The following is a 144179-nucleotide window of genomic DNA, read 5'->3' as shown; positions in this document are numbered from 1 at the left end:
TGCATCCCTTGTATATATATCACTAATTCAATGACATCAGGATGTACTAATGCATCCCTTGTATATATATCACTAATTCAATGACATCAGGATGTACTAATGCATCCCTTGTATATATCACTAATTCAATGACATCAGGATGTACTAATGCATCCCTTGTATATATATCACTAATTCAATGACATCAGGATGTACTAATGCATCCCTTGTATATATATCACTAATTCAATGACATCAGGATGTACTAATGCATCCCTTGTATATATATCACTAATTCAATGACATCAGGATGTACTAATGCATCCCTTGTATATATATCACTAATTCAATGACATCAGGATGTACTAATGCATCCCTTGTATATATCACTAATTCAATGACATCAGGATGTACTAATGCATCCCTTGTATATATATTACTAATTAAATGACATCAGGATGTACTAATGCATCCCTTGTATATATATCACTAATTCAATGACATCAGGATGTACTAATGCATCACTTGTATATATATCACTAATTCAATGACATCAGGATGTACTAATGCATCCCTTGTATATATATCACTAATTCAATGACATCAGGATGTACTAATGCATCCCTTGTATATATATCACTAATTCAATGACATCAGGATGTACTAATGCATCCCTTGTATATATATCACTAATTCAATGACATCAGGATGTACTAATGCATCCCTTGTATATATCACTAATTCAATGACATCAGGATTTACTAATGCATCCCTTGTATATATATCACTAATTCAATGACATCAGGATGTACTAATGCATCCCTTGTATATATATCACTAATTCAATGACATCAGGATGTACTAATGCATCCCTTGTATATATATCACTAATTCAATGACATCAGGATGTACTAATGCATCCCTTGTATATATCACTAATCCAATGACATCAGGATTTACTAATGCATCCCTTGTATATATATCACTAATTCAATGACATCAGGATGTACTAATGCATCCCTTGTATATATATCACTAATTCAATGACATCAGGATGTACTAATGCATCCCTTGTATATATATCACTAATTCAATGACATCAGGATGTACTAATGCATCCCTTGTATATATATCACTAATTCAATGACATCAGGATGTACTAATGCATCCCTTGTATATATATCACTAATTCAATGACATCAGGATGTACTAATGCATCCCTTGTATATATATCACTAATTCAATGACATCAGGATGTACTAATGCATCCCTTGTATATATATCACTAATTCAATGACATCAGGATGTACTAATGCATCCCTTGTATATATATCACTAATTCAATGACATCAGGATGTACTAATGCATCCCTTGTATATATCACTAATTCAATGACATCAGGATTTACTAATGCATCCCTTGTATATATATCACTAATTCAATGACATCAGGATGTACTAATGCATCCCTTGTATATATATCACTAATTCAATGACATCAGGATGTACTAATGCATCCCTTGTATATATATCACTAATTCAATGACATCAGGATGTACTAATGCATCCCTTGTATATATATCACTAATTCAATGACATCAGGATGTACTAATGCATCCCTTGTATATATATCACTAATTCAATGACATCAGGATGTACTAATGCATCCCTTGTATATATATCACTAATTCAATGACATCAGGATGTACTAATGCATCCCTTGTATATATCACTAATTCAATGACATCAGGATGTACTAATGCATCCCTTGTATATATATCACTAATTCAATGACATCAGGATGTACTAATGCATCCCTTGTATATATATCACTAATTCAATGACATCAGGATGTACTAATGCATCCCTTGTATATATATCACTAATTCAATGACATCAGGATGTACTAATGCATCCCTTGTATATATATCACTAATTCAATGACATCAGGATGTACTAATGCATCCCTTGTATATATATCACTAATTCAATGACATCAGGATGTACTAATGCATCCCTTGTATATATATCACTAATTCAATGACATCAGGATGTACTAATGCATCCCTTGTATATATATCACTAATTCAATGACATCAGGATGTACTAATGCATCCCTTGTATATATATCACTAATTCAATGACATCAGGATGTACTAATGCATCCCTTGTATATATATCACTAATTCAATGACATCAGGATGTACTAATGCATCCCTTGTATATATATCACTAATTCAATGACATCAGGATGTACTAATGCATCCCTTGTATATATCACTAATTCAATGACATCAGGATTTACTAATGCATCCCTTGTATATATATCACTAATTCAATGACATCAGGATGTACTAATGCATCACTTGTATATATATCACTAATTCAATGACATCAGGATGTACTAATGCATCACTTGTATATATATCACTAATTCAATGACATCAGGATGTACTAATGCATCCCTTGTATATATCACTAATTCAATGACATCAGGATGTACTAATGCATCCCTTGTATATATATCACTAATTCAATGACATCAGGATGTACTAATGCATCCCTTGTATATATATCACTAATTCAATGACATCAGGATGTACTAATGCATCCCTTGTATATATCACTAATTCAATGACATCAGGATGTACTAATGCATCCCTTGTATATATATCACTAATTCAATGACATCAGGATGTACTAATGCATCCCTTGTATATATATCACTAATTCAATGACATCAGGATGTACTAATGCATCTCTTGTATATATATCACTAATTCAATGACATCAGGATGTACTAATGCATCACTTGTATATATATCACTAATTCAATGACATCAGGATGTACTAATGCATCCCTTGTATATATCACTAATTCAATGACATCAGGATGTACTAATGCATCCCTTGTATATATATCACTAATTCAATGACATCAGGATGTACTAATGCATCCCTTGTATATATATCACTAATTCAATGACATCAGGATGTACTAATGCATCCCTTGTATATATCACTAATTCAATGACATCAGGATGTACTAATGCATCCCTTGTATATATCACTAATTCAATGACATCAGGATGTACTAATGCATCCCTTGTATATATATCACTAATTCAATGACATCAGGATGTACTAATGCATCCCTTGTATATATCACTAATTCAATGACATCAGGATGTACTAATGCATCCCTTGTATATATATCACTAATTCAATGACATCAGGATGTACTAATGCATCCCTTGTATATATCACTAATTCAATGACATCAGGATGTACTAATGCATCCCTTGTATATATCACTAATTCAATGACATCAGGATGTACTAATGCATCCCTTGTATATATCACTAATTCAATGACATCAGGATGTACTAATGCATCCCTTGTATATATATCACTAATTCAATGACATCAGGATGTACTAATGCATCCCTTGTATATATATCACTAATTCAATGACATCAGGATGTACTAATGCATCCCTTGTATATATATCACTAATTCAATGACATCAGGATGTACTAATGCATCCCTTGTATATATATCACTAATTCAATGACATCAGGATGTACTAATGCATCCCTTGTATATATCACTAATTCAATGACATCAGGATTTACTAATGCATCCCTTGTATATATATCACTAATTCAATGACATCAGGATGTACTAATGAATCCCTTGTATATATATCACTAATTCAATGACATCAGGATGTACTAATGCATCCCTTGTATATATATCACTAATTCAATGACATCAGGATTTACTAATGAATCCCTTGTATATATATCACTAATTCAATGACATCAGGATGTACTAATGCATCCCTTGTATATATCACTAATTCAATGACATCAGGATGTACTAATGCATCCCTTGTATATATATCACTAATTCAATGACATCAGGATGTACTAATGCATCCCTTGTATATATATCACTAATTCAATGACATCAGGATGTACTAATGCATCCCTTGTATATATCACTAATTCAATGACATCAGGATGTACTAATGCATCCCTTGTATATATCACTAATTCAATGACATCAGGATGTACTAATGCATCCCTTGTATATATATCACTAATTCAATGACATCAGGATGTACTAATGCATCCCTTGTATATATATCACTAATTCAATGACATCAGGATGTACTAATGCATCCCTTGTATATATATCACTAATTCAATGACATCAGGATTTACTAATGAATCCCTTGTATATATATCACTAATTCAATGACATCAGGATGTACTAATGCATCCCTTGTATATATATCATAAATTCAATGACATCAGGATGTACTAATGCATCCCTTGTATATATCACTAATTCAATGACATCAGGATGTACTAATGCATCCCTTGTATATATATCACTAATTCAATGACATCAGGATGTACTAATGAATCCCTTGTATATATATCACTAATTCAATGACATCAGGATGTACTAATGCATCCCTTGTATATATATCACTAATTCAATGACATCAGGATGTACTAATGCATCCCTTGTATATATATCACTAATTCAATGACATCAGGATGTACTAATGCATCCCTTGTATATATATCACTAATTCAATGACATCAGGATGTACTAATGCATCCCTTGTATATATATCACTAATTCAATGACATCAGGATGTACTAATGAATCCCTTGTATATATATCACTAATTCAATGACATCAGGATGTACTAATGCATCCCTTGTATATATCACTAATTCAATGACATCAGGATGTACTAATGCATCCCTTGTATATATATCACTAATTCAATGACATCAGGATGTACTAATGCATCCCTTGTATATATATCACTAATTCAATGACATCAGGATGTACTAATGCATCCCTTGTATATATATCACTAATTCAATGACATCAGGATGTACTAATGAATCCCTTGTATATATATCACTAATTCAATGACATCAGGATGTACTAATGCATCCCTTATATATATATCATTAATTAAATGACATCAGGATGTACTAATGCATCCCTTGTATATATATCATTAATTCAATGACATCAGGATGTACTAATGCATCCCTTGTATATATATCATTAATTCAATGACATCAGGATGTACTAATGCATCCCTTGTATATATCACTAATTCAATGACATCAGGATGTACTAATGAATCCCTTGTATATATATCACTAATTCAATGACATCAGGATGTACTAATGCATCCCTTATATATATATCATTAATTCAATGACATCAGGATGTACTAATGCATCCCTTGTATATATATCACTAATTCAATGACATCAGGATGTACTAATGCATCCCTTATATATATATCATTAATTCAATGACATCAGGATGTACTAATGCATCCCTTGTATATATATCATTAATTCAATGACATCAGGATGTACTAATGCATCCCTTGTATATATATAATTAATTCAATGACATCAGGATGTACTAATGCATCCCTTGTATATATCACTAATTCAATGACATCAGGATGTACTAATGAATCCCTTGTATATATATCACTAATTCAATGACATCAGGATGTACTAATGCATCCCTTATATATATATCATTAATTCAATGACATCAGGATGTACTAATGCATCCCTTGTATATATATCACTAATTCAATGACATCAGGATGTACTAATGCATCCCTTATATATATATCATTAATTCAATGACATCAGGATGTACTAATGCATCCCTTGTATATATATCATTAATTCAATGACATCAGGATGTACTAATGCATCCCTTGTATATATATCATTAATTCAATGACATCAGGATGTACTAATGCATCCCTTGTATATATCACTAATTCAATGACATCAGGATGTACTAATGAATCCCTTGTATATATATCACTAATTCAATGACATCAGGATGTACTAATGCATCCCTTGTATATATCACTAATTCAATGACATCAGGATGTACTAATGCATCCCTTGTATATATATCATTAATTCAATGACATCAGGATGTACTAATGCATCCCTTGTATATATATCACTAATTCAATGACATCAGGATGTACTAATGCATCCCTTGTATATATATCATTAATTCAATGACATCAGGATGTACTAATGCATCCCTTGTATATATATCACTAATTCAATGACATCAGGATGTACTAATGCATCCCTTGTATATATCACTAATTCAATGACATCAGGATGTACTAATGCATCCCTTGTATATATCACTAATTCAATGACATCAGGATGTACTAATGCATCCCTTGTATATATCACTAATTCAATGACATCAGGATGTACTAATGCATCCCTTGTATATATATCACTAATTCAATGACATCAGGATGTACTAATGCATCCCTTGTATATATATCACTAATTCAATGACATCAGGATGTACTAATGCATCCCTTGTATATATCACTAATTCAATGACATCAGGATGTACTAATGCATCCCTTGTATATATCACTAATTCAATGACATCAGGATGTACTAATGCATCCCTTGTATATATCACTAATTCAATGACATCAGGATGTACTAATGCATCCCTTGTATATATATCACTAATTCAATGACATCAGGATGTACTAATGCATCCCTTGTATATATATCACTAATTCAATGACATCAGGATTTACTAATGAATCCCTTGTATATATATCACTAATTCAATGACATCAGGATGTACTAATGCATCCCTTGTATATATCACTAATTCAATGACATCAGGATGTACTAATGCATCCCTTGTATATATATCACTAATTCAATGACATCAGGATGTACTAATGCATCCCTTGTATATATCACTAATTCAATGACATCAGGATGTACTAATGCATCCCTTGTATATATATCACTAATTCAATGACATCAGGATGTACTAATGCATCCCTTGTATATATATCACTAATTCAATGACATCAGGATGTACTAATGAATCCCTTGTATATATATCACTAATTCAATGACATCAGGATGTACTAATGCATCCCTTGTATATATCACTAATTCAATGACATCAGGATGTACTAATGCATCCCTTGTATATATATCACTAATTCAATGACATCAGGATGTACTAATGCATCCCTTGTATATATATCACTAATTCAATGACATCAGGATGTACTAATGCATCCCTTGTATATATATCACTAATTCAATGACATCAGGATGTACTAATGAATCCCTTGTATATATATCACTAATTCAATGACATCAGGATGTACTAATGCATCCCTTATATATATATCATTAATTAAATGACATCAGGATGTACTAATGCATCCCTTGTATATATATCATTAATTCAATGACATCAGGATGTACTAATGCATCCCTTGTATATATATCATTAATTCAATGACATCAGGATGTACTAATGCATCCCTTGTATATATCACTAATTCAATGACATCAGGATGTACTAATGAATCCCTTGTATATATATCACTAATTCAATGACATCAGGATGTACTAATGCATCCCTTATATATATATCATTAATTCAATGACATCAGGATGTACTAATGCATCCCTTGTATATATATCACTAATTCAATGACATCAGGATGTACTAATGCATCCCTTATATATATATCATTAATTCAATGACATCAGGATGTACTAATGCATCCCTTGTATATATATCATTAATTCAATGACATCAGGATGTACTAATGCATCCCTTGTATATATATAATTAATTCAATGACATCAGGATGTACTAATGCATCCCTTGTATATATCACTAATTCAATGACATCAGGATGTACTCATGAATCCCTTGTATATATATCACTAATTCAATGACATCAGGATGTACTAATGCATCCCTTATATATATATCATTAATTCAATGACATCAGGATGTACTAATGCATCCCTTGTATATATATCACTAATTCAATGACATCAGGATGTACTAATGCATCCCTTATATATATATCATTAATTCAATGACATCAGGATGTACTAATGCATCCCTTGTATATATATCATTAATTCAATGACATCAGGATGTACTAATGCATCCCTTGTATATATATCATTAATTCAATGACATCAGGATGTACTAATGCATCCCTTGTATATATCACTAATTCAATGACATCAGGATGTACTAATGAATCCCTTGTATATATATCACTAATTCAATGACATCAGGATGTACTAATGCATCCCTTGTATATATCACTAATTCAATGACATCAGGATGTACTAATGCATCCCTTGTATATATATCATTAATTCAATGACATCAGGATGTACTAATGCATCCCTTGTATATATATCACTAATTCAATGACATCAGGATGTACTAATGCATCCCTTGTATATATATCATTAATTCAATGACATCAGGATGTACTAATGCATCCCTTGTATATATATCACTAATTCAATGACATCAGGATGTACTAATGCATCCCTTGTATATATCACTAATTCAATGACATCAGGATGTACTAATGCATCCCTTGTATATATCACTAATTCAATGACATCAGGATGTACTAATGCATCCCTTGTATATATCACTAATTCAATGACATCAGGATGTACTAATGCATCCCTTGTATATATATCACTAATTCAATGACATCAGGATGTACTAATGCATCCCTTGTATATATATCACTAATTCAATGACATCAGGATGTACTAATGCATCCCTTGTATATATCACTAATTCAATGACATCAGGATGTACTAATGCATCCCTTGTATATATCACTAATTCAATGACATCAGGATGTACTAATGCATCCCTTGTATATATCACTAATTCAATGACATCAGGATGTACTAATGCATCCCTTGTATATATATCACTAATTCAATGACATCAGGATGTACTAATGCATCCCTTGTATATATATCACTAATTCAATGACATCAGGATTTACTAATGAATCCCTTGTATATATATCACTAATTCAATGACATCAGGATGTACTAATGCATCCCTTGTATATATCACTAATTCAATGACATCAGGATGTACTAATGCATCCCTTGTATATATATCACTAATTCAATGACATCAGGATGTACTAATGCATCCCTTGTATATATCACTAATTCAATGACATCAGGATGTACTAATGCATCCCTTGTATATATATCACTAATTCAATGACATCAGGATGTACTAATGCATCCCTTGTATATATATCACTAATTCAATGACATCAGGATGTACTAATGCATCCCTTGTATATATATCACTAATTCAATGACATCAGGATGTACTAATGCATCCCTTGTATATATATCACTAATTCAATGACATCAGGATGTACTAATGCATCCCTTGTATATATATCACTAATTCAATGACATCAGGATGTACTAATGCATCCCTTGTATATATCACTAATTCAATGACATCAGGATGTACTAATGAATCCCTTGTATATATCACTAATTCAATGACATCAGGATGTACTAATGCATCCCTTGTATATATCACTAATTCAATGACATCAGGATGTACTAATGCATCCCTTGTATATATATCACTAATTCAATGACATCAGGATGTACTAATGCATCCCTTGTATATATATCACTAATTCAATGACATCAGGATGTACTAATGCATCCCTTGTATATATATCACTAATTCAATGACATCAGGATGTACTAATGCATCCCTTGTATATATATCACTAATTCAATGACATCAGGATGTACTAATGCATCCCTTGTATATATATCACTAATTCAATGACATCAGGATGTACTAATGCATCCCTTGTATATATATCACTAATTCAATGACATCAGGATGTACTAATGCATCCCTTGTATATATATCACTAATTCAATGACATCAGGATGTACTAATGCATCCCTTGTATATATATCACTAATTCAATGACATCAGGATTTACTAATGAATCCCTTGTATATATATCACTAATTCAATGACATCAGGATGTACTAATGCATCCCTTGTATATATATCACTAATTCAATGACATCAGGATGTACTAATGCATCCCTTGTATATATCACTAATTCAATGACATCAGGATGTACTAATGCATCCCTTGTATATATATCACTAATTCAATGACATCAGGATGTACTAATGCATCCCTTGTATATATATCACTAATTCAATGACATCAGGATGTACTAATGCATCCCTTGTATATATATCACTAATTCAATGACATCAGGATGTACTAATGCATCCCTTGTATATATATCACTAATTCAATGACATCAGGATGTACTAATGCATCCCTTGTATATATCACTAATTCAATGACATCAGGATGTACTAATGCATCCCTTGTATATATATCACTAATTCAATGACATCAGGATGTACTAATGCATCCCTTGTATATATATCACTAATTCAATGACATCAGGATGTACTAATGCATCCCTTGTATATATATCACTAAATTAATGACATCAGGATGTACTAATGCATCCCTTGTATATATCACTAATTCAATGACATCAGGATGTACTAATGCATCCCTTGTATATATATCACTAATTCAATGACATCAGGATGTACTAATGCATCCCTTGTATATATATCACTAATTCAATGACATCAGGATGTACTAATGCATCCCTTGTATATATATCACTAATTCAATGACATCAGGATGTACTAATGCATCCCTTGTATATATCACTAATTCAATGACATCAGGATGTACTAATGCATCCCTTGTATATATATCACTAATTCAATGACATCAGGATGTACTAATGCATCCCTTGTATATATATCACTAATTCAATGACATCAGGATGTACTAATGCATCCCTTGTATATATCACTAATTCAATGACATCAGGATGTACTAATGCATCCCTTGTATATATATCACTAATTCAATGACATCAGGATGTACTAATGCATCCCTTGTATATATATCATTAATTCAATGACATCAGGATGTACTAATGCATCCCTTGTATATATATCACTAATTCAATGACATCAGGATGTACTAATGCATCCCTTGTATATATATCACTAATTCAATGACATCAGGATGTACTAATGCATCCCTTGTATATATATCACTAATTCAATGACATCAGGATGTACTAATGCATCCCTTGTATATATATCACTAATTCAATGACATCAGGATGTACTAATGCATCCCTTGTATATATATCACTAATTCAATGACATCAGGATGTACTAATGCATCCCTTGTATATATATCACTAATTCAATGACATCAGGATGTACTAATGCATCCCTTGTATATATCACTAATTCAATGACATCAGGATGTACTAATGCATCCCTTGTATATATATCACTAATTCAATGACATCAGGATGTACTAATGCATCCCTTGTATATATATCACTAATTCAATGACATCAGGATGTACTAATGCATCCCTTGTATATATCACTAATTCAATGACATCAGGATGTACTAATGCATCCCTTGTATATATATCACTAATTCAATGACATCAGGATGTACTAATGCATCCCTTGTATATATATCACTAATTCAATGACATCAGGATGTACTAATGCATCCCTTGTATATATATCACTAATTCAATGACATCAGGATGTACTAATGCATCCCTTGTATATATATCACTAATTCAATGACATCAGGATGTACTAATGCATCCCTTGTATATATATCACTAATTCAATGACATCAGGATGTACTAATGCATCCCTTGTATATATATCACTAATTCAATGACATCAGGATGTACTAATGCATCCCTTGTATATATATCACTAATTCAATGACATCAGGATGTACTAATGCATCCCTTGTATATATATCACTAATTCAATGACATCAGGATGTACTAATGCATCCCTTGTATATATATCACTAATTCAATGACATCAGGATGTACTAATGCATCCCTTGTATATATATCACTAATTCAATGACATCAGGATGTACTAATGCATCCCTTGTATATATATCACTAATTCAATGACATCAGGATGTACTAATGCATCCCTTGTATATATATCACTAATTCAATGACATCAGGATGTACTAATGCATCCCTTGTATATATATCACTAATTCAATGACATCAGGATGTACTAATGCATCCCTTGTATATATATCACTAATTCAATGACATCAGGATGTACTAATGCATCCCTTGTATATATATCACTAATTCAATGACATCAGGATGTACTAATGCATCCCTTGTATATATATCACTAATTCAATGACATCAGGATGTACTAATGCATCCCTTGTATATATATCACTAATTCAATGACATCAGGATGTACTAATGCATCCCTTGTATATATATCACTAATTCAATGACATCAGGATGTACTAATGCATCCCTTGTATATATATCACTAATTCAATGACATCAGGATGTACTAATGCATCCCTTGTATATATATCACTAATTCAATGACATCAGGATGTACTAATGCATCCCTTGTATATATATCACTAATTCAATGACATCAGGATGTACTAATGCATCCCTTGTATATATATCACTAATTCAATGACATCAGGATTTACTAATGAATCCCTTGTATATATATCACCAATTCAATGACATCAGGATGTACTAATGCATCCCTTGTATATATATCACTAATTCAATGACATCAGGATGTACTAATGCATCCCTTGTATATATATCACTAATTCAATGACATCAGGATGTACTAATGCATCCCTTGTATATATATCACTAATTCAATGACATCAGGATGTACTAATGCATCCCTTGTATATATATCACTAATTCAATGACATCAGGATGTACTAATGCATCCCTTGTATATATATCACTAATTCAATGACATCAGGATGTACTAATGCATCCCTTGTATATATATCACTAATTTAATGACATCAGGATGTACTAATGCATCCCTTGTATATATATCACTAATTCAATGACATCAGGATGTACTAATGCATCCCTTGTATATATATCACTAATTCAATGACATCAGGATGTACTAATGCATCCCTTGTATATATCACTAATTCAATGACATCAGGATGTACTAATGCATCCCTTGTATATATCACTAATTCAATGACATCAGGATGTACTAATGCATCCCTTGTATATATATCACTAATTCAATGACATCAGGATGTACTAATGCATCCCTTGTATATATATCACTAATTCAATGACATCAGGATGTACTAATGCATCCCTTGTATATATCACTAATTCAATGACATCAGGATGTACTAATGCATCCCTTGTATATATCACTAATTCAATGACATCAGGATGTACTAATGCATCCCTTGTATATATCACTAATTCAATGACATCAGGATGTACTAATGCATCCCTTGTATATATCACTAATTCAATGACATCAGGATGTACTAATGCATCCCTTGTATATATATCACTAATTCAATGACATCAGGATGTACTAATGCATCCCTTGTATATATATCACTAATTCAATGACATCAGGATGTACTAATGCATCCCTTGTATATATATCACTAATTCAATGACATCAGGATGTACTAATGCATCCCTTGTATATATATCACTAATTCAATGACATGAGGATGTACTAATGCATCCCTTGTATATATATCACTAATTCAATGACATCAGGATGTACTAATGCATCCCTTGTATATATATCACTAATTCAATGACATCAGGATGTACTAATGCATCCCTTGTATATATATCACTAATTCAATGACATCAGGATTTACTAATGAATCCCTTGTATATATCACTAATTCAATGACATCAGGATGTACTAATGCATCCCTTGTATATATATCACTAATTCAATGACATCAGGATGTACTAATGCATCCCTTGTATATATATCACTAATTCAATGACATCAGGATTTACTAATGAATCCCTTGTATATATCACTAATTCAATGACATCAGGATGTACTAATGCATCCCTTGTATATATATCACTAATTCAATGACATCAGGATGTACTAATGCATCCCTTGTATATATATCACTAATTCAATGACATCAGGATTTACTAATGAATCCCTTGTATATATCACTAATTCAATGACATCAGGATGTACTAATGCATCCCTTGTATATATATCACTAATTCAATGACATCAGGATGTACTAATGCATCCCTTGTATATATATCACTAATTCAATGACATCAGGATGTACTAATGCATCCCTTGTATATATATCACTAATTCAATGACATCAGGATGTACTAATGCATCCCTTGTATATATCACTAATTCAATGACATCAGGATGTACTAATGCATCCCTTGTATATATATCACTAATTCAATGACATCAGGATGTACTAATGCATCCCTTGTATATATATCACTAATTCAATGACATCAGGATGTACTAATGCATCCCTTGTATATATATCACTAATTCAATGACATCAGGATGTACTAATGCATCCCTTGTATATATATCACTAATTCAATGACATCAGGATGTACTAATGCATCCCTTGTATATATCACTAATTCAATGACATCAGGATGTACTAATGCATCCCTTGTATATATATCACTAATTCAATGACATCAGGATGTACTAATGCATCCCTTGTATATATATCACTAATTCAATGACATCAGGATGTACTAATGCATCCCTTGTATATATCACTAATTCAATGACATCAGGATGTACTAATGCATCCCTTGTATATATATCACTAATTCAATGACATCAGGATGTACTAATGCATCCCTTGTATATATATCACTAATTCAATGACATCAGGATGTACTAATGCATCCCTTGTATATATATCACTAATTCAATGACATCAGGATGTACTAATGCATCCCTTGTATATATATCACTAATTCAATGACATCAGGATGTACTAATGCATCCCTTGTATATATATCACTAATTCAATGACATCAGGATGTACTAATGCATCCCTTGTATATATATCACTAATTCAATGACATCAGGATGTACTAATGCATCCCTTGTATATATATCACTAATTCAATGACATCAGGATGTACTAATGCATCCCTTGTATATATATCACTAATTCAATGACATCAGGATGTACTAATGCATCCCTTGTATATATATCACTAATTCAATGACATCAGGATGTACTAATGCATCCCTTGTATATATATCACTAATTCAATGACATCAGGATGTACTAATGCATCCCTTGTATATATATCACTAATTCAATGACATCAGGATGTACTAATGCATCCCTTGTATATATATCACTAATTCAATGACATCAGGATGTACTAATGCATCCCTTGTATATATATCACTAATTCAATGACATCAGGATGTACTAATGCATCCCTTGTATATATATCACTAATTCAATGACATCAGGATGTACTAATGCATCCCTTGTATATATATCACTAATTCAATGACATCAGGATGTACTAATGCATCCCTTGTATATATATCACTAATTCAATGACATCAGGATGTACTAATGCATCCCTTGTATATATATCACTAATTCAATGACATCAGGATGTACTAATGCATCCCTTGTATATATATCACTAATTCAATGACATCAGGATGTACTAATGCATCCCTTGTATATATATCACTAATTCAATGACATCAGGATGTACTAATGCATCCCTTGTATATATATCACTAATTCAATGACATCAGGATTTACTAATGAATCCCTTGTATATATATCACCAATTCAATGACATCAGGATGTACTAATGCATCCCTTGTATATATATCACTAATTCAATGACATCAGGATGTACTAATGCATCCCTTGTATATATATCACTAATTCAATGACATCAGGATGTACTAATGCATCCCTTGTATATATATCACTAATTCAATGACATCAGGATGTACTAATGCATCCCTTGTATATATATCACTAATTCAATGACATCAGGATGTACTAATGCATCCCTTGTATATATATCACTAATTCAATGACATCAGGATGTACTAATGCATCCCTTGTATATATATCACTAATTCAATGACATCAGGATGTACTAATGCATCCCTTGTATATATATCACTAATTCAATGACATCAGGATGTACTAATGCATCCCTTGTATATATATCACTAATTCAATGACATCAGGATGTACTAATGCATCCCTTGTATATATCACTAATTCAATGACATCAGGATGTACTAATGCATCCCTTGTATATATATCACTAATTCAATGACATCAGGATGTACTAATGCATCCCTTGTATATATATCACTAATTCAATGACATCAGGATGTACTAATGCATCCCTTGTATATATATCACTAATTCAATGACATCAGGATGTACTAATGCATCCCTTGTATATATATCACTAATTCAATGACATCAGGATGTACTAATGCATCCCTTGTATATATATCATTAATTCAATGACATCAGGATGTACTAATGCATCCCTTGTATATATATCACTAATTCAATGACATCAGGATGTACTAATGCATCCCTTGTATATATATCACTAATTCAATGACATCAGGATGTACTAATGCATCCCTTGTATATATCACTAATTCAATGACATCAGGATGTACTAATGCATCCCTTGTATATATCACTAATTCAATGACATCAGGATGTACTAATGCATCCCTTGTATATATATCACTAATTCAATGACATCAGGATGTACTAATGCATCCCTTGTATATATATCACTAATTCAATGACATCAGGATGTACTAATGCATCCCTTGTATATATCACTAATTCAATGACATCAGGATGTACTAATGCATCCCTTGTATATATCACTAATTCAATGACATCAGGATTTACTAATGAATCCCTTGTATATATATCACTAATTCAATGACATCAGGATGTACTAATGCATCCCTTGTATATATCACTAATTCAATGACATCAGGATGTACTAATGCATCCCTTGTATATATATCATTAATTCAATGACATCAGGATGTACTAATGCATCCCTTGTATATATATCACTAATTCAATGACATCAGGATGTACTAATGCATCCCTTGTATATATATCACTAATTCAATGACATCAGGATTTACTAATGAATCCCTTGTATATATATCACTAATTCAATGACATCAGGATGTACTAATGCATCCCTTGTATATATCACTAATTCAATGACATCAGGATGTACTAATGCATCACTTGTATATATCACTAAATCAATGACATCAGGATGTACTAATGCATCCCTTGTATATATCACTAATTCAATGACATCAGGATGTACTAATGCATCCCTTGTATATATCACTAATTCAATGACATCAGGATGTACTAATGCATCCCTTGTATATATCACTAATTCAATGACATCAGGATGTACTAATGCATCCCTTGTATATATCACTAATTCAATGACATTTCTTTTTTTATATATCAATATTGTGACAAAATTATGCTTGTCATTTCTTTTTTTATATATAAATATTGTGACAAAATTATGCTGGTTATTTCTTTTTTTATATATCAATATTGTGACAAAATAATGCTTGTCATTTCTTTTTTTATATATAAATATTGTGACAAAATTATGCTGGTCATTTCTTTTTTTATATATAAATATTTTGACAAAATTATGCTTGTCTTTTCTTTTTTTATATATAAATATTGTGACAAAATAATGCTTGTCTTTTCTTTTTTTATATATAAATATTGTGACAAAATTATGCTTGTCATTTCTTTTTTTGTATATAAATATTGTGACAAAATTATGCTTGTCTTTTCTTTTTTTATATATAAATATTGTGACAAAATTATGCTTGTCTTTTCTTTTTTTATATATAAATATTGTGACAAAAAAATGCTTGTCTTTTCTTTTTTTATATATAAATAGTGTGACAAAATTATGCTTGTCTTTTCTTTTTTTATATATAAATATTGTGACAAAATAATGCTTGTCTTTTCTTTTTTTATATATAAATATTGTGACAAAATTATGCTTGTCTTTTCTTTTTTATATATAAATATTGTGACAAAATTATGCTGGTCATTTCTTTTTTTATATAGAAATATTGTGACAAAATTATGCTTGTCATTTCTTTTTTTATATATAAATATTGTGACAAAATTATGCTGGTCTTTTCTTTTTTTTTATATATAAATATTGTGACAAAATTATGCTTGTCATTTCTTTTTTTATATATAAATATTGTGACAATATTATGCTGGTCATTTCTTTTTTTATATATAAATATTGTGACAAAATTATGCTGGTCTTTTCTTTTTTTTATATAAATATTGTGACAAAATAATGCTTGTCATTTCTTTTTTATATATAAATATTGTGACAAAATCATGCTGGTCATTTCTTTTTTTATATATAAATATTGTGACAAAATTATGCTGGTCATTTCTTTTTTTATATATAAATATTGTGACAAAATAATGCTTGTCATTTCTTTTTTTATATATAAATATTGTGACAAAATTATGCTGGTCATTTCTTTTTTTTATATATAAATATTGTGACAAAATTATGCTGGTCATTTCTTTTTTATATATAAATATTGTGACAAAATTATGCTGGTCTTTTCTTTTTTTATATATAAATATTTTGACAAAATTATGCTTGTCTTTTCTTTTTTTATATATATAAATATTGTGACAAAATAAAGCTTGTTATTTCTTTTTTTATATATAAATATTGTGACAAAATTATGCTTGTCATTTCTTTTTTTATATATAAATATTGTGACAAAATTATGCTTGTCATTTCTTTTTTTATATATAAATATTGTGACAAAATTATGCTAGTCATTTCTTTTTTTATATAGAAATATTGTGACAAAATTATGCTTGTCATTTCTTTTTTTATATATAAATATTGTGACAAAATTATGCTGGTCTTTTCTTTTTTTTATATATAAATATTGTGACAAAATTATGCTGGTCATTTCTTTTTTTATATATCAATATTGTGACAAAATAATGCTTGTCATTTCTTTTTTTATATATAAATATTGTGACAAAATTATGCTGGTCATTTCTTTTTTTTATATATCAATATTGTGACAAAATTATGCTTGTCATTTCTTTTTTTATATATAAATATTGTGACAAAATTATGCTTGTCATTTCTTTTTTTATATATAAATATTGTGACAAAATAATGCTTGTCATTTCTTTTTTTATATATAAATATTGTGACAAAATTATGCTGGTCATTTTTTTTTTTTATATATAAATATTGTGACAAAATTATGCTTGTCATTTCTTTTTTTATATATAAATATTGTGACAAAATTATGCTGGTCTTTTCTTTTTTTTATATATAAATATTGTGACAAAATTATGCTGGTCATTTCTTTTTTTATATATCAATATTGTGACAAAATTATGCTTGTCATTTCTTTTTTTATATATAAATATTGTGACAAAATTATGCTGGTTATTTCTTTTTTTATATATCAATATTGTGACAAAATAATGCTTGTCATTTCTTTTTTTATATATAAATATTGTGATAAAATTATGCTGGTCATTTCTTTTTTTATATATAAATATTATGACAAAATTATGCTTGTCTTTTCTTTTTTTATATATAAATATTGTGACAAAATAATGCTTGTCTTTTCTTTTTTTATATATAAATATTGTGACAAAATTATGCTTGTCATTTCTTTTTTTGTATATAAATATTGTGACAAAATTATGCTGGTCTTTTCTTTGTTTTTATATATAAATATTGTGACAAAATAATGCTTGTCATTTCTTTTTTTATATATAAATATTGTGACAAAATTATGCTTGTCATTTCTTTTTTTATATATAAATATTGTGACAAAATTATGCTGGTCATTTCTTCTTTTATATATAAATATTGTGACAAAATTATGCTTGTAATTTCTTTTTTTATATATAAATATTGTGACAAAATTATGCTGGTCTTTTCTTTTTTTTATATATAAATATTGTGACAAAATTATGCTGGTCATTTCTTTTTTTATATAGAAATATTGTGACAAAATTATGCTTGTCATTTCTTTTTTTATATATAAATATTGTGACAAAATTATGCTGGTTATTTCTTTTTTTATATATCAATATTGTGACAAAATAATGCTTGTCATTTCTTTTTTTATATATAAATATTGTGACAAAATTATGCTGGTCATTTCTTTTTTTATATATAAATATTGTGACAAAATTATGCTGGTCTTTTCTTTTTTTTATATAAATATTGTGACAAAATAATGCTTGTCATTTCTTTTTTATATATAAATATTGTGACAAAATCATGCTGGTCATTTCTTTTTTTAAATATAAATATTGTGACAAAATTATGCTGGTCATTTCTTTTTTTATATATAAATATTGTGACAAAATAATGCTTGTCATTTCTTTTTTTATATATAAATATTGTGACAAAATTATGCTGGTCATTTCTTTTTTTTATATATAAATATTGTGACAAAATTATGCTGGTCATTTCTTTTTTATATATAAATATTGTTACAAAATTATGCTGGTCTTTTCTTTTTTTATATATAAATATTTTGACAAAATTATGCTTGTCTTTTCTTTTTTTATATATATAAATATTGTGACAAAATAATGCTTGTTATTTCTTTTTTTATATATAAATATTGTGACAAAATTATGCTTGTCATTTCTTTTTTTATATATAAATATTGTGACAAAATTATGCTTGTCATTTCTTTTTTTATATATAAATATTGTGACAAAACTATGCTAGTCATTTCTTTTTTTATATATAAATATTGTGACAAAATTATGCTTGTCATTTCTTTTTTTATATATAAATATTGTGACAAAATTATGCTGGTCTTTTCTTTTTTTTATATATAAATATTGTGACAAAATTATGCTGGTCATTTCTTTTTTTATATATCAATATTGTGACAAAATTATGCTTGTCATTTCTTTTTTTATATATAAATATTGTGACAAAATTATGCTGGTCATTTCTTTTTTTTATATATCAATATTGTGACAAAATTATGCTTGTCATTTCTTTTTTTATATATAAATATTGTGACAAAATTATGCTTGTCATTTCTTTTTTTATATATAAATATTGTGACAAAATAATGCTTGTCATTTCTTTTTTTATATATAAATATTGTGACAAAATTATGCTGGTCATTTCTTTTTTTATATATAAATATTGTGACAAAATTATGCTTGTCATTTCTTTTTTTATACATAAATATTGTGACAAAATTATGCTGGTCTTTTCTTTTTTTTATATATAAATATTGTGACAAAATTATGCTGGTCATTTCTTTTTTTATATATCAATATTGTGACAAAATTATGCTTGTCATTTCTTTTTTTATATATAAATATTGTGACAAAATTATGCTGGTTATTTCTTTTTTTATATATCAATATTGTGACAAAATAATGCTTGTCATTTCTTTTTTTATATATAAATATTGTGACAAAATTATGCTGGTCATTTCTTTTTTTATATATAAATATTTTGACAAAATTATGCTTGTCTTTTCTTTTTTTATATATAAATATTGTGACAAAATAATGCTTGTCTTTTCTTTTTTTATATATAAATATTGTGACAAAATTATGCTTGTCATTTCTTTTTTTGTATATAAATATTGTGACAAAATTATGCTTGTCTTTTCTTTTTTTATATATAAATATTGTGACAAAATTATGCTTGTCTTTTCTTTTTTTATATATAAATATTGTGACAAAATAATGCTTGTCTTTTCTTTTTTTATATATAAATAGTGTGACAAAATTATGCTTGTCTTTTCTTTTTTTATATATAAATATTGTGACAAAATAATGCTTGTCTTTTCTTTTTTTATATATAAATATTGTGACAAAATTATCCTTGTCTTTTCTTTTTTATATATAAATATTGTGACAAAATTATGCTGGTCATTTCTTTTTTTATATAGAAATATTGTGACAAAATTATGCTTGTCATTTTTTTTTTTATATATAAATATTGTGACAAAATTATGCTGGTCTTTTCTTTTTTTTTATATATAAATATTGTGACAAAATTATGCTTGTCATTTCTTTTTTTATATATAAATATTGTGACAAAATTATGCTGGTCATTTCTTTTTTTATATATAAATATTGTGACAAAATTATGTTGGTCTTTTCTTTTTTTTATATAAATATTGTGACAAAATAATGCTTGTCATTTCTTTTTTTATATATAAATATTGTGACAAAATTATGCTGGTCATTTCTTTTTTTTATATATAAATATTGTGACAAAATTATGCTGGTCATTTCTTTTTTATATATAAATATTGTGACAAAATTATGCTGGTCTTTTCTTTTTTTATATATAAATATTTTGACAAAATTATGCTTGTCTTTTCTTTTTTTTATATATAAATATTGTGACAAAATAATGCTTGTTATTTCTTTTTTTATATATAAATATTGTGACAAAATTATGCTTGTCATTTCTTTTTTTATATATAAATATTGTGACAAAATTATGCTTGTCATTTCTTTTTTTATATATAAATATTGTGACAAAATTATGCTAGTCATTTCTTTTTTTATATATAAATATTGTGACAAAATTATGCTTGTCATTTCTTTTTTTATATATAAATATTGTGACAAAATTATGCTGGTCTTTTCTTTTTTTTATATATAAATATTGTGACAAAATTATGCTTGTCATTTCTTTTTTTATATATCAATATTGTGACAAAATTATGCTTGTCATTTCTTTTTTATATATAAATATTGTGACAAAATTATGCTGGTCATTTCTTTTTTTTATATATCAATATTGTGACAAAATTATGCTTGTCATTTCTTTTTTTATATATAAATATTGTGACAAAATTATGCTTGTCATTTCTTTTTTTATATATAAATATTGTGACAAAATAATGCTTGTCATTTCTTTTTTTATATATAAATATTGTGACAAAATTATGCTTGTCTTTTCTTTTTTTTATATATAAATATTGTGACAAAATTATGCTGGTCATTTCTTTTTTTATATATCAATATTGTGACAAAATTATGCTTGTCATTTCTTTTTTTATATATAAATATTGTGACAAAATTATGCTGGTTATTTCTTTTTTTATATATCAATATTGTGACAAAATTATGCTTGTCATTTCTTTTTTTATATATAAATATTGTGACAAAATAATGCTTGTCATTTCTTTTTTTATATATAAATATTTTGACAAAATTATGCTTGTCATTTCTTTTTTTTATATATAAATATTGTGACAAAATTATGCTTGTCATTTCTTTTTTTATATATAAATATTGTGACAAAATTATGCTTGTCATTTCTTTTTTTATATATAAATATTGTGACAAAATTATGCTTGTCATTTCTTTTTTTATATATAAATATTTTGGCAAAATTATGCTTGTCTTTTCTTTTTTTATATATAAATATTGTGACAAAATAATGCTTGTCTTTTCTTTTTTTATATATAAATATTGTGACAAAATTATGCTTGTCATTTCTTTTTTTGTATATAAATATTGTGACAAAATTATGCTTGTCTTTTCTTTTTTTATATATAAATATTGTGACAAAATTATGCTTGTCTTTTCTTTTTTTATAGATAAATATTGTGACAAAATAATGCTTGTCTTTTCTTTTTTTATATATAAATAGTGTGACAAAATTATGCTTGTCTTTTCTTTTTTTATATATAAATATTGTGACAAAATAATGCTTGTCTTTTCTTTTTTTATATATAAATATTGTGACAAAATTATGCTTGTCTTTTCTTTTTTATATATAAATATTGTGACAAAATTATGCTGGTCATTTCTTTTTTTATATAGAAATATTGTGACAAAATTATGCTTGTCATTTCTTTTTTTATATATAAATATTGTGACAAAATTATGCTGGTCTTTTCTTTTTTTTTATATATAAATATTGTGACAAAATTATGCTTGTCATTTCTTTTTTTATATATAAATATTGTGACAAAATTATGCTGGTCATTTCTTTTTTTATATATAAATATTGTGACAAAATTATGCTGGTCTTTTCTTTTTTTTATATAAATATTGTGACAAAATAATGCTTGTCATTTCTTTTTTTATATATAAATATTGTGACAAAATTATGCTGGTCATTTCTTTTTTTTATATATAAATATTGTGACAAAATTATGCTGGTCATTTCTTTTTTATATATAAATATTGTGACAAAATTATGCTGGTCTTTTCTTTTTTTATATATAAATATTTTGACAAAATTATGCTTGTCTTTTCTTTTTTTATATATATAAATATTGTGACAAAATAATGCTTGTTATTTCTTTTTTTATATATAAATATTGTGACAAAATTATGCTTGTCATTTCTTTTTTTATATATAAATATTGTGACAAAATTATGCTTGTCATTTCTTTTTTTATATATAAATATTGTGACAAAATTATGCTAGTCATTTCTTTTTTTATATATAAATATTGTGACAAAATTATGCTTGTGATTTCTTTTTTTATATATAAATATTGTGACAAAATTATGCTGGTCTTTTCTTTTTTTTATATATAAATATTGTGACAAAATTATGCTGGTCATTTCTTTTTTTATATATCAATATTGTGACAAAATTATGCTTGTCATTTCTTTTTTATATATAAATATTGTGACAAAATTATGCTGGTCATTTCTTTTTTTTATATATCAATATTGTGACAAAATTATGCTTGTCAATTCTTTTTTTATATATAAATATTGTGACAAAATTATGCTTGTCATTTCTTTTTTTATATATAAATATTGTGACAAAATAATGCTTGTCATTTCTTTTTTTATATATAAATATTGTGACAAAATTATGCTTGTCTTTTCTTTTTTTTATATATAAATATTGTGACAAAATTATGCTGGTCATTTCTTTTTTTATATATCAATATTGTGACAAAATTATGCTTGTCATTTCTTTTTTTATATATAAATATTGTGACAAAATTATGCTGGTTATTTCTTTTTTTATATATCAATATTGTGACAAAATTATGCTTGTCATTTCTTTTTTTATATATAAATATTGTGACAAAATAATGCTTGTCATTTCTTTTTTTATATATAAATATTTTGACAAAATTATGCTTGTCATTTCTTTTTTTTATATATAAATATTGTGACAAAATTATGCTTGTCATTTCTTTTTTTATATATAAATATTGTGACAAAATTATGCTTGTCATTTCTTTTTTTATATATAAATATTGTGACAAAATTATGCTTGTCATTTCTTTTTTTATATATAAATATTTTGGCAAAATTATGCTTGTCTTTTCTTTTTTTATATATAAATATTGTGACAAAATAATGCTTGTCTTTTCTTTTTTTATATATAAATATTGTGGCAAAATTATGCTTGTCATTTCTTTTTTTATATATAAATATTTTGACAAAATAATGCTTGTCTTTTCTTTTTTTATATATAAATATTGTGACAAAATTATGCTTGTCTTTTCTTTTTTTATATATAAATATTGTGACAAAATTATGCTTGTCTTTTCTTTTTTTATATATAAATATTGTGACAAAATAATGCTTGTCTTTTCTTTTTTTATATATAAATATTGTGACAAAATTATGCTTGTCTTTTCTTTTTTTATATATAAATATTGTGACAAAATAATGCTTGTCTTTTCTTTTTTTATATATAAATATTGTGACAAAATTATGCTTGTCATTTCTTTTTTTATATATAAATATTGTGACAAAATTATGCTTGTCTTTTCTTTTTTTATATATAAATATTGTGACAAAATTATGCTTGTCTTTTCTTTTTTTATATATAAATATTGTGACAAAATAATGCTTGTCTTTTCTTTTTTTATATATAAAAAGTGTGACAAAATTATGCTTGTCTTTTCTTTTTTTGTATATAAATATTGTGACAAAATAATGCTTGTCTTTTCTTTTTTTATATATAAATATTGTGACAAAATTATGCTTGTCTTTTCTTTTTTTATATATAAATATTGTGACAAAATTATGCTGGTCATTTCTTTTTTTATATAGAAATATTGTGACAAAATTATGCTTGTCATTTCTTTTTTTATATATAAATATTGTGACAAAATTATGCTGGTCTTTTCTTTTTTTTTATATATATAAATATTGTGACAAAATTATGCTTGTCATTTCTTTTTTTATATATAAATATTGTGACAAAATTATGCTGGTCATTTTTTTTTTTTATATATAAATATTTTGACAAAATTATGGTGGTCTTTTCTTTTTTTTTATATAAATATTGTGACAAAATAATGCTTGTCATTTCTTTTTTATATATAAATATTGTGACAAAATCATGCTGGTCATTTCTCTTTTTATATATAAATATTGTGACAAAATTATGCTGGTCATTTCTTTTTTTATATATAAATATTGTGACAAAATAATGCTTGTCATTTCTTTTTTTATATATAAATATTTTGACAAAATTATGCTGGTCATTTCTTTTTTTTATATATAAATATTGTGACAAAATTAGGCTGGTCATTTCTTTTTTATATATAAATATTGTGACAAAATAATGCTTGTCATTTCTTTTTTTATATATAAATATTGTGACAAAATAATGCTTGTCATTTCTTTTTTTATATATAAATATTGTGACAAAATTATGCTTGTCATTTCTTTTTTTATATATAAATATTGTGACAAAATTATGCTTGTCATTTCTTTTTTATATATAAATATTGTGACAAAATTATGCTGGTCATTTCTTTTTTTATATATAAATATTGTGACAAAATTATGCTTGTCATTTCTTTTTTTATATATAAATATTGTGACAAAATTATGCTGGTCTTTTCTTTTTTTTATATATAAATATTGTGACAAAATTATGCTGGTCATTTCTTTTTTTATATATCAATATCGTGACAAAATTATGCTTGTCATTTCTTTTTTTATATATAAATATTGTGACAAAATTATGCTGGTCATTTCTTTTTATTATATATCAATATTGTGACAAAATTATGCTTGTCATTTCTTTTTTTATATATAAATATTGTGACAAAATTATGCTTGTCATTTCTTTTTTTATATATAAATATTGTGACAAAATAATGCTTGTCATTTCTTTTTTTATATATAAATATTGTGACAAAATTATGCTGGTCTTTTCTTTTTTTATATATAAATATTGTGACAAAATTATGCTTGTCATTTCTTTTTTTATATATCAATATTGGCACAAAATTATGCTTGTCATTTCTTTTTTTATATATAAATATTGTGACAAAATTATGCTGGTCATTTCTTTTTTTATATATCAATATTGTGACAAAATTATGCTTGTCATTTCTTTTTTTATATATAAATATTGTGACAAAATTATGCTGGTCATTTCTTTTTTTATATATAAATATTTTGACAAAATTATGCTTGTCATTTCTTTTTTTATATATAAATATTGTGACAAAATAATGCTTGTCATTTCTTTTTTTATATATAAATATTTTGACAAAATAATGCTTGTCTTTTCTTTTTTATATATAAATATTGTGACAAAATAATGCTTGTCTTTTCTTTTTTTATATATAAATATTTTGACAAAATTATGCTTGTCATTTCTTTTTTTTATATATAAATATTGTGACAACATTATGCTTGTCATTTCTTCTTTTTATATATAAATATTGTGACAAAATTATGCTTGTCATTTCTTTTTTTATATATAAATATTGTGACAAAATTATGCTTGTCATTTCTTTTTTTATATATAAATATTGTGACAAAATTATGCTGGTCATTTCTTTTTTTATATATAAATATTGTGACAAAATTATGCTTGTCATTTCTTTTTTTATATATAAATATTGTGACAAAATAATGCTTGTCATTTCTTTTTTATATATATAAATATTGTGACAAAATTATGCTGGTCATTTCTTTTTTTATATATCAATATTGTGACAAAATTATGCTTGTCATTTCTTTTTTTTATATATAAATATTGTGACAAAATTATGCTGGTCATTTCTTTTTTTTATATATAAATATTGTGACAAAATTATGCTGGTCATTTCTTTTTTTATATATCAATATTGTGACAAAATTCTGCTTGTCATTTCTTTTTTTTATATATAAATATTGTGACAAAATTATGCTGGTCATTTCTTTTTTTTATATATCAATATTGTGACAAAATTATGCTAGTCATTTCTTTTTTTATATATAAATATTGTGACAAAATAATGCTTGTCATTTCTTTTTTTTTATATAAATATTGTGACAAAATTATGCTGGTCTTTTCTTTTTTTTATATATAAATATTGTGACAAAATTATGCTGGTCATTTCTTTTTTTATATATAAATATTGTGACAAAATTATGCTGGTTATTTCTTTTTTTATATATAAATATTGTGACAAAATTATGCTGGTCTTTTCTTTTTTTTATATATAAATATTGTGACAAAATTATGCTTGTCATTTCTTTTTTTATATATAAATATTGTGACAAAATTATGCTGGTTATTTCTTTTTTTATATATCAATATTGTGACAAAATTATGCTTGTCATTTCTTTTTTTATATATAAATATTGTGACAAAATTATGCTGGTCATTTCTTTTTTTATATATAAATATTTTGACAAAATTATGCTTGTCATTTCTTTTTTTATATATAAATATTGTGACAAAATAATGCTTGTCATTTCTTTTTTTTATATATAAATATTGTGACAAAATTATGCTTGTCATTTTTTTTTTATATATAAATATTGTGACAAAATTATGCTTGTCATTTCTTTTTTTATATATAAATATTGTGACAAAATTATGCTTGTCATTTCTTTTTTTATATATAAATATTTTGACAAAATTATGCTTGTCATTTCTTTTTTTATATATAAATATTTTGACAAAATTATGCTTGTCTTTTCTTTTTTTATATATAAATATTGTGACAAAATAATGCTTGTCTTTTCTTTTTTTATATATAAATATTGTGGCAAAATTATGCTTGTCATTTCTTTTTTTATATATAAATATTTTGACAAAATAATGCTTGTCTTTTCTTTTTTTATATATAAATATTGTGACAAAATAATGCTTGTCTTTTCTTTTTTTATATATAAATATTTTGACAAAATTATGCTGGTCATTTCTTTTTTTTATATATAAATATTGTGACAACATTATGCTTGTCATTTCTTCTTTTTATATATAAATATTTTGACAAAATTATGCTTGTCATTTCTTTTTTTATATATAAATATTGTGACAAAATTATGCTTGTCATTTCTTTTTTTATATATAAATATTGTGACAAAATTATGCTGGTCATTTCTTTTTTTATATATAAATATTGTGACAAAATTATGCTTGTCATTTCTGTTTTTATATATAAATATTGTGACAAAATAATGCTTGTCATTTCTTTTTTATATATAAATATTGTGACAAAATTATGCTGGTCATTTCTTTTTTTATATATAAATATTTTGACAAAATTATGCTGGTCATTTCTTTTTTTATATATAAATATTGTGACAAAATTATGTTGGTCTTTTCTTCTTTTTTACGTTTTCTGCTATCATTTTACAGGCTAAGCAAATGATGTCGTTTTCGAGAGTAATGATTTCTATTACAACCGGATCGTATAATAATAATAATAATAATAATAATAATGGTTATGGTGGTGGTGGTGGTGGTGGTGGTGGTGGTGTGTGTGTGTGTGTGTGTGTGTGTGTCTTCTTCAAAGTGTGAGTTTCACATTATTTAAATAAAGTTCTTCTGGTTTCTAACGTTTAAAGATAAATCCTCTTTTCATCAAATTAGGAAAATGTATTTTGCATAATCATTTTACTGCTTTTAAACAAACATCATTTTAAAATGCTTTTTAACAAAAAAAAAAGCCAAATTCGCAAAATCTGGCCATAAGAGGGCTAATCTGGCACTTCGATTAAAACCAATTCTAAGACTAAGAATTTTGTCAATATTTTTTTTTTTGCTATTCTTTAATATATTAAAATATTACGAGAAATAATAATAAAAAATAATTTTACCCATAATATTTACCAAAAACATCGCATCTATCTAAAAAATCTAATTTAAAATTTCTTTTTAATTTTAATTTTCTGCGGACTAGCTCTCTCGTCGCCATTTTGAAAACGTGAACCATCACTGACATCGTAACATTGATGATTGATTTTTCGACGAACGAACAACATATAAGTTTCTTTCTCCCCAGTAAGTATTTTATTATGGTGCTTGTGCACTTATTGAACCGTGTTATTTTTAAATAGTATTTTCAAGTTAAAGTTTTACGATATTTTTAAAAAATAATTTGTGAACGGAAAGTATTGAAAAGTTACGAAACACCCTCCTCCTCCCCCCGTGTTAAAAATGGCTTTTGAATTAATAACGTTATTATTTCAGCACAGTTCAGTAAGTGCACAAGTATCTTTATTATTATTTATTGTTTCAGCAAGACTGGAGTTTAGGTGGAAAAATAACCTCGAACCCTCCATCGTATAAAAGGAACTAAATTCCTATAATCACCGTTATCTTACGATGGAAACAATGCAAACATTTGTTAATAGTTTTACACAATGAATATCTTTTTTTAATGATAAACAATATTAGCATAAATAGAAATATTAAATTATTAGCACATTGATATTTAAAATATATAACCCGACATTTTTATGATGATTATCAATGAAAACCTTTTTTATTATTTTTATTCAAAGCAATATTAATAGAACTTTTGGGTTTGTATTACTGTACACATAGATTCGAAAAAGTTGGCAAAAAACAAATATATAACAAAAAAATGTTATCAAAGGCAAGATAAGTTACTTTTCTACCTACTAACTTATTTAATGTAATGTTTATTCAGCTGGAAAAGCATACAGTGGTTACCGATGTATTGGAAAATTTTAAATGGCGCCCGACTTTCTCTTTGACACGGTTAGAGACTCGCTCAATATATGTTAGCGTGACATAGGTTGACATATATTCGGTGGGCTTTTAACAGTATTTTGCATATTTTTTAAAACTTTTAACTCCTTTTCCCAAACTTATCGTGTGAAAGAGAGAGTCGGGCGCCATTTTGAATTTTCCAATACATCGGTAAACACAGTATGTTTTTCAAGCTGAATAAACATGTTACATTCAATGAAAACACTAAAAACATATCCAGTTAGGTAGAAAAGTAACTTATCTTGCCTTTGATAATATTTATTTGTTATATATATATTTTTTTGACAACTTTTTGAATCTATGTGTACAGTAATACAAACCCGAACTTTGTATAATTTAAAACTATGAAAACCTTTCTTAAAGTTTAAGTAAAACTTTTATAATTTTAAGCAATGTGAAATTTATTTAATTTTTCATTCAAAATTGAATCACATGATTAGTTATAAACGATACAAATTAATATTAAACGCACATATTCTATTGCGATTTATTAATTTTTATGTGTAATCTCTTTCAATTATTTTAAATTTTTTGGAAACAATTTGAAATTTATTAATTTTTCGTTCTTTCTCAATTATAAAAATCTATTTCTGTTGTGCAAAATAAAAATTTGACAAGGTTTACATTGTTTCAAATTAAATGTTCTATTTACATTGCTTTTAATATAAAAAAATTCTGTATATATTTGCTGAAAATAATTGTTTATATTTTGGGCGTACAACTATGGCCACCACTTTTAACATAAAAATGTATATTGTTTAATATTCATAAAACTACTTATTTGCTGAAAATAAATAAATGTTTATATTTTGGGCGTACAACTATGGCCACCACTTTTAACATAAAAATGTATATTGTTTAATATTCATAAAACTACTTATTTGCTGAAAATAAATAAATGTTTATATTTTGGGCGTACAACTATGGCCACCACTTTTAACATAAAAATGTATATTGTTTAATATTCATAAAACTACTTATTTGCATTTAAATGCATTACTTGTGTTCAGCATATTCGAAAACCTACAAAAAGTCGTAATTATAAAGGAAAATGTTAAAGTAGAAACCAAGTAAAAATTTACCATGAAAAATTATAAATAAGTTCGGTACTTATGTATTTTTGGTACGGGGCTAAAATAATAACGTTATTATTTCGAAAGCCATTCTTAACATAGGGAGGGGAGGGTGTTTTTAACTATTCTGTGCTTCCACCAAACAGTTAAAAAACATAAAGATATCGTGAAATTTGAATTTCACCTGAAAAACTATAGCACAGCCCCCCATACATACATAATACATAATAATTAAAGTTGTATTCAAAATAAAATACAAAAAATTATGTTTATATTGTTCAATATTAAATTTTAAAAAGGATTTATGTGTTTAAAATTATAAAACGTTCTATTTATATCAAAAACTTAATAAACAATTTCTGTTTAAAATAAATAAAAACGTGTTATTCTTTTAAATTATTCTAAAATGTTTAAAAGTTCTTTATATATTGTTTAAAATAAATAAAAGTGTTTACTCTTTTCAATTATTTTAAAATGTTAAAAAGTTTATTTCTTTGGTGTAAAAAAGACGTTTTCATATTGTTTATTTTTAGAAAGAAGTTCTGTTTATTTAAAATACGTCATTGTTCATATATGGTTGGCATAGTGACATAACAATGATTATGGAGTTTGGTTTTGTTTGATAGAATGTTCGAGATTATTTTTCCAACTAAACTTCAACTTCTTTCAAATATATTCGATGATTCTTTAAATAACATTTTCATCGATTTTATTGATTTTATTTTAATTGATGCCAAAGTTATTTTCTTAAAGATTAATTAATGTTATTAAAGTTTATATGGCAGTTTTTGCACGACATTAAGGGCGATAACTCCTATTACTTAACTAAATGTTTAATAAAAATATTTTTTAAATTACAGTAAAATTGTCAATGCAAGGAATTTTTTTTCTTACAGTGAATTTTTGTTAAAAATATTTAGAAAAAAAACAATTTTACTTTAATTCAAAAATGTTTTGAAAATCAATCATTGAAATAAAATATTTATTAAAATTTACTTTAATAGAATAAATGTTTTTTAAAATTATATTTTGATACATTTTTATGCAATAAATGTTTTGATTTTATGCAATTATTTTTATTTTATTTTGCCTTGTTTTTTGACCAAGAGAAGCATACCTTGTCGCCCTTAAGGCAAGAGATTTAAGTATTGAATCTCAAGTACAGATCTGTTCAACTGATGAGGGCGAAACTCGTCCTGGACTATCGTTTTCTTGGTTTTCATGACGTGTGAGCTGCAACATTCTTTGGCTGTGGAGATATATATATATATATATATATATATATATTTAATTATTTTTTTACTATAATAATTAAATACCTACAGACACTAGTGTTTCATCCTTTCGGGAATCTTCAGTGCAGGGTGTCACGATTACTACCAGTCGAACGATTCGAACCCCGTATCACGAGACATCTCTGGTTCGATTAGCGGAGACCTAATCCATTCGGCTACCATTAACCGCTTGAAATAACGTTGAATTTTAAACATCTTAATTTTAAGTGTTCATTTACGCCAGACAGACAGTGATCTAATCGTTATACAATGATCTACGCATAAGAGCTAAATTGACCGACTTTTAATTCAACTGAAAGTGCTCAACAATAAGAAACGAATTTCTTAAAGGGGCTGTCATAATTATTTTTTTACTATAATAATTAAATACCTACAGACACTAGTGTTTCATCCTTTTGGGAATCTTCAGTGCAGGGTGTCACGATTACTACCAGTCGAACGATTCGAACCCCCCGTATCACGAGACATCTCTGGCTCGATTAGTGGAGACCTATATATATATATATATATATATATATATATATATATATAGACCTTTTGAAACCCAAGGCATTGACTATATTTTTAGTTTTCTTTTAAAAATGTTAAAGTCATAAAATACCAGATTTTATGATGATTTAATCATTACTAAACTTCATTGTAGTTGCTATCATCATGTAGACTACTTTGAAAAAGTAATTATAGAAGCAACTGGACTCATGAAAGAGAACTCCAAAAACCAATTATACTCGGTGAACCAAGTGCGAGGGAGTTTCAAACATTTGCACTTAAAGAAACGGTTATAATCTTAAAAAGATAGTGAGTGAATGTTTGTCATAGAGTAGGATGCCCCATCCCCAGCTTATAAAGTGATAAGAAACCAAACTCATTGATGATTTAGTCATGACTAAACATTGTCAGTAACATTTCTATAATTATCATGCAATTAAGTTTATCCTAAATCCAAACTCTTACACATATATTTAACCAATCGATTTCCACAATATACAAACAGACCCCTTTAGCAATACCACACCATTTTTTTCTTTGGCTGTGGATATATATATATATATTCAAATGCATATATGTTTCACCGGACATTTTGTTGTAGGTCAGTCCTATTAAAATGCATATATGTTTCACTGGACATTTTGTTGTAGGTCAGTCCTATTCAAATGCATATATGTTTCACTGGACATTTTGTTGTAGGTCAGTCCTATTCAAATGCATATATGTTTCACTGGACATTTTGTTGTAGGTCAGTCCTATTCAAATGCATATATGTTTCACCGGACATTTTGTTGTAGGTCAGTCCTATTCAAATGCATATATGTTTCACTGGACATTTTGTTGTAGGTCAGTCCTATTCAAATGCATATATGTTTCACTGGACATTTTGTTGTAGGTCAGTCCTATTCAAATGCATATATGTTTCACTGGACATTTTGTTGTAGGTCAGTCCTATTCAAATGCATATATGTTTCACCGGACATTTTGTTGTAGGTCAGTCCTATTCAAATGCATATATGTTTCACTGGACATTTTGTTGTAGGTCAGTCCTATTCAAATGCATATATGTTTCACCGGACATTTTGTTGTAGGTCAGTCCTATTCAAATGCATATATGTTTCACTGGACATTTTGTTGTAGGTCAGTCCTATTCAAATGCATATATGTTTCACTGGACATTTTGTTGTAGGTCAGTCCTATTCAAATGCATATATGTTTCACTGGACATTTTGTTGTAGGTCAGTCCTATTCAAATGCATATATGTTTCACCGGACATTTTGTTGTAGGTCAGTCCTATTCAAATGCATATATGTTTCACTGGACATTTTGTTGTAGGTCAGTCCTATTCAAATGCATATATGTTTCACTGGACATTTTGTTGTAGGTCAGTCCTATTCAAATGCATATATGTTTCACTGGACATTTTGTTGTAGGTCAGTCCTATTCAAATGCATATATGTTTCACTGGACATTTTGTTGTAGGTCAGTCCTATTCAAATGCATATATGTTTCACTGGACATTTTGTTGTAGGTCAGTCCTATTCAAATGCATATATGTTTCACTGGACATTTTGTTGTAGGTCAGTCCTATTCAAATGCATATATGTTTCACTGGACATTTTGTTGTAGGTCAGTCCTATTCAAATGCATATATGTTTCACTGGACATTTTGTTGTAGGTCAGTCCTATTCAAATGCATATATGTTTCACTGGACATTTTGTTGTAGGTCAGTCCTATTCAAATGCATATATGTTTCACTGGACATTTTGTTGTAGGTCAGTCCTATTCAAATGCATGTTTGTGACTGAAATGGTAGGAAATTTATAGACTAACCCATCTTTAAAAAGCAATATCTTCAAATCTTGAGGAGATTTGAATATATTATCATAATACCATGAAGGTTAAGTTAGCTTTATTTATTGGTAACTTACAGACTAATTTGCATATTTCAGTTTCATTTTAATGGCTGTAAGTAGAAACATCATAAAAAAACAGCTAAGAAAAATAGTAAGGAAGGCTTTATTATCATAGAAAATATTATTCTGATGGACATTATCATTTGCCATTATCACATTATGATGAATCCAAGATGGCGAGCGAGGAATCCAAAATGGTCACCACGACATGATACAAAGAAATTATTTTAAAAAAGATGACTTGTAGCATATCAAATTAAAGGAACTTTTGTACAGATCAGAATTGTTTTCAAGTACATTAAACTAATTAGCATATTAATTATCATAATTAAGTTTCATTTTAACGGCTTTAAGTAGAAGCATTATAAAAAAAACAGTTTTAAAAAAATCTGGCTTGCAGCATATCAAATGAAAGGAAATTTTGTACAGATTACGATTATGTTTTCAAGTTCATTAAACTAATTAGAATAATTAAATTTCATTTTAACGGTTTCATGTTACCATGACGATTATCAGGTAAGTTTTATATATTTTTTTATTTTTAAATGATGGTTGAGATTCAAGAGTCATTGCAGTTATATTTCTAATTCTCATGTAACGCTTGCCGTTGGTAACATTAATTTAAAACATTTACAACACCAAAACATTATCAGGTAGGTAGAAGATTAACTTGCCTTTGGTAACATTTATTTGTTATATATTTGATTTTTGACCACTTTTTAATACCTCTGTGGATTGTAAAACAAACCCAATAAAAGTTATTCTTTTACTTAACTGGATAAGTGGTTTGTGTGTTTTACCTCATTTAAAAGCATGGTCATTGTTGGTTATTCATTTTCAAAGAATGTTTAAAAAAAATTCTTTTCCTGTGCATTATTAAAAATTATGCTTTCTAAATAATAACAAAAATAAAATGAATATTTTATGTTTGTAAGTTGACAAAGACTTGTTTACAGATTTTTGGTGCATCTCGGCAAAGAAAAATTCTCATGTTTATATGTATGTGTCACTACTTCTATCGACTCATGCAAAAAAAAGTTTTTATCCAATTCTTTTCAAATTTTAGGACAAAAGAAACGAATATATTCGCTAGTACATAGCATTTGAACACAGTTTCTATCTTTACTTACCTTTGTAATAGAAAGCGTCAACTTTGAGATATTCTTAGACTGCAAAGACTATGTGTTGTGTTCAAATTCTGCAGCAAAAAACATTCTTTTTCCTGATTAGCTAAAACAACTAGAAACGTCGTCGATGGGTACTACTTTCTTTTTTTTACGACGTAGTCACCACATATCAAGGCCCAGAAGGCAATTGGGGATAAGGGTTATTGCATGTACAGCAGGTTATTATTGGAGATTTGATAAAGTATCTTACTTAAGGAGGCAGTTCATTAGGAATTTGTTTATGTTGGACTTGAAGACATCCAGGTTGTAGTCAGGTGGGAAACAGGCAAACGCACCAGAGTTCCACAGGCGTGCAGTTCTAAGAAAGAAGCATTATTCATGAAATCTACGTTTTGGTTTTGGCACAGATAAAGAGTGGGGAAATTTTTTGACAGTGGTTTCAGCTAGACAGGTGTTTATCGTGAAAGATTGGCGAGGGGGGACGAGAGATTGGAGCTCAGACGAGCACTTGCCATGGAAGTAACGATAAAATAAAGACAGGCTTGGAGCATCTCTCCTGTGGGAGAGAAGTTGCAGGGAAGAGAATGGGGCATTCCCCACTAAGCTACGAAGCCTATTTTGTACTCTCCTCAAGGCAGGATAGGCTGTGGCAGCAGTATTCTGCTTCGAGTATTTATGTGAACACACCCTTACTGTTTATTTGCAAAATGTCATCTACCGCGAGTGGCCATGATATACTGGCATGTTTGTTGTTAATAGATTTAAATAGTGATTTCTTCAAGTATACAAATCAAAACAAAAAATATTAAAATATCATTTTTAAGTAAATTTTATTGTGTATTCAGTTACATAAGTTTAATTTTGATAGACGTAGTAGAAATGTATGTATTACTGATTTAAAGACTATGAGTATCAAATTAAGTAGCAGTGTGCGCCTTGTCTAACACTGAAAGTTATGGTGTCTGGTATTGTTAATAAAATTTAGTCATTACTAAACTTTCATTATCCTTCTATAATAAACCCAATCATAACAATTACCCACTTTTTTTAGCTATTGATATGAATCTTAGTTGATTTTATTTGAATGTTTTTAAAATAAAACTCTGGCCCGAGATGTGTCGTGTAGGCGAGGGTTTATATCGGAGACACGTAATACAGAAGATGATAAAGACATTTATTAACTGTTTACATCACTACGACGACTGTGACGATTCTTGGGGACTTCATATTATTAATATGCAACTGGTAGATATGATTTTTGGGGACATCATATTATTAATATGCAGCTGGTATAATGTAACAGTTCCTGTTAACAGACAGAGCCGAGATACATTATTGATGATGGCGGACACATAATACTTTGAGGAAGACGAAGACAACAGTTTACGAATATAGATGATGATGATGATGGTCAGGGATTCAAGCCTTTACGATTACATGGTGTCCTCTTCCCTCGTTCACCAGGGACATCAGCTCTCACTAAGCCGCTCTTACACTCTCGCCTGCTACTCTGACTCTTTCTAACTTCAAACTCTCAATATTTTGGGAATGTCCTTTCTTGATGACGTCAGAGGCGTGGTCAAATAATGTGACTCTCTCATGTTTCAAATTACATGTGCGCTTTGCACATACATTCACACGTTTCTGGTAAACAAAGAAATTCCATTTATAACCTATTTCAAAATCTAACCTATTTGTTAATCATTCTTTCTAAACTGAATTGTTCTTATCTAACTCTGACATAATATTTAGTTACATAACAGATGTTTGAACATTACTAGATCATATGAACCCTATCCGTCCAACTATAGAGTTCAGGATGGAAAAATAACATAAAAACCAATTATCATTCCAGGATTTGCTGCTTACACTGGTCATCTGTATAAACCGAAAGCCAACTTTCATTGAACAATACCCAAGTTTCAATTTCCATATAATGTAAAGAAATGAATTGTCTGGTGTAAACCGGAACAACTATCGAGAGAGCATGAAATCTGAATAAAACATCAAAGAACATAACTCAGAAACTCATCACAATCTTGATACTATACAGGAAAGGCTTGTCAGAAAAACTTCAAAGAATCCTATGTTAATGTGAAAAATATACAAATGATGAGACTTAAAGTATGGTTAGAAATAACACCGAAAAACTATGTGAGGAGATTGAAAACTCAGCTATGGCTGACCATATCTGGAGATAAAAGGGAAACCTCTTACCATTATGCATACAGAATTATAGATAAAACAAAATAGTGAAGAGTAAGATGGTTAAAAGAAACAATTAAAAAGTAATCCTTGTATTATTTGGATATAAACAATATAACCCGCTACTTAATTGGCTGAAAAATGCTAGGCTTGGTTTGTTTATAAATAAGCGGTTTGAGCACTATAAAAGTGGTGGATGAATGTTTGTTTAAAATAGACATTTGTCGAGATTATTTGTTGGCACTGCTCCCATGGGTCGATGGGTAGAACTGCCAACTGTCAACACGATGGGTCTAGGTTCAATACTCAGCTTGGGAGAGGTGCTAGTCTTGCGGCACTGATGAGTTGTGGTACAACAAAGCAGGAGTGTACATTGATGACTACAAATATATATATATATATATTGACATTATATATATATATATATATATTGACATTATATATATATATATATATATATATATATATATATATATATATATATATGTATGTATTATTTTTAAAATATAATCATCCACTGACACATGTTTCGTCGTCTACAACTCATAAAAGTGGCTGAATCTAGCGAGATTTGAAATCAGGACCCCAGGGTAATGAGCCTAACCTCTTTACCCGCTGGTCCATTTCGTCGACAAGGTATATGGAGATTTATTTAGATGTTATTTGTTTTTTGTTTTTGCGATATGTTTTGAATGAATTCAATTATTTACGAAAGTGCATTTTTACCTAAATGCGAGTTGGGAATAATTTTCCCTTTAACCAATTTGGTACCCCCACATGGGGAGCGATATATATATATATATATATATATATATATATATATTATTTTTAAAATATAATTATCTACTGACACGTGTTTCATCATCTACAACTCATCAGAGTGGCTGAATCTAGCGAGATTCGAAATCGGGACCCCAGGGTAATGAGCCTGACCTCTTTACCCGCTGGTCGATCTTATATATATATATATATATATATATATATATATATATATATATATATATATATGTGTGTGTGTGTGTATACGACTTTTATAGTTATGAATAAAATCCGTGCAAATATTTAATTACTACAGATATTTTATTTTACAAATTACTCTGATAAAATTATCAACTTATACATGATTTTTTGATTTTTTTCAGATTTCACGTGCAGAAAACCAGATTGTCCATCAATTTTGCTGAATACGACCAAACATCATTGTAACATATATATATATATATATATATATATATATATATATATATATATATATATTGTACTAATAAGCATTGATTACTTTTGGATTCCTTCCGGATGTGTCTTCTATTTGCAGAAAAAGCAGAAATTATTCCAAGAATTGATGCCAGGAAACTCGCTTGATAATTTCTCGCTTTTCGACTACATTTCTCTGAACTTTTTTCACAATATCCATTTCCGTTATGTGTCATTTTAAATCCAGCAAATTAACAGCAAATACGGTATAACTTTTTAAAAAATGTTTTAGAGAATAATATACTTACCCTTGAAACACAGGAAAATTAGCCCAAGTCACATGACGCAGGAAATTATAAAACCCCCTCTCTTATGAAGTTCGCAAGGCCCCCTGTTGTCTTGGAAACTTTGGCTTGGATCGTCTGGTTCTTCTCAGAGGGTCGTTGCATTGAATCCTGTATGCTGAAAGCGAATATCGAAGCTGCAGGCAAAAGTAAAACAGACACGTGAAATTCTATTCTACGAGAATTAATTGACGAAATTATTTACAAAACGTTTTTACAAATATCATTCAGTTCTTAGTAAGTTTTTAAAAATCTCAAATCTTTGGTCTTCTCTTCAGAGACAGTGCTCAGGTTGGAGGAGGGGTCACGTCTTCAGAAAATTGCGGGCTTCCACATGATCTGTGCCCCTTGAATTCCAAAAGGAATCTGACTAATTTTCGAGCAGGGAGAAATATGAAAATGAACAAATGATTTAATAAAATGAAACGTTTACAAAAATCTTTAGTAAATAAGGAAATTGATTTTTATACATAACTTTCAAAGAATACAAATATAAAAATACCAATGATGAAACACACCTGAATGAAATGAATAGTACTTAAGCAAACATGATTTGGTAAAATGTACAAAAGATTAAAGTCTCCTAATGTCAAGTTATTTTTTGCTTATAAATTTGCATTTTTTGCTTATAAATAAAATCAACAAAATAAAAAATGAAAGATGTGCGATTTCTTATAAATTAAATTTAAAATATTCAACAACACTGGTTAAATGTTAATTCCTGCGAATTTTTTAATCAGCTTATTTAAAAAAGCATGCTTACATACACTGGTGAAAAGCCTTATTCATGTCAAGTGTGTGGTACAGCATTTCCTCATAAAATTTCTTTAAAAGCCCATATGTTTACACACACTGGTGAAAAGCCTCATTCATGTGAAGTTTGTAGGTCATCATTTTCTCAGAAGTCCCATTTAAAAACTCATATATTAATACACACTGGTGAAAAGCCCCATTCATGTGAAGTTTGTGGTCTAATGTTTTCTCAGAAGTCCCATTTAAAAACTCATATAATTATACACACTGGTGAAAAGCCTCATTCATGTAACATTTGTGGTTCAACATTTTCCCTGAAATCCCACTTAAAAACTCATATGTTAAAACACACTGGTGAAAAGCCTTATCCATGTCAAGTGTGTGGTACAGCATTTTCCAATAAAACTACTTTAAAAACACATATGTTCACACACACTGGTGAAAAGCCTCATTCATGTGAAGTTTGTGGTTCCAAATTTTCCCAGAAAGGCAATTTAAAAAAACATTTGTTAACACACACTGGTGAAAAGTCTCATTCATGTGAAGTGTGTGGTATAGCATTTTCTCATAAAATTTCTTTAGAAAAGCATATGTTCAAACACACAGGTGAAAAGCCTTATTTATGTGACGTTTGTTGTTCAACATTTTCCCAGGTATCGAATTTAAAAACACATATGTTAACGCATACTAATGAAAAGGCTCATTCATGTGAAGTTTGTGGTTTAGTATTTTCTCAAAAGTCCCATGTAAAAACTCATATGTTAATACACACTGGTGAAAAGCCTCATTCATGTGAAGTTTGTGGTTCAAGATTTTCCACAAAATTCATTTTAAAAACTCATATGTTTACACACACTGGAGAAAAGCCTCATTCATGTGTAGTTTGTGCTTCAAAATTTTCCCTGAAATCTCACCTAAAAACTCATATGTTAAGACACACTGGCGAAAAGCCTTATCCATGTCAAATTTGTAATACAGCATTTTTCGATAAAACTCTTTTAAAAAGACATATGCTCACACACTCTGGTGAAAAGCCTCATTCATGTGAAGTTTGTGGTTCAAGATTTTCCCAAAAAAGCAATTTAAAAACTCATATGTTAAAACACACTCGGATAAAAATTTAAATCATAACAGAATCAAGTGTTAGCTCCAGGAGGGAACAACTTGATCTCTTAAAACTTACTGAAGTAAAATAAAAAAAAGTGGAAAAGTCTTATTTATGTGAAGTGTGTGGTACAGAATTTTACCATAAAATTTATTTAGAAAGACATCTCCAAATACACCGTAAAGTTTGTGGTTCAACATTTTCCCAGATATCAAATTTAAAAACATGCATCCACACACTCGTGACAAGCCTCATTTATGTGACGCGTGTGATGCAACATTTTCAAGGAAATCCTATTTTAAAATTCATATTTAAAAACACTGGTGAAAGCAAACAACCTAAAAAGCAAGACCCAGCAAAGTATTGTTTGAGGATGAAAGACCTAGCAACTTAGACGCTAATTGCATCCTGTATGTTGCTAGATCTCAGGAAAATAAGCCAGAAATGCCTGAACCAAAAATAACATCAACAATATTAAAATCTAATTTGGATGGAGATTAACAAAAAACCTGGACTTGATAACGTGGCTATTAAAAGGTGATACGATTCTCATACCAGAAACGGTTGATACTGCCGTACTTATCAATCTGCTGTCTCACTACTCTTTGCTGGCCTTGTTGGAGACAGCATTCATGACTACCTTTCTTCAGGAGTATGTCTTGACAAAGAACTAGCAGGATGCAAGAGAAAAGGCTAAGGCACCAAGGACCAGTTGCTGATTAATAGGATCATTCTTGAAGACTGTGGTTTGGATTGATTATCAAAATGCATATGATAGTGTACGCCATAAATAGATACTGCAATGGCTTGATCTATATAAAATTCACTCGATATTAAAAAAAAACATAGCTATATAAAGATGTGGTGAACAACAATGACTTTAAGCCACGAAACAATCTCGCTACAACCTGAGCCAGGACCGCCAGCAGATATCGATAATCCAAAAAATTATATCTATATAAAGATGTGGTGAAAAACCACAAAAATTGAGAGAAAAATCCTAAGATAGATGGATTCGCTATGCATATTGGTATGAAATTCGGTTTGGATAAATGTGCCAAGTGATCCATCAGAACTGGGAAAACGACGCAATTCAACGTGGCAGAATAAGAGAAAATAGGCAAAGAATATGTGCGCCATGTCAAAAAAATTTGCAAAACACAGCTGAAAAACCATAGTAAAATGACTGCCATTAATCAATTAGCTATGCCAGTGATTACGTATAGCTTTTGCATTGTTGACTGGACATAGAGAGACATTAACAAATTAGACACTAAAACAAGAAAAGTGTGACCATTATACCGAGTAATATACAGAAACCAATGGCTAGCAAAACTATCTACCAAGCAAAGCAGGAGGTATGGGTTTGTCAGAGAGTGACCATCAAGACCGAGCCATTATTGAAAAATGGACAAAAATTAAAATGGTATACGAACACAAAGAAAAGAGGTCCAAAAGAACTACCTCCATCAGAAAAATGGACAAAAATTTTGCACAAGCCTGGCTTACAAAAGAGAACGTAACCCTACAACAGAAAGAGCCCAAAAGAGTCGGCAAAAATACATTAAGACCTTCCATAGCGGAAAAATGGACCAACCAACAACGTGTCAAATATTTCCTGGATAAACTATCACAATAATATATAGATATAGAAGGTTCTGTAGGCTTAATAAAAGGTCTCTTCACTATGATCAGGAGAGAATTATAATGGCGGCTCAAGATCAGGGCTTGATGACCAATGCTTTTAAAATATAAAGTGGTCTCAGCAACAACAACAAGTTCAGGTTCTGCCACACAGAAGAAGAGTGTGAGCCACCTGATATCCAGTTGTAAAGTCCCGTTTGAGGACAGCTATTATACAATGCGATACAATGGAGTGTGTAAATATCTCCACTGGAAAATCTGTCAAAACTTGAATATTCAATGTGATAGCAAGTCTTTGGAACATGTACCAGAAAGAACGGTTGGAAATAAGTCATACATCATCTACTATGACTTCGAAATTCCTACAGCTGCAAATACATAGAAAATGGGGCTATTAAGCCTGACATAGTGATATGGGACTAGAGGGAGACAGTGGCAACCCTAGCTGAAGTAAGCGTCCCTAATGATGCTGGCCTTAACAGAGCTGAGAGGGAGGAAATAACAAAACACAAAGGATTTATGTACGACATGAAAAGAAACTGGAATCGTAAGAAGATATCCATCAGTCCAGTCAGTGTTACCCGGTGAACCAAGTGCAAGAGAAATACAAACAATAGCACTTAAAGAGACGGTTATAATCGTGAAAAAATCTCTCTCTTGGAGTAACTAAACTAATAGGAGAATGTTTGACATCCAGTTGAATGCCCCATTCCCAGCATAAAGTGATAAGAAAATTAAAACAGAGTAAAAAAAAATCATTCATGTGAAGTGTGTAATACAGCATTTTCCCATCAATAAAACCTTGAAAATATTAAAAATGCATTGAAAATACATTTAACACGTTTTATGTCCTGTAAAATTTGTGACGAAATATTAAAAATAAACTGATATAAAAACTTTGAAATTATTTTTTTAGTATAAATAAAAATAGCATTAAAATATTTTTAAGTATTGAAAATTAAATCGAAATTGCATAATAGTATCAGTTTTGCCCTTTTATTCCTAAACTACCTTGGATCGTTTTGTAACTAAACTACCTTGGGTAGTTTTGTGATAAAGGGACATAACCAGCTTAGTTTTCAAATTCTTTTTAATTGGGGGGTTATTAAAATCTCCCGCCTTTTGATTCCATTAATAATTTAATTTATGGTGTCCACAAAGTGGGGAGCAATGATGGCCGCTGTAAATAAAAATGATCTCACCTGCCCAGAAAACTTTCCTTGTGCAGCCAAGACTCTTCAATGACAAATCCCTTCCCCCATCTCAAAAAATAGAACTGAGGCTCAAAAAATAAAAATAAAGGCAAAAATAATGCAAGTAGTTTTCAAAGTAATTTTTATTGCCTTTGGTAACATTTATTTGTTGCATATTTGCTTTTCAACTACTTTTTTCAAATCTTTGTGGAGAAACTCCAAATTTGATGCGAAAACTAGAGTTTTGTCTTTTCTAAAAACGTCTTGGAAAGTCCTTGAAAATAAATACTGAAAATGCCTGTCTATATATAAAGGAAGAGAAATTGTCAATACAAAATATTAAAAGTATACACTAGTACATAGAGACTTAATCATCATCAGTTCAATAAAGGAAAATCCATGAATAGGGGTGGGCATAAATGCTGTTTATACCAGGTATTTCGAAGACTAATGTTTCTCGTCAGAAAAAAGAGGGGGGCAAGGTAACAAATAAAAAATGTGGCACATTAGAACAGTGGTATAAAGAAGTCTTGTATAGAAGGTAAATAGTGTAGAGTTGGAGGGAGGAGAAGCTGGGATGTAATTGGTATAAGCCAAACTGGTGTATTTACATAATTTATCTCCTCGGCCTAGAATAGGTTTCTGTGGGTTTAGTGTTTTGCCATGATGTGCTAGGTGAAGTAGATTCAATAAGTATTCGTGATAATGGAAAAATCAAGGGATATGAGGGCAGCTTGACTTAGGGGAATGTCTTTAAAAAAAGAATTAATGATTATTAAATCTATGCTCTATCGCTATTTTCATGGTAAGTGCTCGACTGAACTCCAATCTATGATCTCCCCCTTGCCAAACTTTTACATAAAAAAACACTCGACTACCTACAACCACTGTATATGATTTTCCCCACTCTCTATCTGTGACTGAATGTAAACGCAGATCCCAGGAACAAAACATCTTTCCCAGAACTGCTCACCTTTGGAATACTTCCGCTGACATGCTTCCCGGTTGGATACAACGTGGTAGCCTTCATATGTAATGTAAACAACATCTTGTTAAGCCGTCCTCCTACAAAATCACATTCTACCAATTTACACTATAATTTGTTACTACACTACCACCTTACATTCATTGGTCCTTATCCTCGAGTGGCCTTCGGGCCTTGATAAGTGATTGTATTGTCAATTTTTTTCTAAGCTCCATCTCACATGTTGAACTTTTTATTAGCATAATAAATCTCCAGTTAAAGTTTTCTAATTCATTTTTTATCCTTTCAAGTATATATATATATATATATATATATATATATATATATATATATATATGTATTGGTTGGTTGGTTGGTTGGTTGGTTGGTTGGTTGTTTTTGTTTTACGACATAGCAACCCATTTCAGGATATTTAATGCCGAATCCAGTGATTTTGAAGAATATTTTTTTAATAGAATATAGTTGGGTTTTTTTTCAAGCCGATTTCTATTTACCCCAGAGTGGACCTGGGGGCAATGAAAATTAAGGGGTAGCTCCATACTCCCCAAAGCCCGCAAGCTGGGACCTCACCATCGGAGATAGTTGAAGGTCATATCCAGGACTATATATATATATAAGTAAAACTTCTTCGACCAACTCCTGTAAGAATCCCACATATATACCTATAATAACATTTGGGTTACTAGAAAACTCCCCAAACCTGAAAACAAACCACAATCATGCAAATCCTGTAATAAAAATGAAGACCTTTTTTAAGGAACAAAAAGTTTTATTCAACATAAAATACAATCAGTAAGGATTCATAACAAACGAACGTTTTTTAGTCTATATACGTACTAACGCCACACACAACATCATAACACTCTCTGTCACATTTTTATTTAAATTTCGGTTTACGGATAACCTTTCGTCTCTGTTTTGGTGCTCTTCTGTTTCTAGACATTACGTTTTGTCGACTGATAGACAGATTCACCATTTTCTGTAACATTATTGTTAGAGAGTTCCTGTTGATCAGTTACCTCTCATTCAGAACGATTTGAAGGGGTAGAATCTGGTGGTTTACCCTAACCCTAACCCTAACCCTAACCCTAACCCGACCAATGAAGACAGGAGATCCCAGGTTTGTAGAGGATGAGTCAGTGGCAGGAGTGGGAGTTAAGACTTCTGTCATAACTTTTGACTGACGGCCACCAGAGAAAATTAGAAGTTGCAGATATTATTTCTACCCGTTTCACTAGGGGGTCAGACGTGTTGATCTACAAACTTTCTAAGAAGAGCTGGACCTCCTTGCAACCACTCAGGGAGGGTGTATCCAGTACCCGATCTTCTCGATAAGCTAAGGATTCTCTCATGTAGAGTTGTGTTAGTTGCTTTACAAAGGAGAGATCGAATAGAGTGCAAAGCAATATCAAGTACGTCTTGCAAATAACGAGGCTGCGAATTGAGGGCGAGTTTGATCGTTTTCCTAACTGTAGCATTTACTCTCTCATTTGTCCGTTGCCGATTGGATGATATGGAGTTGAATGAGTAATCACAACTATGTTGCCAAAGAAACTCTTTCAATTCACCTGAAATGAACTGACTCCCTCGATCACTATGGATGCAATCTGGGTAACAAAAGAAGATAAATAAATTCTGGAGACAGTTTTTGTTGATATATCCTGGCATGGATAGAAAAATTGATAACGTGAATATTCATCTACGATCTCGAGTAGTTATTTGCAATTATTCGTAGATGGTTTTGGACTCATGAAATATATTGAAAGGTGTTCAAAGGGAGATCGAGAATGGATTAAACAATCCGGGGGGTTGAAGAATCTTTGCTTTTGTTCAGTACATATTTGACATTCAGCACGGGTACGATCAACATCTTCCATAGAGAATGGTTTATTCTTCTGTCTCACAACAGAACTATATTATTATATTGGGGTTAAGCATAGTCAATAGCCATAACAGTCTCCACTTTTCTCCCCCCCCCTCCAATCTAGTCTCTCCTATTTGTTTCTTTCCCTCTTCTGGCGGGAAGGTCGTCGTTTTACACCTTCAGGGATTCCCTCTTTATGAATGCGCATTCTTCTTATGGTATATATTTCACTACCTGGAAAACCAAGTATCGCAGGCGGGAAACTGGCGTAGTTTTCTTTTCCTCAAGGAAGTTAGATTTTCTTATTCTCTATAGAAACATTAGATTTGACCTTTTGCGAAAATTGAAAAACGGTGCTTTAACCTCTTGTGTTGCTATTTTGCTGATGTCTGGTGGAATATTCAGCTTCGTGCTATTATTTGATGTACCGTCACTTGGAGAAGGTGCACCATTCCTCGGAAAAGCTAATGTAGGTTCGCCATAGTGAGGAGATCTTATTTGGGCAGCGAATACGAAATGTGATTTTGAATATTTGGTCAGGGTTTACTTCTATGGAAAAAGTATCCTCATGCGTGGTTGTTCTGACAAACCACTGTACAGAGAGACCTTAGACACTCGAGGACAGTGTCTAGTAGGCATTCAAGTTCTCCCTATTTTTTCATTTTTCTTATCATTTTGTTTAAGCCAGGGATGGGGCATCCTACCAGATGCCAAACATACACCTGCTATTTTAGACACTCCAACCGAGAGATCTTTTTAAGATTCTAACCGTCCCTTTAAGTGCAATTGTTTGAATCTCCTTTGCACTTGGTTTACCTGGTATATTTGTAAGATAGTTTGTAAAATTCGTTTTCATAAGTCCGGTTGCTCCTATAATTACTGGAATGATAGAGATCTTCTTAAGGATCCAGTTTCTTTTCATGTCATACATAAGACCCTGGTATTTGGTAATCTTTTCCCTCTCAGCTCTGTTTAACCCAGCATCATTCGGGACACTAACTTCCACCAAGGTTGCTTCCTTCTCCTTCTTGTCCCATATTACAATGTCGGGTTTTATAGCTCCGTTTTCTAGGTACGTGGCTGTAGGGATTGCATAGTCATAGTGGATGGTATATGACTTGTTTCCGACTGTTCTTTCGGGTATATGTTCCCATGACTTTTTGCTGCATTCGATATTTAACTTATTGCAGATCGTCCAGTGGAGATATTTGCATACTTCATTGTGTCGCATTGTATAGTAGCCGTCCCCTAGCAGAACCTTACAGCTAGAAATCAGGTGGCTCACACTCTCTACTTCTGTGTGGCAGAACCTGCATTTGTTGTCTTTGCTGAGACCACTCCAGTATGAGTTCTCGTGTGTTTTAATAAACTTGATTTTTTAATATAAGAATATCCACACTTCACAAATATGCATGAGTTCTCATATGCCTCATTAAATTTGATTTTTCACAAGAATGTTGCTCTTTCCTTTTTTTATTTATTTTCCTTCAGTAAGTATTTATGAAGATTCTTTTTTATTAAGCCAGTTGCTGCTATCACAACCGGTATATAGCTTATTTCATTCAGAGACCATGTCGTTTTTAGATCATTTTTTAGGTCCTGATATTTTTTAATTTTTCCCCTTTATACTCTGTTAAGGCCAAAATCATTTGGGACTGTTACATCGACAATAAGCGCAGTTGTTTGGGCTTGTTCCATATTACAATATCTGTTTCGATGGCCTTGTCTTTTATGTATCTGCCTGATTGTATGTCTTTGTCGTAGAACATGGTCACTTTTCCGTTTGATGTTATCAGTGGTGGTTCATGTTCCCAGATGTTCTGCGATCTGTCACGTTGCATCTCTCCACAGATCTTCCAATGGAGGTACTTACATACTTTTTTGTGCCGATCAGTGTAATGGCCATCTGCCAATAACATTGGGCATGCAGACATTTCTCCAGTGTGAGTTCTCATATGTTCTAACTTAATTTTTGAGACCAAGAAGTTCTCAGAAATCCAGAGGCCCACAACCTGGGGATAACACTTGAACGCTATACGAGATCCACATTCGAATGTTATATGAAACTTCTTTATCTCTCAAGCACTGAGTTAGTAAAGAAATTTAGAAAACATTTTCCTCTCCCATTTAACAATTTTCACACGTAGAGAAAGCCTACCTTCTTCGCAGCGGCCCTGGTAATGCTTTCTTTGACATCGTTCCAACTCCTGTGAACGGTAAGGCAAGGAGTTTGAAAGATGTACTCTCAGATAAAGAGTCGTTGGCCATTGCTATTGATGGTAGAGAAGGCTTATTGCCATTATTGAAGGAAACAAGTTTAGTCTTGGCGGCATTGAATGTGACTATCCATTTTTGTCCCCATTCCACTACAGATTGAAGATCGTCCTCTAGTGGTTCTGCCATTTCTTTAGTTATATGTTCATTTGTTTTCCTGTCGTGCCTGTTATAGAGTGTGATGTCATCAGCATATATACCCATCTCAGAGGCAATTTTGTCGGGGAGGTCATTTATGAATATTAGGAACAATAGAGGTCCAAGGATAGACCCCTGGGGCACTCCCGCATTTATATCATATTGTTTAGATGTACGACCGTCAAGGACAACCTGGATTTTTCTCTTATCTAAGAAAGATTTAATTATATTAAGTATTCTACCAGTGATACATCATGATCTAGTTTTTCTGAGGAGACACTCATGCCATACCCTGTCAAAAGCCTTAGATATATCTAGAGCTACCGCGCTAACCTCCCCCGTTTTTCCAGTGAGTGGTATATACGTTCAGAGATTACAGTTAGGATGTCTACTGTGGAATGGGCTTGTCTAAATCCATATTGTTGGTCAGTCAAAAGTTTAGCATCTGTAAGGTGATGGGCTACAGCATGATTAATTATGGTCTCAAATATTTTGGCAAAAAGTGGGAGGAGGCTAATGGGGCGATAATTTAATGGGTCAGTTCTTTCGCCAGAATTCTTGCAGCACAGAAGCAGTTTTCAAATAGCCCGGAAAGCAAGATTCATTAAGACATTTGTTGTAGAGTTTGGAGAGAACAGGAACTACTTCGGCTGAGCACTTTTTTAACAGGAGAGCTGAGATGAGATCGTATCCACATACGTTTGAAGTGTCATGGTTTTTTATGATGGCATTCACCTTAGCAGGGATGCTTTTCAGAACGTCTATCGTGGCGTCTGTCCGCAAAAAAAAGTCAGGTAGGGAGTGGTTGCAAGGGTCCAGTGTGGAGTTTGAGGCAAACCGACTGGCAAGCATGTTGGCCTTCTCGGTTGCTGAGCAAACAACCTCGTGATTGTTTGTTTGTGGGGGAATTGTTGATTGCCCATTATTTACTACACTGTTGTAGAGTTTCCAGAAGTCACGAGTTCCTAATTTTTTGTGCTTCGATGCGTTTTTTGATAGTTCCAGTAAATTCTCTTAGTTGTTGATATTTCTTTCTTAACGTTATTTCTAGCTTTTATATACTTCAGTCTGTTTGAACTGAACTTATGTCAGTTAAATCTGTGGTATGCATGCTGTCTTTGAGCAATGACAGTTGAGCAAGTAGAAATAAACCATTGGGAAGAGTGGAGCTTGCTATAAAATTTCCGCATGGGAACATGTACTTCAATTGTCATTTTGAACCATTCAGTCTCATTTGCGCACTGTTCAGCAGGAAGAGAACAAATATTTCCCCATAGGGCATCTCTGATAATATTTCTGATGGCTTCCCAGTAAGCCGTTTTATAATATCTCGTTGTTTTGAGCATTGGCTCTTCAGTTTTTGTGTTCGTTACAACTATACTTTCAAACAGGGGAATTAGCTTAGGGTCAAATCCTGACGTCATTTGAAATGAAATAATAAACAATCAGAAATAAATAATAATAACCATCGGAAATAAATGCAAAACGTAAATTACCTACGGTATAAAATTTCCTCGTAAATCATTATTGGTTAAGATAATTCAGTATCGTCACTTATTAAGGCTAAAACCCATACAGGTATAGTAAAATAATAACTAAATAAAATTCCTAGTTTAGAGCAAATATTTAACAAAGTTTTGAAAGCTTAACTAGGACTTTATCTGGTAGAAAATACTTATGAATATTATATATATGTTTATTTAAAATAGCTTGTGTTCCTGCACAACTCTACTTTCAACCGAGTCGTAGTTTGTTTCGTTCACCACACTCTTTTCTTCTACCTCTTCTTTTACACACGTCCGTTTGCTTTAGTGACTAAAAATTGTCTTTCCTCGTTTTATGGAATCAGGGTACGAGATTCCCCGAAATTCCACGAGACTTTTTTCCACATAAATGCATGCGGGCGCCATCTTGATTCTCAATTTGTGCTCTGCAGGCACAAACGTGCAGCTGCTTTAACGGTAAGCCACTTCTTTCTCCACAGTTTTGGTTCTAGAGTTTAGGGCGATTTCAACCATTATCACCGCATGATCAGCGTCCGCAAGTGGGCTGTCAGCATTCGTTATACAATCATCAGGAACTGTGGTCAGAAACAGATCTAGAAATGTTGTGTTCTTTCTGGTCAGAGAAAATCGTTGGAAACGTAACCATTTGTGATAGGGAGTGAGACATAGAGACGCTATGTGTTGTGTTGCCTGCTGCGTCTGTGTAAGTAGAGAATCCAAGCCAGTTTCTGTGGTGGACATTAAAGTCACCAAATACATGTACTTCTGCGCTAGTGTCGAGTGCTGTGTCTATGCTGTCAGAGATTGTTTATTATGGAGAGAGTGATAGAGAAAATAAAAGTACCTAATGTTATGTTGCATATTTAGTCTAAAGCCCATAAAGTCTTGACCATCCGTTTCTAGGTTTGTTTCTCTCGTCAAGGGGAGGGTATTAAGAATGTAGACTTCAAGTCCGTGCATATGTCTGTAAGAGTTCTTAGGGTAGAGTGCGAGATATCCAGGCATGTTAATGTAGTTAGAGGTGATGGAGGAGTGTAGGTTAGTCTCACCTAGTTCTAAGATATCGGGAGTATTTGTTAGGAGAAATGCTTCAATATCAGCTAAATTATTCATAAGCCCACGGATGTTCGTGAATGCAAGACTCAATTGAAGAATCAAGTTGGATTTGTTTTACACTAAACCTGGTTTAAGCTTATTTTTTATTGTACTGCCATCATATGTTTTAAAGAGTTTTAGTTTAGGTAAGGGGAGCTGAATAAAGCTTATTCCTTCTCCTAGACAAACGATCTAGGAAGAGCTACTTTGTCCGTCGGTACTGAGAGGATTGCTCCGCGCCTGGGTCCTAATCCAGGTATTTCTGCGACCACGTGTGGTTAGTGCTACTGGGTTAGTTTGTAGAGGTTATATATCTGCTGAATAGTTTCACTCCTCAAAGTGATTTAGGGGCATTGCTATTTCATTGTTACTGGATATCGGGCGTAAGTAAAGCTCACGCTGTGTAAGCAACTATGTTTGTAAGCAGGCTTGTTTGAAAGGAGTTAATGTGTTTTAAGGCTTTTCCTTTATATTTTTATTTTATTTATATGTTAACTTCGGTATAGGATTTTATTTATATGTTAACTTCGGTATAGGATAATGTTACAGTATGAATAGGTATAAAGAATTGAACTAAGAATTGTGCCCAATCTCTGCATATTTTAGATGACAGGAGGGTTAAAATGTCAGTGCACTACAGTACGGGTAAAACTGGAGGTAAGTTTTGAGTCATGTGTAATTAAGTAAATAGATATATGGGAAATTTTCAGATGCGAATAAGTAGAAGTTGTATGTATTAAGTGTGTTTCTACTATTGAAGGAAGATAATTTTACCTTTCAATTAAGAGTCATAGGGCATTTTGCATAACAAGGAGTATCGGTTCAGTTTCGTATTAATCTTTGCAAAGCTATCTAGGAGGAGGCATTTTTATGTAATGCAAATCGCTTAGCTTCTGAGTACATATTTTGGCTGTTAAGTACATAACTGGATAGGAATGAACTCTAATGCATGTCTTATAGGTAGAAATGTATAGATGTTTAGTGATGACTATTAAGCGGTCAGACTGTGAAGGTTAAGGGCTGGGAGTTAGAGATTCCACTACAAAGGCGTGTGCAATGTAGGAGTTTTAGTGGAAGCTTGGGGGGTAGGGCAGGTTGTTAGCTTTCAAGAGACGGGGGTTATTAACAAATGAGAGTAGATTTACATTAGGATTTACTGTTTTAAGTAAAGGTTGGTTTGGGAATTTTATTTTTTTGGCATGCAAGTTAGATAAAGGCAGTTGCCTTGGAGGTAAAGTATATATTGGAATTACAGTAGCTAGCTGTCATGTGTTTTTTCAGTTATTAGAGAAATAATTAGTACATGGTGATTCGAAATTCGTATTTTCTATTTATAGGCAGTCATCAAGGTCAGGCATAAAGCATTGTATCTACTTAGAAAATAGCCCTCGTGACACAGCTAAGATAACTGTATATTTCTGTTACAAATATAGTGAAAGTTAAATATAAGCTATATTCATAGGTTTGGTATAGATATCAAGGAGGCCACTTTATTAATACAAGCGAGCATATGGTAATTGTAGATATCAAGCATATTACTTAAATACATATGTTTATTGATGAAGAGATGTGACTTGTAACACAACAGTAGAAGGGCACGAAGGGAAATTAAAATATTTATTTTATATTCATATTGGGATTGATTGTATAATCGCATATTTCTGCCCCGTCCACTTATTTCACAAATGAGTAACTCCAACATAATATTTAAATAATTTGCTCGTGCATTTATATGCAACTTAAAAAACTAGAGATATATTCTGGACCTCACTCTGGGGCATTCGTCGAGTAGAAAAAAAAACTGGAAACCTGATAAAGCAAATAATTACCCAAGAACACAAGAGAAAAAGTATTGCTCATTGGAAAAATGGCAGACACATACATACTGATTAATGACTTTATTACTTTAAATTCATTGATTAGCTTGTAATGCAAATATATTAAATCAGAATTAAATCTTTCAAAAACATATATTATACTTTATTGAACATCATCGTTTAACCAGTAAATGATACGTTACAGTAATTAAATATTTATATCTCTGGATTATGAAAACTACTATTGAAATAATTGTATAAAAAAAATATAAATTCTACTATGAGTCTAATCTTGGCGAAAAAATCGTTATTTGTTCAACATATTTGTCTTCTGCATACACGTTTGTCTTTTATATGTATATGGATATGATGAATTAAAATATACTTTTTGTATGAATGTCATGTGTCTCCTGTATGGGTATGCATTTGTTGCAACATATTTGCCTTGTGTGAAAAAAGAACAACACACTTCACAAGAATATGATCTCTATTTTGTATGTGTTCGCATATGTCGCAACAAAGTTGGCTTCCATGTAAAAGAAGAACCACATACTTCACAAGAATGTGGTTTATCTCCTGTATGTGTTAACATATGTCCCAACAAATGCGACTTCCATGTAAAAGAAGAACCACATACTTCACAAGAATGTGGTTTCTCTCCCGTATGTGTTGACATATGTCCCAACAAATGCGACTTCTGTGTAAAAGAAGAACCACATACTTCACAGGAATGTGGTTTTTCTCCTGTATGTGTTAGCATATGTTGCAACAAATTTGACTTCTGTCTAAAAGAAGAACGACATACTTCACAGGAATGCGGTTTTTCACCTGTATGTGTTAACGTGTGTTGCAACATATTTGACTTATCTGTAAAAGAATAACCACAAATTTCACAAGAATATGGTTTCTCCCCTGTATGTGTTCGCATATGTCGCAACAAAGATGACTTTCGTGTAAAAGAAGAACCACATACTTCACAGAAATGTTGTTTATCTCCTTTATGGGTTAACATATGTTGAAACAAAGATGACTTCTGTGTAAAAGAAGAACCACATACTTCACAAGAATGTGGTTTATCTCCCGTATGTGTTAACATATGTTGCAACAAATGTGACTTCCGTGCAAAAGAAGAACCACATACTTCACAAGAATGTGGTTTCTCTCCCGTATGTGTGAACATATATCGCAACAAAGATGACTTCTGTCTAAAAGAAAACCCACATACTTCACAAGAATGTGGTTTCTCTCCTGTATGTGTTAACATATGTTGTAACAAATGTGACTTCCGTGTAAAAGAAGAACAACATACTTCACAAGATTCTGGTTTATCTCCCATGTGTGTTTGCATATGTTGCAACAAATGTGATTTCTTTAATAATAAAAACAACCTACATGTATTAAAGAATTTTTGTTTTTCTTATCCCTTTTTTCTATTTTACTTCGCCACTGCGATTTTTGCTTTACACTTCAAATTTTCTTTTATTATAAATGTATGATTGTTTGCATAACTATTTTTTCATGCATTTATCGAATTTTAGTATATTAGCAAAAACCAACAAAACTCTGTAACATTTACATTCTTTGTTAGTAAAATATGTTTTCATTTCTACTGATTTTAGTTTTAGCGGATGTTTTGTATTTTTCTTAAACATTATAGATGCAGGATTTTTTTGCACTTTTAAATTTTCTATGCATTTTTTACATTGATGGTAATGCTATATGTAAAAGAATTCATACACGTAACAAGAACAATGTTTTGAACTTCTTTACATCAAATTTGATGTCACGTGTTTCACAAGTCTATAATTTCTTTGCTTTCTGATATTTTCACTAAATTTTTATGTGGACATTTCCAAATATGGTATGAGTTTCTTATATCATCAACGAAAAATGAAGATCCATTCTAATCAAATAATTGATTTCTGTTGATTGCTGCAAATATAAAATAGATTTCATCTGATAATATTTAACTTTTAAACGTATTCTTAATAAAAAGTCAACAAATTAATCAATTTTAAAAAACAAAATATAATTAGGACTTTTTTTAATACTTATTTAAAAGCCAATACATTCATTATTGTTGAAAAATAAATATAATTGGAACGTATTGTAATATGTTAGAAATTTTTTTAGGTATATTTGCTACAGTACAATTTTGGATACAGTAGGGAAAAATACGCAATCGACTCTTAAAATTAGTCTTATTTTATTTATCACATTTTAATATTCACATGAGAAAAACGATTACAGGTTTCATCTTCATGAAATTGATATTAAGTTAAAGTAGATCACAACTAGACATTTTTTCCAATTTCGGTCAAACATCTGGTATTTGTGGTATTTATTCAGTTTAAAGAAGCAATCATGCCAGACATTTCTCATATTGGAAAATGTATTACTTTAATTGTCGATAGCTTTTTGTTCTCTCGTTCGTAAGGGGATGCTGATGGGATGGTCCCTTTTTGGGAGGTGAGTTCTCACTGTGTAGGTACGGGCAAAAATTAATATCTAATTAATAGTAATTATCTCCCTTACATTTTTAGGTAAAAATACATGAATAAAAATATCAGTTGTAATATTTTCATTATGATTATTAGTTAAATAAATGTAATTATCTCCCTTACATTTTTAGGTACGGGTAAAAATACATGAAGAAAAATGTTTTCATGGCGAGTTAACCAATTCAGCTAAATTTTGAAGTTAAATAAATTCATTGGAGAAATCTTTTAAAAATAAATATTAGTTTTCCGGGTCTATTTTAAAGATAATTAGTAAAATAAAGTCCTAAGATATTGAACTAAATAAAAAGAACTGACTTGTACAAAAAATTAATTAGCCTAAAAAATTGAGGGATTCTGCCGTCCACAAAATTGCAACAAATGGAAGTTTTGTAGACATGGATATAATGGAAGCTCAAATCTGAGACAATCAAAAGGATGTCTGTAAATGACGTTATGTAATTAAAAGGAAGGTAGTGGTGCTGGATTTCTTTTTACCCCCAGACGTGCATCCGTACATTCCTATTCCGAACGTTTGTATCATTTTTACCATTTCTTAATTTAATTATTTTACTATGTTCCTGTTTTAAAATTATTTTTATTTTTCAAGATTATACAAAAATTATTATTTTTCAAGATTATATAAAAATTATTATTTTTCAAGATTATATAAAAATTATTATTTTTCAAGATTATATAAAAATCATTATTTTTCAAGATTATATAAAAATCATTATTTTTCAAGATTATATAAAAATCATTATTTTTCAAGATTATATAAAAATTATTATTTTTCAAGATTGTATAAAAATTTTTATTTTTCAAGATTATATAAAAATTATTATTTTTCAAGATTATACAAAAATTATTATTTTTCAAGATTATATCAAAATTATTATTTTTCAAGATTATATCAAAATTATTATTTTTCAAGATTGTATAAAAATTATTTTTCAAGATTATATAAAAATTTTTATTTTTCAAGATTATATAAAAATTATTATTTTTCAAGATTGTATAAAAAATTATTTTTCAAGATTATATAATTTATTTTATTTTTCAAGATTATATAAAAATTATTATTTTTCAAGATTATATAAAAATTATTATTTTTCAATATTATATAAAAAATTTTATTTTTTAAGATTATATAAAATTTTTTATTTTTCAAGATAATATAAAAAATTTTATTTTTCAAGATTATATAAAAGATTTTATTTTTCAAGATAATATAAAAATTATGTTACGTCAAAAGTTTCATTCATGCAAGCAAGGAAAATATGAAAACGTTACATGTAAAAAATTATGTGAAACCTGTAATCTAAAAAAAAAGAAATATTTTTTGAAATTATAATTTTTTGTCTGAAAATATTAAATAAACAAATGATAATATAGGTAGTCCAAGAAATTAATTTTTCTTTGAGTCATATGGAATTCATTAATACGGACTTCAGGGGCTTTTTTTGTAATATTCCTGTAAAAATTAAATATTAAAAAAAATATTATAATTTACGATGCTTTATTTTCATAAAAAATCAAAAATAAATGAATGCATTTTTTTTTTACTACTGAAAACCAAAACTTTAGTAAATGCATTTTTTGTTTAAGCGAAATAATACATTTCCACTGAAATGTAAATAAAATAATGCGTTCATTATATTCCGTTATCATTATTTGATAAAATCAGAAAATTTTTGAAATTGGTTAATTTCCTGAGTTTTGGTGAATTTTTAAGTAACGAGAGGGGTCAAAATATTAATAGATTTCGAGCATCGGCATTCATTTTACACGCACACATCACTATGAAATGACCTTCTGTCTAACTTTTCTGAGTCTAAACAAATTTAGTCTTTAAGTTGAGTTGCTTCTCGGCCTCTTCTGGTTAAGATCAAAGTGTAGTATCTGTTCTTCACATTAAAAATAGATTTCGAGCATCAGCATTCATTTTACACGCACATATCACTATGAAATGACCTTCTGTCTAACTTTTCTGAGTCTAAACAAATTTAGTCTTTAAGTTGAGTTGCTTCTCGGCCTCTTCTGGCTAAGATCAAAGTGTAGTATCTGTTCTTCACATTAAAAATAGATTTCGAGCATCAGCATTCATTTTACACGCACATATCACTATGAAATGACCTTCTGTCTAACTTTTCTGAGTCTAAACAAATTTAGTCTTTAAGTTGAGTTGCTTCTCGGCCTCTTCTGGCTAAGATCAAAGTGTAGTATCTGTTCTTCACATTAAAAATAGATTTCGAGCATCGGCATTCATTTTACACGCACATATCACTATGAAATGACCTTCTGTCTAACTTTTCTGAGTCTAAACAAATTTAGTCTTTAAGTTGAGTTGCTTCTCGGCCTCTTCTGGCTAAGATCAAAGTGTAGTATCTGTTCTTCACATTAAAAATAGATTTCGAGCATCGGCATTCATTTTACACGCACATATCACTATGAAATGACCTTCTGTCTAACTTTTCTGAGTCTAAACAAATTTAGTCTTTAAGTTGAGTTGCTTCTCGGCCTCTTCTGGCTAAGATCAAAGTGTAGTATCTGTTCTTCACATTAAAAATAGATTTCGAGCATCGGCATTAATTTTACACGCACATATCACTATGAAATGACCTTCTGTCTAACTTTTCTGAGTCTAAACAAATTTAGTCTTTAAGTTGAGTTGCTTCTCGGCCTCTTCTGGCTAAGATCAAAGTGTAGTATCTGTTCTTCACATTAAAAATAGATTTCGAGCATCGGCATTCATTTTACACGCACATATCACTATGAAATGACCTTCTGTCTAACTTTTCTGAGTCTAAACAAATTTAGTCTTTAAGTTGAGTTGCTTCTCGGCCTCTTCTGGCTAAGATCAAAGTGTAGTATCTGTTATTCACATTAAAAATAGATTTCAAGCATCGGCATTCATTTTACACGCACATATCACTATGAAATGACCTTCTGTCTAACTTTTCTGAGTCTAAACAAATTTAGTCTTTAAGTTGAGTTGCTTCTCGGCCTCTTCTGGCTAAGATCAAAGTGTAGTATCTGTTCTTCACATTAAAAATAGATTTCGAGCATCGGCATTCATTTTACACGCACATATCACTATGAAATGACCTTCTGTCTAACTTTTCTGAGTCTAAACAAATTTAGTCTTTAAGTTGAGTTGCTTCTCGGCCTCTTCTGGCTAAGATCAAAGTGTAGTATCTGTTCTTCACATTAAAAATAGATTTCAAGCATCGGCATTCATTTTACACGCACATATCACTATGAAATGACCTTCTGTCTAACTTTTCTGAGTCTAAACAAATTTAGTCTTTAAGTTGAGTTGCTTCTCGGCCTCTTCTGGCTAAGATCAAAGTGTAGTATCTGTTCTTCACATTAAAAATAGATTTCGAGCATCAGCATTCATTTTACACGCACATATCACTATGAAATGACCTTCTGTCTAACTTTTCTGAGTCTAAACAAATTTAGTCTTTAAGTTGAGTTGCTTCTCGGCCTCTTCTGGCTAAGATCAAAGTGTAGTATCTGTTCTTCACATTAAAAATAGATTTCGAGCATCAGCATTCATTTTACACGCACATATCACTATGAAATGACCTTCTGTCTAACTTTTCTGAGTCTAAACAAATTTAGTCTTTAAGTTGAGTTGCTTCTCGGCCTCTTCTGGCTAAGATCAAAGTGTAGTATCTGTTCTTCACATTAAAAATAGATTTCAAGCATCGGCATTCATTTTACACGCACATATCACTATGAAATGACCTTCTGTCTAACTTTTCTGAGTCTAAACAAATTTAGTCTTTAAGTTGAGTTGCTTCTCGGCCTCTTCTGGCTAAGATCAAAGTGTAGTATCTGTTCTTCACATTAAAAATAGATTTCGAGCATCGGCATTCATTTTACACGCACATATCACTATGAAATGACCTTCTGTCTAACTTTTCTGAGTCTAAACAAATTTAGTCTTTAAGTTGAGTTGCTTCTCGGCCTCTTCTGGCTAAGATCAAAGTGTAGTATCTGTTCTTCACATTAAAAATAGATTTCAAGCATCAGCATTCATTTTACACGCACATATCACTATGAAATGACCTTCTGTCTAACTTTTCTGAGTCTAAACAAATTTAGTCTTTAAGTTGAGTTGCTTCTCGGCCTCTTCTGGCTAAGATCAAAGTGTAGTATCTGTTCTTCACATTAAAAATAGATTTCGAGCATCAGCATTCATTTTACACGCACATATCACTATGAAATGACCTTCTGTCTAACTTTTCTGAGTCTAAACAAATTTAGTCTTTAAGTTGAGTTGCTTCTCGGCCTCTTCTGGCTAAGATCAAAGTGTAGTATCTGTTCTTCACATTAAAAATAGATTTCGAGCATCAGCATTCATTTTACACGCACATATCACTATGAAATGACCTTCTGTCTAACTTTTCTGAGTCTAAACAAATTTAGTCTTTAAGTTGAGTTGCTTCTCGGCCTCTTCTGGCTAAGATCAAAGTGTAGTATCTGTTCTTCACATTAAAAATAGATTTCAAGCATCGGCATTCATTTTACACGCACATATCACTATGAAATGACCTTCTGTCTAACTTTTCTGAGTCTAAACAAATTTAGTCTTTAAGTTGAGTTGCTTCTCGGCCTCTTCTGGCTAAGATCAAAGTGTAGTATCTGTTCTTCACATTAAAAATAGATTTCAAGCATCGGCATTCATTTTACACGCACATTTCACTATGAAATGACCTTCTGTCTAACTTTTCTGAGTCTAAACAAATTTAGTCTTTAAGTTGAGTTGCTTCTCGGCCTCTTCTGGCTAAGATCAAAGTGTAGTATCTGTTCTTCACATTAAAAATAGATTTCAAGCATCGGCATTCATTTTACACGCACATATCACTATGAAATGACCTTCTGTCTAACTTTTCTGAGTCTAAACAAATTTAGTCTTTAAGTTGAGTTGCTTCTCGGCCTCTTCTGGCTAAGATCAAAGTGTAGTATCTGTTCTTCACATTAAAAATAGATTTCGAGCATCGGCATTCATTTTACACGCACATATCACTATGAAATGACCTTCTGTCTAACTTTTCTGAGTCTAAACAAATTTAGTCTTTAAGTTGAGTTGCTTCTCGGCCTCTTCTTGCTAAGATCAAAGTGTAGTATCTGTTCTTCACATTAAAAATAGATTTCAAGCATCGGCATTCATTTTACACGCACATATCACTATGAAATGACCTTCTGTCTAACTTTTCTGAGTCTAAACAAATTTAGTCTTTAAGTTGAGTTGCTTCTCGGCCTCTTCTGGCTAAGATCAAAGTGTAGTATCTGTTCTTCACATTAAAAATAGATTTCAAGCATCGGCATTCATTTTACACGCACATATCACTATGAAATGACCTTCTGTCTAACTTTTCTGAGTCTAAACAAATTTAGTCTTTAAGTTGAGTTGCTTCTCGGCCTCTTCTGGCTAAGATCAAAGTGTAGTATCTGTTCTTCACATTAAAAATAGATTTCAAGCATCGGCATTCATTTTACACGCACATATCACTATGAAATGACCTTCTGTCTAACTTTTCTGAGTCTAAACAAATTTAGTCTTTAAGTTGAGTTGCTTCTCGGCCTCTTCTGGCTAAGATCAAAGTGTAGTATCTGTTCTTCACATTAAAAATAGATTTCAAGCATCGGCATTCATTTTACACGCACATATCACTATGAAATGACCTTCTGTCTAACTTTTCTGAGTCTAAACAAATTTAGTCTTTAAGTTGAGTTGCTTCTCGGCCTCTTCTGGCTAAGATCAAAGTGTAGTATCTGTTCTTCACATTAAAAATAGATTTCAAGCATCGGCATTCATTTTACACGCACACATCACTATGAAATGACCTTCTGTCTAACTTTTCTGAGTCTAAACAAATTTAGTCTTTAAGTTGAGTTGCTTCTCGGCCTCTTCTGGCTAAGATCAAAGTGTAGTATCTGTTCTTCACATTAAAAATAGATTTCAAGCATCGGCATTCATTTTACACGCACATATCACTATGAAATGACCTTCTGTCTAACTTTTCTGAGTCTAAACAAATTTAGTCTTTAAGTTGAGTTGCTTCTCGGCCTCTTCTGGCTAAGATCAAAGTGTAGTATCTGTTCTTCACATTAAAAATAGATTTCAAGCATCGGCATTCATTTTACACGCACATATCACTATGAAATGACCTTCTGTCTAACTTTTCTGAGTCTAAACAAATTTAGTCTTTAAGTTGAGTTGCTTCTCGGCCTCTTCTGGCTAAGATCAAAGTGTAGTATCTGTTCTTCACATTAAAAATAGATTTCAAGCATCGGCATTCATTTTACACGCACACATCACTATGAAATGACCTTCTGTCTAACTTTTCTGAGTCTAAACAAATTTAGTCTTTAAGTTGAGTTGCTTCTCGGCCTCTTCTGGCTAAGATCAAAGTGTAGTATCTGTTCTTCACATTAAAAATAGATTTCAAGCATCGGCATTCATTTTACACGCACATATCACTATGAAATGACCTTCTGTCTAACTTTTCTGAGTCTAAACAAATTTAGTCTTTAAGTTGAGTTGCTTCTCGGCCTCTTCTGGCTAAGATCAAAGTGTAGTATCTGTTCTTCACATTAAAAATAGATTTCAAGCATCGGCATTCATTTTACACGCACATATCACTATGAAATGACCTTCTGTCTAACTTTTCTGAGTCTAAACAAATTTAGTCTTTAAGTTGAGTTGCTTCTCGGCCTCTTCTGGCTAAGATCAAAGTGTAGTATCTGTTCTTCACATTAAAAATAGATTTCGAGCATCAGCATTCATTTTACACGCACATATCACTATGAAATGACCTTCTGTCTAACTTTTCTGAGTCTAAACAAATTTAGTCTTTAAGTTGAGTTGCTTCTCGGCCTCTTCTGGCTAAGATCAAAGTGTAGTATCTGTTCTTCACATTAAAAATAGATTTCAAGCATCGGCATTCATTTTACACGCACATATCACTATGAAATGACCTTCTGTCTAACTTTTCTGAGTCTAAACAAATTTAGTCTTTAAGTTGAGTTGCTTCTCGGCCTCTTCTGGCTAAGATCAAAGTGTAGTATCTGTTCTTCACATTAAAAATAGATTTCAAGCATCGGCATTCATTTTACACGCACATATCACTATGAAATGACCTTCTGTCTAACTTTTCTGAGTCTAAACAAATTTAGTCTTTAAGTTGAGTTGCTTCTCGGCCTCTTCTGGCTAAGATCAAAGTGTAGTATCTGTTCTTCACATTAAAAATAGATTTCAAGCATCGGCATTCATTTTACACGCACACATCACTATGAAATGACCTTCTGTCTAACTTTTCTGAGTCTAAACAAATTTAGTCTTTAAGTTGAGTTGCTTCTCGGCCTCTTCTGGCTAAGATCAAAGTGTAGTATCTGTTCTTCACATTAAAAATAGATTTCAAGCATCGGCATTCATTTTACACGCACATATCACTATGAAATGACCTTCTGTCTAACTTTTCTGAGTCTAAACAAATTTAGTCTTTAAGTTGAGTTGCTTCTCGGCCTCTTCTGGCTAAGATCAAAGTGTAGTATCTGTTCTTCACATTAAAAATAGATTTCGAGCATCGGCATTCATTTTACACGCACATATCACTATGAAATGACCTTCTGTCTAACTTTTCTGAGTCTAAACAAATTTAGTCTTTAAGTTGAGTTGCTTCTCGGCCTCTTCTGGCTAAGATCAAAGTGTAGTATCTGTTCTTCACATTAAAAATAGATTTCAAGCATCGGCATTCATTTTACACGCACATATCACTATGAAATGACCTTCTGTCTAACTTTTCTGAGTCTAAACAAATTTAGTCTTTAAGTTGAGTTGCTTCTCGGCCTCTTCTGGCTAAGATCAAAGTGTAGTATCTGTTCTTCACATTAAAAATAGATTTCGAGCATCAGCATTCATTTTACACGCACATATCACTATGAAATGACCTTCTGTCTAACTTTTCTGAGTCTAAACAAATTTAGTCTTTAAGTTGAGTTGCTTCTCGGCCTCTTCTGGCTAAGATCAAAGTGTAGTATCTGTTCTTCACATTAAAAATAGATTTCGAGCATCAGCATTCATTTTACACGCACATATCACTATGAAATGACCTTCTGTCTAACTTTTCTGAGTCTAAACAAATTTAGTCTTTAAGTTGAGTTGCTTCTCGGCCTCTTCTGGCTAAGATCAAAGTGTAGTATCTGTTCTTCACATTAAAAATAGATTTCGAGCATCGGCATTCATTTTACACGCACATATCACTATGAAATGACCTTCTGTCTAACTTTTCTGAGTCTAAACAAATTTAGTCTTTAAGTTGAGTTGCTTCTCGGCCTCTTCTGGCTAAGATCAAAGTGTAGTATCTGTTCTTCACATTAAAAATAGATTTCAAGCATCGGCATTCATTTTACACGCACATATCACTATGAAATGACCTTCTGTCTAACTTTTCTGAGTCTAAACAAATTTAGTCTTTAAGTTGAGTTGCTTCTCGGCCTCTTCTGGCTAAGATCAAAGTGTAGTATCTGTTCTTCACATTAAAAATAGATTTCGAGCATCGGCATTCATTTTACACGCACATATCACTATGAAATGACCTTCTGTCTAACTTTTCTGAGTCTAAACAAATTTAGTCTTTAAGTTGAGTTGCTTCTCGGCCTCTTCTGGCTAAGATCAAAGTGTAGTATCTGTTCTTCAGCTTACGAAACTTTTGCTCTTTTCCAATTGTCTGAGAGGGGATCTGCCACCGGGCTCTTGAGCCAGGTTCAAGGCATTTGTTCACGTCTGCAAGGACCAGACCCCCTCCTTTGGGGAGTCAGGACCTTCAGCATAGTCTAAGGTTTTAGCTTTAAGTTTTAGATTTAAGTAGTTTTAAGTTCTTCTTTTCTCCCTCTCTCTGGGAGGAATGTCTAATTCTCACTCTTAATTAACTAGCGGCACTTTGACCCGCTAGTCTTTTGTCTTCCTTCGCTGCTCTCCCGTTGGATCGAGCAGACCGGGTCTCTTTGTCGCTTCCTGTTGGGGTTGTTTGTGGGAAGGGTTTTGGGGTTAATACCTTCGTTTTTGCCTTCTCTCTGGGCAAAGATGCCTTTCCCTCTCTCCTCTTAATTGCGACGCGGCACTCTGACCCGCTAGCCACCACTGCGTCTTTCTTCTCTGCTCTCCCCCCGCAAGGGGGGATCGAGCTGACTAACCCGACTTCCCCGCGAGGGGAGGTCAAACCACTTTCTCTCTTCGCCCCTGGCCACCCCCTCCATCCCTTTGTCCCCCAGACTGTTTTATTTTTCCTCCCTCCCAGGTCTGGTCTGCGTCAGCGACCAACGCCCCCACGATGCCGAGCAGGCGGGGATCATCACCCCAAATGCGGAGCAACGTTCCCCCAACTAAATCCCCGGAAAAGGGAGTAAAATCCCGGCCCCGGGCCAACGAAGAGGAAATGGAAGGCAAGGTAGGGCCGCAGCCCGCGGCGACCTTGGACACCATGGGTGGGGTAGGGCCGCAGCCCGCGGCGACCCCGGATCCTGCTCCCCGAAAAGGGCACTCCAAGCCCAAAAAGAAGGAAGAGGCGACAAGCGAGGTAAAGAGTCATGAGGCCCACGAACCACAAACAACGGAGGCCACCATGTCTCGATCCTCGCAGGTCGTTTCCATTACGAGCAATGAAGCTCCCCTAAAGGACAAAAATCTCCCAAAAGGGGTAGCTAAAGAAGAGGCGTCCACGGTGACAACTGCAGAGCAAAAGCCGGTGAAGACAAGTGTCACCGGGACTCCAAGAAGGACACCAAGTCCTCCAACCCCCCAAGAAGTCAACTCCCCGGCCCAGGGGGAAGAAGAAGAAGAGGACGAAGATGACGCCAATCGAAGAACAAAGGCGCTCATCGATAACACCATCACGTCCCTCAAAAGGCTATTCCAGGTGGAACGGGTGCCGGACAACCATAACGCACCCACGGAGGATAGCTCTATAGGAGTATGTGGGGCTGAGCTACCATCACTCGGCAAAGCCCCTGACTCCAAAACCAAGGCGCCAGCGGCAGAATCACCCAGTCCGCAGACGCCCAACAAGAAGAGGAAGCCTTCCTAAGCGGAAAAGACGGAGGAATGGCCGACTCTAAATGCAACATCAACCAAACGACAGGCCCAGCCGATGCAGCAGCAGCAGCAGCAGCAGCAGCAGCAGCAACAACAACAACAGGCCAAAGGGACCAAGTCAGACACTCCGTGCCCGGGACCATCAAAACCCCAGGCGAACGAGGCAGCGGCTTGGGGCCCTAGGAAAGAAAACCAAATGACACCGGAGGACTACAGGACTCTGTTCAAGGATACTTACCAACAGTATACGGAGGGGATCAACATCATTCCCCTGCCAGGACAAGTCGAAGAGCTCCAGAATAGAGTCCTCTCCCTGGTCACATCCAACCTAAAGACCAGGGGATTAGCCGGTGTCAACAAAGATGTCATGGTGGAGATGTTGATGGCCTTAAACATCCCGGCCAGCTACATCTGTCGCAGGAGCTTCGCCATGTGGGACATCCTGCTGCCTACCAAAGAAGAGGCAATCCGCCTGTCCAAGACGAACCTGAGCTGGCGAAACATCAAGCTCCAGCCAGAGTATATGAACAAAAGGAGGACGAACGTCTCCATATTGAACGTCCCGTGCCATTTGGAGGCCAAACAGCTGGGGGCTATTATGAGCCAGTACGGAGACGTGGAAACTGTGTCCCCAGTCCGCGGTCAGCGCAATGTCATGACCGGGGACTATAAATTGACTATGGTGCTGGAAAGAGCCGAATTTGACAGGGTTCCAGCGTTGCTAAAGTTCGGGAAATGGACCCTGTCAATAATAGTGGAAGGCAGGAAACCACATTGCTGGCACTGCCAGAAGCAGGGACATATGGCCCGTGACTGTCCAAAGAAGCCACCATCAAGACCAGCTACCAAGGCCGCAGGAAGCTCCCAACCCTCGGCCGCAGGAAGCTCCCAACCCTCGGCCACGGTCACAGCCGCTCCCGCGACGTCGGCACCAGCAACCACAACAGAGGGTGAATGGTCAACGGTCACCAGAAGGAATGGGAAAAGCAAGCCCAAACGGACGGTGACCGTGGACCAAACTGACAAGCCAGCCCCCATGGACACGGAGACTCCTCTCTCCTCGACCAAAAGGAAATTACAAGAGTCAGAGGAGGAGGAGGTGGTGTCCGAGGAAGAGACCAACCCAGCAACTGAGGCATCCTCAGACGAGGTGTCTAGAAAGTCAAGAAGGAAGAAGAGCAGGAAGACAAAGGGGAACCCCACACCCCCTGAGAAAGACTTTTTCAAAAAAGCCGAGGCTGAATCCCCCAACCTACCACCCCCCTCACAGCCAAAGCAATCAACCTCCACCCAATCCTCATCCCCCAGAGACTCACAACCATCCCCAACACCCAACTCAACCCCTGCTCTTCCGCCGCCTCCTACACCATCCGAGAAGGAGAAAGCACCGGTTCGCACGGAGCGAACCAAGAAACTCCCCTTTCTACCCGGAAAGAGACTGTGTGAAACGAGTCGTCTGCCAGCAGCCCATGAGTTGAAGGGCAAGCAGAAGACTCAACACAATAAACTGAGGGATTTGGTGTACATTGGTTGTAACAATGTCACCGATCCCACTCAATTTCCAGACGCTCCAATGTTGACCACCTTTGTGCGAAAAAATAAAGACGCACGGACAGAATCCCTGTGGTCAATGTTGGAAGCAGCTAAGGAGGCCATACAAGGCCAAAAAATAATTGACATGGACCACCCTTCGCTGCTAAAACTGGCAGTGAAATGCGAAGGAAGGACTCCCATCTATGTCCACCCATCACTATACAGGGCACTAAAATTAATCTTTCCCCTGGATGTTGGGGGCGTGGCCAAGGATGGTCAGCCCGGAGAAGACTTACTCACCGGAAGCCTTGGTCAGGCCTACCACATCCTGTCTGCCAAGGATTTCAGACCCGTTTGTGACACTGCTTAAGGTAAGTGAACATGTCTTTGAACTTGGCCACTTTTAATGTGAGGGGCATCAGGTGTCGAAGCAAGGCCTCGCGCGTTGTTAGAGACTTGGTGTCCCTTAAGGTAGATATTGCCGCTATCCAGGAGACCCACTTCGTTTGTGACGAGGATTGTCAGGTGCTGGTAAACGATTACGATGTCTACTCAGCATATGGCAATACTTATAGTCGTGGAATCTCCTTGCTAGTGAATCGCACCCTGTCAGCGTCGGTGAATGTTGTTCACGCAGGCGAGGACGGGCAGGCGGTCGTTGTTGATGTTGCCATTAATTGCAGTGTTTTTCGGATTGTCGCTGTTTATGCTCCTAATTCTCATGGAGAGAGGGTATCCTTTTTTCGACGGTTGGAGGGCTACTTAGTGGATCCGGAACGGTTAGTGTTAATGGGTGATTGGAATGCAATCCTTGATCCCAATATAGATAAGGTCGGGGGGGCTAGCGGGTCGGTGTGGTATGACAACAGTCTGTCTGACCTGATGGCTTCGTGCGACCTCGTCGACAGATTTCGTCTGGATTACCCGGGGCGGGAGATGTGGACGTGGCATTCCGTAGTGCCTTCCCATCCGAGTACTTACTTGGATCGGATGTTAGTTAGAAGAGGCGACGTAGACTTTCTATCGTGCCCCACGTTCCACTTGCTAGGACACTCGGACCATAAACTCGTTATGGCCCGTTTGAACTTAAGTGCTAGGCCCAAACTAACCGGATACTGGAAGTTCAACAGCACCTTGTTGGAGCTGGAGGACTACCGGTCGAAGGTTACCGAATTAATTCAGCGGGCTTTAGTGGGGGCGGTTACAGGGAGTAAGTGGTGGGTTAGCCTTAAGGCCAAAATTAGACGCTTCTCTGTCCAATACAGCCAACGCCTCGCGCTAGATAAGGCAAAGGCAAAGAAGCGTATAGAGGATAAGCTGACCCGGGCGGTGGAGGGGGGGGACCCCCTAGAGGTAGCACTAGCTAAACAGGACCTCGGCCGCTTGGCTAGCGAGCGGTATGAAGGTCAGGTAGTTAGGGCTAGGTTAATGAAAGTCTCTAACGAAGCTGTTAATGTTGACGCTGTTGAGCGTAAGGCTGCTCTAAGACGCGGTTCGGACGGGTACATTCGGAAAGTGTATAACCTGGAAGGACACGCTCTGGTATCGACGCGGGAGATTTGCGGGGGGTTTCGGAAGCATCTATCGGAGCGCTTCACCCAACTACCCGGACTCAGGGTCGATGAGTTTGGCAGCTATTTGGCTGACTCGCCCCGCCTCACGGCGGCTCGAGCGGCTAGCTGTGATGGTCTTGTTACGGAACATGAGGTCATTACTGCGTTGAAGCAGGTCGGCTACAACAAGTCCCCGGGGCTTGATGGTCTACCCTACGAATTTTACTTGAGGCTGTCGCCCATGTTGGTCCCTATTCTGAAGGATATGTTCAACCATTGGTTTGCCCAGGGATCCATCCCTGGACAGGTGACCAAGGGAGTGATCACATTGCTGAGGAAAGGTCAACGGCATGGTGGGGTGGAAAACTTTGATGACTTTAGGCCCTTGACTCTGCTAAACACAGAGTTAAAGATTTTGGCAAAGATTCTTGCGAATCGCTTGCAGGTTGTCATCGCTGACTTGATCGAACCCGACCAGACTTATGCTGTGAAGGGGAGATCGATTCAAGACAATCTTCATTTGATTCGCTCGATCATAGAGGGAACAGAAGACGACACGGAAGCCGCGCTGATCAGTTTGGATCAGTCCAAGGCGTTCGATAGGGTCGACCATCGGTTCCTGGGATCTGTTTTAGAGGCCGCCGGATTTAATCCGGACTTCCGCAAGTGGATCTTTGTCCTGTATGATAGGCCGGCGGTAGCGGTGCAGATCAACGGTAAGCTGTCGGAGTCTTTCGCCGTCTCCCGGTCGGTGCGTCAGGGTTGTCCGCTGTCGCCTCTCTTGTACGTCCTGGCGTTGGAACCCCTCCTTCGCAAGTTAAGGGACGAGGCGGCTACACCAGTCCTGCGCGGAATAGCCCTCCCTGGAGGCACACGAGCCAGGGTTTCCGCGTTCGCCGATGACGTCACCGTGTTCGTGTCTTGCCCCACGGACGTTCAAGCGGTGGTCGAGGCGCTCGCTCGATACGAAAAAGTCACAGGGGCCGTCTTCAACCGCAGCAAGTCTGCCGGCCTGCGGTTGGGGGCCTGGACCGGGGTAAACTCGCTTCCAGGCATCTTCAGCTGGACCGATGGACCGGTCCGTATTCTCGGTGTCTGGTTTGGACCGGGACTTCAGCTGGAGAAAAACTGGTCGGAAGTATATGGCAAGGTCAAATCGTCGGTCAAGACTTGGATTCGAAGGAAATTGTCCTTGAAGGGTCGGGCGGAGGCGTGTGCTACATACGTCTTTCCGCTCATCCTTTACCGTTTGTCTGTACTTCCTCTCCCTGCACAACGCCTAACCCGCTTACAAGGGTGCCTCGACTCACTGCTGTGGGACGAGGGTAAGCACTATGTGTGCAGAGAGGTCTGTGTCCAAAGTCCGAGTGAGGGAGGCCTGGGTCAGCCCAGTCTCTCGTGTCATAAAAACGCTGAGAGATTGGCTTTCCTGAGCCGTTCGCTAGAGGAGAACGCTCCATGGGTCCCTGTGGTTGAGAACTCGTTTCCCAATCTCAAACCTGACCCCTCGGTTGAAGGTCGTCGTAAACCGAGGGGGGAGCCCAAGTTCTTTGCCGAATGCCGGACCGCACTTAGAGCATTGCCGGGGACCAGTGTCCTCGAACAGCCTAGGAAGAGCCTTTATCGGGAGTTAGTGGTGGGTACCGCGAAGGATCCTCTTTGTAGGCGGTTAGGTTGGTCGATGGAGGTTATCCGCTCTCAATGGAGTTGGGCGCCGGGTCGGGATTTTTTGACTAACTCTGAATTTTCCCTGACCTGGCGACTGGTCCGAAAAGCACTGCCCCTCTTCGACGAATTCAGCAAGTACAAACAACATACAAGTGCCTGGTGCCCGCGCTGCGACGAACACAGGCTCGAGACCCTCGGGCATGCGTTTTTTAGTTGCAGCCGGATCCAGGCCCTATTGGAATACGTCGAAGGGGTAACGGCCCGCATCGATGCCGAGTGCCCGCTCGAACTCGACGAAGGATATTTTGTTTACAACATGGAGCCGCCGTTCCCCAGGGAGGAAAGAATGGTTTTCCTGGCGATCCTAGCAGTGGCGCGCATGGTGATATGGATCACGCGCCTCAAGTTGGTCCGCGAAGGGATATCTGTTCCAGATCGGGATCTGATCGTTTACTTTAAACATCTGCTTAAAGTAAAGATCAGATGCGATTGGAGGAGGTTGCCTCGAGCGGAGTTTAATAAGAGGTGGGTGCACAACACTAGTCTGTGCATCCGTCGAGGAGCCAAGTTCCAATACGTGTTCCCTCCTTAAGCATGGCACGGGCGGTGCTGGGTCCTTCGGAACCAATCCCGCTTAGTTTAGCATAATCAAGTAAAGAGACTCTTGACTGGTGGTATAAACGAGATCCCGCCCCTGTTATTATTTTCGGTGCTAGAGAACCTCTGAGTCCACCCGCTCCCCCGTTACCTGCCTTTGTTTTGGATGTAATCCTGGTCTTTCCCCCAGTACTCAGAGGTCACCAATCAACCCCTCCTCCCGTTGTTTTTCTTTTCTCCTATTAAGGCTTCACCCCAACCCCATATAGGGATTACCCTGCTTGTTTTCGGTTTCCCGGAAAACAGTGGGGGGTCTAGACGTTAGATTAGTAAGGGGGTCAATACTAACAAACCAAGTAGGCTTTATTTTTTATGTTTAAATTGAACTCTTTTTATTAGCTTGCCCCACTCCACGTGCTTTTACAAATTGATTACAAACTGTACATATTTTTTAATGAATTTGAACTTTTTTGGACTTTTAACAAATGCACTCACACACACTATTTTGTTTTTTGTTTTAAAAAAAAAAAAAAAAAAAAAAAAAAAAAAAAAAAATGCACACACAACACACAGACAAGTTTTTTGTTGCAAATTGTAAATATGTTATTTTTACACTGAACGCTGGGGTTATTAGTTAGATTAGGATCCACAGAGTGAATGAGGTATTTTGGTAAATGTTGCCAGTCAAGAGTAAGACTCCAAAGTCTGCATTTTCAATAATGTCAAATAGTCACAAAGACCCTGTACCCTCCCCCTCCCAATTTCTTATAGGGCCTTGTGCCTAATTTTGTTTTTTGTAATTGTTGTATGTTTTTTATAAAATTTCAATTTTTGTGAAAATATGTATGTACTTTTACGGAAAATAAAATATATAAATAAGATCAAAGTGTAGTATCTGTTCTTCACATTAAAAATAGATTTCGAGCATCAGCATTCATTTTACACGCACATATCACTATGAAATGACCTTCTGTCTAACTTTTCTGAGTCTAAACAAATTTAGTCTTTAAGTTGAGTTGCTTCTCGGCCTCTTCTGGCTAAGATCAAAGTGTAGTATCTGTTCTTCACATTAAAAATAGATTTCGAGCATCGGCATTCATTTTACACGCACATATCACTATGAAATGACCTTCTGTCTAACTTTTCTGAGTCTAAACAAATTTAGTCTTTAAGTTGAGTTGCTTCTCGGCCTCTTCTGGCTAAGATCAAAGTGTAGTATCTGTTCTTCACATTAAAAATAGATTTCGAGCATCGGCATTCATTTTACACGCACATATCACTATGAAATGACCTTCTGTCTAACTTTTCTGAGTCTAAACAAATTTAGTCTTTAAGTTGAGTTGCTTCTCGGCCTCTTCTGGCTAAGATCAAAGTGTAGTATCTGTTCTTCACATTAAAAATAGATTTCGAGCATCGGCATTACTTTTACACGCACATATCACTATGAAATGACCTTCTGTCTAACTTTTCTGAGTCTAAACAAATTTAGTCTTTAAGTTGAGTTGCTTCTCGGCCTCTTCTGGCTAAGATCAAAGTGTAGTATCTGTTCTTCACATTAAAAATAGATTTCGAGCATCGGCATTCATTTTACACGCACATATCACTATGAAATGACCTTCTGTCTAACTTTTCTGAGTCTAAACAAATTTAGTCTTTAAGTTGAGTTGCTTCTCGGCCTCTTCTGGCTAAGATCAAAGTGTAGTATCTGTTCTTCACATTAAAAATAGATTTCGAGCATCGGCATTCATTTTACACGCACATATCACTATGAAATGACCTTCTGTCTAACTTTTCTGAGTCTAAACAAATTTAGTCTTTAAGTTGAGTTGCTTCTCGGCCTCTTCTGGCTAAGATCAAAGTGTAGTATCTGTTCTTCACATTAAAAATAGATTTCGAGCATCGGCATTACTTTTACACGCACATATCACTATGAAATGACCTTCTGTCTAACTTTTCTGAGTCTAAACAAATTTAGTCTTTAAGTTGAGTTGCTTCTCGGCCTCTTCTGGCTAAGATCAAAGTGTAGTATCTGTTCTTCACATTAAAAATAGATTTCGAGCATCGGCATTCATTTTACACGCACATATCACTATGAAATGACCTTCTGTCTAACTTTTCTGAGTCTAAACAAATTTAGTCTTTAAGTTGAGTTGCTTCTCGGCCTCTTCTGGCTAAGATCAAAGTGTAGTATCTGTTCTTCACATTAAAAATAGATTTCAAGCATCGGCATTCATTTTACACGCACATATCACTATGAAATGACCTTCTGTCTAACTTTTCTGAGTCTAAACAAATTTAGTCTTTAAGTTGAGTTGCTTCTCGGCCTCTTCTGGCTAAGATCAAAGTGTAGTATCTGTTCTTCACATTAAAAATAGATTTCGAGCATCGGCATTACTTTTACACGCACATATCACTATGAAATGACCTTCTGTCTAACTTTTCTGAGTCTAAACAAATTTAGTCTTTAAGTTGAGTTGCTTCTCGGCCTCTTCTGGCTAAGATCAAAGTGTAGTATCTGTTCTTCACATTAAAAATAGATTTCAAGCATCGGCATTCATTTTACACGCACATATCACTATGAAATGACCTTCTGTCTAACTTTTCTGAGTCTAAACAAATTTAGTCTTTAAGTTGAGTTGCTTCTCGGCCTCTTCTGGCTAAGATCAAAGTGTAGTATCTGTTCTTCACATTAAAAATAGATTTCGAGCATCGGCATTCATTTTACACGCACATATCACTATGAAATGACCTTCTGTCTAACTTTTCTGAGTCTAAACAAATTTAGTCTTTAAGTTGAGTTGCTTCTCGGCCTCTTCTGGCTAAGATCAAAGTGTAGTATCTGTTCTTCACATTAAAAATAGATTTCGAGCATCAGCATTCATTTTACACGCACATATCACTATGAAATGACCTTCTGTCTAACTTTTCTGAGTCTAAACAAATTTAGTCTTTAAGTTGAGTTGCTTCTCGGCCTCTTCTGGCTAAGATCAAAGTGTAGTATCTGTTCTTCACATTAAAAATAGATTTCGAGCATCGGCATTCATTTTACACGCACATATCACTATGAAATGACCTTCTGTCTAACTTTTCTGAGTCTAAACAAATTTAGTCTTTAAGTTGAGTTGCTTCTCGGCCTCTTCTGGCTAAGATCAAAGTGTAGTATCTGTTCTTCACATTAAAAATAGATTTCGAGCATCAGCATTCATTTTACACGCACATATCACTATGAAATGACCTTCTGTCTAACTTTTCTGAGTCTAAACAAATTTAGTCTTTAAGTTGAGTTGCTTCTCGGCCTCTTCTGGCTAAGATCAAAGTGTAGTATCTGTTCTTCAGATACTGCAAGCTATGACTAGCTATGACTAGCAAAGACCAGATGTGGGGGCAACCCCACATGCCTGACCTTTAACCAGCTCCCATTTCCCACCTCTAACCCTAACCCCCCCTGCCCCTCCTTCTTTATTTTTTCCCCACCCACGCTACACTTTGTTCAACGTCGCAGGTCAGCGAAATAAGTAGACCACGTGATACCATCCAAAAAAGGGGCAAAATTGAATGCTTCTCCCTCGGAGGACTCCCCTCCGAGGAGAGCCAAATGCGCCAAAACAGCTGGCACAAGCGAAGATAGGGGAGAGAAGCAGCCCGCTGCTCCCCAGGATAAGGCTCAACAACCGGGGTCATCAAACCTACCTCATGCTCCCCAGGAGGGCAGCACCCCTAAAAGCGGAGCCGACCAAGCGACCACCGAGGTTTCCGACGGTGGTTTTATGGAGAAAATGGCCCGGGAGGATACACCAGATGTCCAAACATCTACTCCCATGGAAGGGAGCACGTCTGGAATAGCCATCTTGGACAAAACAGCTGAGACTCCAGACTCACAAACCATCGAGGGTCCAGCGGTTGTCTCGACGAAAGAGGGAACATCGGATTCCCCACTTCCCACGGATGACGTCAGCGACAGTGGCGGTAAGCCAAGTAAAGGGGAAGTGCAAGACTCAGATGCTGAGCCCAACAAGGCGGCTGAGCGAATTAAGGAGACATTAGCCTCACTCGAGAGACTACTGGGGCCCCCTCCAAAGCAAAATGACCCTGCGACCAATTCCCGTAACACTCCGCCGGAAGTTAACTCAACAAGGGAGGAAGCGGAAAAGGAAAAACCGGCCAGCACGGCGGGGAAGAAACCCCGGTCCACTAAAAACATCAGGGAAGAGGGGGAGGAAACCAAAACGACAGAAGAGGAGTGGCCCGCCTTACCCTCAACCAGCGGCTCTCCCAAGGACACACCGGTGGGACCTAAAGAGGTGACAACAACCTCCAGTATCATCAAGCCACTGAGAGACGATTGCAAGCAGAACGAAACCAAAGTTTGGGGACCACAAAAACAGTTGTCTCCCCAAGAGTACAAAGACCTGTTTGAATCAACTTTCAAACAGTACACCAACGGCAATATAATATTGCCTCTCCCGGCGCAGTGGAAGAACTTCAGCAACGAGTGTTGTCGCTCATTACCACAGATCTCCGTAGCAGAAGCTTGACAGGAGTGCCGAAGGAGACCATGGCTCAGCTTCTACAGGATCTTAATGTACCGGCGAGCTACATATGTCGATGTAGCTACGCCAAGTGGGAGATCCTACTGCCAGAAAAGGAAGATGCAGAGAGGTTATCCATGAACAACCTGACCTGGAAGCATCTTTCAATGAAACCCGAGGCAGGAGGAGGACGACGGTTTCTATACTGGGAGTACCCTGTTACCTGGGTTCACGACAGCTTGGTGCAGTGCTCAGCCAATACAGGGAAGTGGAGTCAGTATGCCCAATCAAAGGCCCGCGCAACCTCATGACGGGAGACTACAAGCTGGTCATGAGAGTTGACAGGAAGGGCTTTGACAAGATCCCTGCTGAAGTATGGAGAGTGGACAATGTCAGTAATAGTAGAAGGGAGGAGGCAGCATTGCTGGCATTGTCAGAAGCAAGGATTGTCCCACCAGGCCAACTGCAAAGACAACCCCCAGGCCACCAGAGAACAAGGTAGCCACAACCGCGCCAGTGAGCACAGGGGAAGAAGATGGCTGGAGTAAGGTCGTCCGGAAAAACCGACCAGGTTACCAGCAGACCAGCAGCAGACCTCAGAGCAATAATAATAATAACAATGGCAGCAAAGACAAGATAAACAAACAAAAACACATTGCAATCAACACAAACAAGAACACCACAATCACTACAAGTAAAAACACCACAAACACTAACAACGCAAACAAGAACACCACAAGCACCACAAGTAAAAACACCATAAACACAAACACAGATAACTCGAACAAGAACACCACAGGCACCACAAGTAAAAAACTACAAACACAAACAACTCGAACAAGAACACCACAAGCACTACAAGTAAAAACACCACAAACACAAACACAGACAACCCGAACAAGAAAAATACAAGCACTAACACCTCACAGACAAACACCCAAGTTAAAACTGAGGAGGAGGGAGTTACCGCAGAGCGGGAGAAAGAAAGGGAAAGAAATAAAAGGAAGAGAGAAGCAACTCCAACGGGGGAGGATACCAATGCCGAGGCGGCTCCGTCCGGTATTGATAGTCATCCTGCCAACATTCAGGCGGAGCAAGTCATCGCCCCCCTTAGTACTTCTCTGAAGGCTCCCCCCGATTATCACAACCTTTGTGAGAGCGGATAGGGATGGCAGAACCAAGGGACTCTGGAATATGCTGGAGGCTGCAAAGACGGCTTTTGAGGAAGTCAGACTAGTAGACCTCGAGCACCCATCTCTTCATAATCTTTCTCTAAGGTGCGAAGGAAGGATCCCCGTTTTTGTGCACCCCTCATTTTACAGGGCACTTAAGTTAACCTTCCCATTGGATGTAGGAGGCGCCTCCCGAGACGGAATATTTTCATCCGAACTGCTCACGGGCAGTCTCGGCCATGCCTGCTGCGTCCTCACCCCCGCGGATTTCAGACCCGTTTGTGATGCTGCTTAAGGTAAGTGAACATATCTTTGAACTTGGCCACTTTTAATGTGAGGGGCATCAGGTGTCGAAGCAAGGCTTCACGCATTGTGAGAGACCTGGTGTCCCCTAAGGTAGATATTGCCGCTATCCTTTGTTTGTGACGAGGATTGTCAGGTGCTGTAAACGATTACGATGTCTACTCAGCATATGGCAATACTTATAGTCGTGGAATCTCCTTGCTAGTGAGTCGCACCCTGTCAGCGTCGGTGAATGTTGTTTACGCAGGCGAGGACGGGCGGCTAGTTGTTGTTGATGTTGCCGTTAATAGTAGTGTTTTTCGGATTGTCGCTGTTTATGCTCCCAATTCTGCTGTAGAGAGGGCATCCTTTTTTCGATGGTTGGAGGGCTTCTTAGTGGATCCGGAACGGTTAGTGTTAATGGGTGATTGGAATGCAATCCTTGATCCCAATATAGATAAGGTCGGGGGGACTAGCGGGTCGGTGTGGTATGACAACAGTCTGTCTGACCTGATGGCTTCGTGCAACCTCGTCGACAGATTTCGTCTGGATTACCCGGGGCGGGAGATGTGGACGTGGCATTCTCTAGTGCCTTCCCATCCAAGTACTTACTTGGATCGGATGTTAGTTAGAAGAGGCGACGTAGACTTTCTATCGTGCCCCACGTTCCACTTGTTAGGACACTCGGACCATAAACTTGTTATGGCCCGTTTGAACTTAAGTGCTAGGCCTAAACTAGCCGGATATTGGAAGTTCAACAGCACCTTGTTGGAGCTGGAGGACTACTGGTTGAAGGTTACTGATTTAATTCAGCGGGCTTTAGTGGGGGCGGTTACAGGGAGTAAGTGGTGGGTTAGCCTTAAGGCCAAAATTAGATGCTTCTCTGTCCAATACAGCCAACGCCTCGCGTTAGATAAGGCTAAGGCAAAGAAGCGTATAGAGGATAAGCTGACCCGGGCGGTGGAGGGAGGACCCCCGAGAGGTAGCACTAGCTAAACAGGACCTCAGCCGCTTGGCTAGCGAGCGGTATGAAGGTCAGGTAGTTAGGGCTAGGTTAATGAAAGTCTCTAACGAAGCTGTTAATGTTGACGCTGTTGAGCGTAAGGCTGCTCTAAGGCGCGGTTCGGACGGGTACATTCGGAAAGTACATAACCTGGAAGGACACGCCCTAGTATCGACGCGGTAGATCTGCGGGGGGTTTCGGGAGCATCTATCGGAGCGCTTCACCCAACTACCCAGACTCAGGGTCGATGAGTTTGGCAGCTATTTGGCTGACTCTCCCCGCCTCACGGTGGCTCAGGCGGCTAGCTGTGATGGTCTTGTTACGGAACATGAGGTCATTACTGCGTTGAAGCAGGTCGGCTACAACAAGTCCCCGGGGCTTGATGGTTTACCCTACGAATTTTACTTGAGGCTGTCGCCCATGTTGGTCCCTATTCTGAAGGATATGTTCAACCATTCGTTTGCCCAGGGATCCATCCCAGGACAGGTGACCAAGGGTGTGATCACATTGCTGAGGAAAGGTCAACGGCATGGGGGGGGGAAACTTTGATGACTTTAGGCCCTTGACTCTGCTAAACACAGAGTTAAAGATTTTGGCAAAGATTCTTGCGAATCGCTTGCAGGTTGTCATCGCTGACTTGATCGAACCCGACCAGAGTTATGCTGTGAAGGGGAGATCGATTCAAGACAATCTTCATTTGATTCGCTCGATAATAGAGGGAACAGAAGACGACACGGAAGCCGCGCTGATCAGTTTGGATCAGTCTAAGGCGTTCGATTGGGTCGACCATCGGTTCCTGGGATCTGTGCTAGAGGCCGCCGGATTTAATCCGGACTTCCGCAAGTGGATCTTTGTCCTGTATGATAGACCGACGGTAGTGATGCAGATCAATGGTAAGCTGTCGGAGTCTTTCACCGTTTCCCGGTCGGTGCGTCAGGGTTGTCCGCTGTCGCCTCTTTTGTACGTCCTGGCGTTGGAACCCCTTCTTCGCAAGTTAAGGGACGAGGTGGCTACACCAGTCCTGCACGGAATTGCTTTACCTGGAGGCACACGAGCCAGGGTTTCCGCGTTCGCCGATGACATCACCGTGTTCGTGTCTTGCCCCACGGACGTTCAAGCGGTGGTCGAGGCGCTCGCTCGATACGAAGAAGTCACAGGAGCCGTCTTCAACCGCAGCAAGTCTGTCGGCCTGCGGTTGGGGGCCTGGACCAGGGTAAACTCGCTTCCAGGCATCTTCAGCTGGACCGATGGACTTCAGCTGGAGAAAAACTGGTCGGAAGTATATGGCAAGGTCAAATCGTCGGTCAAGACTTGGATTCGAAGGAAATTGTCCTTGAAGGGTCGGGCGGAGGCGTGTACTACATACATCTTTCCGCTCATCCTTTACCGATTGTCTGTACTTCCTCTCCCTGCACAACGCCTAACCCGCTTACAAAAGCGCCTCGACTCACTTCTGTGGGACAGGGGTAAGCATTATGTGTGCAGAGAGGTCTGTGTCCAACATCCGAGTGAGGGAGGCCTGGGTCAGCCCAGTCTCTTGTGTCATAAAAACGCTGAGAGATTGGCTTTCCTGGGTCGTTCGCTAGAGGAGAACGCTCCATGGGTCCCTGTGGTTGAGAACTCTTCCCAATCTCAAACCTGACCCCTCGGTAGAAGGTCGTCATAAACCGAGGGGGGAGCCCAAGTTCTTTGCTGAATGCCGGACTGCACTTAGAGCTTTGCCGGGGACCAGTGTCCTCGAACAGCCTAGAAAGAGTCTTTATCGGGAGTTAGTGGTGGGTAGCGCGAAGGATCCTCTTTGTAGGCGGTTAGGTTGGTCGATGGAGGTTATCCGCTCTCAATGGAGTTGGGCGCCGGGCTGGGACTTTTTGACTAACTCGGAATTTTCCCTGACCTGGCGACTTGTCCAAAAGGCCCTGCCCCTCTTCGACGAATTCAGCAAGTACAAACAACATACAAGTGCCTGGAGCCCGCGCTGTGACGAACACAGGCTGGAAACCCTCGAGCATGCGTTTTTTTAGTTGCAGCCGGATCCAGGCCCTATTGGAATATGCAAATTTGGAGACCACTTTATAAATTAAACATAAATGAGCACTTACTTCATGGCCAGGCAGGCGTGTAACTAGTCGCAATTTATCATTTTTGCAGCAGTTAGAGGTGGTGGGGTAATATATATTTCGACTTTCTAATGTTTTGTAAGGAGGCTAAAATTTCACCAACTAATTTATTAAACGAAAGATATTGTAAAAATATTGTTCCTGTTTATTTGCCTCCCCACAAGGGCAGAGTCAGACATAAGGTCAGTTTTTAATGTGGGGAAATCCATCTCCCTAAAAAAGGGCATTCTGGATAGAAACAAACATAAAAATTGTTTCAATCTAGAAGGATTTCCCCTCCATTGATCGAGGTCAGAAAGGTGAAGTGCAGTACTAGAACATATACTACACTTTGCTCCTAGCTAAAAGGCCGAGGAATGTACAGTAACAATATTGTTGTTGGCTTCCTAAAATGTCAATATTCAAAATAATATTTGATATTTAAAAAAAGTGCCTTTGTATTTTTTTGTTTTACATTCTATAAAGGTCCTGGATATGACCTTAAACTATGTACAGTGGTGAGGCCCCAGCTTGTGGGCTTTGGGGAGTGTGGAGCCAAACTTTAATTGCCATTTCTCCCAGGTCATCTTATCCGGAGTGGTAGAAGCTGTTAGGGTCACATATATGGGTTAAATAGAAACCGACGTGAAAACAACAAATATATTCTATTAAACAAATTTCCTTCAAAATCTTTGGATTCGGCATTAAATAACCTGAAAAGGGTTGATATGCAATAAAACAGAAACAACCAATCAAAACATCCTATAAAAAAGGGGGTTAAAATCAAAACATCCTATAAAAAATGAAGTTAAAAAATTTCATTTTTAAATTCGGGGACATTTTTATGGACTCCTTTTGAAATAATTCGTGCTGAATCTCACATTAGAATTAGAAAAAAGGGCTGATATGAAACAGCTATAATGGAAGTCCCGATAATCATTCAAAAATCAATAATTAAACAAAATACTGGTAGGAAACCACCAAATAAATGTCACTTTTTTTACGGTTTCTTTGGTTGATTAAATTGTTTAGTGGAAGTACAGAATAGTTAACAACGTATAGAAGATTTTACAACTATTTTTTCTATATTAAATTTCTGCTAGTTGGTTAATTAATAAAAATGATGATTTTATGTAAATTTGTAAAAGTGATCCCCATTCAAAAATTTTAAATATTGGAGAAAACACAAAAAATCGAACGAAATTCTACAGCGAAATAATAAGCAATGTAGATAAAAATATATATACATTTATATATACATATAAATACATATATATACCTATATATATATACATATATATATACATATATATGTACATACATATATACATATATATACATACATATATATACATATATATGTACATACATATATACATATATATGTACATACATATATACATATATATACATACATATATATACATATACATACATATATATACATATACATACATATATATATACATATATAGACACATATATATACATATATATACATACATATATACATATATAGACACGCATATATATAAATATATATACATATATATATATAGACATATACATATATAGACACGCATATATATAAATATATATAAATATATATACATATATATATATAGACATATACATATATATACACATATACATATATATACACATATACATATATATACATATATATATAAACATATATATACATGTCTATACATATATATATACATATATATATACATATACATACATATATATACATATATACATATATATATATATACATATATACATATATATATACATATATACATACATATACATACATATATACATATACATACATATATACATATACATACATATATACAAATACATACATATATACAAATACATACATATATACAAATACATACATACATATATATATACATACATATATACATACATAAATATATACATACATACATAAATATATACATACATACATATATATCCACATATAATATATATACATATATGTATACACACATATATATATACACATATACATATATATACATACATATACATATATACACATATATATATATACATATATATACATATATATACACATAAATATACATATATATATTCATATATATATGCACATATATTTATACATATATATATACACATATATATACACACACATATACATATATATATACATACACATATATATACACATATATATATACACACATATACACATATATATACACACATATATATATACACACACATATATATACACACACATATATAAGTTAGGTAAATTTGCATACATATTCAAAGTTTAGATTAAACCAACATTTATAGTCTATAGTGATTTTTATTCTATAGTGATATACTTTTTTTTAAACTAAAAATACAACAGCAGTTGTTCAACTCAATAAGTTTTCATAATTTTTTCATATTTTAAACTGATTGCAATAAAAAAATATTTTTTTTAATGTTCAAAATTATTTTTAAAGTTATTGAATTTTTAAATTGTTAAAAAAAAACTAAAAAAAAAAAACTAAAAAAAAAACTTACCTTTCATTCCAGGAATTCAATAAATAAATAAGTAAATTTGGATGAATTCGTTTTTTTCTTTTGTGTTCAAAACAGAAAATTTGTTTTGTTTGTTAAGATTTCTTTAGTAAATTGAAACAACTTTTGTTTTGTGTGTTCAATTCATTAAGAAATAAAATATATGAAAATATAAAAGAATCAAAATTAAAAGATGAAAAACACGATTTAAACGTGAAATTATTTAAAAAGAAAATCAACTGCTAAGGAACAAAGGATTTAAGACGGTGTAATGATTATTTTGTTCCTCGAGTAAAAATGTCCATTTATTGTTTTTCTATCAAGTTGAGATTATTTTTGTCAATACTTAACGTTTGTTGCAATTTATTTTTTTGAATACAATTTATTTGTCAATACTTAAGGTTTATTTCGATTTGTTTTGTAAAATTATTTTTTTATTATACAATTTATTAAAAATATAGGAAGATATTTATTTTGTAAATTAATTTTATATACAATTTATTTAGTTTAATTTTAAAAATTCATTTTTTAAATACAATTTATTAAAAAATAAAAATACACGAAGGTACGAAAACAAGGTTTTTTTTCTAAGATTGAACATTTTATTATTTTTTTTGGATTAGTCGAATTACTGTTAACATACAAGATAAGAACAGTAGTCCGAAGTATATTGTCCTAATTTGAGGAAGGGCAGATAACTCTTTCCTAATTTTAGGAAGGGCAGATAACTCTGTCCTATGTATTGTCAAACATTAAAAAACAACAAAACATCTGTATATATTATTTAAAATAAATAAATTGTTTATAATTTTTAAAAAGTTCTGTTTATAATGTTTACTTTTGAAAGAAACTCTGCTTTTTTAAAACAGTAAACTTCTGAAATACCGATATTATTGTTCACGTATTGTTTACGTAGTAACATATTGGTGATTAGCAGAAATTTTTTTCCTTTTATGCGATATAAGAATTGAGAGTTTTTTTTCACTCAATCTCCAATCTTGCATCAGGAACTTCGGTCTAGAAAACGAAACAATTTTACATTAGTAAACGATTTTCAAATGACACCGGTTTTGGTCGCCTATTGTTCCGTTACACCCGTCTTATTTATTTTATGTGAAATAGTTTCGCTATTTTTTTTTTTAATGAGAATTATTTGGATTATTTGGAGGTAATGTCCTAAATTAGTGTCGCTAAGAATTTTTCAATTTTAGGAAGGGCAGATAACTCTGTCCTAAATCAGTTCAAATTCAAGTTATTTTAAACCAAGTACTGTAATATATAATTTTATTGATTTCCATTTTCTTTTCGTTCAAACTTGTAGAGTTTAATGTAATAATCACAGAAGAAATTGCCCGCATGTGTGTGTATTGTGTGGTTATACAACTTACCTTCGCATGGGATCTGAGAGAGAGAAATTAAAGATCGCAGCCATGGATTTATAAGGTGTAGTCTCATGGAATCTCATCTGGAATGGGTATTATGATAAAGTATACTTATGAGATGAGAGAATTCGGCTAACATTGAAGCGCTGGTAGTACTCGAGAAACCTCTGATCTTTGACCTGCTTCTATGATGCCATCAGAGCCATAGGTGGTGCTCACATAACGCAGACAAGGGCGGTACAGTTTCAGGAGAAGTTTCCAGTGTGCGCCGCTTTGAAGATTGACCAGCCAGACTTTACTGTCGAACTTGACCAGGACAAATTTGGACAGTCACGTTGAAGTGGTCGGAAAACCAGGAACCAGCCAAACTGCAAAACAAGGTAACAGGATGGATACGAGCTCTCTAGCAATTGGTGTGCTGTTGGAGAAGAATGGGGCTGCGATTGAAGACGCCTGCTGGTTGCGACCGGTGAATGATGCTGCTCATATCAATCTGACACAGCTCAATGTGCTGATAAAAGGTATCAACCTGGCACTCCCGTGGAAAGTCAGGAAATTACGCATACACACGGATTCGCCACTGGATATAAGATACACTAACAGGCAAGACCAATGTGCCGACTAAAACAGCCAACAAGGTGCTGATCAGACGGAGGTTGGAGACGGTAAAAGGCTGGTACAACGAGTCTGTGGATGCGGTACTGGTCACTTCAAATTGCAACCTTGTTGATAGGCTCACTCGAATGCCATATAGATGATATGACACCATGAAGAAGAAAGCTGAGCCAGTATCATTATTATGTGCCGCCTCTATTGATGTGGCGGATGAAATCAGGAAGATACACCGGAGTTAGACAGGCATATTATTTTGTGCAGTTGTCCAATCCGTCGGGGTCCAAAAATACAGTGAAAGCAGTAGTCAAAGAATGCCAAACATGCCAGTCAATCAACCCCACCCCGGCCGGAAAGGTCAACCGGGAGTAGACACGACTTGGAGCCGACTGGGTATGGACATAACCCACTATGGCAGCCAGTACTTTCTCACCCTGATCTATTGTGGACCGACAATGTTTGCGATCTGACGTCCGTAAATAAGACATGATTCCTTCAATGTCATCCGTGAATTGGAGTCCATATTTTATGAAAGGGGGCCACCTTAAGAGATCCTCACAGACAACGACAGGGCCTTCTGCAGTGGGGTGTTCAGACGTTTCGTAGACAGGCTAAGACACAGATGTGCATATGTACCGAGTGACATCTATTTATTGTTATATATTTCTCAATTTGTCAATCCTAAATTTCTATAAACACATAATTAACATCTTCTATTTATTGTTATATATTTTTCAATTTGTCAATCCTAAATTTCTATAAACACATACTTAATATCTATTTATTGTTATATATTTTTCAATTTGTCAATCCTAAATTTCTATAAACACATACTTAACATCTTCTATTTATTGTTATATATTTTTCAATTTGTCAATCCTAAATTTCTATAAACACATACTTAACATTTTCTATTTATTGTTATATATTTTTCAATTTGTCAATCCTAAATTTCTATAAACACATACTTAATATCTATTTATTGTTATATATTTTTCAATTTGTCAATCCTAAATTTCTATAAACACACACTTAACATCTATGTATTGTTATATATTTCTCAATTTGTCAATCCTAAATTTCTATAAACACATACTTAACATCTTCTATTTATTGTTATATATTTCTCAATTTGTTATTCCTAAATTTCTATAAACACATACTTAACATCTATTTATTGTTATATATTTCTCAATTTGTCAATCCTAAATTTCTATAAACACATACTTAACATCTTCTATTTATTGTTATATATTTCTCAATTTGTCAATCCTAAATTTCTATAAACACATACTTAACATCTATTTATTGTTATACATTTCTCAATTTGTCAATCCTAAATTCCTATAAACACATACTTAACATCTATTTATTGTCATATATTTCTCAATTTGTTAATCCTATTTTCTCAAGTCAAGAGTTTTTGAAGAGAAATATCCGTTTAAATCGAATGTAATTTAATGTTAAATTATCTGTGACCAGATGCGTTAAACTTAGTGTTTTAAATGTTTGTTTTAAATATCACAAAAATGATTAATGTTTGAATTAATACAAACGTCTACGCGTATTTCATTGGATTTTATGTCGCAAATTCTTGCTTCTTCCAGTATTACATTTTGTTTTTTCATATTGTATATAAAACAAATTCACAATCAAGCATACCCCACAATGCATGGAACTCCCATTAAAAATGTAACGAAATATTTTATGACAATACGATAACACATTCATATTTATTCAAACTATTATTTTAAACTCACATGTAAGATAAACAAATTAAATGATAAAACTGTGATTCAAAAAATAATTATTAAAATTTAATTATTTAAAGATTAAAATTATTTTCTGTATGTGTTATCATGTGTTGAAACAAATGTAACTTATGTGCAAAAGAACCACATACTTCACAAGAATGTGGTTTCTCTCCTGTATGTGGAAACATGTTGCAACAAGTGTGAGTTCTGTGTAAAAAAAGCACATACTTCACAAAAATGTGTTTCTTTCTACGGTATGTCTTAACATATGTTGCAACAAAGTTGACTTTCGTGTAAAAGAAGAACAACATACTTCAAAAGAATGTGGTTTGTCTCCTGTATGTGTTCGTATATGATTGAACAAAGTTGTTTTGTGTGCAAAAGAAGAACCACATACTTCACAAGAATGTTGTTTGTCTCTTGTATGTGTTCGCATATGTCGCATGAAATCTGACTTGCTTGTAAAAGAAGAACCACATACTTCTTAAGAATGTTGTTTGTCTCCTGTATGTGTTCGCATATGTCGCATGAAATCTGACTTGGTTGTAAAAGAAGAACCACATACTTCACAAGAATGTGGTTTGTCTCCTATATGTCTCCGCATATGTCTCAACAAATTTGATTTTTGTGCAAAAGGCAAACCACACACTTCACAAGTATGTGGTTTGTCTCCTGTATGTGTTTGAATATGTCTCAACAAATGAGACTTCTCTGTAAAAGAAGAACCACATACTTCACAAGAATGTGGTTTGTCTCCTGTATGTGTTCGCATATGTTTCAGTGGTATTATGTTCTATTACGTTCAAAACATTAAGTTTTATCATGTTCACATCATATTATGTTCTATAACTTAAAGTCATATTACGTTCTATTACATTCAAGTCATATTACGTTATATTACGTTCAAATAATATTATGTTCTATTACGTTCAAATATTATGTTCTATTATATTCTATTACGTTCAAGTCACATCATGTTATATTACATTACCGACATATTATGTTCAAGTCATGTTACGTTCTATTACCTTCACATCATAATATCTTCTATAACATTCAAATCATATGATGTTCAATTCACATTACGTTTTATTATATTCAAGTCATATCATGTTCTAATATGTTCAATTATGTTCAAGTCATATCACATTCTATTACGTTGAAGTCATATAGCATTCTATTACGTTTAAGTCATATTATGTTCTATTATGGTCTATTACGTTCAAGTCATATCACGCTCTTTTACATTCCAGTAATAATAGGATTTGAACGTAATAGAACGTAATAAGACTTGAATGTCATAGAACATAATATGACTTGAATGTAATAGAACATAATATGACTGGAATGTAATAGAACATAATATGACTGGAATGTAATATGTTTAAGTCTTATGTGCTATCACATTTTGGTCGCATTACGTTCTATAACCTTCAAGTTATATGCCATTCCATTATTTTCAAGTCATATTATGTTCTATTACATTTTGGTCACATTACGTTCTATAACGTTCAAGGTATATGCCATTCCATTATTTTCAAGTCATATTATGTTCTATTACATTTTGGTCGCATTACGTTCTATAACGTTCAAGGTATATGCCATTCCATTATTTTCAAGTCATATTATGTTCTATTACATTTTGGTCGCATTACGTTCTATAACGTTCAAGTTATATGCCATTCCATTATTTTCAAGTCATATTATGTTCTATTACATTTTGGTCGCATTACGTTCTATAACGTTCAAGGTATATGCCATTCCATTATTTTCAAGTCATATTATGTTCGATTACATTTTGGTCGCATTACGTTCTATAACGTTCAAGTTATATGCCATTCCATTATTTTCAAGTCATATTATGTTCTATTACATTTTGGTCACATTACGTTCTATAACGTTCAAGTTATATGCCATTCCATTATTTTCAAGTCATATTATGTTCTATCACATTTTGGTCACATTACGTTCTATAACGTTCAAGTCATATGCCATTCCATTATTTTCAAGTCATATTATGTTCTATTATGTTCAAATTATATTACTTTCTATTACATACAAATCAAAGACTGTGTCAACTTATCTCCTTTTGGGACAAAATTGTCTTCAGTTAAATTGTTTAATGAAATCATGTCTATAAAATAGTTCATAACGCCATGTCATTATATTTCAAATAAATTTATCAAGATGACTTAGAAAAGCACTTGAACATGCGGAGGTGATTTGTTAAAAATATTTTTGGAGGATTTGTAAAAATGAAAACATTTCAAGTAATAATAAATATATTTGTAATTAAAACAAAATTAAAAGTTCTACTAAGAGAAATCACATAAAAAATTATGTGTTGGCTTAGACTTTCATATGTACTAAATATGCAAGGAACTGATTTTAGCAATAAACTGTTGATTGCTGAAGCATTTTTCGTTTTAAGCTGCAATTCACGTCATAAAGCAATTGTAACCAAACTAATTACATACGTGCTGTTGTACAAGTTGTTCAGAATTTAGAAAAACAGTTGTCGGTAGGTCCCTTTAAAAATTGTACCATCATAGAAGTAAATGAAATAAAAATTGTTTATTAAAAATACGCCCCACCCATGCAAACGGAATACATTTCTGTTATACATAAAAATCTAAATAAAAACAAAAATATTTTACTATCTAATCCAGCATAGTTTTCCCCCTAAATGTTCAATATGTATCTTTTGAAGCCTTTTATATTTCAACAGTGGCTTAACTAGAGTATATTAACCCAGGGCAGTCTGTGTAAATGTCACCCCACTGACATTGTGTCACCCCTCCTTTGCTGTCACATGGACAGCCTCCCTTAGATATGACATTATTTATATATATATACTAGCATATGTTCTATTATGTTCAAGTCATATCACATTCTATTACGTTCAAGTCATATCACATTCTATTACGTTATAGTCATATGTTCTTTTATGTTCTATTATGTTAAAATTGTCTATGTTCTATTACGTTCAAGTAATATTATGTTCTATTACATTCAAGTAATATTATGTTCTATTACATTCAAGTCATATGTTCTATTACATTCAAGTCATATTATGTTCTATTATGTTCAAGCCATATTATGTTCTATTATGTTAGTCATTATATGTTCTATTATGTTCAAGTCATATCACGCTCTATTACATTCCAGTAATAATAGGATTTGAACGTAATAGAACGTAATATGCCTTGAATGTAATAAAACTTGAATGTCATAGAACGTAATATGACTTGAACATAACAGAACATCATATGACTGGAATGTAATATATTTAAGTCTTATGTTATATCACATTTTCGTCGCATTACGTTCTATAACGTTCAAGTCATATTATGTTCCATTATTTTCAAGTCATATTATGTTCCATTATTTTCAAGTCATATTATGTTCCATTATTTTCAAGTCATATTATGTTCCATTATTTTCAAGTTATATTATGTTCCATTATTTTCAAGTTATATTATGTTCCATTATTTTCAAGTTATATTATGTTCCATTATTTTCAAGTTATATTATGTTCCATTATTTTAAAGTTATATTATGTTCCATTATTTTCAAGTCATATTATGTTCCATTATTTTCAAGTCATATTATGTTCCATTATTTTCAAGTTATATTATGTTCCATTATTTTCAAGTTATATTATGTTCCATTATTTTCAAGTTATATTATGTTCCATTATTTTCAAGTTATATTATGTTCCATTATTTTCAAGTTATATTATGTTCCATTATTTTCAAGTTATATTATGTTCCATTATTTTTAAGTTATATTCTATTATTTTTAAGTCATATTATGTTCCATTATTTTAAAGTCATATTATGTTTCATTATTTTGAAGTCATATTATGTTCAATTATTTTCAAGTTATATTAGGTTCCATTACTTTCAAGTCATATTGTGTTCCATTATTTTCAAGTTATATTATGTTCCATTATTGTCAAGTTATATTATGTTCCATTATTGTAAAGTTATATTATGTTCCATTATTTTCAACTTATATTATGTTCCATTATTTTCAAGTTATATTATGTTCCATTATTTTCAAGTTATATTATGTTCCATTATTTTCAAGTCATATTATGTTCCATTATTTTCAAGTCATATTATGTTCCATTATTTTCAAGTTATATTATGTTCCATTATTTTCAAGTTATATTATGTTCCATTATTTTCAAGTTATATTATGTTCCATTATTTTCAAGTTATATTATGTTCCATTATTTTCAAGTTATATTATGTTCCATTATTGTCAAGTCATATTCTATTATTTTCAAGTCATATTATGTTCCATTATTTTCAAGTCTTATTATGTTCCATTATTTTCAAGTTATATTATGTTCCATTATTTTCAAGTAATATTATGTTCCATTATTTTCAAGTTATATTATGTTCCATTATTTTCAAGTTATATTATGTTGCATTATTTTCAACTTATATTATGTTCCATTTTTTTTCAAGTTATATTATGTTCCATTATTGTCAAGTCATATTCTATTATTTTCAAGTCATATTATGTTCCATTATTTTCAAGTTATATAATGTTCCAGTATTTTCAAGTTATATTATGTTCCATTATTTTCAAGTCATATTATGTTCCTTTATTTTCAAGTTATATTATCTTCCATTATTTTCAAGTCATATTCTATTATTTTCAAGTCATATTATGTTCCATTATTTTCAAGTCATATTATGTTCCATTATTGTCAAGTTATATTAAGTTCCATTATTTTCAAGTTATATTATGTTCAATTTTTTTCAAGTCATATTATGTTCCATTATTTTCAAGTTATATTAAGTTCCATTATTTTCAAGTTATATTATGTTCAATTTTTTTCAAGTCATATTATGTTCCATTATTTTCAAGTTATATTATGTTCCATTATTTTAAAGTTATATTATGTTCCATTATTTTCAAGTCATATTCTATTATTTTCAAGTCATATTATGTTCCATTATTTTCAAGTTATATTATGTTCCATTATTTTCAAGTTATATTATGTTCCATTATTTTAAAGTCATAATATGTTCCATTATTTTCAAGTTATATTATGTTCCATTATTTTCAAGTCATAATATGTTCCATTATTTTCAAGTCATATTATGTTCCATTATTTTCAAGTTATATTATGTTCCATTATTTTCAAGTCATATTATGTTCCATTATTTTCAATTCATATTCTATTATTTTAAAGTCATATTATGTTCCATTATTTTCAAGTTATATTATGTTCCATTATTTTCAAGTCATTTTATGTTCCATTATTGTCAAGTTATATTCTATTATTTTCAAGTCATATTATGTTCCATTATTTTCAAGTTATATTATGTTCCATTACTTTCAAGTCATATTATGTTCCATTATTTTCAAGTTATATTATGTTCCATTATTTTCAAGTTATATTATGTTCCATTATTTTCAAGTCATATTATGTTCCATTATTTTCAAGTCATATTATGTTCCATTATTTTCAAGTCATATTATGTTCCATTATTTTCAAATTATATTATGTTCAATTTTTTTAAAGTCATATTATGTTCCATTATTTTCAAGTTATATTATGTTCCATTATTTTAAAGTCATTTTATGTTCCATTATTGTCAAGTCATATTCTATTATTTTCAAGTCATATTATGTTCGATTATTTTCAAGTTATATTATGTTCCATTATTTTCAACTTATATTATGTTCCATTATTTTCAAGTTATATTATGTTCCATTATTTTCAAGTTATATTATGTTCCATTATTGTCAAGTCATATTCTATTATTTTCAAGTCATATTATGTTCCATTATTTTCAAGTCTTATTATGTTCCATTATTTTCAAGTAATATTATGTTCCATTATTTTCAAGTTATATTATGTTCCATTATTTTCAAGTTATATTATGTTGCATTATTTTCAACTTATATTATGTTCCATTTTTTTTCAAGTTATATTATGTTCCATTATTGTCAAGTCATATTTTATTATTTTCAAGTCATATTATGTTCCATTATTTTCAAGTTATATAATGTTCCAGTATTTTCAAGTTATATTATGTTCCAGTATTTTCAAGTCATATTATGTTCCTTTATTTTCAAGTTATATTATCTTCCATTATTTTCAAGTCATATTCTATTATTTTCAAGTCATATTATGTTCCATTATTTTCAAGTCATATTATGTTCCATTATTGTCAAGTCATATTATGTTCCATTATTTTCAAGTTATATTAAGTTCCATTATTTTCAAGTTATATTATGTTCAATTTTTTTCAAGTCATATTATGTTCCATTATTTTCAAGTTATATTATGTTCCATTATTTTAAAGTTATATTATGTTCCATTATTTTCAAGTCATATTCTATTATTTTCAAGTCATATTATGTTCCATTATTTTCAAGTTATATTATGTTCCATTATTTTCAAGTCATATTATGTTCCATTATTTTCAATTCATATTCTATTATTTTCAAGTCATATTATGTTCCATTATTTTCAAGTTATATTATGTTCCATTATTTTCAAGTCATTTTATGTTCCATTATTGTCAAGTTATATTCTATTATTTTCAAGTCATATTATGTTCCATTATTTTCAAGTTATATTATGTTCCATTACTTTCAAGTCATATTATGTTCCATTATTTTCAAGTTATATTATGTTCCATTATTTTCAAGTTATATTATGTTCCATTATTTTCAAGTCATATTATGTTCCATTATTTTCAAGTCATATTATGTTCCATTATTTTCAAGTCATATTATGTTCCATTATTTTCAAGTTATATTATGTTCAATTTTTTTAAAGTCATATTATGTTCCATTATTTTCAAGTTATATTATGTTCCATTATTTTAAAGTCATTTTATGTTCCATTATTGTCAAGTCATATTCTATTATTTTCAAGTCATATTATGTTCCATTATTTTCAAGTTATATTATGTTCCATTACTTTCAAGTCATATTATGTTCCATTATTTTCAAGTTATATTATGTTCCATTATTTTCAAGTTATATTATGTTCCATTATTTTCAAGTTATATTATGTTCCATTATTTTCAAGTCATATTATGTTCCATTATTTTCAAGTCATATTATGTTCCATTATTTTCAAGTCATATTATGTTCCATTATTTTCAAGTTATATTATGTTCAATTTTTTTAAAGTCATATTATGTTCCATTATTTTCAAGTTATATTATGTTCCATTATTTTAAAGTCATTTTATGTTCCATTATTGTCAAGTCATATTCTATTATTTTCAAGTCATATTATGTTCGATTATTTTCAAGTAATATTATGTTCCATTACTTTCAAGTCATATTATGTTCCATTATTTTCAAGTTATATTATGTTCCATTATTGTCAAGTTATATTATGTTCCATTATTTTCAAGTTATATTGTGTTCCATTATTTTCAAGTTATATTATGTTCCATTATTTTCAAGTCATATTATGTTCCATTATTTTCAAGTTATATTATGTTCCATTATTTTAAAGTCCTATTATGTTCCATTATTTTCAAGTCCTATTATGTTCCATTATTTTCAAGTCATATTATGTTCCATATTTTTCAAGTTATATTATGTTCCATTATTTTCAAGTCATATTATGTTCCATTATTTTCAAGTTATATAATGTTCCATTATTTTCAAGTTATATTATGTCCCATTTTTTTCAAGTTATATTATGTTCCATTATTTTCAAGTTATATTATGTTCCATTATTTTCAAGTTATATTATGTTCCATTATTGTCAAGTCATATTCTATTATTTTCAAGTTATATTATGTTCCATTATTTTCAAGGTATATTATGTTCCATTATTTTCAAGTTATATTATGTTCCATTACTGTCAAGTCATATTCTATTATTTTCAATCATATTATGTTCCCTTATTATTTCCAAGTTATATTATGTTCCATTATTTTCAAGTTATATTATGTTCCATTATTTTCAAGTGATATTATGTTCCCTTATTTTCAAGTTATATTATGTTCCATTATTGTCAAGTTATATTATGTTCCATTATTTTCAAGTCATATTATGTGCCATTTTTTTCAAGTCATATTATGTTCCATTATTGTCAAGTCATATTCTATTATTTTCAAGTCATATTATGTTCCATTATTTTCAAGTTATATTATGTTCCATTATTTTAAAGTCATATTATGTTTCATTATTTTGAAGTCATATTATGTTCAATTATTTTCAAGTTATATTAGGTTCCATTACTTTCAAGTCATATTGTGTTCCATTATTTTCAAGTTATATTATGTTCCATTATTGTCAAGTTATATTATGTTCCATTATTGTAAAGTTATATTATGTTCCATTATTTTCAACTTATATTATGTTCCATTATTTTCAAGTTATATTATGTTCCATTATTTTCAAGTTATATTATGTTCCATTATTGTCAAGTCATATTCTATTATTTTCAAGTCATATTATATTCCATTATTTTCAAGTAATATTATGTTCCATTATTTTCAAGTTATATTATGTTCCATTATTTTCAAGTTATATTATGTTGCATTATTTTCAACTTATATTATGTTCCATTTTTTTTCAAGTTATATTATGTTCCATTATTGTCAAGTCATATTCTATTATTTTCAAGTCATATTATGTTCCATTATTTTCAAGTTATATAATGTTCCAGTATTTTCAAGTTATATTATGTTCCATTATTTTCAAGTCATATTATGTTCCTTTATTTTCAAGTTATATTATCTTCCATTATTTTCAAGTCATATTCTATTATTTTCAAGTCATATTATGTTCCATTATTTTCAAGTCATATTATGTTCCATTATTGTCAAGTCATATTATGTTCCATTATTTTCAAGGTATATTAAGTTCCATTATTTTCAAGTTATATTATGTTCAATTTTTTTCAAGTCATATTATGTTCCATTATTTTCAAGTTATATTATGTTCCATTATTTTAAAGTTATATTATGTTCCATTATTTTCAAGTTATATTATGTTCCATTATTTTCAAGTTATATTATGTTCCATTATTTTCAAGTTATATTATGTTCCATTATTTTTAAGTTATATTCTATTATTTTTAAGTCATATTATGTTCCATTATTTTAAAGTCATATTATGTTTCATTATTTTGAAGTCATATTATGTTCAATTATTTTCAAGTTATATTAGGTTCCATTACTTTCAAGTCATATTGTGTTCCATTATTTTCAAGTTATATTATGTTCCATTATTGTCAAGTTATATTATGTTCCATTATTGTAAAGTTATATTATGTTCCATTATTTTCAACTTATATTATGTTCCATTATTTTCAAGTTATATTATGTTCCATTATTTTCAAGTTATATTATGTTCCATTATTGTCAAGTCATATTCTATTATTTTCAAGTCATATTATGTTCCATTATTTTCAAGTCTTATTATGTTCCATTATTTTCAAGTTATATTATGTTCCATTATTTTCAAGTAATATTATGTTCCATTATTTTCAAGTTATATTATGTTCCATTATTTTCAAGTTATATTATGTTGCATTATTTTCAACTTATATTATGTTCCATTTTTTTTCAAGTTATATTATGTTCCATTATTGTCAAGTCATATTCTATTATTTTCAAGTCATATTATGTTCCATTATTTTCAAGTTATATAATGTTCCAGTATTTTCAAGTTATATTATGTTCCATTATTTTCAAGTCATATTATGTTCCTTTATTTTCAAGTTATATTATCTTCCATTATTTTCAAGTCATATTCTATTATTTTCAAGTCATATTATGTTCCATTATTTTCAAGTCATATTATGTTCCATTATTGTCAAGTCATATTATGTTCCATTATTTTCAAGTTATATTAAGTTCCATTATTTTCAAGTTATATTATGTTCAATTTTTTTCAAGTCATATTATGTTCCATTATTTTCAAGTTATATTATGTTCCATTATTTTCAAGTCATATTATGTTCCATTATTTTCAATTCATATTCTATTATTTTCAAGTCATATTATGTTCCATTATTTTCAAGTTATATTATGTTCCATTATTTTCAAGTCATTTTATGTTCCATTATTGTCAAGTTATATTCTATTATTTTCAAGTCATATTATGTTCCATTATTTTCAAGTTATATTATGTTCCATTACTTTCAAGTCATATTATGTTCCATTATTTTCAAGTTATATTATGTTCCATTATTTTCAAGTTATATTATGTTCCATTATTTTCAAGTCATATTATGTTCCATTATTTTCAAGTCATATTATGTTCCATTATTTTCAAGTCATATTATGTTCCATTATTTTCAAATTATATTATGTTCAATTTTTTTAAAGTCATATTATGTTCCATTATTTTCAAGTTATATTATGTTCCATTATTTTAAAGTCATTTTATGTTCCATTATTGTCAAGTCATATTCTATTATTTTCAAGTCATATTATGTTCGATTATTTTCAGGTTATATTATGTTCCATTACTTTCAAGTCATATTATGTTCCATTATTTTCAAGTTATATTATGTTCCATTATTGTCAAGTTATATTATGTTCCATTATTTTCAAGTTATATTATGTTCCATTATTTTCAACTTATATTATGTTCCATTATTTTCAAGTTATATTATGTTCCATTATTTTCAAGTTATATTATGTTCCATTATTGTCAAGTCATATTCTATTATTTTCAAGTCATATTATGTTCCATTATTTTCAAGTCTTATTATGTTCCATTATTTTCAAGTTATATTATGTTCCATTATTTTCAAGTAATATTATGTTCCATTATTTTCAAGTTATATTATGTTCCATTATTTTCAAGTTATATTATGTTGCATTATTTTCAACTTATATTATGTTCCATTTTTTTTCAAGTTATATTATGTTCCATTATTGTCAAGTCATATTCTATTATTTTCAAGTCATATTATGTTCCATTATTTTCAAGTTATATAATGTTCCAGTATTTTCAAGTTATATTATGTTCCATTATTTTCAAGTCATATTATGTTCCTTTATTTTCAAGTTATATTATCTTCCATTATTTTCAAGTCATATTCTATTATTTTCAAGTCATATTATGTTCCATTATTTTCAAGTCATATTATGTTCCATTATTGTCAAGTCATATTATGTTCCATTATTTTCAAGTTATATTAAGTTCCATTATTTTCAAGTTATATTATGTTCAATTTTTTTCAAGTCATATTATGTTCCATTATTTTCAAGTTATATTATGTTCCATTATTTTAAAGTTATATTATGTTCCATTATTTTCAAGTCATATTCTATTATTTTCAAGTCATATTATGTTCCATTATTTTCAAGTTATATTATGTTCCATTATTTTCAAGTCATATTATGTTCCATTATTTTCAATTCATATTCTATTATTTTCAAGTCATATTATGTTCCATTATTTTCAAGTTATATTATGTTCCATTATTTTCAAGTCATTTTATGTTCCATTATTGTCAAGTTATATTCTATTATTTTCAAGTCATATTATGTTCAATTATTTTCAAGTTATATTATGTTCCATTACTTTCAAGTCATATTATGTTCCATTATTTTCAAGTTATATTATGTTCCATTATTTTCAAGTTATATTATGTTCCATTATTTTCAAGTCATATTATGTTCCATTATTTTCAAGTCATATTATGTTCCATTATTTTCAAGTCATATTATGTTCCATTATTTTCAAGTTATATTATGTTCAATTTTTTTAAAGTCATATTATGTTCCATTATTTTCAAGTTATATTATGTTCCATTATTTTAAAGTCATTTTATGTTCCATTATTGTCAAGTCATATTCTATTATTTTCAAGTCATATTATGTTCGATTATTTTCAAGTTATATTATGTTCCATTACTTTCAAGTCATATTATGTTCCATTATTTTCAAGTTATATTATGTTCCATTATTGTCAAGTTATATTATGTTCCATTATTTTCAAGTTATATTATGTTCCATTATTTTCAACTTATATTATGTTCCATTATTTTCAAGTTATATTATGTTCCATTATTTTCAAGTTATATTATGTTCCATTATTGTAAAGTCATATTATGTTCCATTATTTTCAAGTTATATTATGTTCCATTATTTTAAAGTCCTATTATGTTCCATTATTTTCAAGTCCTATTATGTTCCATTATTTTCAAGTCATATTATGTTCCATTATTTTCAAGTTATATTATGTTCCATTATTTTCAAGTTATATTATGTTCCATTATTGTCAAGTCATATTATGTTCCATTATTTTCAAGTCATATTATGTTCCATATTTTTCAAGTTATATTATGTTCCATTATTTTCAAGTCATATTATGTTCCATTATTTTCAAGTTATATAATGTTCCATTATTTTCAAGTTATATTATGTCCCATTTTTTTCAAGTTATATTATGTTCCATTATTTTCAAGTTATATTATGTTCCATTATTTTCAAGTTATATTATGTTCCATTATTGTCAAGTCATATTCTATTATTTTCAAGTTATATTATGTTCCATTATTTTCAAGGTATATTATGTTCCATTATTTTCAAGTTATATTATGTTCCATTACTGTCAAGTCATATTCTATTATTTTCAATCATATTATGTTCCCTTATTATTTCCAAGTTATATTATGTTCCATTATTTTCAAGTTATATTATGTTCCATTATTTTCAAGTGATATTATGTTCCCTTATTTTCAAGTTATATTATGTTCCATTATTGTCAAGTTATATTATGTTCCATTATTTTCAAGTCATATTATGTGCCATTTTTTTCAAGTCATATTATGTTCCATTATTGTCAAGTCATATTCTATTATTTTCAAGTCATATTATGTTCCATTATTTTCAAGTTATATTATGTTCCATTATTTTAAAGTCATATTATGTTTCATTATTTTGAAGTCATATTATGTTCAATTATTTTCAAGTTATATTAGGTTCCATTACTTTCAAGTCATATTGTGTTCCATTATTTTCAAGTTATATTATGTTCCATTATTGTCAAGTTATATTATGTTCCATTATTGTAAAGTTATATTATGTTCCATTATTTTAATGTTATATTATGTTCCATTATTTTCAACTTATATTATGTTCCATTATTTTCAAGTTATATTATGTTCCATTATTGTCAAGTTATATTATGTTCCATTATTTTAAAGTTATATTATGTTCCATTATTTTAATGTTATATTATGTTCCATTATTTTCAACTTATATTATGTTCCATTATTTTCAAGTTATATTATGTTCCATTATTTTCAAGTTATATTATGTTCCATTATTGTCAAGTCATATTCTATTATTTTCAAGTCATATTATGTTCCATTATTTTCAACTTATATTATGTTCCATTATTTTCAAGTTATATTATGTTCCATTATTTTCAAGTTATATTATGTTCCATTATTGTAAAGTCATATTATGTTCCATTATTTTCAAGTTATATTATGTTCCATTATTTTAAAGTCCTATTATGTTCCATTATTTTCAAGTCCTATTATGTTCCATTATTTTCAAGTCATATTATGTTCCATTATTTTCAAGTTATATTATGTTCCATTATTTTCAAGTCATATTATGTTCAATTATTTTCAAGTTATATTAGGTTCCATTACTTTCAAGTCATATTGTGTTCCATTATTTTCAAGTTATATTATGTTCCATTATTGTCAAGTTATATTATGTTCCATTATTGTAAAGTTATATTATGTTCCATTATTTTCAAGTTATATTATGTCCCATTTTTTTCAAGTTATATTATGTTCCATTATTTTCAAGTTATATTATGTTCCATTATTTTCAAGTTATATTATGTTCCATTATTGTCAAGTCATATTCTATTATTTTCAAGTTATATTATGTTCCATTATTTTCAAGGTATATTATGTTCCATTATTTTCAAGTTATATTATGTTCCATTACTGTCAAGTCATATTCTATTATTTTCAATCATATTATGTTCCCTTATTATTTCCAAGTTATATTATGTTCCATTATTTTCAAGTTATATTATGTTCCATTATTTTCAAGTGATATTATGTTCCCTTATTTTCAAGTTATATTATGTTCCATTATTGTCAAGTTATATTATGTTCCATTATTTTCAAGTCATATTATGTGCCATTTTTTTCAAGTCATATTATGTTCCATTATTGTCAAGTCATATTCTATTATTTTCAAGTCATATTATGTTCCATTATTTTCAAGTTATATTATGTTCCATTATTTTCAAGTTATATTATGTTCCATTATTTTCAAGTGATATTATGTTCCATTATATTCAAGTTATATTATGTTCCATTATTTTCAAGTCATAATATGTTCCGTTATATCAAGTCATATTATGTTCCATTATTTTCAAGTCATATTATGTTCTATCACATTTTGGTCGCATTACCTTCTATAACGTTCAAGTCATATGCCATTCCATTATTTTCAATTCATATTATGTTCTATTATTTTCAATTTATATTATGTTCTATTATTTTCAAGTCATATTATGTTCCATTATTTTCAAGTCATATTATGTTCCATTATTTTCAAGTCATATTATGTTCTATTATGTTCAAATTATATTACTTTCTATTACATACAAATCAAAGGCTGTGTCAACTTATTTCCTTTTGGGACAAAATTGTCTTCAGTTAAATTGTTTAATGAAATCATGTCTATAAAATAGTTCATAACGCCATGTCATTATATTTCAAATAAATTTATCAAGATGACTTAGAAAATCATTTGAACATGCGGAGGGGATTTGTTAAACATATTTTTGGAGGATTTGTAAAAATGAAAACATTTCAAGTAATAATAAATATATTTGTAATTAAAACAAAATTAAAAGTTCTACTAAGAGAAATCACATAAAAAATTATTTGTTAGCTTAGACTTCCATATGTACTAAATATGCAAGGAACTGATTTTAGCAATAAACTGTTGATTGCTGAAGCTTTTTTTTTGTTTTAAGCTGCAATTCACGTCATTAAGCTATTGTAACCAAACTAATTACAAACGTGCTGTTGTGCAAGTTGTTCAGAATTTAGAAAAACAGTTGTCGGTAGGTCCCTTTAAAAATTGTACCATCATAGAAGTAAATGAAATAAAAATTGTTTATTAAAAATACGCCCCACCCACGCACACGGAATACATTTCTGTTATACAAAAAATCTAAATATAAACAAAAATATTTTACTATCTAATCCAGCATAGTTTTCCCCTAAATGTTCAATATGTATCTTTTGAAGCCTTTTATATTTCAACAGTGGCCTAACTAGAGTATATTCACCCCAGGGCAGTCTGTGTAAATGTCACTCCACTGACATTGTGTCACCCCTCCTTTGCTGTCATATGTACTAGCATATATATATGTACTACCATACATCCAAGCAAAGTACATCCAAGGATGGCTACTGGGAAAATGGTGGGATCCTTCTGCCACTCCAGAAGATATTTCACTACTGATGCAATTCTTTATCTATATAAAAGCCAAGTACATCCAAGGATGGAATACTGCTGCCACATCTGGGTAGGAGCTGCAATGAACTGATTTTAGCAATGAACTGATTTTTTTGTAATAAACTGTTCAATATGTATTTTTTGAAGCCTTTTATAGTTCAACAGTGGCCTAACTAGAGTATATAAACCCAGGGCAGTCTGTGTAAATGTCACCCCACTGACATTGTGTCACCCCTCCTTTGCTGTCACATGGACAGCCTCCCTTAGATATGACATTATTTATATATATGTACTAATATATATATATATATATATATATATATATATATGTATAAATATATATATATATACTATGTACTAGCATATATATATGTACTAGCAGTTCAGCCCATATTTACTCGGCCCCTATGGACTGTTCCTAAATTGCCGTGTGTGTGAATACCCTTTATGTACAATGTCAAACGTTATTAAAAACACGCCCCACCCACGCACATGGAATACATTTCTGTTATACATGAAAAACTGAACAGGGCAGTCTGTGTAAATATCACCCTACTGACATTGTGTCACCCCTGCTTTGCTGTCATATGGACAGCCTCCCTTAGATATGACATTATTTATATATATATATACTAGCATATATATATATGTACTAGCAGTTCAGCTCAGATTTACTCAGGCCCTATGGACTGTTCATAAATTGCCGTGTGTGTGAATACCCTTTATGTAAAATGTCAAACGTTCACACCAAGAATTGTTTGAGTAATTTGGTAGAGACTGCAGAGGTAAATTATTAAACTTTGGCCCCAATTTTTACTCCTTAACATTTATTGTCTTGGTTTCAAATCAAAATGAAAAGTTTGACCAATCTCAAAGTTACCTACATCTAAAATTTCAAGTGTCCAGACCCAAAATTGGCGGAGGAGTTTGGTAGGATCTGTAAAAGTCAACTCGGTCAACTTTTAAGCAGCAAGATTATCGCCTCAAAACTGATTAAAATGCTTGCCGCATGTCTGAATACCATTTATGTAAATTTCAAATAATTAGACTAAAAATTGGCTGAATAGTTTGCTAGAGACCGCAACTTTGACCCATTGGCAGCGAAATTCTGAAGCCTTAAAATATACGCACTGAAGTAATTAAAAAATAATATTTTAGATTTTAGAGTAGGAGGCCACTTTCCTATATAAATTAAACATAAATGAGCACTTACTTCATGGCCAGTCAGGCATGTAATTAGTTGTAATTTCTAATTTTTGCAACAGTTAGTGGGGGGGCTAATATACATTTCGGCTTTCTTAGGTTTTTTAAGAGGATAAAATCCCACGTGTTATTAACTAATCGATAATTTCACCAACTAATTTATTAAACGAAAGATACTGTAAAGGGGCACTCTAGATAGGAACAAAAATTAAAATTGCCTCAATCTAGAAGGATTTCCCCTCCACTGATCGAGGTCAGGAAAGGTGAAGTGCTCCTATCCAAAAGCCCTAGAAATGTACAGTAACAATATTGTTGTTGGCTTTCTGAAATGTTAATATTTAAAATAATATTTGATATTTTAAAACAAGTGCCTTTTTTGTATAGTGGGGTAAGAAGTGGCTGGTTACCTTTAATGCATCTAAAACCAAGCTCCTATCTTTACATCATCAACGCTCTGATCCCCATCTGGCATCAATTGAAATGGATGGCTCTCGTCTAGGGGAGGCCCCATGTTTTGATAAGCTTCTGGATTTGACCTTTACTCCTGATCTGAAATGGAACATGTACATCAAGTCTGTTACCAAGGCTGCTGGGAAAATGCTGGGATCCTTCTGCCACTCCAGAAGATATCTCACTACTGATGCAATTCTCTATCTATATAAAAGCCAAGTACATCCAAGGATGAAATACTGCTGCCACATCTGGGTAGGAGCTGCTAAAAACAGCCTATACTGCCTTGACAGAGTACAAAATAGACTTCATGTCTTAGTGGGGGATGCCCTTTTCTCTTCCCTGCAACCTCTCTCTCTCACAGAATAGACGTTGTGAGCCTATCTTTGTTTTATCGTTATTTCTATGGCAAGTGCTCGTTTGAGCTCCAATCTCTGGTCAATCTTTCACGATAAACACCCATCTAGCTGAAACCATAGTCAATATTTTCCCCCACTCTTTATCTGTGCCTAAATCGAAATGTAGATTCCATGAACAAAGCTTCTTTCTTAGAACTGCACGCCCGTGGAACTCCCTACCGCTTTTCTGTTTCCCTTCTGACTTCAACATGGATATCTTCAATTTCAACAGAAACAAATTCCTGATGAACCACACCTTTAAGTTATCACACTTTATCAAATCTCCAATACTAACGAATACTACAACATTATTCCGTTTATTACTGTACACACAATAACCCTTATCCCTGAGTGGCTTCTGGCCCTTGATAAGTTGCGACCTCCATGTAAAAAAGAATGAAAGGGTTAAATTTCACTTTTAAATTCGGGGATAGGAAATTTTTTATGCACTCTTTTTTTTTTGTTCTGTATTAAATAAAAAGAATATTTTCTCCAGTAATTTAATAAACAAAAGATACCATAAAAATATTGTTGGCTTTTTTAATGTTAAAATTCAAATTTATATTTGATATTTTAAAAAGTGCCACCCTACTTATTTTTTATTTACATTCTATAAAAATAAAGGAAATTTTAAATCCGGGGACATTTACTCATACATTATATATTTTTAAAAAGGACACCTCCACTTACTAATAATAATGATATTATTTAGAAAGCTATTTTTAACATGAGAAATTGGTCCTTGCTAAGTAATTTGTACTTTCACCTAACAATTGAAAAAAAAGGCATTTTAGACAAAAAACAAAAACTGAGGTCAAAATCAAATACATAACCAATTATTGTTACCAAAGGCAACAAAAGTAACTCTTTTACCTATTTGAATACATTTGTTTTATGTTTTAACTTCTTTTGAAGTGTTTATTTACTTGAAAAAAATTCGTGCTGTATCTCACATTAGAAATAGAAAAATTGGCTGACATAAAACAGCTATAATTGAAGTCCCGATAACCATTTAAAAATCAATAATTAGACAAAATATTGGTAGGAAACCAAATAAATGTCACAATGACACAATGACACTTTTTACGTTATCTTTGGTTCATTAAATTGTTAAGTGGAAGTACAGAATAGTTAACAACTTATAGGATATAATACCTATCGAAAAAAAAAAACGTAAGAAAGCAAAAACTAATATGAGCTCCACTCTCTTTCCCCCCAACAAAAAAAAAATTACAGATATTATTGATTGCTAACTGGTCATGAAATTAGTGCTCATTTTACGTTAAATTTATACAGGAAAGTGATTTCCCACCATAACAATTTAAATATTTATTATTTCATTCTTTATATGTATAAAAAAAAGGAGAACGTCTACCTAAAACTACTAACCTAGTTCTAAAACAGATCCTTTGTTTGATAAAATGCATGCCCATTGGCTGATAGGAAGGGGCGCGGTGGATACTAGAAAGCTGATTGGCCAACTAGAAATCCTCAACATATATAAAAGCAAGAGGTAACCACACAATTCGCGCATAAGCCTGACGAATCCTATAGTTGGATGAATACATTACTATATATATATATATATATATATATATATATATATATATATATATATATATTTGACAAAACCTAAATGCCAAGTTAAATAATGTAGGTTTTTGGGTAAAATCTATTGAAAGGGGTCGGTGGTTCTTATGAGAAAATAAAGCTGTGTACGCATTATAAATGTTTCTTTTCTGTGTCTTATGTTATACATTAGTACATTAGGGGTCATTTCGAATTAAAAGTTTATTTACTGCACCCATCTGGACTAGAGAAAATCATGATTTAAATGTGTATGTCTCGTCTAAATATTAACGATAATTCTCTGATATGGCCGACAAGACGGGTGATCAAAAAGTCAGATCGAGCGTACCGGAAAACGAAATGAGATCAAATTGACAATTGGCCTTTTTTTTCTCTTTTTTTTTTTAGGGGGGGAGGGTGCTTGAACTTTGCGCTTTTCAGATTAATTTGTTATGTTTTATTTTCTTGGTGGATAATTTTTTTTTTTTTGCCCGTTTTTTTGGGGGCAGGGGGTTCTTGAATAAAAAAAAATAACTCGACTGTTTTTTATTCAAACATAAATAAAATTCAATTTCGATTTGGCTCATTTCGTTAGTCTCATTTCGTTTTCCGGTACGCTCGATCTGACTTTTTGATCACGCGTCTGGTCGGCCATATCAGAGAATTATCGTTAATTATTTAGACGAGACACACACACATTTAAATCATGATTTTCTCTAGTCCAGATGGGTGCAGTAAATAAACTTTTAATTCGAAATGACCCCTAATGTACTAATGTATAACATAAGACACAGAAAAGAAACATTTACAATGCATACACAGCTTTATTAACCACCGACCGCTTTCAATGGATTTTACCGGGTTTTTGATGCGTCTTTAAGATAGAGTCGATTGATCGATCTTTAAACATATTGCGTTTTAAGCAAAAACTTTATTACGTACTTAACTGTAATTTCGAAAATAGTGATATTTTTTTTTTAAATTACGAAAATTCGCCGACTGGAAAGTTATTTTTAAGTAAAAGTAACTTTTTCGAAAAGTTAGGTAAAATTGCATAAAGTAGACAGTGAAGATTTAACACACTCGGAACGCAAAGTTTAGATTAAACCAACATTTGTAGTCTATAGGGTTTTTTTTTTTTAAATTTTTTTACTAAAAATAAAATAGCAGTTGTTCAATTCGATGAGTTTACGTAATTTTTTCGTGTTTTAAATTGGATTGCAATAAAAATAAATGTTTAAAATTATTTTAAAAGTTAATGATTTTTAAATTGTTAAAAGTAAAAGAAAAAACTTACCTTTCATTCCAGGTATTAAAAAAAATCGGGATGAATTCGTTTTTTTTTTTTTTTTTTTTTTTTTTGTATTCAAAACAGAAAATCTTACCTTTCAGGAATTCAATAAAAAAAAACTCGGGATGAATTCGTTTTTTATTTTTTGTGTTCAAAACAGAAAATTTGTTTTGTTTGTTATGATTTCTTTAGTAAATTGATACAACTTTTGTTTTGTGTGTTCAATTCATTAAGAAATAAAATATATGAAAATATAAAAGAATCAAAATTAAAAGATGAAAAACACGATTTAAACGTGAAATTATTTAAAAAGAAAATCAACTGCTAAAGAACAAAGGGTTTAAGTCATCATAAAACGGTGTAATCATTATTTTGTTCCTCGTGTAAAAATGTCCGTGTATGCCGAATTGTCCATTTATAAGTCAAGTGTGCCGAATAGTTTCTATAAAGTTGAGATTAAGGCTTGTTTGCAATTCATTTTGTAAAATTTATTTTTTTTAAATACCATTTATTAAAAATAAAAATATGAAGATTTTTTTATAAAATTCATTTTTTAAATACAATCCATAGATACGAGCAAAATGAATCCCTTGACTTAAAAATCCACCAAAAATCAGGAAATTAACCGATTTTAATGACATTTTCAGTATTTATTAAATAATGATCGCGGAATATAATTATAATAGCAAAATATTTCTACCTTTTTTTTTTAAATTACAGATTTCGCATAATGATATGCAAGATTTTAATAATATCCTTACTCGCAAGAATGTGAAACTTTCGGCGTAATTTTCATGTAATCTCGAACAATAATTAAAAATAATAATTTAAAAACAGGAACATAAAAACAAATTAATTAAAAAATGAAGATTGATACAAACGTTCAGAATAGGGATGTATGGATGCACGTCTTGGACGAGAGAGAGAGAGAGAGAGAGAGAGAGAGAAAGAGAGAGAGAAAGAAAGAGATCTAACACCACTACCTCCTTTTACTATCATGATTTCATTTTGAAACAGCGTTTCGATTGGCTGAAATTTTAGGCCTCCTTATAATCGTGTTTACATTTTTTTTTTTTTAGTTTGTTGCGTTTTTGGCGAACGGTAAATTACTTGCTTTTTGAGGGCTAATTAAGTTTTTTTGTACAAACAAGATGTTATTTTTTATTTAATTCAATATCTTAGGACTTTACTAATTATCTTTTAAATAGACCCAGAAAACTAATATTTATCTTTTAAAGGATTTTTTACAATGAATTTATTTAACTTCAAAATTTAGCTGAATTGGTTAGCTCGCTGTGAAAACATTTTTCATAACTTTTTTTTTTCACGTGTACAAATATTTTTTTCTTTTGGAAATTAAGTTTAGTCCTTAATCGTTCAATCTTTAATTTTTCAAATACAATCAAAAGTAGTCGGAAACCTACAAACATTATAATAAATCGGCTTTCAAAACAAATTCCCCTATTTTTGCCCTAACAATTTATTACTTAAGGTTTATACTTAAGGTTTATTTCAATTTATTTTGTAAAATTCATTTTTTAAATACAATTTATTTGTCAATACTTAAGGTTTATTTCAATTTATTTTGTAAAATTAAGTTTTTTATTATACAATTTATTAAAAAAATAAAGATATTCATTTTGTAAAATTCATTTTTATATACAATTTATTAAACAAAATATGAATATATTTATTTTGTAAAATTCATTTTTATATACAATTTATTAAAAAAATATGAATACATTTATTTTGTAAAATTCATTTTTATATACAATTTATTAAAAAAATATGAATATATTTATTTTGTAAAATTCATTTTTATATACAATGTATTTGTCAATACTTCAGGTTTATTTCAATTTATTTTGTAAAATTAAGTTTTTAAACCATTTATGAAAAAAAGTGAAGGTATTTATTTTGTAAACTTCATTTTTATATACAATTTATTTAAAAAAATATGAATATATTTATTTTGTAAAATTCATTTTTATATACAATTTATTAAAAAAAATATGAATATATTTATTTTGTAAAATTCATTTTTATATACAATGTATTTGTCAATACTTAAGGTTTATTTCAATTTATTTTGTAAAATTAAGTTTTTTATACAATTTATGAAAAAAAATGAAGGTATTTATTTTGTAAAATTCATTTTTATATACAATTTATTTAAAAAAAATATGAAAATATTTATTTTGTAAAATTCATTTTTATATACAATTTATTAAAAAAAATATGAATATATTTATTTTGTAAAATTAATTTTTATATACAATGTATTTGTCAATACTTAAGGTTTATTTCAATTTATTTTGTAAAATTAAGTTTTTTATTATACAATTTATTAAAAAAATTAAGATATTCATTTTGTGATATTCATTTTTATATATAATTTATTTAAAAAATATGAATATATTTATTTTGTAAAATTCATTTTTATATACAATTTATTAAAAAAAATATGAATATATTTATTTTGTAAAATTCATTTTTATATACAATGTATTTGTCAATACTTAAGGTTTATTTCAATTTATTTTGTAAAATTAAGTTTTTTATACAATTTATGAAAAAAAATGAAGGTATTTATTTTGTAAAATTCATTTTTATATACAATTTATTTAAAAAAAATATGAATATATTTATTTTGTAAAATTCATTTTTATATCCAATTTATTAAAAAAAATATGAATATATTTATTTTGTAAAATTAATTTTTATATACAATGTATTTGTCAATACTTAAGGTTTATTTCAATTTATTTTGTAAAATTAAGTTTTTTATACAATTTATGAAAAAAAATGAAGGTATTTATTTTGTAAAATTCATTTTTATATACACTTTATTAAAAAAAAATATGAAAATATTTATTTTGTAAAATTCATTTTTATATACAATTTATTAAAAAAAATATGAATATATTTATTTTGTAAAATTTATTTTTATATACAATGTATTTGTCAATACTTAAGTTTTATTTCAATTTATTTTGTAAAATTAAGTTTTTTATACAATTTATGAAAAAAAATGAAGGTATTTATTTTGTAAAATTCATTTTTATATACAATTTATTTAAAAAAAAAATGAAGATATTTATTTTGTAAAATTCATTTTTATATACAATGTATTTGTCAATATTTAAGGTTATTTCAATTTATTTTGTAAAATTAAGTTTTTTATACCATTTATGAAAAAAAAATGAAGGTTTTTATTTTGTAAAATTCATTTTTATATACAATTTATTTTTAAAAAATATGAAGATATTTATTTTGTAAAATTCATTTTTATATACAATTTATTAAAAAAATATGAATATATTTATTTTGTAAAATTAATTTTTTAAATACAATTTATTTGTCAATACTTAAGGTTTATTTCAATTTATTTTGTAAAATTAAGTTTTTTTTATTATACAATTTATTAAAAAAAATGAAGATATTTATTTTGTAAAATTCATTTTTATATACAATTTATTAAAAAAAATATGAATATATTTATTTTGTAAAATTAATTTTTTAAATACAATTAATTTGTCAATACTTAAGTTTTATTTAAATTTATTTTGTAAAATTAAGTTTTTATTATACAATTTATGAAAAAAAATATATTTATTTTGTAAACTTCATTTTTATATACAATTTATTAAAAAATAAAAAAAGTATATGAATATATTTATTTTGAAAATTCATTTTTATTATACAATTTATTAAAAAAAATGAATATATTTATTTTTTAAAATTCATTTTAAATACAATTTATTAAAAAATATATAAAGATATTTATTTTGTAAATTCATTTTTATATACAATTTATTTTAAAAAATATGAAGATATGAAAACCCGATTTGTTTTCTAAGATGTGGTATATTATAAATAAGAAATAAACTAAACGATTAAAGTGTAGTAGCTGTGTTATATTAAAATAAGCGTATGGTCGCAAGAAAGAACCAGGCAAACAATATAAATTTAATTTTAAGCGATCGTTTATTTTTAAATAAACTTAAGAAACTAAAAAAAAATGTTCTTCAGTTCAACAAGAGTTTGTCCCTGCTGTTAATATTATTCATTCAACATAGTCCTTATCGGCGATAAAAGAAAGTCCATTTTTGTTCACGTTCTTCCTTGTTGATAAAATACGTCAGTGTCATTCCTTCTGCTGGGTTAGGTTTTCATAATAATATCGGAGAATAAGAGTTTGGGTTTCGATGAAAAATATTCAAGGGAGACAACTTTGCATAAATATTTTTTATTGTTGATAAAATTTGTCATTATGCGTTGGGTGCTGTTGATAACATATCGAAGAATGAGAGCTTGATTTTCTTTTTTTAATAAAAATGTTCAAGGAAGATAACTTAGCATGAATAATAAATTTTTGGGTTTGTTTTACTGTACACATAGATTCGAAAAAGTTGTCAAAAAACAAATATATAACAAATAAATGTTATCAAAGGCAAGATAAGTTACTTTTCTACCAAACTGGATATATTTTTTTGTGTTTTTATTCAATGTAACATATTTATTCAGCTCGAAAAACATGCAGTGTTTACCGATGTATTGGACAATTCAAAATGGCGGCCGACTCTCTCTTAAACACGGTAAGTTCGAGAAAAGGTGTTATAAATAATAAACTAGACAAAATACTATTAAAAAAACACCGAATATATGTCAACCTATGTCACGGTAATATATATTGAGCGAATTTCTAACAATATTTTGTCTAGTTTATTATTTATAACACCTTTTCCCGAACTTACCGTGTTTAAGAGAGAGTCGGCCGCCATTTTTAATTTTCCAATACATCGGTAAACACTGCATGTTTTTCGAGCTGAATAAACATGTTATATTGAATAAAAACACAAAAAATATATTCAGTTTGGTAGAAAAGTAACTTATCTTGCCTTTGATAACATTTATTTGTTATATATTTGTTTTTGACAACTTTTTCGAATCTATGTGTACAGTAATACAAACCCTAAATCTTTTATAAAACATGTCAATATACGTTATTGTTTGTGCTGGGTGGTTTTAACAACAATATTGGAGAACAAGAATTTGTTTTTCGATGAAATATTTTCAAGGGAAGCAACTTAACATGTTTTGTTGATAAAATATATCAATATGTGCTATTCTTTTGTCGTATTGTTTTGTTAATTATATTCAAGAATAGAAACTTACTTTTCAATGAAAAATGTTCAAGGAAGACCACGTAACGTAATTAATATGACGTTTATGTCAACGGACCATTTAATCTAAGGGAGATAATCAATAATTAATCAAAAACAAAAATTAAATAAACTTGTTAATTAACAAAAACAACGAAACCTTTTGGAAGGAGATTCTGAAGTATTTAAACCGTCGTTTTAATTTTTTTAAACGAAAATAAAAATTAACAAATAAGAAATTTGTTTTTCTTTATTTCAGGTAATCTTCTCAATTATTAAATCATTTCTCTCTGATAGGTTCATAAGAGTCGTAATTGATGGGCAAAAATCAGAAGCTCACAGTATTAATGCTGGAGTCCCTCAGGGGTCCACCCTGAACCTAACTTTTTTCCTGATCTGCATTAATGATCTTCCAAATCACATCCTTACATCATTTGTAGACATTTTTGCTGACGACACTACCATATATGGTAGCACATCTAAGACAGTAAACGACCAAGTTCTCTCCTCTGATCTTGATCACGTTGTACAAACGGGAAAGGAGTAGCTGGTTACTTTTAATGCATCTAAAACCAAGCTTCTATCTTTACATCATCAACGTTCTGATCCCCATCTGGCATCAATTGAAATGAATGGCGCTCGTCTTAGGGAGGCCTCAAGTTTTGACAGACTTCTGGGCTTGACCTTTACTCCTGATCTTAAATGGAATACGTTCATCAAATCTGTTGCCAAGGCCGCTGGAAAAATGGTCAGATCCTTCTATCGATCCAGTAGATATCTCACTGCTGATGCAATTCTCTATCTATATAAGAGCCAGATACGCCCAAGGATGGAATACTGTTGCCACATATAGGCAGGAGCTGCTAGAAAGACTTGTCCTGCCTTGATAGGGTTCAATATAGACTTCGTGGCCTGGTGGGAGATGTCCTTTTCTCTTCGCTGCAGCCTCTGTCTCACAGACGAGATGTTGCGAGTTTGTCTCTGCATAATCGTTATTTTCATGGAAAGTGTTCGACTGAGCTTCAATATATTGTCACCCCTCGCCAAACTTTCACAAGAAACACTCGTCTAGCTGAAAACACTATCAATAATTCCCCCCCACTCTTTATCTGTGCCTAAACCTAAACATAGATTCCATGATCAAAGCTTCTTTCTTAGAACTGCACGCCTGTGGAATTGTCTTCCGTTTTCCTGCTTTGCAGCCATCTATAATATGGTTGTCTTCAAGTCCAACGTGAACAAGTTAACAAATTTACCGAACTTCCATTACTATCCATTACTATATTGTCCAACTGACTACTGTACACTCTTTAACCCTTATCCTCGAGTGGTCTCTGGGCCTTGATAAGTGGTGACGCCTATGTAAAAAAAAGATCACTCAGCGTCAACATAATTAAAACTTTTTTAAAGAAGATTTTGAAGTATTTAAACTGTCAATTTCTGGCTATGATTCAAGTTTAATTTCTTTTTTCTTTTTTTTTCTTTACTATTTTGTAGTTTCATTTTACAAGGTATGATTTGAGGTACATAGTAATTAACGTACACACAACAACGAAAATAGAAAACTTTTATGAAGGAGATTTTGACGTATTTAAACTGTCAATGTGTTTTATTCTTTTATGGTGAAGGTGTTAACAATGTCGAAGAATAAGAGCTTAAAGTTTGGTTTTCAATGAAAATATTCAAGGAAGACAATTTAACAGCCTTTTTATCTATTTGACGTGGAAATATTATTCAACTCACGTTTGATGGGGCAGTTGTTCAGATGCGTTTCATGGATTTGTTGATCCTAAACTTTAGGTACAGATTTGTAGTCTGCCAAGTTGGTGATGTCAAAATGCTGTCTCCGGTCTTCTCTTCTCTTTGGTAAACTGTTGGAGAAGTTTGGGTCTTCCCTTAAATATTGATCAGCTGGCTCCCAGGACAAATTTTTTTTTTTATTGGTTGAAGTTGGATTACAGTAACAAATCAAACTTTGAGCTTTTAACCAATCAGAATTAAGTATTTTCCTAATTGACTGTTTTTGTTGTTTTTTGTTAATTGCTACTGGTGCTGTATTTTCGATAGGACCAGGGTTCCATCATTAAGAATGTATTAAAAGAGAAGCAGAGAGAACACAAAGCCGATATTGGGTTATGAATGTGCCGCAGCTTTATTTCTGAATGAATGGTGCCTTATTGTGAAGCTAGTCATGTTTTCATACGTATAGTTTCGCAGGAGGTTGTAGTCATAGCTACGCACTTTGTTGTAGCCGCAGTTACGTACTCCATAACATCCCCCTTCTTCCCCATTGGTTCTTGGTTTGACTGAACGAGACGTGTGTGTTTGTGTGTGTGCGTGTGTGTGTGTGTGTGTGTGTGTGTGTGTGTGTGTGTGTGTGTGTGTGTGTGTGTGTGTGTGTGTGTGTGTGTGTAAGAGTGTGTAGTCTCTCAATCGTGCAGGGGAGTTGATCACCCGCTTCGACCTACACAGTTGTTTCTCATGTGTTGGGGATCGTTGTAGTCCTGGGTTTGCCTGATAATCTTTGTTTCAGATGCTGTGGTGTGGAGACATGTTGTGGTATGTAGTCTACACTCGTTGGCTGAGTGGTTGGTTGACGGATGTGGATTCGATTTCTTCTATAACATCTTCCGTTTACTTTGACCCCATAACTGCCTGGAGCTACTTTACTAATGACTGTGTCCAATTCCCAGTTGCTGTGAGGGCTTTGTGGGTGACATTTCACCCTTACAGGCTGTCCTATGGTGAAACTGGGTAGTTGCTTGGTATGACGGTCATAATATGTTTTTGCCATTTGTTGTTTTTTTATGAGGTTATCTTGTATCTCAGCTTGCACTTGCTGTGTGTAATCTGTGGTTTTGCCGCGTAGCATAGAGCGAGTGCACCTGGAAAAGAATCTTCGTGCTGGAGAGCTATGCATACCACGTGAGAAATCGCTGTGACTGTTCCAGACGGTCGAGATCAAAGGGAGTCGCTATTGTTTGACCAGGCAGGGGTTCAGCCTGAATGTGGCCCCGAACATTATGACAGCAATTATGCAGTCGATCCAGTTATGGCCTTCACCTAGGTAAACGATTTATATGACCTTCACCGAGGTGCGCGACTTGACACACAAAAATAAACCGCCTCATAATCACCTGCTAACGCACGCGTCACTGTAACGTCCAATGACAACAACAACAACAACCTTCTCACTCGACCTGCCTTTATACCACTATCTCAATCCCTTCTCTTGCGCACGCGCCTGTAGATTCCTGACAACCTCGAGACTTCCGCTTATAAAAACCCAAGTTTTGTTGTCGCGCATGCCTATACAAGGCACAAACACGAGGGCGTTTGTTGTGTTGGTAAGTACTACACTCCCCCCTGATCTGATGATCACATAGAGTGCACTCCGGAGGTGGCCTCTTAGTTCGTTGGCTTCTACGAAGGATGGTATTTACACTCTCGGATTCAGGTTCTAGTTCTGGTCTTGGGTGTGGTTCTGGTTCTGGTTCTGATCCTGCCTGATCAGACGAACTACAACTACTACTCTCTTGCTCAGTGACCTCACTCATTAGCAGTTCATCATCTGATGATTCATCGCTCTCTGTAGTTGTGGGATGTACTTCACTAGCCGGGCGAAGATTGCACACATGGCGTGGGGTTCCATCAACAAGGACCGACTGCTGGCTGACAACTCCAGATATTCGTCCTCACTTGAACTTGGTGGTGCACCGGTTTCCAGGGAGTCTAACCCAAACTGGATCCCCTACCTTGTATTTGTTATAACTCTACTCGTCGATTGGTTGGACAGTGTCAATGCCCTTTATCCTAACACGGTATTTGTGTATGGCATTGGCCAGTGCTGTTGTTAGTATCTTCCCATCCTTTGGTGTGATGTTATACCAATACGTGGCCTCCGTAATGGTGCATTGCTTTCTGGCAGCAATTCTCTTGATGCTGCGATGGCTCCTCTCAGCAATGCCATTCCCTGATGGCACATTAGCACATCGCAGTCATAGTCGGACACCCCACTCATTCAACAATTGCCGAACTTGGTGGCTACAAAAAGCAGCATCATTGTCTGTCAATATCTCTTCCGGCGCACCTCGCTCAGAAAAGATAGATGACAGTTGGTGGACAACATTCGCTGAGTCCTGCCTGGTCATTTGCCGCCACACCGCAAAACGAGTGGGTCCACAGTCGTTAAGGGTTAGAAAGGGGTTACCACTGTAATGGGTAATATCCATCGCTAATCGTTGCCACACATGCTCAACTTCCAATCGCTCCTTTTGCCATTGCTCAGGTGCAGGATCGATAGACTGGCATGCCTCACATTGCTTGATGATCTGCCTGACATCCGCCCTTGTCACTGCCGGGTCCACATGCCTCGTCAAATACAAAGTTCTTTTGATACTTGGATGTCCACTCTGCACATGAATTCTTTGTATTTGGCATGAGCTAATTGCGCCAACTGCGCAAGATCGAGCAGTGAACTCCACGCCTGTCTTCACAGCTTCATACTATTTGTGAGGCACATGGGTTAGTTGGTCTGCACGATTACAGTGTGATGCCACGAGCGTTACACTCACCGACAGGTCATACTCTGATACCAGACTCTTCAGGGTGTTTAGCCTCCGCCGGATTAACATCTCACTGGCTGCCTTAGTACGGACTCTTGTTCATCCTGAGAGAGTGTCGGACACCCAGTGGTAGACGCAGAGAGAATCCGTGTACAAGTGTAACTTCTTCGACTGCCATTGCAGTGCCAGATTTAAACCCTTCACAACAGCATCCAGTTCCGCCAGGTTGATGTGTTGAGCATCATTCACGGGTCGCAGCCAGCATGCGTCTTCAATTACATTTCCACGTTGCTCCAATAACACTCCCAATGCCAAAGAACTAGCGTCAACCCACACATTCACAGTGTCCCCATCGACACACCATTCTCCATGGGCAGGATCCTCCTTGTTAACTCTCTCTAGGGTTTCTGTCGTCATCAGAGTTAGAAGAGCATCATCAGATACATCATCCCAACCTGTAGTTACTAAACTTGCCCTGCGTTTGATGACGCCCACAGCTGCTCGGAGTCAGCCACACGCTGGTAAGTGAACAATAAGTTTCCCACACAAGGAAAAAATAGTCCTCCGTGTAATAACATCAGGGATGGTTGGAATCTCACTGCCACGCCTCCATCGTAGGGTACCGTCTTTCCCACAAACGTCCAATCCTAATACCCGTGCTCCATCCCTCAGACGTTCAGGGTCCTTGCACTCCAACCCGAATTGAGCTAACTTTTCTCTGACATGCGCCGCAGATTGTACGTCTTCATTGACGTACACATCATCAATATAGGCCGATGTTGCGTCCTCAGTGGTCTTTTCCTGGGACAACACTGCATTTACGATGGTCTTCATGATTTGCGGTGCCACATTCAGCCCTAAGCCAAGCCAAGTAAGGCAGTATCTCTAACCCCGGAACCACACTGTCTGGAACGGCCACAATGTCTCATCCACTCGCACCTGCAAATAAGCCTTCCGCAAGTCTACTATAGACACATTGGAGGCCTTCTGGCGCCATTCTCTCAGCTTGCTGGCGCACACGTCAGCATCGGCAGTGTACGTCTCAATGTATCTATTGAGTTCACAATAGTCCAGCACCGGACGAACTTTTGATTTGTTATGCTGGACTACCGCCATTAAGGGAATCAGACCCTTGGGTGGTCCCAGCTTGTTGGGGTAGGGGATCAGCCATCCATCCTGGATCCATGCCTCAAGTTCCTTCTCGTAATCATTACTGGCCTTGTCGGGTATCGAGTACTCTACAATGCTATTCTTGATTTCGGTTGGCGCCCTTCCTTATGACCACTTCCACGATGCAGTCCATGCTTTTTGGTGAGGGTCGTAGTCCACCTTAAAATCAGGCCGATCAATGTGAACTGCAGCACACACTGGGGTTTCCAAAAATCGCACAGTCCCATCTCTTCCGATAACCACTCCCCCCAGTGCCTTAATAGCATTATATCCCAATAGTACATCGAATCCCAGCAAATCCCCTCGCATCACCAGCACATTAATGTTTGCGGCCACACCAGAGTCTGTGTGGACTTTGACAGTTCCGGCTCCACAGCAAGCTTGCGTATTGCCACCTATTGTGGTTACTTTGATGTTCTGCTTTGTCCAGTTTCGAGACAACTTGGCACTCATAATGGTGTGTGAGCACCCGGAGTCGAGAAGAGCTGAACAAAGCACTTGGTCCACGTACACATTTATTGTCGGTTGCGCCTCAATTAAATCTTGTCCGGGGAACAGGGCGGCGCACAATTGTGGGATAAATGTCCATAGCTACCACATTGGAAACAGCGCGGGCGCCCCCGCCCCTTGTTAGTACAATTTCTTGCGATGAAACATCTCCCATTGGTCGTGGGTCTCAAACTGGGACTCTTTTTAGCATTAGTCTTGGCTGCCTGCGTCATCATTACAACCGGTTCCCTCAGGTCCTCCTCATCTCTGATAATGGCTCGAGCGCATTCTAACAAATGTTCCATGGGCGTTACAGATATGCTGGTGGAAGCCCTCAACAGTTGCTTAACATGGGTGGGAAGGCCGGCCACAAACGCATACGCCAGTGTTTGCTCTGACACTCCATTGCCAAATAGAACTGCAAGTTTCTTCAGCTCAGCGAAGAAGACGTCCACGGTTTCTCCTGGCATGAGCTTTTTAGTGGCAAATGTTTCATAGGCCGTACAGGGATCCATGGCAAATGCCTTGTATAAAGCATTTTTATACAGGTAAGTTCAGCCTTCTCCACAGCACTCAGTTGCTGATATACACTTAGGGCGCCTCCAGCCAATCTTAGGGGAATCATGGTATGCACCCCCTTTACTCACAGAGGTTGCAGGTCAGCTCAACCCTTTCGACCCAGTCGACAACAGAAGTGGATCCGTCGAATTCGGGTATCAGTTTTAAATCAAACTTTGCCCCAGCCATAGTTGTTCAGGAAAAGAGACAAAATGAAATAGCCGAAATAGCTTATGACCTTCACCTTCACCGAGGTGAACGATTTTTATGACCTTCACCGAGGTGCGCGACTTGACACACAAAAATAAACCGCCTCTTAATCACCTGCTAACGCATGCGTCACTGTAACGTCCAATGACAACAATAACCCCAACCTTCTCACTCGACCTGCCTTTATACCACTATCTCAATCCCTTCTCTTGCGCATGCGCCTGTAGATGCCTGACAACCTCGAGACTTCCGCTTATAAAAACCCAAGTTTTGTTGTCGTGCATGCCTATACAAGGCACAAACACGAGGGCGTTTGTTGTGTTGGTAAGTACTACAGAGTGTCTTGCTATCTTTTTCTCAGCAGAACGATTTGAACAATACATCCTTGGAAAAGAGAAAGTCAAAGTACTCTCCGACCACAAACCCCTAGAGACAATATTGGCAAAACCCATTCATGTGAGCCCAAAGCGACTCCAGTGAATGCGATTAAGGCTCCCAAAATACTCTCTAGATGTGAGATACAAACCAGGACCCCAAATGTACATTAGTGACACACTATCTCGGGCATCACCACCTACTGCCCCAGCCACAATGGAAGAGAACCTTACCATATTTCATCTGCAAGAACAGGAACTCGCAGAAGAGTTAGAAAACATCAATATGGAAGACGACCACTTTGTCACTGACCACCGCCTCTCACAGATACAAGAGGAAACTAACTGTGACGCAACATTAAGGACACTAATGGAAGTCACAAAAAACGGGTGGCCAGAGGACAAAAACGACAGCCCACTCAACATCAGGGAATACTGGCCATACCGCGACGAACTGTCCTCTGAAAATGGCCTGGCATATCGAGGCACACGCCTCATCATACCGACAAAACTTAGACCCGACATGATCACCAGAGCACATAGATCCCATCTGGGCATTCAATACACACTAAACACAGCCCGGGATATAATGTTCTGGCCAAGAATGCATGCGGAGATCACGGAAGCTGTTCAAAGGTGTGAAATTTGCCAACTGACACAACCACAAAAACAAAAACAACCTTTGATGACCCACCCGATACCAGTTCACCCATGGCAGTCTGTTGCCAGTGACTGTTTTGAGATAAACGGCAAATACTTTGTGGTAGTGGTGGACATATTTTCAGACTTTGTGGAAGTTGGCCAACTCCGGATCTAAGCAGAAACTCCCTTGTCAGGGTGATCAAACCTATGTTTGCCACACATGGCACACCAGCTACCATGATAACTGACAATGCTACCAACTATATAAGTAGCGAGTTTCACAAGTTCACACAGTCATGGGACATCAGGCACATAACCGCCAGCCCTCACCATCACCAATCAAATGGGCGGGCTGAAGCGGCAGTGAAGCTGATGAAAGGAATTATAAAAAAGTCAAAAAAAGAAAGGAAAGACTTCTGGCAAGCCATACTTGAATGACGCAATGCTATCACACCTGGCATGCATAGTTCACCGGCACAAAGGTTCTTTTCAAGGCGCACTCGCTCCATGCTACCTTGCAAACCCACAGACTACATACCACAAGTGCAAACAAATACACAGCAAGCACTCATCAATAAAAGACGGGTAGCAAAAAAATACTATGATAGACACAGTAAACCTCTGCCGGACCTCACCATTGGACAGTCTGTTAGGGTGAAATGTCACCCGCAGATCCCTCACAGCGATTGGAAACCTGGCATCATCACTAGCAAAGAAGCACCACGCAGCTACGGAGTCCAAGTAAATGGGAAAATCTACAGAAGAAACCAAATACATGTTCGCCAACCAACCACCCGCTCAACCAACACACCCATCATACCTAATCATGTTCCCATACAGCAAACAGCAGAAGATAACGCTGACCAGACGAAACCACCACTTCAACAACTGTCAACACATGACAAACAACCTCGCAAGTCTAGTCGTGTTGTCAAACTCCCTACCCGACTAAGAGACTATACACTAGACAACACACACACACAAAACACCAACGACACACAACACACTTTAAAGTAATAAACAAAAACACACATGAGCCCAGACTGCAATGGGTAATAAAAAAACCCAATAAAACATTATTGAATAAGGGGGATGTTGTGAAGTACGTAGCTACGGCTACAACTAAATACGAAACGGCGTGCAAATCACGCAGAGCTCTGTACAAAACACGTCTCGTGTAATAAAGCTTCTGGTGCTTAACTTGAAAACGACTGCCTTTGTTCTCTGTTACATTTCGCATCATTACAAATCTCAAACCCAAAATTATTAGGTATTAATTTACAATTAGTTTCACCTGTAGACTTATTTATTAATAATGTACTATTCATCTACAAAACGCAAATGATTAGCGATTAATTCACAATTAATGTAAACTCCAAACATATTTACTAATAATGTACTATTAATCTCAAACCCAAAATTTTTAGCGATTAATGTACAATTAATTTCAACTTCAGACTTATTTACTAATAATGTACTATTAATCTCAAACCCAAAATTATTAGCGATAAATATACAAATAGTTTGAACTTCAGACTTATTTACAAAAATGTTCAATTAATCTCAAACTCAAAATGATTGGCGATTAATTTACAAGAAATGTCAACTCCAGAATTATTTACTGATAATGTACTATGAATCTCAAACCCAACATGATGAGCGATTAATTTACAATTAGTTTCAACTGCACAATACGTTTGGAGTTAAAAATAATTGTACATTAATTAGTAAACACGTTTGGAGTTAAAACTAATTGTAAATCAATCGCTAATCATTTTGGGGTTGAGATTAATAGTACATTATTAATAAAAAAGTTTGGAGTTGGAACTAATTGTAAATTAATCGCTAATCATTTTGGGTTTGAGATTAATTGTACATTATTAGTAAATAGGTTTGGAGTTGAAACTAATTGTAAATTAATCGCTAATAATTTTAGTTTTGAGATTAATAGTATATTATTAGTAAATACGTCTGAAGTTCAAACAACTTGTAAATTAATCGCTAATAATTTTGGGTTTGAGATTAAGAGTACATTATTAGTAAATAGGTTTGGAGTTAAAACTGATTGTAAATTAATCCCTACGATGTATTTACTAATAATGTACTATTAATCTCAAAACTAAAATTATTAGCGATAAATTTACAATTAGTTTTAAATCCAAACCTATTTACTAATAATGTACTATTAATCTCGAACGCAAAATGATCAGCGATTGATTTAAAATTAGTTTCAACTCCAAACGTATTTATTAATAATGTACTATTAATCTCAAAACTAACATGATTAGCGATTAATGTACAATCAGTTTAAACTCCCAACCTATTTACTAATAATTTACACTTAATCCCAAACTTAAAACAATTAGAGATTAATTTACAATTAGTTTCAACTTCAGATATATTTACTAATAATGTACTACTAATCTCAAAACTAACATTATTATCGATTAAATTACAATTAATTTCAACTCCAAAACTAATTACTAATAATGTACTATTAATCTCACCCCTAAATTTGTTAGCGATTGATTCATAATTAGTTTCAACTCCAAACAAATCTGTTAATCTCGAACCCAAAATTATTAGCGATTAATTTACGATAAGTTTTAACTCCAAACATATTTACTAATAATGTACTATTAATCGCAAAACTAAAATTATTAGCGATTAATTTACAATTAGTTTCAACTCCAAACGTATTTACTGATAATATACTATGAATTTCAACCCCAAAATTCTTAGCGATTAATTTATAATAAGTTTCAACTCCAAACCTATTTACTAATAATGTACTGTTAATCTCAACCCCAAAATTTTTAGCGATTAATTTATAATTAGTTTACACTCGAGACTTATGCACTAATAATGTACTATTAATCTAAAAACAACAATTAATAGCGATTAATTTACAATTAATGTCAACTCGAAACGTATTTAATCATAATGCACTATTAATCTCAAACCCAAAATGACTAGCGTTTAATTTACAATTAGTTTCAAAACCTATTTAATAATAATGTACTATTAATCTCAAAACCAAAATTATTAGCGATTAATTTACAACTCGTTTCAACTCGAAACCTATTTACTAATAACGTACAATTAATCTCAAACCCAAAATGATTAGCGGTTGATTTACAATTAGTTTCAACTAAAAACCTATTTACTAATAATGTACTACTAATTTCAATACTAAAATTATTAGCGATTAATTTACAATTAGTTTCAACTTTGAACGTATTTACGAATAATGTACTATTAATCTCAGAACCAAAATTATTATCGTTTAATTTACAGGTAGTTACAACTCTAAACGTATTTACTGATAATGTACTATTAATCTCAAACCAAAATTATTAGGTATTAATTTACGATTAGTTTAAACTCCAGACTTATTTACTAATAATGTACTATTAATCTGAATACGAAAATTATTACGTATTAATTTACAATTACTTTCAACTTAAAACTTATTTACTAATAATGTACTATTAATCTCAAACCCAAAATTTTTAGCGACTAATTTACAATTAGTTTCAACTCGAGACTTATTTACTAATAGTTTACTATTAATCTCAAAACTAAAATTATTAGCGATTAATTTACAATTAATGTCGATTCCAAACCCATTATCTAATAATGTACTATTAATTTAAAACTCAAAATTATAAGCGATTAATTTACAATTTGTTTCAACTCCAAACGTATTTACTAATAATGTGCTATTAATCTCAAACCCAAAATGATTAGCGATTAATTTACAATAAGTTTCAACTCAATACCTATTTACTAAAAATGTACTATTAATCTCACCCCCAAAATTATTAGCGATTGATTTACAATTAGTTTCAACTCAAGACCTGTTTACTAATAATGTATTATTAATCTCAACCCCAAAATTATTAGCGGTTTATTTACAACTAGTTTCAGCTCCAAAAACGTATTTACTAATAATGTATTATTAATCTAAAACCCAAAATGATTAGCGATTAATTTACGATTAGTTTCAACTACAAACGTATTTACTAATAATGTATTATTAATCTCAGAACCAAAATTATTAGTGATTGATTGACAGTTAGTTTCAACTCCAGCCGTATTTACTAATAATGTTGTAGCAGAAGTAACAATAACTAAAATGAGGGGAAAAAGTGCTTACCTCGGGTACGTCTGTTGTGTCACCGGTTGGGGGGAAAAAGAGAATTCCAAGATGGCGTCCGGGGGTTTTTATTAGCATTTACCCCATGCAACTCTCGGAAAATCACGTTTCTTTCTCATGTGATTATGCAAATGGATAATTCCCGGCCACTATTAAAGCAGGAGGCTAGAGACGAGTCAGCAGCGTCCTGAAAATTGTGTGTGTGGGTGTTTCTGGCGATTGGAGTGTGTCTTCTTTTACCACGGTTATCACGGACAGGAATTCCCTCTCTTCTGGAGGTGAGCGATATTGACTATTTTCAAGTTGTACTGTTGCTGACAGAACATTTTTTTTTTTTGCCTACTACATTTTTGTTTCAAGCTATTTCGGCCCGAATATGGCGAAGGTGAAGATAAGCAGTGATATTATCAAGCCGTTCTCTGGCGAGGGAGACGTTGTAGTGTTGCTGAAAAAAGTGAGACTTGTCGCACAACTTCAGCAGGTGGATGACGTAGCGAGTCTGCTACCTTTATACCTGGAAGGCGATGTGCTGGCCCTCTACATGGAAATGGAGGAGGACGATCAAAAGAAAATAGACCAGATTGAGGCTCGATTAAAGGAGGCATTTACTGATGACGCGTTTGCAGCATATAGAAAAATAACTATGGTTAGATGGGCTGGTGAACGTGTGGATGTGTACGCCAACAAAATCAGGCAGTTGGTTGGATTGGCCGGATTCACAGGAGAAAGCTTAGAGAGACTCACAAAATTAATTTTTGTCACTGGATTCCCTGACACAATCTCAATTGCTCTTCAACAGGTGCTGAACATCAAAGCCCTGACCATGGGGGAGCTAATGTCGAGAGCGAGAATTTTGACGACGACTGGCGAACAAAATCAGGATGTGGTTGCGGCCACACGCTCACCCAACAACAGGACCCAGAATAATCCTGTTAACGTGACCTGTTTCAAATGCAATGTTAAAGGCCACCTTGCAAGGGACTGTCGAAAATGTGGAACACGGTGTTACCGTTGTGGTGAGAGTGGACACTGGGCTCGGAACTGCTCGGGAAACGAGCAAGGGGAGGACGCATAAGCGCCAGTCTACTTCCCAACCAAGATGTGAACACGACAATTTTACATGCAGACCGGTGCCGGTCTTGGAGAAAAACAAATGTAAATGTCAACACAATTGGTGGAATGTCCCATGCGTGCTGCGGTGTTGGATGAAGGTGTGTCTGCCAGAGTCGATGTGTTGGTGGTGCATGGCAAGCCACTGGGATTTGACTTGCTTCTAGGGATCGACGCCATAAAAGCTCTAGGAGGTGTCGTTGTCAAGCCTACAGGATCAGTGCGGCTGGGCGCCAGGAAAAGTAGTAAATGCGCAACCATTTCTATCGATGAACCAGATTTCACTGCTACCTTTGACCATCAAAACCGAACGTGGACCGCATCGTGGAAATGGTCTGTGGACCACCCCCCTGAAAGGCTGCATAATCGAGTGTCAGAGTACCCAGTGCCAGCAGAAATTCGTGAAGAATACACACAGGAGCTCCACACCTGGATAGATAATGGTTGGCTCGTGCATTACCCAGAGGATAAATTGGGACCCCCCAAAGGTCTCATTCCCCTGATGGCTGTGATACAGCAGAACAAAGCCAAAGTGCGCCCGGTGATGGACTACCGGGAGCTAAATCATTACGTAGACGCATTTACGGCCAATGTAGATGTTTGTGTGGCTAAGCTGCGTGAGTGGAGACAAAAAGGTGCTAACGTGTCTCTGCTGGACCTCAGAAGAGCATACCTACAAGTCCGGGTCCATGAGACACTGTGGCCATACCAGACTGTGGAAATCGATGGGAAAAAATACTGTCTGACCCGTCTGGGGTTTGGTCTGAATGTGGCTCCCTTGATAATGAGAGCAATTGTCAGCGAAGTACTATCTCAGGAAGAAGTTATAAGCCACGCAGCATCTGCTTACATTGATGACATTTTTGTCAATGCAGTCAGGATGGAACGCAATGAACTGCCGTGGAAGCGAGGAAATGCAATTCCGGAGGCTCCCAGTATTGTTACGCGACGAACAATCTTTTCCCTGTGTGGTCGACTTGTCGGGCACTTTCCGGTGTGCGGTTGGCTTCGTGTGGCTTGCGGAATACTCAGAAGGAGAGTACGTTCGGTAACGAAGGGCTGGGATTATGAAGCAAGGGACGCCGTACTACATCGTATGATGTTCGAAACCTTAAAATCTGCGCAGCAGAACGATCCGGCACAGGGAAATTGGTGTGTGGACGGCAAAGAGCTGAATGTATGGGTCGATGCTAGCTCCCTAGCAATTGGGGCAGCTTTGGAGATGTGTGAAACTGTGTTGGAAGATGCATGTTGGCTGCGACCTGAAGATGACTCTCAACATATCAACTTGGCTGAACTGGATGCCGTATTAAAAGGCATCAATTTGGCTCTCCAGTGGCAGAGCAAGGTGCTACACATAAAGACAGATTCTGTTTGCGTATACCATTGGGTCTCGGACACGCTAACTGGAAAGGCGCGAGTACGCACCAAAGCAGCAAGTGAGATGCTTATTAGGAGGCGATTAAGCACTCTTAAGGAGCTCGTGAAAGAGTACGGGCTGACAGTGGATGTGACGCTGGTTCCATCAGCACGAAACATTGCTGACCGACTGACACGAGTGCCACAGCGGTGGTTTGAGGCAATGAAAAAGAAAAACGGTCTTGACCCAGTGATAGGTGCGGTCCACACAGACGAGCTGGATGAGAGTCAAATCATGGCTATTCACAAAGATAGTGGACATCCGGGGGTGTGACGCACTACCTACTTTGTCAGGAGAAGATGTCCAACCACGACAAAAGCAACTGTCAGAACGGTCATACAGAAATGCGAGGAATGTCAGTCCATTGACCCAGCGCCAGTCAGGTGGGAAAAGGGAAAGCTGGAAGTTAACGAGAATTGGCAGAGAATTGGAATGGATATCACGCATTATGGCACCTTCCATTTTTTAACTTTAACAGACTGTGGTCCATCGCGTTTCTCCATTTGGAGGAAATTGGCAAGGCAGGACTCGGCAAGCGTGATTCATCAGTTGGAGGCAGTGTTCCTCGAGCGTGGCGCGCCGCATGAACTCCTTTTAGACAATGACACAGCTTTCTGCAGCAATATGTTCCAAGCATTTGCACGTAAATGGGGAGTTCACTTGCGATTCCGCTGTGCATACGCTCCAGCCGGGAATGGCATAGCGGAGCGATGTCACCGTACAGTGAAACAAATAGCGGCTAGAATGTGTTGTCCCATACAGGAGGCTGTCTACTGGTATAACATCACACCAAGAGACGACACATCTCCCTCCACTGCGCCTGCCAACAGGATTTATCAATACGAAGTTCGAGTAAAGGAGACCAATCTCGCAACTGCGTCCCCAGGTCCCAAGAACAGCTTTTACCAGGTTGGAGATCGCGTATGGGTCAAAAGACCGCAAAATCGATGTACCACGAGGTTCGGCAAGGGTGAGGTGACCAAGATGATCAGCCCTCAGTCGATTTTGGTGGACGGTGTGCTTCGTCACGTGAAGGATTTGCGCCCTCGCCATTATGTTGTTACATCGGAGGAAGAGGGAGACTCAGACAGTGTGATGTCTTCTGAAAAGACAGAGAGTATGATGCAGGACGACGGAGAAGATTTTGAGCCATATAATGTACATACTGAAGAAGCGGAGGAAGGACCACCCGTCTTGCCTCTACGAAGGAGTACCCGACAGAGACAAATACTGCCCCCCTGCCCTGATTGTGAAACACCGCCTATGGAGCAGACTGGTGGCAATAATGGCAATGAGGAAGATGGCAGGGAGGAAGTGCTGCCTCCGGTTCTTCGGAGAAGTACCAGACAAAGACGACTGCCCCCCTGCCCCATTTGTGATCATGAGATCAGGGGGGAGTGTAGCAGAAGTAGCAATAACTAAAATGAGGGGAAAAAGAGCTTATCTCAGGTACGTCTGTTGTGTCACCGGTTGGGGGGAAAAAGAGAATTCCAAGATGGCGTCCAGGGGTTTTTATTAGCATTTACCCCATGCAACTCTCGGAAAATCACGTTTCTTTCTCATGTGATTATGCAAATGGATAATTCCCGACCACTATAAAAGCAGGAGGCTAGAGACGAGTCAGCAGCGTCCTGAAAATTGTGTGTGTGGGTGTTTCTGGCGATTGGAGTGTGTCTTCTTTTACCACGGTTATCACGGACAGGAATTCCCTCTCTTCTGGAGGTGGGCGATATTGACTATTTTCAAGTTGTACTGTTGCTGACAGAACATTTATTTATTTTTTTTGCCTACTACATTTTTGTTTAAAATGTATTATTATCTCAAACCCAAAATTATTAGGTATTAATTCACAATTAGTTTCAACTCCAGACTTATTTGCTAATAATGCACTATTAATCTCAAACCCAAAATCATTAGCGATTAATTTACAATTAATTTCAACTCCAAACGTATTTACTAAAAATGTACTATTAATCTCAAACCCAAAATGATTAGCGATTAATTTACAATTAGTTTCAACTCAACACCTATTACCTAATAATGTACTATTAATCTCAACCCCAAAATTATTAGCGATTAATTTAAAATTAGTTTCAAATAGAAACCTATTTACTAATAATGTACTATTAATCTCAAAACCAAAATTATTAGCGATTAAAATAAATTAGTTTCAACTCCAAACATATTTACGTCTAATGTACTATTAATCTCAAACCCAAAATTATTAGCGATTAATTTACGATTAGTTTCAACTCCAGACTTATTTACTAATAATGTACTATTAATCTGAATACTAAAATTATTACGTATTAATTTACAATTACTTTCAACTAAAAACCTATTTACTAATTATGTACTATTAATCTCAAACCCAAAATTTTTAGCGACTAATTTACAATTAGTTTCAACTCGAGACTTATTTACTAATAGTTTACTATTAATCTCAAAACTAAAATTATTAGCGATTAATTTACAATTAATGTCAATTCCAAACCCATTATCTAATAATGTGCTATTAATCTCGAACCCAAAATGATTAGCGATTAATTTACAATAAGTTTCAACTCAAAACCTATTTACTAATAATGTACTATTAATCTCAACCCCAAAATTATTAGCTATTAATTTATAATTAGTTTCAACTCGAGACTTATTTACTAATAATGGACTATTAATCTAAACCCCAAAATGATTAGCAATTAATTAACAATTAGTTTCAACTCAACACCTATTTACTAATAATGTACTATTAATATCAGAACCAAAATTATTAGTGATTGATTGACAATTAGTTTCAACTCCACCCGTATTTACTAATAATGTATTATTATCTCAAACCCAAAATTATTAGGTATTAATTTACAATTAGTTTAAACCCCAAACGTATTTACTAATAATGTACTATTAATCTCAAACCCAAAATTATTAGCGATTAATTTACAATTAGTTTGAACTCCAGACATATTTACTAATAATATACTATTAATCTCAAAACTAAAATTATTATCGATTAAATTACACTTAATTTCAACTCCAAAGCTATTTACTAGTAATGTACTATTAATCTCAAAACTAAAATTGTTAGCGATTAATTTATAATTAGTTTCAACTTCAAACCTATTTACTAACCATGTACTGTTAATCTCAAACCCAAAACTATTAGCGATTAATTTATAATTAGTTTCAACTCCAGACTTATGCACTAATAATGTACTATTAATCTCAAAACTACAATTATGAGCGATTAATTTACAATTAATGTCAACTCCAAACGTATTTACTAATAATGTACTATTTATCTCAAACCCGCAATGACTAGCGATTGATTTACAATTAGTTTCAATTAAAAACCTGTTTACTAATAATGTACTGTTAATCTCAAAACTAAAATTATTAGCGAATAAATTACAATTAATTTCAACTTCAAACTTATTTACTAATTATGTAATATTAATCTCAAAACTACAATTTTTAGCGATTAATTTACAATTAATGTCAACTTCAAACCTATTTACTGATAATGTACTGTTAATCTCAAACCCAAAATGATTAGCGATTAATGTACAATTAGTTTCAACTCGAGACTTATTTACTAATAATGTACTATTAATCTCAGACCCCCAACTCTTAGCGATTGATTACAATTAGTTACAACTCCAACCGTATTTATAATAATGTACTATTAATCTCAAACCCAAAATGATTAGCGATTAAGTTATAATTAGTTTCAACTCGAGACTTATTTACTAATAATGTACTATTAATCTCAGAACCAAAATTATTAGCGTTTTATTTACAATTAGTTACAACTCACAACCTATTTACTTATAATGTACTATTAATCTCAAACCCAAAGTTATTAGCGATTAATTTACGATTAGTTTCAACTCCAGACTTATTTACTAATAATGTACTATTAATCTCAAACTCAAAATTATAAGCGATTAATTTACAATTTGTTTCAACTCCAAACGTATTTACTAATAATGTGCTATTAATCTCAAACCCAAAATGATTAGCGATTTATTTGCATTTATTTTTGTTAGAAATTTCAGAATGCAAGGGCGATAAACGCGTGATTTACGATCACGCGATTTTTTCAACCAATGGTATTGCGTTGTTCAGTTGCCAAGGATTCAGAAGTGGCGGGAATTTTGTGTTTCAAAAAACAGATTCAACTCGGCGCCGAATAAGACGGATGCACGTAATCTTGCTCCGTGCCTATTGAAGTAAGGCACGGTTCTAAAACAAGATTACACTTGACGTCGTGCCAATCAGACGCGCGTAATCTCGCTCTATGCCTAATGAACTAAGACATGGTTCTACCCCATTTATTTCTCCGCTCTTTAAATGCGGATATTAGCCGGAGGCTAAAATGTTCTACGGATTAATTACTTCATCATCTCTGCCCGCAAGAGGGCATATTATTTTATGATCATCGATCGCAAAGTGCGTTGATCGTATCGACAGTCTGGAAGGATTTCGCGAACCCTCAACCTATTCTACGAGCGTCCGAGTCTACCAGCATCTTCACAAGAAGAAAACTACCTACGCCTTTCAAGGCATGAACTACAACTACCATCGCCTTTCTAGGCAAGAACTACCCGCCATTTGGCAGAAGCTAAAGAGGGCACTCTTTTGCAATATGGACTTCTCTTTTACCCTTTTGTAAATAAAATTATTCTTGGATTTCAGGTGAGCCTTTCTTGCTTTTCTGAGTCTCTTTCATTCTGCCATAGGCAAAAACGGGTAAGATAATTTCTTACACCGTTTTTATTGCAAAAGAATATTCCTTCCCTCCCCCCCTCAAATGTATTTTTCTTATGAGTAATAACGTTTTATTGCATAAGATTTCGATTCCCCCCCCCACATTATTTTGGATTTTTTTTCCATTCATTGTGTCGCCTTTAATGGTCCTTAAAGACCATGTGCTTCGAAAAAAATATATATATATTGAATATTCATTCTTATATTTAATTGTAATGATCCATAAAGGAACATATTCATTAAAAATAAATATTCCTTCAATAAATTGTAACTGAAGTTCATTGGAAAAAAAAAAATATTATTTCATGTAAATTGTAAGCTGAAGTTTTAATTCGAAAAAAAATATATACCCTTCAATATTTACGATAATTGTAATCGCTTAAAAAAATTATATATTGATTCTTGAATTTATAATTGATTCATTGTTGAAATGTGTTGTCGAATGTCAGTCTGAACTGTTCTTATGAGTTTAAATTCCTTGTTAATTGAGAGTTTCGAATTTTGTTGATGTAACTCCCTTCAGATAGTAGCTTCTCGTCGGAGAATCTTTTTCGCGCCTTTTGATTTTATTTCCCCACGTGGGAACGGTCATTTTGTTTTCTCGTGTCGTGTCCTTTGAACATGGCAAATTCAAATCTTGTTGGTCGAATTGAAGCTAAAAAGTTTCGTATAACGGCTTCTTTGGATTGGATGAAGGAGAGAGGACGTGGGCGTTGTATAAATAATTTTTCTTCCGACATCGAGAAACGATTGTCTGAAATAGACGAATTATTAGATCAGTTAATTTTAAAGTCCCCAGATGAGGAACGAATACATATCTGTCGTGATTTCGAAATATTTAAAGCGGGAGTCCACGACAGATTGGCTGAGCTTCAGCCAGAGATTGAGAAATCAAGGGATATTGTTCCCATGAAAATGGAGTTGGAGTGCCCCTCCCCCCTTTAGTGGGGATCCAACTCCCAATAAGTTTGAATTCCGTGGGTACATAAGGAAATTTGAATTCTGTACTGCGAACATGAAAAGTGCAGATAAATTATTATTGCTAAAATCCAAATTATCAGGAGAGGCGTTTAATATTATTTCTAGGTTTGATGTAATTCCCGAGAATTACGAAGCCGCTTTGGAGTGTCTGAAGGAAAAATATTTAAATCCTTCTGCAATTTTGAACAAAATATTCGATGACATTATTCCACAACCAGACCATTTTGCATCTTTGAGAGATATCAGAATCCTCGAGTCAAACTTGAACTGACGGAAATGGATAATTCCTTTGGCACGGATTTTCTTACAGATAAATCCACCTCTGGAAGATTAATAGCTCATATTCTGTTCGCTAAATTTCCGAACAGTGTTCGCAGAGAAATAATGAATAAATCCTGTGAACGGTTTCCTTCCTTAAAGTCTATTTTAACATATACGTTTGATGTTATAGACATAATAATGGCGTCGCCTTTGAATGCATCAAGGCGGGAAAAATTCCCGCCAAACATGTCGGGTTCGTTGAATGCTGGAACCCTCGTGGAGAAGAATTCGGAGCCAAAACAAATCAAGTCCTTTCAGAGTAATAATAACTCTAAGTCTTTCGTCAAAAATGGCGAAAATAAATTTTGTAAATCGTGTCAGGTTGATGTCACCTGACAAAAGTTTGTTCTAAATTTCCAAATTCGGAATCTAAAATTATTCGAGCGAAAGAATTAAGATTATGTCTCCGGTGCCTCGGTGAGCACTCAGAGTCCAGTTGCAGGGGGGTTAAGGGGTTCCCCTTCCCTTGCAGTAATTGTGGTCTAAAAAACCATTATTCCTTAATGTGTCCGAAAGAATCTAAGTCCTTTGTGGGAAGTACTTTCGTGACGGATCAGGACAAGAGTATTAGTCCTGTACTCAAGATATCTATGAAGGTTAAAGGGCACCCGGTTTATTTTTTCTGTCTGATAGATACGGGTAGCCAAAAATCCTTTTTCTCTAAAACAATTCTGGACCGGTTGATTCAAAACCGTAACCTAAATCCTGAGATGGTACAAATGTCCGTCAATACCCTTGTGGGGAATAAGTCCTTACGTCTTTCAGAGCTGGAAGTGTCTATTAAATTGGGACATCAGCGTCCTTTTTATCATTCTGCATTGTTTGCTGAAAATTTGAAATTGAAATTTAACGTAAACAGATTCGATGAGATTATGTCGAATTTAACTAAAAAAGGGTATAAGTTTTGCCCTGGTTATTCTGAACTAAACGGTTCTAACATTCTCGGTATCATTGGCCTGGATCTTATTCCTAGAATTCATAATCTCAGTTTAATTAAGTGCTTGGGAGGTTCCGCTTGGAAACTCCCCAATTATATCATTCCCTTCGGTGAGGGGTCAAATTTTTTTAAACAAAAATGATAAGGCTGTGGAAAAATTGCCAGCCTTCGATCAAGTTATTAAAACACTCCCTATGTGTCAGTCATATTTAATTGATAGTGTATTAAAGCCAGTAGCATCTTACGAGGATGTGCTGCAACCTTTTTTTGACGGTCCTGCTGTTGAACGTGGAGTAGAAAAGTTTTTTTTCTCTAGACTCCATAGGTATCGAGGATGCCAACCAGTTGTCTTCAATTGATAAAGAAAAAATAAATGCCTTCGAAGAGGCTATAGTTCTCAAGGAAGGAAAATATTACGTCGAGCTGCCTTGGGAGCATGACAAGCTTCTCAAGGTGGAGTCCAATTATGTGCCTTCACTGCGAATAATGTATAGGGTGGCCCAGTCCTTGGAAGGAAAGGGATTGTATAACGATTATATACAGGTCTTCAAAGAATACGAAGACTGCGGAATTAATGTCAAAATGTACATCCTACTGTTTACTTGCATGAGTTTACGTGCCATACACTTGGAATTGGTACCGGACATGAGCGCAAGATCCTTCTTGTTAGCGTTTGTTAGGTTCACCAACTTATTTGGTGTACCAACTCATATGTATTCCGACAATGCTAAATCTTTCATAGCGTCGGGTATTATATTATCAGACATATTTGTGTCTGATGAATTTAGAGAATATTTCAAATCCACTACTATTGTTCATTATACAATTCCTCTGTACTCTGCATGGCATGGTGGAGTATGGGAGAGATTAATTAAAACGGTGAAACAGTGTCTTTCCAAGTTGTTGGGTAGGAGGAGGGTCGGTTATTTCGAGTTCCTAACCGCCCTTTCAGATGTTCAAAAGGCCATAAATGATAGGCCACTAACATTTATTTCAGCTTCTGATAGAGGCCTTGATGGGTTGACTCCCAACCATTTTTTGCAGACAGGATATCATCCCCGCCTGCTTATCAATCTTAGCGGTTCAGAGGACCCTTGTCCAGAACCTCCAAATAGAAATTCGCTCTTACATTCCCTTGAAATGAGGGATGAATTTGTCAGTAAATTCAAACGTATTTGGCATAATGACTACTTGCTCTCAATTAGAGAAGTAGACGCCCACATTACAGAAAATAAAACCTCTAAAATATCAGAGGGTGAAATTGTTCTTGTCAAAGCTCCTAATAAGTCCCGGCCCTTCTGGGGGTTGGGTAGGGTAGTAAAATTATTGGTCGGAAAGGACAACAAGGTTCGTTTGGCCTCAGTGCTGAAAGACGAGTGTGTCCAAATTCATTCCTTAAAAAATATTTATCCTTTAGAGATACAACATAATCCTGAACCTGCATTAGCAGAATTTGCGGAAGAAGGAGGCCCCTTCTTTTGCCCCACATGTTCAGTCGTCAACGACGGAACAACACCTATGGTGTGTTGCGACTCGTGCAATGAGTGGTACCATTTTAGTTGTGTTGGGGTCGACCAACAAGTTACCGCTGAAGATTGGGTGTGTCCGGATTGTGCGGACCAAACACCAAGTTAATAATCGTATATTCCTTTTATAGACTCATCAGTAGAGTCATACCTTTTATTACTAATAAATTCTCTGTTTGCCATACAGAGATCGTTATAAGTTCAGATTGACAACAAACACACATTGAATTTAATTGCTATTATTGTGTTAATATTAAGTCCTTTGGGACAGAATTTCATTGTAATAACTTGTCCAAATAGGCGACAATCCTTAATTTCCCGATAAAAAAGAAAGAAATGAGTATCCATTTCTTTCTCTTCCTTCCTTTGGCAGTGTGTTTGAAATTTCAGAATGCAAGGACGATAAGCGCGTGATTTACAATCACGCGATTATTTCGACCAATGGTATTGCGTTGTCCAGTTGCTGCGGAGGATCGCGCTCCATGCATAATGAACTAAGTCAGGGTTCTACCCCATTTATTTCTCCGCTCATTTAAATGCGGATACTAGCCGGAGGCTAAAATTTTCTACGGAATGATTTCTTCATTATCATTGCCCGCAAGGGGGCATATTATTTTATGAACATCGATCGCAAAGTGCGTTGTTCGTATCGACAGTCTGGAAGGATTTCGGGAACCCTCAACTAATTCTACGAGCGGCCGATTCTACCAGCATCTTCAACAAGAAGAAAACTACCTTCGCCTTTTAAGGCAAGAACTACAACTACCTTCGCCTTTCAAGGCAAGAACTACCCGCCATTTGGCAGAAGCTAAAGAGGGCACTCTTTTGCAATATGGACTCCTTTTTTACCCTTTTGTAAATAAAATTATTCTTGGATTTAAGGTAAGCCTTTGTTGCTTTTCTGTGTCTCTTTCATTCTGCTATAGGCAAAAACGAGTAAGAGAATTTCTTACATAATATTACATGATTAGTAAATACGTTTGGAGTTGAAATTATTTGTAAATTCATCTCTAATCATTTTGGTATTGAGATTAATAGTACATTATTAGTAAATACGTTTGGAGTTGAAATTAATTTTAAATCAATCGCTAACCATTTTAGTTTTGAGATTAATAGTACATTATTAGTAAATACGTTTGGAGTTGAAATTAATTGTAAATTAATCGCTAATAATTTTATTTGGTGATTAATAGTACATTATTAGTAAAAAGGTTTGGAGTTGAAACTAATTGTAAATCAATCGCTAATCATTTTGATTTGAGATTAATAGTACATTATTAGTAAATACGTTTGGAGTTGAAATTAATTGTAAATCAATCGCAAATAATATTGGGTTTGAGATAAATAGTACATAATTAGTTAATACGTTTGGCGTTGAAATTAATTGTAAATTAATCGCTACTAATTTTGGGTTTGAGATTAATAGTACATTATTAGTAAATAAGTTGGAGTTGAAACTAATTGTAAATTAATCGCTAATAATTTTGGTTTTGAGATTAATAGTACATTATTAGTAAATACGTGTGGAGTTGAAATTGATTGTAAATTCATTATAATAATAATAATAATAATAATAATAATAATAATAAAATTAATAATAATAATAACAATAATAATAATAACAATAATTACAACAACAACAACAACAACAACACAGGAAACATGAGTTTTTACAATTACATCGAGGGCATTGCTCATGTATGGAGTATCGCTGTCATATTTGGGCTGGTGCATCGCCGATGCACCGCATCGGCTACTAGTCTCTCGCTCCTTGACAAGATTCAAAAGAGAGTCGCAGATCTGATAGACCCTGAACTAGCATCTAAGCTTAAGTCTCTGTCCCATCGACGAAACGTTGCATCCCTCTGCCTGTTCTAACAGTATTTTAATGGTGAACGCTCTGATGAACTGCTAGCACTTGTGCCCCCACGACGTGAGCACACTCGACAGGCTTAAAAATCCCACCTCCACACTGATGAGATCCCTAGCTGTAAATGATCTTTCTACTCCAGTAGTTTCTTCCACAGAACTGCTAGACTTTGGAATTCCATTCCAGGTCCCTGTTTCCCCAACTGTATTGACGAGCAAAAGTTCAAGTGCAACGTGAACCAACATCTTGCTGCTCAAATCCCTACATAGTACTCCAGTAGTTGTTACCCATGATAGTAGCCCCCTCCTACACCAAAGTGGCAATGTGCCTTATATGGGGTTAAAATGTAATTAAAACAAAATATCGCTAATAATTTTGGTTTTTAGATAAATAGTAAATTATTAGTAAATACGTTTGGAGTTGAAATTAATTTTAAATTAATCGCTAATCATTTTGGGTTTGAGATTAATAGTACATTATTAGTAAATACGTTTGGAGTTGAAATTAACTGTAAAATAATCGCTTATCATTTTAGTTTTGAGATTAATAGTACCTTATTAGTAAATAGGTTTGGAGTTTAAACTAATTGTAAATTAATCGCTAATAATTTTGGTTTTGAGATTAATAGTACATTATTAGTAAATACGTTCGGAGTTGAAATTAATTGTGAATTAATCGCTAATAACGTTGGTTTTGAGATTAATAGCATGTTATGTGTGTAGACATGCATATAATATGGACAACAAACACAGATGCTAGGGACAAGATTCATATTGTAGTTTATTCTCCATAATGGCTATATTACAGACACCCCACACCAAGGTGAGTTATATCGGCCAAGGGAGGTAAGTAGGGGAAGTGTACCTCTACTAGGAGAGTTACACCTAAAGGGGGGTATTGTTTATACACGTAACATCTCCCTCCTTACAGGGGAAGAGAGAAAGTGTGTCCTTTTCAAAATTCAGGTAGATCATTCACAATATCTGACAGGCTTTCTTATGACTCTGCCCGATCTTGTCTGTATTGGTGATATCGTTCTCTCGTTTGGGTCTTGTTGATCTGCTGGTGTTTCCATCTCATTTTGTCTATTTGTTGCATTGTCTGGGGTGAGTCTTTCTATCTCAGAGTGGTTGTAGATGGTGCCTCTTGGTTGGTGTATGGGGAAAGAGTGTTTTGGTTGTATTGTTTGGCGTATGAAACGACGGTTGCGGCGGTATCGTTGTCCGCTTGTATTTTCAACTTCGTACGACCGACCAGTCAACCTTTTTCTTACCGTGGCTTCCTCCCACTCTCTTGCGTGAGGTCTTAGAGGCTGGATCCAGACATTGCTGCCCACATGAAGTTGGCTCAGTTCTCTGCCTTTGCCCTGCCGCCTCAGCTTCTTATCTTCTTTCTTTTGTGCCTCATAATGTGAGTAAGTGTAGCTGGGCCTCAGTAGGGCCTCGGTGGTTGGTACTGTTGCCTTTGTCCGTCGGCCTAGCAGTCTCTGTGCTGGACTAGTATTGAGACCTTGAGTGGGTATATTTCGCATGTTCAGTAGCCCAAGTAATAGGTCCTCTCCCGAAGCTTTGCACTTTCGCATTAGACGCTTCATAATTTTCACAGCTGCCTCAGCAGCACCATTTGCTTGACTGTTCCCAGGGGATATTGTTTCGTGAGTAAACGCCCAATCTTTTACAAACTTCCGAAACATGCTAGATGAGAATTGGGGTCCATTATCAGAAATGAGGATGTCTGGTCTACCATATCTAGCAAAATGGCCTCTAAGACGACTGATCACTGCATCTGACGTTGAGCCATTCAACTTGTCCACCTCAAAAAAACTGCTATGCTGGTCCACCGTGACCAAATATTCATTTCCACCCCATGAGAAAATGTCGGTAGCAACTCGTTGCCAGGGTCTCTTTGGTACTTCTGTGACTATGAGGGGCTCCGCTGGTTGACGGTCTGCATATGTTGCACATGTGGCACAGGCTTGGACATATCGGCGTATTTCAGCGGACATACCTGGCCAAAACAATAGCTCTCTCGCCCTTCTGAGACAAGAGTTTATGCCTAGGTGGCCCGCATGACATTTTTGTTTCATTTCCACTCTCATAGATTGAGGTACGACTATTCTTTGTCCTCTTAGTATTAGTCCATCTTGTGCTGTCAACTCGTCCCTGTAGTCAAGAAAAGGTTTTACTGAGTCGGGCAACAGTTTTTTGTCACTGGGCCAGCCTGTTGCAATAACCTCGGCTAATATCTTCATGATAGGATCTTCTAGTGTCTTGAATCTGATCTCAGAAAGTCTGCGGTCTTTGATGGGATGTATCGTCAAATTATTTACAGTCATGAGCTCTTCTGATTTTGGCTTGTCTATGGGCGCACGTGAGAGAGTGTCTGCTAATGGGATTTCTTTCCCTGGCTTGTATCTGATAGAGAAATCATACTATTGCGCCCGTAGCAGCAAGTTTTGGAGTCGTTTAGGTGCTTTCGCTAGTGGCTTCTGGCAGATCGCCACAAGTGGTTTATGGTCAGTGAGGACATTCACTTTCCTTCCATGCGTGTAGTGGTGAAATTTTTCCAGACCATATACCACTGCAAGCATCTCTTTTTCAATTTGGGCGTATCTTCCTTCGGTGTTCGATAGGGAACGGCTTGCATAGGCAACTGGTTGCCCTTCTTGGATCAGGGCTTCTCCCAACCCATACTCACATGCATCATTCTCAAGTGTGAGTTCTTTAAGTGGGTTGTAGTAAGAGAGCACTGGTGCTTTGCATATCATATCTTTGACTGTCTTGAAAGCCGATTGCTGTGCCTCTGACCACGTCCACGTGACATCTTTTTTTGTTAGGCCTTGGAGGGGCTTTAAGATTGTCGTCAGGTTGGGGATAAATTTCCCAACATAGTTTACCATGCCAAGAAATCTACGTAGGTCTCCAATAGTTTCTGGTGCTGGCATGTCAGTAATGGCCCTGATTTTTTCTGGGTCAGCCATTATACCTTCCTTGGTTATGCGATGCCCCATGAAAACGATAGCGTCTAGGCCTATTTTTAACTTTTCAGGGTTTAATTTTATCCCTATTGTCTGGCATTTTTTTAGAAGGCTGTGAAGTCGTCTGTCATGTTCCTCCTGGTTAGTTCCATAAACCACCAGGTCATCAGCAATGATAATGACTCCTTTCATGTCCTGGAATTGCTCTACCAGCTTCCTTTGAAATATTTCGGCTGCCGAGTTTAGACCAAAAGGTAGTCGACGCCAACGGTACCGGCCGAAACATGTTTGGAATGTGGTCAAGTTGCTGGAGGCTTCATCAAGTTCGACATGCCAATATCCTGAAGATAGATCTGCCTTGCTGAATATCTTTGCATCCCTCATATCGTGGAGGGTATCCTCGAGGATAGGCATGATGTAGTGTTCCCGCATGAGTGCTTTGTTGAGCTCATGCGGGTCCAGGCATATTCTAAAGGTTCCATTCTTCTTTCTTGTGAGGACTAGTTGGCTAACCCATGGAGTAGGCTTATATACCGGCTCGATGACTCCCATTTTTGTCAGTCTGTCTAGTTCCTTCTTTAGTTCTGGTCGTACCGCCACAGGTGTCCTCCTGTTCGGCATCACCGCTGGAATAGCATCTGGCTTAAGTTGTAGGGTTACAACTCCTGGTAGCCTTCCCAATTTTCCATCAAACACCTCCTAGTAGTTATTGTCCATGTTTACTGCTGCAACACGGTGGAAATTCTGCTGTTTTATTTCAACCAGGCCCATATGCGTACTTGTAGGTAGGCTCAATAAGGGTTGACAGTCATATTCGTCTCTGAATACGACAAACTCCACTGAATATGTTTTGTTCATCTTAGGGTTTTTAACATTTTTGTGACATATTCCGAGTGGTTTCAAAAGAGATTTGTTCCACATTGTCAGAACCCCATTGTATGGTGTTAATTCATTTGCAAACCTTGCAGGAAGTGTGTTGATGGTTGCCCCTGTGTCAATCTGGAAGACGATTTCCTGGTTGTCGAGGAGCATGAGACACTTGGCATCTTTCCTATGCTTCCTATTTGACTTCACTGCATTCACCCAGTGGGTATATTCTCCCTCATCATCCTCTGATGAAGTGTCGACATGGTGCACATGTGGTCGTGGCCTACTGTACTTTTTATTCTTTGATGTGTTGCTCCATTGTCCCATAGCTTTACTGGACTTGTTGGGGCACCTTGACTCAAAATGGCCTTTCTCCATACATGCGTTACATCGTTTACCAAAAGCTGGACATCTGCTGCGCTTTGCTGCATGCAAGTAACCATAGAAGGAGCATTTCTTCTTTTGAGCTGGTTCCCAAGCTTTACTGGTTTCACTGACCCTCATTATCCGGGCAGTAGCATCCTCTGTTCCCATATTTTGACTTTGTATAGAGGCCTTTTCAGCTGCCCTGCAAATGTCTACACTTTTCTGCAGGGTAAGGTTTTGGAGTTTTAGAAGGTCCTGCTTTGTGTTTTGATTCCGGATGCCTCCCACAAGCTGGTCTCTGAGCATCGATTCATAGCATTTGAAGCAAAAATTACAGCTTCGTGACAGGAGTCTTAAGTCGTTATAGAAAACATCAAAAGCTTCACCTTCCTCCTGCTTCCTCTGACGAAAAACAAACCTCTCTTAAGTTTTATTCGTTATTCCTACAGCATATTCACTTAAAGCCTGTAGTATATCTTGTACAGTGCGGTCTGTATCTGGGGTGTCGAACTGTATACTCTGGTATGTCCTCATAGCTTCATCGCCTAAACAGTTTTCTAGCACTGCCACTTGTATTTCTCTCGGTTTTCGGTCAAGTCGGGTTAGCAGTGCATAGTTGGACCATCTTTTGAAAAACAAGTTCCATGAATCAGCCTTATTCCCGCCGAATACGAGTCTTTCAGGAGCCCCCATGTGTAGACCAGGCATATCAGTAGAGAGATTAGTGACAGTAGTAGTAGTAGCCGTCGTATCATCAATAGACATCTTGATGGTGTAAATAGGACAGATAAATAGTCACAGTGGCAAAGTGATGCTAGTAAACACCAGAAGTTAACAGTAAACAGACCAGACACCGTCACCGTCCGTAGCAGAGAAGAAAAAAAATAAAAAAATAAAAAAACAGCTTACTCAGTTTTATGACGACCGGCAGTTGTTTTTATAGTTTAGGAGACGTGTTTCGGTTTTTACCACAATCTGCCACCATGTTATGTGTGTAGACATGCATATAATATGGACAA

At 33.2% G+C, this 144179-nt stretch overlaps 1 protein-coding gene and 54 pseudogenes across 1 annotated transcript; all 55 read left to right on the top strand.

Moving 5' to 3' along the window:
- The first annotated feature begins 59468 nt into the window (after positions 1 to 59468).
- Positions 59469 to 59587, top strand: LOC145271929 (U2 spliceosomal RNA; annotated as a pseudogene).
- Positions 59588 to 59630: 43 nt separating this feature from the next.
- On the top strand, positions 59631 to 59749 carry LOC145271847 (U2 spliceosomal RNA; annotated as a pseudogene).
- A 43-nt stretch (positions 59750 to 59792) lies between these two features.
- LOC145271846 (U2 spliceosomal RNA) lies at positions 59793 to 59911 on the top strand (annotated as a pseudogene).
- Positions 59912 to 59954: 43 nt separating this feature from the next.
- Positions 59955 to 60073, top strand: LOC145271802 (U2 spliceosomal RNA; annotated as a pseudogene).
- A 43-nt stretch (positions 60074 to 60116) lies between these two features.
- Positions 60117 to 60235, top strand: LOC145271845 (U2 spliceosomal RNA; annotated as a pseudogene).
- A 205-nt stretch (positions 60236 to 60440) lies between these two features.
- LOC145271844 (U2 spliceosomal RNA) lies at positions 60441 to 60559 on the top strand (annotated as a pseudogene).
- Positions 60560 to 60602: 43 nt separating this feature from the next.
- Positions 60603 to 60721, top strand: LOC145271902 (U2 spliceosomal RNA; annotated as a pseudogene).
- A 43-nt stretch (positions 60722 to 60764) lies between these two features.
- Positions 60765 to 60883, top strand: LOC145271928 (U2 spliceosomal RNA; annotated as a pseudogene).
- A 43-nt stretch (positions 60884 to 60926) lies between these two features.
- On the top strand, positions 60927 to 61045 carry LOC145271927 (U2 spliceosomal RNA; annotated as a pseudogene).
- Positions 61046 to 61088: 43 nt separating this feature from the next.
- On the top strand, positions 61089 to 61207 carry LOC145271901 (U2 spliceosomal RNA; annotated as a pseudogene).
- Positions 61208 to 61250: 43 nt separating this feature from the next.
- On the top strand, positions 61251 to 61369 carry LOC145271843 (U2 spliceosomal RNA; annotated as a pseudogene).
- Positions 61370 to 61412: 43 nt separating this feature from the next.
- LOC145271880 (U2 spliceosomal RNA) lies at positions 61413 to 61531 on the top strand (annotated as a pseudogene).
- Positions 61532 to 61574: 43 nt separating this feature from the next.
- Positions 61575 to 61693, top strand: LOC145271926 (U2 spliceosomal RNA; annotated as a pseudogene).
- Positions 61694 to 61736: 43 nt separating this feature from the next.
- LOC145271925 (U2 spliceosomal RNA) lies at positions 61737 to 61855 on the top strand (annotated as a pseudogene).
- Positions 61856 to 61898: 43 nt separating this feature from the next.
- Positions 61899 to 62017, top strand: LOC145271899 (U2 spliceosomal RNA; annotated as a pseudogene).
- Positions 62018 to 62060: 43 nt separating this feature from the next.
- Positions 62061 to 62179, top strand: LOC145271824 (U2 spliceosomal RNA; annotated as a pseudogene).
- Positions 62180 to 62222: 43 nt separating this feature from the next.
- LOC145271898 (U2 spliceosomal RNA) lies at positions 62223 to 62341 on the top strand (annotated as a pseudogene).
- Positions 62342 to 62384: 43 nt separating this feature from the next.
- Positions 62385 to 62503, top strand: LOC145271842 (U2 spliceosomal RNA; annotated as a pseudogene).
- A 205-nt stretch (positions 62504 to 62708) lies between these two features.
- On the top strand, positions 62709 to 62827 carry LOC145271897 (U2 spliceosomal RNA; annotated as a pseudogene).
- Positions 62828 to 62870: 43 nt separating this feature from the next.
- LOC145271896 (U2 spliceosomal RNA) lies at positions 62871 to 62989 on the top strand (annotated as a pseudogene).
- Positions 62990 to 63032: 43 nt separating this feature from the next.
- Positions 63033 to 63151, top strand: LOC145271895 (U2 spliceosomal RNA; annotated as a pseudogene).
- Positions 63152 to 63194: 43 nt separating this feature from the next.
- On the top strand, positions 63195 to 63313 carry LOC145271959 (U2 spliceosomal RNA; annotated as a pseudogene).
- A 43-nt stretch (positions 63314 to 63356) lies between these two features.
- LOC145271894 (U2 spliceosomal RNA) lies at positions 63357 to 63475 on the top strand (annotated as a pseudogene).
- A 43-nt stretch (positions 63476 to 63518) lies between these two features.
- On the top strand, positions 63519 to 63637 carry LOC145271893 (U2 spliceosomal RNA; annotated as a pseudogene).
- Positions 63638 to 63680: 43 nt separating this feature from the next.
- On the top strand, positions 63681 to 63799 carry LOC145271958 (U2 spliceosomal RNA; annotated as a pseudogene).
- A 43-nt stretch (positions 63800 to 63842) lies between these two features.
- On the top strand, positions 63843 to 63961 carry LOC145271892 (U2 spliceosomal RNA; annotated as a pseudogene).
- A 43-nt stretch (positions 63962 to 64004) lies between these two features.
- Positions 64005 to 64123, top strand: LOC145271891 (U2 spliceosomal RNA; annotated as a pseudogene).
- A 43-nt stretch (positions 64124 to 64166) lies between these two features.
- On the top strand, positions 64167 to 64285 carry LOC145271923 (U2 spliceosomal RNA; annotated as a pseudogene).
- A 43-nt stretch (positions 64286 to 64328) lies between these two features.
- On the top strand, positions 64329 to 64447 carry LOC145271890 (U2 spliceosomal RNA; annotated as a pseudogene).
- A 43-nt stretch (positions 64448 to 64490) lies between these two features.
- Positions 64491 to 64609, top strand: LOC145271889 (U2 spliceosomal RNA; annotated as a pseudogene).
- Positions 64610 to 64652: 43 nt separating this feature from the next.
- Positions 64653 to 64771, top strand: LOC145271957 (U2 spliceosomal RNA; annotated as a pseudogene).
- A 43-nt stretch (positions 64772 to 64814) lies between these two features.
- On the top strand, positions 64815 to 64933 carry LOC145271888 (U2 spliceosomal RNA; annotated as a pseudogene).
- A 43-nt stretch (positions 64934 to 64976) lies between these two features.
- LOC145271841 (U2 spliceosomal RNA) lies at positions 64977 to 65095 on the top strand (annotated as a pseudogene).
- Positions 65096 to 65138: 43 nt separating this feature from the next.
- On the top strand, positions 65139 to 65257 carry LOC145271887 (U2 spliceosomal RNA; annotated as a pseudogene).
- A 43-nt stretch (positions 65258 to 65300) lies between these two features.
- LOC145271922 (U2 spliceosomal RNA) lies at positions 65301 to 65419 on the top strand (annotated as a pseudogene).
- Positions 65420 to 65462: 43 nt separating this feature from the next.
- On the top strand, positions 65463 to 65581 carry LOC145271921 (U2 spliceosomal RNA; annotated as a pseudogene).
- Positions 65582 to 65624: 43 nt separating this feature from the next.
- Positions 65625 to 65743, top strand: LOC145271840 (U2 spliceosomal RNA; annotated as a pseudogene).
- A 43-nt stretch (positions 65744 to 65786) lies between these two features.
- On the top strand, positions 65787 to 65905 carry LOC145271886 (U2 spliceosomal RNA; annotated as a pseudogene).
- A 43-nt stretch (positions 65906 to 65948) lies between these two features.
- LOC145271839 (U2 spliceosomal RNA) lies at positions 65949 to 66067 on the top strand (annotated as a pseudogene).
- Positions 66068 to 66110: 43 nt separating this feature from the next.
- LOC145271860 (U2 spliceosomal RNA) lies at positions 66111 to 66269 on the top strand (annotated as a pseudogene).
- A 7654-nt stretch (positions 66270 to 73923) lies between these two features.
- On the top strand, positions 73924 to 74042 carry LOC145271838 (U2 spliceosomal RNA; annotated as a pseudogene).
- Positions 74043 to 74085: 43 nt separating this feature from the next.
- On the top strand, positions 74086 to 74204 carry LOC145271837 (U2 spliceosomal RNA; annotated as a pseudogene).
- A 43-nt stretch (positions 74205 to 74247) lies between these two features.
- LOC145271865 (U2 spliceosomal RNA) lies at positions 74248 to 74366 on the top strand (annotated as a pseudogene).
- Positions 74367 to 74409: 43 nt separating this feature from the next.
- LOC145271836 (U2 spliceosomal RNA) lies at positions 74410 to 74528 on the top strand (annotated as a pseudogene).
- Positions 74529 to 74571: 43 nt separating this feature from the next.
- On the top strand, positions 74572 to 74690 carry LOC145271835 (U2 spliceosomal RNA; annotated as a pseudogene).
- A 43-nt stretch (positions 74691 to 74733) lies between these two features.
- On the top strand, positions 74734 to 74852 carry LOC145271864 (U2 spliceosomal RNA; annotated as a pseudogene).
- Positions 74853 to 74895: 43 nt separating this feature from the next.
- On the top strand, positions 74896 to 75014 carry LOC145271834 (U2 spliceosomal RNA; annotated as a pseudogene).
- Positions 75015 to 75057: 43 nt separating this feature from the next.
- Positions 75058 to 75176, top strand: LOC145271885 (U2 spliceosomal RNA; annotated as a pseudogene).
- Positions 75177 to 75219: 43 nt separating this feature from the next.
- Positions 75220 to 75338, top strand: LOC145271863 (U2 spliceosomal RNA; annotated as a pseudogene).
- Positions 75339 to 75381: 43 nt separating this feature from the next.
- LOC145271883 (U2 spliceosomal RNA) lies at positions 75382 to 75500 on the top strand (annotated as a pseudogene).
- Positions 75501 to 75543: 43 nt separating this feature from the next.
- On the top strand, positions 75544 to 75662 carry LOC145271833 (U2 spliceosomal RNA; annotated as a pseudogene).
- Positions 75663 to 75705: 43 nt separating this feature from the next.
- On the top strand, positions 75706 to 75824 carry LOC145271920 (U2 spliceosomal RNA; annotated as a pseudogene).
- A 43-nt stretch (positions 75825 to 75867) lies between these two features.
- Positions 75868 to 75986, top strand: LOC145271832 (U2 spliceosomal RNA; annotated as a pseudogene).
- Positions 75987 to 76029: 43 nt separating this feature from the next.
- LOC145271919 (U2 spliceosomal RNA) lies at positions 76030 to 76148 on the top strand (annotated as a pseudogene).
- Positions 76149 to 121380: 45232 nt separating this feature from the next.
- Positions 121381 to 122034, top strand: LOC145270170 (uncharacterized). The gene has a single exon (XM_080125792.1). The coding sequence runs from the start codon at positions 121381 to 121383 to the stop codon at positions 122032 to 122034; it is 654 nt and encodes a 217-aa protein (XP_079981918.1).
- The last annotated feature ends 22145 nt before the right edge of the window (positions 122035 to 144179 follow it).

Source organism: Euprymna scolopes, chromosome 46, assembly GCF_053919585.1.
Source record: "Euprymna scolopes isolate OS-2025 chromosome 46, ASM5391958v1, whole genome shotgun sequence".
Taxonomy (NCBI): Eukaryota; Metazoa; Mollusca; class Cephalopoda; order Sepiida; family Sepiolidae; genus Euprymna; species Euprymna scolopes.
Note: the sequence above shows the minus strand (reverse complement) of the source record. Positions and strands in the feature narration are given on the sequence as shown.

Coding starts and splice junctions, on each gene's coding strand:
- LOC145270170 (XM_080125792.1), top strand. CDS start 121,381: ATGTACATTAGTGACACACTATCTCGGGCATCACCACCTACTGCCCCA.